At 56.2% G+C, this 139,062-nt stretch overlaps 4 protein-coding genes across 7 annotated transcripts; 2 read left to right on the top strand and 2 right to left on the bottom strand.

Annotated features, from left to right (window-relative positions):
• Positions 1-2,667: 2,667 nt before the first annotated feature.
• Positions 2,668-9,218, top strand: TNFRSF14 (TNF receptor superfamily member 14). Of its 4 annotated transcripts, none has more exons than XM_058552696.1 (8): positions 2,668-3,067; positions 4,063-4,171; positions 4,745-4,807; positions 5,948-6,165; positions 6,309-6,415; positions 7,330-7,490; positions 8,594-8,625; positions 8,841-9,218. In XM_058552696.1, the coding sequence occupies exons 1-8, from the start codon at positions 2,999-3,001 to the stop codon at positions 9,039-9,041; spliced, it is 960 nt and encodes a 319-aa protein (XP_058408679.1). In that variant the 5' UTR covers positions 2,668-2,998; the 3' UTR covers positions 9,042-9,218. The 4 variants fall into 4 exon arrangements, with proteins under 4 accessions (XP_058408679.1, XP_058408678.1, XP_058408681.1 ...); XM_058552695.1 differs by having other exon boundaries at positions 2,670-3,067; positions 4,682-4,807; XM_058552698.1 differs by having other exon boundaries at positions 2,678-3,067; positions 6,010-6,165; positions 6,325-6,415.
• Positions 9,219-34,239: 25,021 nt separating this feature from the next.
• Positions 34,240-37,684, top strand: PRXL2B (peroxiredoxin like 2B). Its single transcript, XM_058552699.1, has 7 exons — positions 34,240-34,378; positions 34,807-35,011; positions 35,699-35,750; positions 36,340-36,403; positions 36,500-36,575; positions 36,863-36,981; positions 37,505-37,684. Exons 1-7 carry the CDS (start codon positions 34,316-34,318, stop codon positions 37,529-37,531), a joined length of 606 nt encoding a protein of 201 aa, XP_058408682.1. The 5' UTR covers positions 34,240-34,315; the 3' UTR covers positions 37,532-37,684.
• Positions 37,685-39,000: 1,316 nt separating this feature from the next.
• Positions 39,001-73,529, bottom strand: MMEL1 (membrane metalloendopeptidase like 1). The gene is made up of 23 exons (XM_058552005.1): positions 73,376-73,529; positions 58,351-58,428; positions 57,472-57,531; positions 56,401-56,562; positions 56,079-56,159; positions 54,303-54,398; positions 53,640-53,758; positions 52,994-53,059; positions 51,477-51,611; positions 51,308-51,397; positions 46,251-46,387; positions 45,785-45,878; positions 44,146-44,274; positions 43,566-43,664; positions 42,977-43,060; positions 42,477-42,580; positions 42,171-42,229; positions 41,572-41,691; positions 40,525-40,658; positions 40,333-40,398; positions 39,658-39,753; positions 39,203-39,279; positions 39,001-39,120 (listed from the first exon to the last, which is right to left on the bottom strand). Exons 1-23 carry the CDS (start codon positions 73,527-73,529, stop codon positions 39,021-39,023), a joined length of 2,340 nt encoding a protein of 779 aa, XP_058407988.1. The 3' UTR covers positions 39,001-39,020.
• Positions 73,530-78,706: 5,177 nt separating this feature from the next.
• TTC34 (tetratricopeptide repeat domain 34) lies at positions 78,707-103,995 on the bottom strand. The gene is made up of 8 exons (XM_058553863.1): positions 103,176-103,995; positions 95,496-96,318; positions 93,924-94,149; positions 92,534-92,738; positions 91,079-91,245; positions 86,750-87,020; positions 85,713-85,927; positions 78,707-82,916 (listed from the first exon to the last, which is right to left on the bottom strand). Exons 1-8 carry the CDS (start codon positions 103,993-103,995, stop codon positions 82,389-82,391), a joined length of 3,255 nt encoding a protein of 1,084 aa, XP_058409846.1. The 3' UTR covers positions 78,707-82,388.
• Positions 103,996-139,062: the final 35,067 nt, after the last annotated feature.

Raw genomic sequence — 139,062 nt, forward strand, 5'->3', positions numbered from 1 at the left:
AACGGATGGATGAATGAGTGAATGAATGAATAGGTGAATGAGTGAATGAATAGGTGAGTGATTGACTGAATGAGTGAGTGAATGAATGAGTGAGTGAGGAGCGAATGGTGATGTGAGACTGGAGCCCAGCTGTTTTCACCCTGCTCCAACGGGCACAAAACTCCTGCCACTGGAATTTGCATTCTGGGATGAGGCAGGGGGTGGTGGCAGGCAATGAACCAATAAGAGACCGGGGTGACTGGGTGAGGGTGGAGGGGGACGGTTTGAAACTCAGCCATCAGAGACAGCCTCCTGGAAGAGGCCATGGTTCAGCAAAGACCTGGTACAGACAGCATCCTGGGCTGGGCGCCCTGTTCCCCTTGGGGCCTGACACTGGGCTCAGCACCCAGCGTTGTGAGGCTTGATGTGGGGTGGGTGAGGAGGGGCTGGGCAGCCGGAGGGCCCAGCCAGCCATTGGACTCCCTATTTAGGCTGAAACTCACAGGGTAAGTCTTGCCCCTTGCCATGCCTCAGTTTCCCCACCTGCCCAGGGTGGGGTGGATGAAAGAGTCTCTGAGGATGTATTGGATGGGAGTGGTGGGTTGAGAGCTGGGATCGGGGGGTTCTGGGGGCCTCACCAGGTGTAGGGAGAACATCCTCTGTCTTCTGGACACCCCCACCTGGAGGAGCATCCCAGGACTTGGGGGTCAGTGGGAGCATGGCAGGGAGCAGAGGTGGTCCCGGCACCCTCAGGCCCTGCCCTGGGCCCCGGCAGTGTGCTCGGAGGCAGCTGTGTGCTACTGGGGTTTCCAGAGCATTCTAGAGCACTCCCCAGGGCTCATAGGGCTGAGCGGAGGGTGCAGAGGGGGTGCCCCTTCCCCGTCGTTGGAAACCCCCAGGCCGCGCTTGGGCAGGGGGTGAACAAGGGGGAGCAGGGTGGGGGCACTCTCTAACAGGCCCTCAGGTGTGGGGACAGGAGCCTGAGCTGCTGGGTCTCCCGGGGGCACCCAAGCCCCTGGGACCACCCGCTTGCCTTGGAGCACTGGAGTCTGCGGGGCTGGGCTGATACCCAGGTGATGGTGGCCAGGCTGGACGCTGCCTCTGAGCACCGGGAAGCTTTGCCAACAGGACGACGGTCAGTCCCCACCCCACCCCCAGGACGGCACCCCGCCCTTTTCCTTCCCCTGTGCCCAGGCTCTCCCCACCAGGGTACCCCAGAAATGGAACTATGTAGTGACCCCGAAGACACTGGTGACGGACAGCCAGTCCTGCCCCGTGTGACCGCTGCCCGAGGAGATCCAGGCAAACCTGGCTGACCCCAGATGCCAGCTGCCTGCAGGACGGTGAACCCTCTGGTAGGGTCCCCATCCTCCAGGGGTCCTGCTCCAACACCACGTGAGGGGGGCACTCACAACCCTCCTTCCACAGACCAGAGGCACAAGAAGGCGGGTGCAGTCGGCACCGTCACGTCCATCAGATGCCGTGGGGTTTCACTGGGGCTGGGGGGGGTCTGTGCCTGCGACCCTCGAGGAGGATTTTGTGCCGATGTCAGGACCAGGAAGGGGCTCCAGGTCAGCCTGGGCTGGGCATCCAGCGATCTGTTCACTGGAGGGAGTGGTTCCTGTGTCCTTGAGGGCTCAGCCTCAGGGCCTGAAGGGGACCTGCCGGGGCCTACGGAGATGGACGGGCCCATCAGGGTTGGGACGGGTCTGATTAGACGGAAGCCACCACTTTAATTGATTTTGCAACCTCATAGATGAAGGAGGCCAGAGGGGTGCCATGCCCATCACATCGGCCTCGGACTTAAACGTGATGTGAGAGCCAGGGCGGCTTGGGGGGCTGACTCAACCCTGGATGGGGTTGCTCCCCATCCAGGACGCCAGGGGTGGGTGGGCTGCCTCTCACGAGACCCCTGAGTCTGCCTCTTAGGCACCAGGTGTGTGTATGATGGTCCCCTCCCCCAGGCCTGCCGTCCTGTCCCCCAGCTCTGGAGGTGGCCATGGCTCTGGGGAAGCCCAGGTGGGGAGAGCCCCATCTACACAGGAAGACTGGGGTTTGGGTCTGAGCACAGTTTGCACACGGGAGACCCTGGGCAAGGCCCTGGCCCTGTCTGAGCCCCAGTTTCCCCATCTGTGATGGGAGCCAGAAATACCCAGCCCCACCCCCTCCCAGGGACAGGTGGGGTGTGGACACAGTGGGGAGCCCCTCTTGGTGCTCAAGGATGGCAAAATGGCAAAGTATCCCCTCCCCTCACCCTCCTGGGGACTCAGGGTGCCCCCAGCCTCCTGGGGTCGGGAAGGGTCGCCTTCTGCAGAGCTGTGTCAGGGATGTGCAGGTAGAAACTGGCCTGACCCAGTCCCGGGCAGAGGTGGGGACACACCAGGGTGCACTGCTGGGAGGCATGGTTTCTTTGGAGGGGAGAGTTACCCGGTTTCCATAAAAGCAGGTAACAGGAAACCAAAGAGGGCTCCTCCTGGCGCTTGCTGTAGGGAGCAGCAGGCTGGCCCCCTGCGTGTCACAGCAGTGGGGGAAACGCCGACGTGCTTTGGGGGGCCTCCTCCACTTGATAGGAAACTCAAGGGGGCTGCTAATGGGCAGGAGAGGCGCCACAGAACTTGCCCAGCCGCAAAGCTGGGCTCCTGCCGTGGGCGGAGGATCTGTGCCCAAAAGCTGTGTCTGCGGAGTCCCACCTCCCTCTGCAGGCCCCTCCCCTGTCCTCCCCTCTGCTCTGTGGATCAAGTTCTGCTTCCTGCAGAGCCCAGCCTTGGGCCCTCTCAGTCTAGCGCTGTGGAGTCCTGCTCCCCAGGCCTCCGTGGGCCCAAAGGGCACTTACCTGGGGACTGGAGACAAAGACTTCCTGCGAGCTGACAGCCCTGCTAACCCCTCCTCACTGGCTCCTGCCGCACTTTCTCTTTCTCTTTCTCACAACGAGGCGGCAGGAAGGCCAAGTGCTGAAGCTGGTCCTGCTGGCAGGGGTCCCGGGACAGCGGCCAGGGAATGAGGGGTCCTGAGGAGGGACATGGAGCCTCCGCGAGGCTGGGGGCCGCCGCCCTGGAGCCCAGCACCCAAGGCTGACGCCCTGAGCCTGGTGAGTCCCCTGAGCCTCTCTGTCCAGCTGTGCCCCAGCGCCCCCACTCCTGCCCCCGGGTGTACCCCTCATTCTCCCTCCTCCCTGTCCCTGCCCTGGGATGTCCCCATTCTGCCCTTGTCCCCCAGCTGCCCAGCCCTTTTTGGCCGACCCAGCCCTCTGACACCCAGTCCCCCTGACCCCTGGGGTGGGGGAGAAGACGCACAGGAAAGCCATACCCACCACAGCAGAAAAGCTCCTCTGTGGTTCCCATCCCCACCACCCCGCTCAGGGGACGAAGGTGAGCCTCACCACGGGGTGAGGGTGCCTCCTGGCCCACCTGCTCTTGGGAGCCTGAGCTGGGCCCTGACCTTGGGTGGAGCCTGCAGCCGGGGCCCAATCTCCACCCACAGCCCCTGCCCTGTCCTGGGAGATAAAGCCCATGTTTGTGTGTTGGGGGTGGAGTCCACCAGCCAGGCCAGCGGGCAGAGCTTCCTTGTCAGTGTAGCTCCCTGCCAGCCCAGGCGGTTACCTCCAGGAAGGCCCCCTGACTGCCAGGCAGAGTCAGCCCTGGGACGAGGGCCCCCAGCACGGCCCACCCCAGCCCCGGGCCCTGAACAGCCTGTCTCAGCTGCCAGGCCTGTGAGCCCCTGAGAGTCATCCCTGCTCTGACCCTGCTGGCTCCCCAGGGCTCAGTGGGTCCAGCACAGGCCAGCAGGGAGGCTGGCAGGTTGTCCAGCCCACAGGGGCTCAGAGCTTCTGGGGGGCGGTCCCTGGAGAGGGCAGTGGCCTAATTGTTGGGCTACCACACTGACAGGCCAGAGAACAGAGGCAGGAGACAGGGCGGTGCCCACCTCACCCCTGGGCGTTGTCCTGGATAATTCCCAGAGCCTGCTGGGGCCCACCCGTGTCATCCCTACCAGGGCACTGCCAGCTCCAGGGGCTGCTGCTGCCCCATTTCACAGAGGGTGAGACTGAGGCTGCTCCTCCCCTCCAATGCCCTGTCTGTCCCCCAGGCTTTGTGTCTCCTCCTCCTGGGGTCCCCCCGCTACACCTTGGCAATGCCCCTGTGCAAAGAGGAGGAGTATCCAGCAGGGGACGAGTGCTGCCCCAAATGCAGTCCAGGTAGGTGTCGCCCCGAGGGGCCAGCGCTGTGGGCAGAATCTCCGCCCTTCCCTGGGCTGGAGCCCCTCTGTTCATGGTGCCGCCTCCCTGGGAGGTGTGAAGGCCCCAGGGCAGGGGCCACAGGTGGGGGAGGGCTCAAGTCCCTAGGGCCGCCCCCCTGCAGCTGCAACTCTCCCCAGAGACCCTCACAGCTGCACTGCACAGGGGATGTGGGCTGGGGCAGTGACCATTTATGGCCAGAAGACTAGGACTTGGACTGGGCACTGCGGCAGAGTCAGGCCTGGGTGTCCTAGGAGGCCCCCACATTCTTCCAGAACGTGCTGACATCTTCCAAAGCAGGCTTACTCTTGGGAGGCAGCCGGGCAGGCTGTGTGGCGTGGGGAAGAGCTCAGGTGGCCTTCAGGCGCTGTGGGTGGTGTCACACCTGCTGAGGGCTTCCAGGTGGCAGTGATGGGCGGGCTCCCGTTGGGTGCTCCCAGCCCTGAGCGCTGTGGACCCTCCGGGCTGCAGGTTACCGGGTGAAGCAGGCCTGTGAGGAGCAGACTGGCACATTGTGTGCTCCCTGCACGCCAGGGACCTACACGGCCCACCTCAACGGCCTGAGCGAGTGTCTGCCGTGCCGAGTCTGTGACGCAGGTGAGCACGCTTCCCCAACCACCACCACGCTCAGCCCGGAATCCTGGTGCTGCAGCACAGCCACACCTCAGGACCACGGTGCTGCCCCCGCGCCAGGCCTCCCCATCCCCAAGGAGGGCTGTCTGATGGGGTGGTCTCTCTGTCTCTCCCCAGACGGAGGCTGGTGTCTTCTCCCCCGTCATCTGTCACCCCGACCCTCCAGAGCTCAGGGGCACCCAAGCCTGGGGCAAACCCCAATGGAGCCAGAGGGTCCCGCACTGCCTCCCCCAGCCTGTGGGCCCAGGGTCCTGGCCTCAGCCCCCCACAGTGTGTGGGCTCTCAGGAGCCTGCAGCACCCCCACAGCCTACGCCCAGGGGCCCCTCCTCACGGGCTCAGCGCTCGGACCCTGGGCCTTCTTCCTGCCTGGTGCAGGTGGTTGGGGTGGAGGGACCCCAGGAGGAAGGGCATGACAAATGTGGGGGCTGGAATGCTTTGGGGTTCAATGATGTGGGGCTTAGGGGCTCGGGGCCTCGAGCTACACCCACAGATCCCTGACCCCGAATGGGCTGAGGTTGGGGCACAGATGGCATTGAGGCTGTCCCTCAGGAGGGGAACGGGGGGCCCAGGCCCAGCTGTCACCCCACCAGCACTGCCAGCTGAGGAGGGGCTCTCACTGTCGTCTCTGCCATCTGACTGTCCTCTGCAGGGTGGGAACCCCTCTGAGGGACGGGTCTTCAGGGGTGGGCCGCCTGGGGCCGGGACCTGCCTCCTGGGTGCCCCACAGCTGCCGTCATTCTCACTTCCTGCCAGCCCGGCAGAGCAAGACTTTCAGTTTCCCCACAGGCCCCGGCTCCCCTGTTGGGGCCACCCTTCCACCACCTCCCGCTGGCCAGCCCTTCTCCGCTCGCTGTGCCGCTAATGTCCCTCAGAGCCCCTCTGGGACTCGCCTCTGTGTCCAGCACCTCCGGCACTGTGTTTTGGCTGAGCCAGGGGTACAGCTGTCAGGGTCCTGGGTGCGGGCAGAGTTGGGCCCAGGCACGCACACCAGGGCTGCTGTGCTGGCCTGGGGTCCTGTCACCAACCCCTCCTCAGACCCCAGGCAGGAGTCCCCAGGCCTGTGGGTGCTGTCCAGTCCTCTGCTTTGTCTCCTTCTGGGACAGAGTGCTCACCACCGCCTGTGCTGCCCTTGCTGCTGCTCTCAGCTCTTTCTCTTGGATCCCAGCCATGGGCCTGGTGGTCAGGCGGCAGTGCTCGAGCACAGAAAACACCGAGTGTGGCTGCGACCAAGGCCACTTCTGTGTCAGCGAGGAGGGGGACGACTGTGTCGAGTGCCGGCCCCATGCTGCCTGCAGACCGGGCCAGAGGGTGCAGGAGAGAGGTGAGCCGAGCCCCAGGTCCCTCTGCCCAGCGACAGAGCACCCCAGTCCTCCAGCACCCTCTGAAGAGACAGATCCCAGGCCCAAGCCTGAGGGGGAAGGCCAGCTCCCCTTCCGGCAGGGCCCCTAGGCCCCCTCTGCCCAGCCGTCTCCTTTCTCAGGCACCGAGTGGCAGGACACGGTGTGTGAAGACTGCCAGCCTGGGACCTTCTCTCCCAATGGGACCCTGGGGGAGTGCCAGCCCTGGACCAAGTACGTGATCCTGGGGGGCTCAGCCCCATGCTCCTGAGGGGTGGTCCTCGATGCTCCCCTGGGAGATAAGTGCTGTCCCCCAGCAGAAGGCCCGCAGGCCGCACCCTGGCCCTGCCCGTCAGGTGCCAGCATCCAGGAAGCCCCTGCTGGGACCCCGTGGTTCACACACAGCACATCACACTGGCTGAGAGCCGAGTGGAGCAACGTGGCTCCGGAGATGGACTATTCCTGGAGCAGAACTGCAGGGATGCTGCTCCCTGGTCCCTGGTCCCCTGTGCTTCTGTGGTGTCACAGGTGTCAGAGCTGTGGAGGTGTCCCTGTGATTCTGGAGTTGAGGGAGCCTATAGGGCAGATTCTCACAGTGAGGACCCCACTTGTGCTGCAGCGGGACCCCCCAAATGCCCACTCCGGGGCCCACATCTGACCTGGGTGCTCAGAGTGTCTGAGGGGAGCCTGCTGTCTCTGGGGGGAGCCTGGGGTGACCAGATGTGGCTGCCACAGTGGAGGGGTACAGCGGCCCACTCTCTCCACTCTGCCTTGCCCCTCCTGTTCCTTCTCCATGTCTGTCCCCCTGTCTGAGGCATTGGCTCTAACGGTCTGTCATCCCGGACACCAGCTCTCTTCATGATCTCTCCCTCTCCCTGTCCCGGTCTCCAGCTGTCACTCTTCACTCTCCCTCTCCCCTTCCTTATCTCCTAGTTTCTCTCCTCTTCCTTTCTTCTCTCCTTCTTTCAGCCCTGGGGCTTGGAAAGTTATTCAGACCTGAGTTGACACCCAGAGCTGTCCACTGCCCCTGCACCGGGCAGCGCCTGCGTCTCTCTGAGCTGGCCGTGCAGCAGGGACCTTCCCGGGTCGAAAGAGGATCCTGCTTCTGCTGCCCCCGGGCTCCGGATCCCACCAACCTTCTCTCCTAGATGCAGTGGCCCCTTTGAGACGGAAGTGAAACCTGGGACCAGCAGCACAGATGTCACATGTTCCTCCCGGGGCCTCAGCATTTTTGTGGGCGTTCTCGTCGGGTTTGTGTTTTGTGGCCTCGTAGTCTTCGGGATACGGATGAAAATCAGAAGGGCGGCTGGTGAGCAGTAGCATGTGGTCCTATCAGGGCTCAGGCCCGAGCACCCACAGCTCAGAGACCCTCTAGGGATCTGAGAGACAGTCTGAGAGACCCTCAAATCTGGGGGAGGGGGTGGCCCCCAGGAGCATCTCCAGGATTCCCTGGCCCCTCTGAAGAACCGATGCTGCTGGCCTGGGATGGTGGGCTTCCTGCTGAGTGGGAGCCCTGATGTCATGGGCTCTCCCAGGGGTGGGGGATAGCAGGGTAGGAGCCCCTGTCCAAGGAGCCCTCTGCCACCCTTGTGCCCACTCACCACCATGGACCCCGAGCTCCCGTCTGCCCTGGAGGGACAGTGGGAGAATCTGTGGTGTGGTGAGATCCTCTGGGATGGGGGGGTTGGAGGGTCAGCAGCCTCCCTGCTGTGGCCAGTTGTGTCCCCACTGAGAGACTGTCGTTCATTCATTTGTTCATTTATTCATTCATTCATTCTTTGCTCATTAGTTCCTTCACAAATTAGTTCCTTCACGACCTTTGTTCGTCCAGTTATCTGCCCTGCTCTGGGCAGCTCACCTGGGCCAGGCCCAGCTGGACACCAGGATCCGGGCTGTGTAGACCCAGCTCTGGCCATTGGGGAGCCCCCTGTATGCCCAAGGGGGAGCAGGCACTCAGCAAAGAAATCCGGATTGGGGAGGTTGCCCACGTTCTCGGGCTGCTGTCAGCAAATCATCCTTCGTCCTCCCCCCTGGGACTCCCAGACTGCTGGGAGGTCTCTGCATCCCAGGCTGTGAGCAGACTGGACCAGTGGCCCTGGGTCCCTTCTCACCCAGATTCTGTGGCACCTCCTCTGTGAAGTGCACCCCATCTCTCCCTGGGTTATGGTCAAATTGGGGTGAGTTAGGGACCGGGGTTTGACAGCTGGGGAGGTGGGCACGGGTGCCCCCATGTCTTTTCACATGTCCTGGGCCCCCTGGGGGACAGGCCCTGCAAGGAGTCCCATCCACATCGGTCTCCCTATCTCTGAGAGGGTCAGTTTCTCAGGGAAGGTCACACAGCGAGAAACCGGGAGCGTGGGCCCCCTCATTGCTGTGGGGCCCCTCCCTGACGCGTGTGTCTCTGTTTTGCAGAGGGACCCGCTCGGGTGAGAGTCTTCTCTCAGGTATTATTGCTTGTCCCCCAGTGGAGGTGACACTGCAGGGCGGGTGGGACCCCAGTTCTGTGAGGGTCCTGAGTCCTTAGCCTACAGCCATGCTAACTCGGGAAGAGAGGACACAACCCCTCCCCTAGAGACCCAGGCTGACCCTGAGCATCACGAGGAGGCCCGTGGGCTGGAGCCAGGCCAAGCAGGGTCTTCACGCTGAATGTGTCCTGCAGTGGAAACGGCGGCGTGCGGAATGGGAAGTCACAGCTGCCCAGGCCCAGCAACTCATGCCGGATGTCACCACGGTGGCTGTGGAGGAGACAGCATCCATGTTCACTGAGAGGGACCAACATGCTGGCCAACAGCCGCAGGTGCAGCCGTCTGAGAAATCTCAGACTGCGCCTGCTGAAAGCTGCCAGGCCCTCAAGGGCTGAACGTGGGGACCAGGAGAGCCAACGGGACCCACTCCGGGGCTTGCTTCAGACTCTGTCCAGCAGAGGGAGAGACAGGCCACTGCTCAGGGGGCTTTATGGACCCCACACACCTCCCCACCAATCACATTCGTGTCCTGAGCCCTCCACTCACCCCTGTGCTGACCCCGCGCTGACCCCGCGCTGACCCAGCACTGTGAGGACACGGCCACAACCACTTTTGGCTCCATGCCCTGCCTGCTCCCCGGTCCTCCGAGCCTCAGCTTGCTCCTCTGTGGGCTGGGCCCGTGGGCACTTACCTCCTGGGCTGGGACTGGACGGGACAGGCCATGAATGTGGCATTATGTGAATATCACATTTGGAACACATTTTTAAATTGGAGTTGTGTGCCCCATTTTTTCATTTGTTATTAAAAAAGTATATTTTGGGGAGATGCTTTGAGAGTATGTAAATATTCTGTTTCTCCTCAAACTTTCTGAGAGATCACGAGAAGCACCGACAGGACGTGTCGATGACTGTGTTGCGAGGAGCTTTGAGACTATAACATCACCCACTTCTCATCAAGCAATTATCTGTTGGTTTTTCTTGCCTGAACAATGGCATTCCACTGGAAAGAACTTTCCCCTTTCATTCATTCATTCATTCATTCACTGATGCATTGACCTCATGAGGATCTCCTGGTTTCTGATTCTACTTCTGGGTTCTACTCCATTACTCTCTACGTCGGTGCTCAAATCGTCCCTGCTCTTACCAGTAGGAGTCCCTTTATAATGGCTCCTGGATTCCTTTGACATATCCCTATCATTCCACGAGCCTGTCTTTAATTTCTGGCCCAGCAGGATGTTCCAGGCTTCTCTGGTTCTTTCCCTGCCCCAGTCCTGGGACCGGATGTTTCTCCATGGAGCCCTGGCCGTTTTTATGGAGGATGGTATTTAGAAACCAACACAAGTGGGCGGCTGGTGTGCTCATTGTCACTGGGGTATCATTGCTTCCAGGATTCACAGGGGACGAGTCAGGAGTCATATCCCCACACCTCTGGACACACGTCTCTCAGAGACACACACGGAGCTGAGACACAGATCTGTGTGCAGGTGCACTGACCACGCGGCAGCACAGTTTGCACCGAGAGCTCTGGTTCTGGACGGACAACAGCGTGGATTCTGTCTGTTCCCTTTCTGTGTCTGTGACTCCAGACCCTGACATGAACCCGGCTTCCCTTGTCCGAGCACATGTACTCGTTGGCTCCGTCCTAGAACACGCAGGGTCGTCTCAGAATTGCTCCTGCTGTGAAAATCCTCCCGAGGAGCCAGAGGTCAATATTTGCCTTCAGTTCGTTCTTCCTTTCCTCCAAATATCATGCTCCAAAGTTACATTGGTTAGTTTTTTTTTTTTTGTGAGGATGATTAGCCCTGAGCAAACATCTGTTGCCAATCCTCCTCTTTTTTGCTGAGGAAGATCGGCCCTGAGCTAACATCTGCCAATCCTCCTCTTTTTGCTGAGGAAGACTGGCCTTGAGCTAACATCCATGACCATCTTCCTCCACTTTATATGGGACGCTGCCACAGCATGGCTTGATAAGCAGTGCGTAGGCCCACGCCCAGGATCCGAACCTGTGAACCCTGGCCCACCGAAGTGGAGCACACAAACCCAACCACTATGCCACTGGGCTGGCCCCTACATTGGTTAGCTTTTATTTTATTTTTTTTTTCAGTGTGGTTGTTTTATTCATTTGAAATATAATTTTGTTCATTCTTTGAGTCTGAATTCTGTCTTACATGTTTGTCCTCAACCCCTGTTGATTCTCTGTAGCTGTGTGGCTACCTGTGTATTTATATTTATCCATCTCTCTACCTTATTTATTTCTTCATCTGTGGGGCATTAACATGGGCATTAATGTCAGATTAGTGGTCTTACCACAGAGGCTGGCAGTACAAGAGCGTGACAGACGCTGTGATGTGTATGAGGAACCCATCCTGAGTGGAAGATTCGGGTGGATCACAAGTCGAAGCAAGGATGAGGAGTGTATTCCTGTCACGGCACATGGACGTCAGGAGAAGGACTCTCACAAGATGTGAGAAGGGCTCAATTTCCCAAGCAGCCACCCCGGGCTTAGTGTCCAATCACCCAACAGCTGCAAGTTAATTAGGCAAACGCTGACATAACTGGAAGGAGGGACACCCAGAGGCACTGTGACAAGTGGGGCTTTCACTGTCCTCTCTCAGGCACTGACAGAACCAGAGAAGACCAGCAAGGAGAGGGCAGGCCTGAGTAGCGCCATCACCCCTCCACCTCCACTCACTGGTGCCCCCGGACGCCCGGGCACAGCAGCAGAACGCATGCCCCCTTATGTACTGATGGGACTGTCACCGGCTGGAGGTGGTCTGAGCCTCCGAGCAGCCTCAGTGAAATTAAAAGCTGTGAGATTCTAGGGAGTAGACACTTCCACAGCCGGCCTCTGGGCCCCAACAGGGCAATGGCTGCTAGAGGCTGCCGGAAGGGCTCTGGACGGGTGTCCACCCTGCAGCCCCCAAAGGCCACGCCCACCTGGGCGGTGCACCTGGGTCCGCCAGGCCCTTCTCCTCCGACTGGAGCAAGGCCAAGACAGGAGGCCCGCACTGAGCCTGTCTTTTTTCTGATGTGGTGACATGTGGGGCCTCGCTCACCCTGGGGAGACAGCCCCTCCCAGGGCCGGTCAGTTCCTGGAGAGAGTGAAGGCTGGTGTGGTAACTCACCCTTCACATGCCAACTGATCCAGGGCCCACTCCCCACCTCCTCTGTTGGGTCTTACACTCCAGGCCAGTCATCCCTGCCCTAGTCACCCCAGGGCAGGAAGGGGCACCCAGGGCCAGTGCCTACTGCCCAGAGCCCGCTGAAAGTATTCCCACTAGCCAGTCCCCAGCCTGCTGATCACCTGTCCCCGCCTTTCCTGCAGAAACCAAATCAAGGCTCATGCCCACGTTGTCCCCTCGTCCCTCTGCCTCCTGAGCCACACTGGTCTTCCCCACGTGGCCCCCGTGGCGTGGTGTGCCCCTTCTCTTGGGAACTGTGAGCACCGTCTTTCCAATGACAGTTGTCTTCTGAAACGTGGGCCTCAGGATAAGGCCTTCAGATCAGGAGATGATGATAAAATCTGTGTTTTTAAAACGAGAAGTGCTGTCTCAGAGTTGGATAGAGGGGTTCTGGAGGGGCAGGGCTGGGCTGGGGCCCAGAGGGTGGGCTTCTCCACCTCGCCTCCCTCGGCATCCCACTGGATGGTGCAGCCAGTTGCCTGAGAAGGAGCCCCCGGGATGGAGGTCAGGATGCTGGGGGAGGTGTTAACCTCAATGTGGTCAGGCAAAACCTCAGCCCTGTGTCACCTCCAGGTGTGGCACCAGCCTCATGCACCAGGCCCTGGATAGGAGCTGCCAAGGGCGCCCCATCCCTGCCCCACACGCCTCTCTGGGCTCAGGGCGGCCCAGGCAGGATGCAGCTGGGCGGTGTTGGCTGCGAGCATCATCTAACTCCTGGGTCGAGTCTGGGAGCAGCTCTTGCACGTGCAGAGGGCTCCTGCGGTCGGCCCGGTTTCCCCGCCGCAGCAGGGCTGATGCTGTGATACGCCTTGTGTCTTCTCTTGCACACCCGTGCTGGCCAATTCGCCCTCTGCCCACTGGGTCGAGGAGAGTCCTAGAACTTTACCACGAGGGCGCTTGCCTACTGTCTGCCACAGACAGACCTGGAGTTCCGAGGGCCACCCTGAGAACCACTTGGGTGCCAGGCGAGACCCTCCTGGTCAGCGTCCAGGATGCCTGCCAGGGGCGAGACTGCTCTCCTGCCTGATGGTCTCTCAGCAGAAGGAGTCCCACGTGATTGGCTGGTGGCCACAGTGTGAGGTTCAGCGGGACTCTTGCTATGTCCCTGGTGAAAGCCCCCTCCCCCCACCCTGGGCACAGGACCCCTACCCCTTGGAAACCAGAGCTGCCTGACTCAGAGCACACATTTGCAAGGGTGCAGGCCAAGCCTCGAGGGGCAGACCCTGCCCTCCCGGGGCTCAGTGTCCCTCAGCACTGGGGACCAGCTGGGCCCACACAGCTCACCTTGCCCTGGGCGGGGGAAGGGTCAGGCCAGAGAATAGCTGCCCTGGAAACGGGCCAAGGACGGGGCGGGCCCTGCAGAGGGGCCTTGGGTCTATGGGAGAGAGCCTACCCAGTGGGGAGGGCAACACCGTGGGGGACAGAGGGAGGGGAGAGGCCCGAGACTCAGCCAGGGACTGAGAGAGCAGGAAAGCACAGACCCCGTGGTGCTGTCTGCAGGTTCCCTGAGGTTGGGACCCAAACGGGTCAGTTCCAGAGTCAGGCCTCTTGCAAGGAGATGCCCACCCATCTCCCCATGTGCTGGTCCCACCTCCCATTCCTGGCAGCTGAGCTGCAGAGATGAGAACCCCCCGGCCAGCAGGTAACCCTGAGCCCCGGCCTCCTGCTGCGGAGGAAAGGGTGCTGCTAGCAGGGAAGAGCTGCTGGCTAATGGACCCAGGTCTCACTGGTAGCCTGCCCCACTTCCTCGGGACACTGGGCCAGGGGAAGTGGCCTGGAGGAGATAGAGGCAGGAGCAGAAACAGCTGGCTAGGTCAGAGTGGCGACGAGGGTGTGGTTTGAGAAGTGGGCTCAGGCCTGCCGGGCAGGCAGACACTGGAGGGCTCAGGGCTGGGTGCTGGGGGCTGCAGGGAGTGGGGAAGGGCAGGGTGGGGAGGGAGCGTGCAAAGACTGGGAGGGGGGACCTGGCTAGCTTATGGTGGGGCTGGGGGGTGAGGCCCCTCTGAGCAGGGATCCCTCCCCTCCTGCCCTCATCCCCTCCTGCACCCATAGATGGTCCTGTCCCATCCCATCCTAAGGCTTCCCTCGGACCCACCACTAACCAGCTATACACCTAAACTGGGGAAGAGGAGACACATCTCTGAAACACAAAACAACGTTACCCTAGGGAGAGCGGCGCAAGCCTATTCTAGATTCATTTCAGCAATAGGGTTTATGACCTTGATGTTGGGGCAGGATGTCCCAAGGGTACAACTGCTATTAATAGTTCCTTTGTTCATTGATTAAAGTCTTAGTGATCTGAGGTCGACGGGAGGAATCCAGATTGTTTTCTATCTATTCCACATTTCTCCTAGTATGAAAGGACAAGAGAAATAGGGCCCACTTTACAAAAGCACCTTCAAACTAACGGATGATATGACCTTAATCTAACTAATTTATACCTAGCCCTGCCCAAGAACAGGGTTTTTCAGGGTGGCAGAGCTGGTCATTGTGTAAAACTTAAAGCTTTATTGCCAGAGGTTCAATTTCTCTTCCCAACAACATGCTCATAATCAATATTCCCTTACTAATTATCCCTATCCTGCTTGCCGCTGCATTCCTCGCGCGAGTCGAGAGAAAACTGTTAGGCTACACACAGCTCCGAAAAGGACCAAACGTACTCGGCCCCATGGCCTGCTCCAGCCCAAGGTTGATGCTGTCAAACTGTTCGTTAAGGAACCACCACAACCACTAACAGCATCGACAGCCATATCTGTCATTGCACCAGTCCTGGCCCTTGCTCTGGCCCTAACGAGAAGAATTCCACTACCCATACCATACCCACTAATTAATATAAACCTAGGCCTACTGTTCGTATGAACCATACCAGGCCTAGCTCTTTATTCCATTCTCCAATCAGGCTGAGCTTCAATTCCAAGATATGCACCAATCGGAGCCCTACGAGGAGCAGCACAAACAATTTCGTGGGAAGTAACATTAGCAATTATTCTGTCAGTCCTGCTAATAAACGTTCATTTACATTTTCAACATTCATTATTACCCAAGAACACTTATGACTAATTTTCCCGTCTTGACTACTAGCCATAGTATGATTCATCTCAACCTTGACAGAAACCACTAGCCATAGTACGATTCATCTCAACCCTGACAGAAACCACTGAGCTACATTCGATGGAACAGAGGGAGAGTTGAACTCGCCACTGGTTTCAACGTTGAATATACAGTGGGTCCATTTGCCCGGTTCTTACTGGCAGAACATGCCAACATCATGATGATAAACACCTTTACAACAATTCTATTTCCAGGAGCATTCCACGACCTCTGCATTCCCGAATTATACACAACTGACTTTACTATCAAAACCCTTCTCCTCACTATATCTTTTTTTATGAATCTGAGCATCCTACCACGATTCTGACATGACCGACTCATGCAACTTTTTTTTTTTTTTTTGTGAGGAAGATCAGCCCTGAGCTAACATCTCATGCCAATCCGCCTCTTTTTTCTGAGGAAGACTGGCCCTGGGCTAACATCCGTGCCCATTTTTGCTCTACTTTATATGGGATGCCGCCACAGCATGGCTTGACGAGCAGTGAGTCGGCGTGTGCCCGGGATCCGAACCTTCAAACCCAGGGCTGCCGAAGCAGAGCACGCGCACTTAACTGCTACGCCACTGGGCTGGCCCCTCATTCATCTTTTTTCTTCAAAACCTTCACCTACTTACGGTGAGTTGGGGTTGATCGTAAGTGGGAGAATTGGTCATGGTATTGTAATAAATTTTGCTGGATCTTTTTTAGGTTTAATGGTTTTTAAACATTATCTGGAGAGAGTGTTGGTTTTCGGTTGTGCAACGGCTGTGGCTGCTGAGCTATCCTGAGGTTTGAGTGTCTAATATAACGGTCCTGTGGTATTTCTTTTGGGGCTATTGATGGAGGTTATGTTAGTTTTATTTGTTTTGAAAAATGATGAGGTAGAAATTGTGTTTAAGTTTAATGGGTTAGGAGACTGAGTATTTTATGACACTGGAGGCTCTGGGTTTTTTAGTGAGGAGGCTATAGGAATTGCTGCATCATATAGATATGGGACTTGAGCGGTAATTGCGACGGTTTGGTCATTGCTCATTGTTGTTCTGGTTATTCTAGAGGTTACTTGTGAAAATTAAATAAAGACAGGCTTAGGATTCATGTGATGAGGAAAAAGAAGAAATATAATTTATTTAGACTTTTTGGTCAGAAACTAGCATCAAGATTTTTCATTTGGAAGTGGGAAGTGGATTTTGGTAATAGTCTTTCTACTCAGATGAAGTCTGGTGGTAATGAGGCTGCTTTTTTGGCTTGCTGGTAGACTCACGTGTAGTGAGACATGGGGTATTATAGTTGGAAGATATCTGAGAAGGTCTGAGAGTTTGAATAGGTTTGAAGGATGATCAAATTTTAGATTTTGTGTTGCAAGGTTGAGTTCAAGTGTCAAAATAAAACCTAAACTAGTCACAGCAAGGGCCATTAGTTTTAGATAATAAGGCGTAGTTGACTGTGGAACTGTTGTTGGAAATAAGAAATCTGGCAAGATGTTCCTGATTAAAGGCCATTTGGTGGAGTTACTTAGGAGGGGGATATTTTCATTAGTTACAATAAAAGTAGAAAAACGAGGCTGTCCTAGGAGCGTGAAGGAAATAATTCTGGGGCCGTAGATGGCTGGTGGGGTGGTGGCAGCGAGAGCGATCCGTGGGGCTCAGGATTGCACACGACGTGTCAGCGGGTCCAATAACTAGGTATCCAGAGTAAAAGCCTGTGAGGAGGGGCGCTTGTCGGTGCTAGGCTCGAAGCTGAGTGAGATTGTGGTGAAGGGACATGCTTTACATAAACTGCCGTGTTTTGGATGTCTTGTTCACCCTTCACATTATGAATAATGGACCCGGAGCATACAATAGAGGGTGTGTGAAGAAATGCTGACTAATACCAATAGTTGCTATTACTAGGCCTAACCGGCTTGAGAGGAGAAAGCAACAATCTTTTAAAATATCATTTTGGGTGAGAGAACAGATTGCTGTAGATAATGTGGTGATATCTCCTGGGCAAAGTCTTAGTGTTTGAACAGTTTTGATGGAGTAGGGCTGAGGTGGTGTAGGGCCCTCCAAGGCCGAGGGAAGTCGTGGGTAAAACCCAGTTGGGCAGATTTGCAAGTTTTGGCTGAAAGAAGTCCAATTAATGGAAGAATAATATGATTGAGGTTAAGTATAAAAATTTGCTGCAAGTCTCATGAGTTTAGGTTAAACGGGAATCATGCTGTTGAACTAATAAACCCAGCGTCTCGGATGCGGTCGTGTAGAAACGCTGGGAGGGGCGGCATCTGCATCTGCCGGGCCACGCCGCCTCCGTTAGTAGAAATGATCTAATTCCCACTCCTTTCCATCCGAAGAAAAGTTGGAGAAGGTTTTTGACGGTGACTAAGATTAATACAGCAATAAGGAATATAAGTAAGCATTTGAAGAATTGGCTAATATTGGGGTCTGAATGTATGTGTTATTTTGAGAACTCTATAATTGGTCATGTAATGAAAAGTGCTACTGGCATAAATATTATTGAGAAATAGTCTAATTTAAAGCTGAGTGATAGTTTCAGAGTTTGAATAGTTATTCAGTGTCAGTTTGAAATAATTATTTCTTGGCCCGAGTAAGTGAATATCATTATGGGAATTAGGCTGGTGATGAAGGCGTATGAAATGGTAGCTTTAACGTATGATGGATATAGACTGTTTTCAAGGATGATTGGTAAAATTCATACGAATAGTGAAATTAGCATAAAAGAAGTGAATAGATTTATTACGTGTATTTGGAGCTGCATCAGTGTTTTGGTTCCTAAGATCAATGGATTACTTTTATCCTTTAAAAGTTTGAAAAAGTCATATTATTATATATGGAGGCATGAATCAGTAGTTCTTGCACCTTTTTCAGTAAATAAGAAGTTTCACTTTTCTATTGTTAGAGTCACGTCTAGTGTTTTTATTAAACTATATTTACCGTATATGGGCCTCAAAGTAATTTTGGGGATAAGCAGTAAAAGTAGAAGGGGTAAGTAAATGTGAGTTTATAGGGCATTTTCTTGTGTAAATGATGGTTTAACATTATTAATGTGATATGTGTATTGGCTTTGTTGCCTTATAATTAATATACAAAGGGAATAGAGGGCAGCAATAACTGTATTAATTCCTATGATAATAATAGTAACGTTAGACCATGAGAATGAGGATATTAGTACAAATAGTTCTCCAATTCCATTGACTGTGGGGGTAAAGCTTGGCTGGTGGGGCTGCTAGTAGCCATCACACTACTATTAGTGGAAGCATTGTTCATTGTCTGCGAGCTGGAATTAGAGTTCGCCTGTGAGTTTGTTCATGGTTTGAATTTGCAGGCTAAAGAGTATTGATGACATAAGGCTGTGGGCGACTATAGTGCTGTGGCTCCAGCAAACGTCATAGTGTTTGAGTGAGAACAGCTACAATCACTGGTGCTATGTGGCTGATGGAGAAACATGCTGAGTAATTTGAAGTCTCTTTGGTGTAGACAGATGGAGCTGGTTATGGCTGTTCCTCATAAGGACAATGTAAGGAAAGGACACGCCCTGTAATCAGTCAAGGGATTTCATATTGCTGTCGTCCTGACTACGCTGTAGCCGCCTGGTGTGTGCAGCCTGGCTGCAAGTACCACGGAGCCAGCGACGGGGCCTCTGCACATGCTTGGTAATCAGAGGCCATCGAGGGGTGTGTTCACTCTGAATGCGATTATGCACGCCGGTCACAGGAAAATGTTAGCTCAAGAGCTGGGTGTGTTTAGGTTTAGTATTGAATTATTAGGAAATTTAATGAACCTCTAAGATTTTGGATAAAGGTTACTGCAAAGAGGTTACTACAAAGTGACCCTGCGAGTGTATGAAACAGAAAATAAAGACCCACATTGACTTGTTCTGTCTGATTTCCTCAGCGGGCAATAACGATTTGGGTTGGGACTAATGTTGCTTCAAATAAAATACAGAAGATGATCAATTCTGTGGTGGTGAAAGTCAAAATTAAGAAGATTTGTAATAAAATTAGTCTTGTAATATATAGCTTTTTCACTACACAAGAATATACGATTCTTTGGATAGATGAAATTGGCTGGCTATATGTATTAGTGGAAGAACTCATGTCATTAATGTTAGCAGAGATGCTGATAGACAACAGAGTTTAGGGGAAAACCTGGGTGAAGAGTAAAAAAGGTGAAAATGATGTGAGGGGGCTTGGAGCTGATACATTGTATGCCCTGTTGTAAAAATGTGTTTTTTCGGATGTTACATTTTGAACTTTGTGGTGCTCTCAAAGGTTACAAAAATGCCAGCTATGTGCAAACTTCTCACTGTATAATTAACACCTTCTTGACAGGAAATTAAGTCTTTGCCTCGGTGACCGTGGGTGGCCTTGGCTGTCAGCCCACACAGGTGAACTCAGCAGTGTTCTGGGCCTGCCAGCCAGGATACATCACACAGAGGGGCTCAAACACGGACCCCTCTGGCAGGCAAAGAAAAATTGCTGTCTTCTAGGTAGTCAAGAACCTGGTGTTCCTGCTCTAACAGCAGTTAAAGATCTGGGCTGTGGCAGGAGACGGTGTCTGGGTGGCTCGGCTTACTCTGGACAATCAGTATTTGAAGGCCCTGGATCAACACCAGACAGAGACTGGAAGCACAGACCGGGGATCGGGGGTCTAGGTCCTCTGGTCCTCATCCTCTGACTGCCCTGGGGGCTTGAGCCCTCCCCAAACTGTGCCCCCTGCCCTGGGGCCTTCACACCTCCCAGGGAGGCGGCACCGTGAACAGAGGGGCTCCAGCCCAGGGAAGGGCGGAGGGTCTGCCCACAGCGCTGGCCCCTCGGGGCGGCACCTACCTGGACTGCATTTGAGGCAGCACTCGGCCCCTGCCGGGTACCCCTCCTTTTTGCACGGGGGCAGTGCCAGGGTGTAGTGGGGGACCCCAGGAGGAGGAGACACAAGGCCTGGGGGACAGACAGGGCGTTGGAGGGGAGGAGCAGCCTCAGTCTCACTCTCTGTGAAATGGGGCAGCAGCAGCCCCTGGAGCTGGCAGTGCCCTGGTAGGGATGACACAGGTGGGCCCCAGCAGGCTCTGGGAATTATCCAGGACAACCCCCAGGGGTGAGGTGGGCACCGCCCTGTCTCCTGCCTCTGTTCTCTGGCCTGTCAGTGTGGTAGCCCAACAATTAGGCCACTACCCTTGCCAGGGACCGGCCCCCAGAAGCTCTGAGCCCCTGTGGGCTGGACAACCTGCCAGCCTCCCTGCTGGCCTGTGCTGGACCCACTGAGCCCTGGGGAGCCAGCAGGGTCAGAGCAGGGATGACTCTCAGGGGCTCACAGGCCTGGCAGCTGAGACAGGCTGTTCAGGGCCCGGGGCTGGGGTGGGCCGTGCTGGGGGCCCTCGTCCCAGGGCTGACTCTGCCTGGCAGTCAGGGGGCCTTCCTGGAGGTAACCGCCTGGGCTGGCAGGGAGCTACACTGACAAGGAAGCTCTGCCCGCTGGCCTGGCTGGTGGACTCCACCCCCAACACACAAACATGGGCTTTATCTCCCAGGACAGGGCAGGGGCTGTGGGTGGAGATTGGGCCCCTGCTGCAGGCTCCCAAGAGCAGCCAGGCCGGGAGGTGCCCTCACCCTGTGGTGGGGGCTCACCTTTGTCCCCTGAGTGGGGTTGACACCAGCTTGGGACAAGGTTGACATAAGGGAAGCCATATTGTAGAAAAGAAACCACATTGTAACTTTGAATGACCTCTGATTAACTAGCCCAGACATGCTCTGTGGATTTTAGGGCCCCGCCCAGCTGCAATAAGTTGATAACTTTGTTCTCTGGAGCTCCTCAGGAATGCGATGACCTCCAGGCAGAGAGTCTGTGCTGACAGCCATCATCAGTGACAACTGAAAGATCAGGGTACAGGGCCGTTGCTCCGGTCTCTGATGCATGTCCAGTAAAACCAAAGACTGCCAGGAACTAAGACCAGATGGACGCCTCACCTGGAGATCCGATGATGCCGCCACCCTGAGACCAGATGCTTTCCCCACCCGGAGACCAGCCCCCTATATAACTGGCTTGCAGTCTTTGTTCTGTAAGATGGTGCTTTTGGACATTAGTCAGCCATCTTCCCCCTTGCTAGCAAGCTGTAATAAACTGCCCTTTCTCTGCCGGCATCTTGCCTCTTGACGACTGGCTTTTGTCTCACAGTGAGTAGATCTGCCCTTTGTGTGGTAACAGCGGAGTGCGGATGGGAACCACAGAGGAGCTTTTCTGCTGTGGTAGGTGTGGCTTTGTAGTCTGTCTGCTCTCCCACCCCGTGGGGTCAGGGGGACTGGGTGTCAGAGGGCTGGGTCGGCCAAAAAGGGCTGGGCAGCTGGGGGACAGGGGCAGAACGGGGACATCCCAGGGCAGGGACAGGGAGGAGGGAGAATGAGGGGTACACCCGGGGGCAGGAGTGGGGGCGCTGGGGCACAGCTGGACAGAGAGGCTCAGGGGACTCACCAGGCTCAGGGCGTCAGCCTTGGGTGCTGGAGTCCAGGGTGGCGGCCCCCAGCCTCGCGGAGGCTCCATGTCCCTCCTCAGGACCCCTCATTCCCTGGCCGCTGTCCCGGGACCCCTGCCAGCAGGACCAGCTTCAGCACTTGGCCTTCCTGCCGCCTCGTTGTGAGAAAGAGAAAGAGAAAGTGCGGCAGGAGCCAGTGAGGAGGGGTTAGCAGGGCTGTCAGCTCGCAGGAAGTCTTTGTCTCCAGTCCCCAGGTAAGTGCCCTTTGGGCCCACGGAGGCCTGGGGAGCAGGACTCCACAGCGCTAGACTGAGAGGGCCCAAGGCTGGGCTCTGCAGGAAGCAGAACTTGATCCACAGAGCAGAGGGGAGGACAGGGGAGGGGCCTGCAGAGGGAGGTGGGACTCCGCAGACACAGCTTTTGGGCACAGATCCTCCGCCCACGGCAGGAGCCCAGCTTTGCGGCTGGGCAAGTTCTGTGGCGCCTCTCCTGCCCATTAGCAGCCCCCTTGAGTTTCCTATCAAGTGGAGGAGGCCCCCCAAAGCACGTCGGCGTTTCCCCCACTGCTGTGACACGCAGGGGGCCAGCCTGCTGCTCCCTACAGCAAGCGCCAGGAGGAGCCCTCTTTGGTTTCCTGTTACCTGCTTTTATGGAAACCGGGTAACTCTCCCCTCCAAAGAAACCATGCCTCCCAGCAGTGCACCCTGGTGTGTCCCCACCTCTGCCCGGGACTGGGTCAGGCCAGTTTCTACCTGCACATCCCTGACACAGCTCTGCAGAAGGCGACCCTTCCCGACCCCAGGAGGCTGGGGGCACCCTGAGTCCCCAGGAGGGTGAGGGGAGGGGATACTTTGCCATTTTGCCATCCTTGAGCACCAAGAGGGGCTCCCCACTGTGTCCACACCCCACCTGTCCCTGGGAGGGGGTGGGGCTGGGTATTTCTGGCTCCCATCACAGATGGGGAAACTGGGGCTCAGACAGGGCCAGGGCCTTGCCCAGGGTCTCCCGTGTGCAAACTGTGCTCAGACCCAAACCCCAGTCTTCCTGTGTAGATGGGGCTCTCCCCACCTGGGCTTCCCCAGAGCCATGGCCACCTCCAGAGCTGGGGGACAGGACGGCAGGCCTGGGGGAGGGGACCATCATGCACACACCTGGTGCCTAAGAGGCAGACTCAGGGGTCTCGTGAGAGGCAGCCCACCCACCCCTGGCGTCCTGGATGGGGAGCAACCCCATCCAGGGTTGAGTCAGCCCCCCAAGCCGCCCTGGCTCTCACATCACGTTTAAGTCCGAGGCCGATGTGATGGGCATGGCACCCCTCTGGCCTCCTTCATCTATGAGGTTGCAAAATCAATTAAAGGTGGTGGCTTCCGTCTAATCAGACCCGTCCCAACCCTGATGGGCCCGTCCATCTCCGTAGGCCCCGGCAGGTCCCCTTCAGGCCCTGAGGCTGAGCCCTCAAGGACCCAGGAACCACTCCCTCCAGTGAACAGATCGCTGGATGCCCAGCCCAGGCTGACCTGGAGCCCCTTCCTGGTCCTGACATCGGCACAAAATCCTCCTCGAGGGTCGCAGGCACAGACCCCCCCCAGCCCCAGTGAAACCCCACGGCATCTGATGGACGTGACGGTGCCGACTGCACCCGCCTTCGTGTGCCTCTGGTCTGTGGAAGGAGGGTTGTGAGTGCCCCCCTCACGTGGTGTTGGAGCAGGACCCCTGGAGGATGGGGACCCTACCAGAGGGTTCACCGTCCTGCAGGCAGCTGGCATCTGGGGTCAGCCAGGTTTGCCTGGATCTCCTCGGGCAGCGGTCACACGGGGCAGGACTGGCTGTCCGTCACCAGTGTCTTCGGGGTCACTACATAGTTCCATTTCTGGGGTACCCTGGTGGGGAGAGCCTGGGCACAGGGGAAGGAAAAGGGCGGGGTGCCGTCCTGGGGGTGGGGTGGGGACTGACCGTCGTCCTGTTGGCAAAGCTTCCCGGTGCTCAGAGGCAGCGTCCAGCCTGGCCACCATCACCTGGGTATCAGCCCAGCCCCGCAGACTCCAGTGCTCCAAGGCAAGCGGGTGGTCCCAGGGGCTTGGGTGCCCCCGGGAGACCCAGCAGCTCAGGCTCCTGTCCCCACACCTGAGGGCCTGTTAGAGAGTGCCCCCACCCTGCTCCCCCTTGTACACCCCCTGCCCAAGCGCGGCCTGGGGGTTTCCAACGACGGGGAAGGGGCACCCCCTCTGCACCCTCCGCTCAGCCCTATGAGCCCTGGGGAGTGCTCTAGAATGCTCTGGAAACCCCAGTAGCACACAGCTGCCTCCGAGCACACTGCCGGGGCCCAGGGCAGGGCCTGAGGGTGCCGGGACCACCTCTGCTCCCTGCCATGCTCCCACTGACCCCCAAGTCCTGGGATGCTCCTCCAGGTGGGGGTGTCCAGAAGACAGAGGATGTTCTCCCTACACCTGGTGAGGCCCCCAGAACCCCCCGATCCCAGCTCTCAACCCACCACTCCCATCCAATACATCCTCAGAGACTCTTTCATCCACCCCACCCTGGGCAGGTGGGGAAACTGAGGCATGGCAAGGGGCAAGACTTACCCTGTGAGTTTCAGTCTAAATAGGGAGTCCAATGGCTGGCTGGGCCCTCCGGCTGCCCAGCCCCTCCTCACCCACCCCACATCAAGCCTCACAACGCTGGGTGCTGAGCCCAGTGTCAGGCCCCAAGGGGAACAGGGCGCCCAGCCCAGGATGCTGTCTGTACCAGGTCTTTGCTGAACCATGGCCTCTTCCAGGAGGCTGTCTCTGATGGCTGAGTTTCAAACCGTCCCCCTCCACCCTCACCCAGTCACCCCGGTCTCTTATTGGTTCATTGCCTGCCACCACCCCCTGCCTCATCCCAGAATGCAAATTCCAGTGGCAGGAGTTTTGTGCCCGTTGGAGCAGGGTGAAAACAGCTGGGCTCCAGTCTCACATCACCATTCAGCTCCTCACTCACTCATTCATTCACTCACTCATTCAGTCAATCACTCACCTATTCATTCACTCATTCACCTATTCATTCATTCACTCATTCATCCATCCGTTCATTCATTCACTCAGTCACTCATTCATTCACTCAGTCACTCATTCATTTTCTCACTCACTCATTCATTTTCTCACTCACTCATTCATTCATTTGGCACCACTTTTTCAGGCCAGGCCCTGTTCTGGGTGCCAGACTCATCAATGAGAAAATGAGACGGGAGGAGGAGGCTGCAGAAGGGGCTCCTCCCCACCTGCCAGGCCTCCCCATGCCTCGGTGTCACCTCTCCTCCCTCGGCTGTGGCACCCAGGAATTCAGGAGTGCCCCAGAGAGCCACCTGCCTGTCTGAAGCTCCGTGGGGCTCCTGCACCCCATCGTTACCCGGCGGATGCAGGTGGAGCCCACACCCCAGGGCCTCTCCTTCCAATGACCCCTGTGACGTGGGTTGGGACCCAGGACCCCCACCCCTCTCCCGACTCAACCAGATCCTGTGTCCAGGGACCCCGAGGGCTCCTGCAGGGTGCCCACACCCTCAGGGCCAGGGGAGGGCCAGGCAGGGGCCTCAGAGGGTTCTGTGCATGCCTCCCCTGGGGCAGATGGGGAAACTGAGGCTGGGCCTGGTCAGGGTCACAGACCCTAACCCTGAGGCTGCGCCTCTCCGGGACCCCAGCTAGCTGCAGCTGGAGGAGACTCCATCTCCTTGCTATCCTCCCAAGACTCTCCCCCAGCCCCAGACGAGCCCTCGAAGGGGGCTGCCGACCCCACTGCATCACCCGACACCCTGACCTCCCAGTCAAGACCCCTCCCAATGGCCTCAGGGAATCCCCTGATCACATTGCCTCTCCTTCTGGAGAGGGAGGTTTCCAGGGTCTTCAGGGTGGGAGGGATTGTGAGAACCACGGTGCCCGAGCCCAATCCTGGAGGATGGGAGGTGGGGTCATCCTGGGAGCCCACCCTAAGGCTTCCCCTCCTCTCCTCTGCATTCAAGGCAGCCTCAGCTCCCTGTGCTCTGTGGGAGCCCTGGGCTGGGCAGTGGCCTCAGAGGCAAAGCAGCCTGGGCCCCACCCTCCTGGGGCTCACGGTCTAGTGAGGGAACTGAGTCCAAAAGCCAGAGTTAGCGTCATGTGGTGAGGGCTGGCTCATGGGCAGCAGATGTGAGGTGGGGCTCTGAAGGATGAATAGGAGCTCTGTTGGGGGGACAAGGTGGGAAAGGGCATACTCGGAGGAAAGACATGTGTTGAGCAATGTGGCCGGAAAGTACTTGGGGTCCACCCCTGGTGACGCATGGAGAGGGCCAGGACGCAGAGCTGGCTGAGGCTGGTTCCTGGAGGGGGGCTGCAGACCCCAGGTGCATCCTGTGCACAGGAGACTGCAGTGTTGGGCCGGTGTGGAGGGTGGACAGAGCAGACAGGAGTGTGATGAGGAGGCTTCAGGGGTCACCCAGGCGGGAACCACTGAGGGGTGAGGAGCAGGGCAGGGAGGGCAGAAGGGCGTGGAGAGGGGGCGACCCCAGGGATGCCCAGAGGTGCAGGGTCTGCGGGAGCCTGTCTTCGGCTCTCATGGTGTAGGGTGGGGGGTGGACAGAGAGGACGGCATCTCCCTGGCCTCATGCCTGGGGACAGAAGAGAGAGAACTGGGGGCAGGGGGCAGACGAGGGTCAGAGTGTGCTCGGGCCGCCTGGGACTTCCCACAGGCCCGGTGCCTGTTGGAATCCAAGCTTGTCCTAGGAGCCGAACTGGGGGAGGCGGTGTGGACGCCCAGACCCGGTCTCCTTCAGCTCCAGAGCAGGGTATCAGCTGTCATCTCAGACGTCTCCCCTGCTTCCCAAGCTTGCTGTGCCCCAGCCCCCCACCAGCCCTCCAAACTCCTCGTCCACCACCCCTGCCTCTGCTTCCCCCCGAAATCAGGGCCATGGGAAGCAGTTGTGTGCCAGGCCTCACCTTGCTGACACCCACACCTCAACCACTTGTGAGGCTGCTTCCAGAATGTTCCTCATTCCAGGCACACTCCATCACCTTGGCGCCCCCCCGCCCTGGTTCCCCACTCTGTCTTGTCCAGGCAGCAGCTGGGGACCTCACGAGCTGTACATCACACCACGGTCGCCCCCTCCCTGCGCCATCTGGAGCCCCTCACCACACCCCAGCTGCCTGCCCCTCTCCACCTGCCCTGCCCACTCGGCCCAGTCTGGTCTCTCCAGCTCCTCTCCCCACTCTATGCTGCAGCCACACCAACCTCCTTGGGGTCCCTGGTTATTCCAGCTCCTTCCATCCCAGTGCCCCACACAGGCCGTTCCCTCTGCCGGGGGCCTCATCCTGTGGTCTCCCGGTCCTCAGAAATCATCACAGCTCACACCCAGCCTGTGCTCCCTGGCGCTGGGTCCTCACCTAACCTACAGGCACTCCTGCCATCTTAGCCCTCTCAATTACCCTGTGTTTGTAGATGGCCAGGACCCTAGGGCCCATCGCTTTACAGGCCAGGACACCAGGCGGAAAGCTGGGGCCAGGCCAAGGGAGGCCACATCTCCAGTAGGAGCAAAGGAGCATTGGACTGAAGAAGTGGTTCCAGGCACTTAGCCACCACTCAACGCTGCCTCCCTGGTTTCAGCTCAAGGAGAGAGTTCTGGAAGAATGTGGAAGGCGGAGGGCTCCTCCTGCCCCTGGTTCAATGGATAAATGGACGATTCTGGTCCTCGGAACGGGACCGGCACCCAGGGAGCTTTTGGGAGCATCAGGGGCCTCCTGGCTCCATGTTGGGCACGTTGGCCCGGGACCATCGGCCACGAAGAGGAGGAACGTGAGCGTGGGTGTCTGGGAAAGAGAGAAGGGAGAGGAAAGAGCAGAGCAGGCCAAGAGAGAGGAAGGCAAGACGTGCAGATTCACTGAAGATGGGGAGCAGAAAGCTCCTCGTAGGAGCGTCTGCAGGGTCGAGACTGGGCACACGGGAGGCCCAAGGGGACTCGGGCTGGTGAACTAGGCAGGTCCTCCATGGAGCATCAGAGCGATTGTACAGTGGGCCAGCCTTTCTGGAAGGCAGTTTTGGAGTAAATGTTGAATTTCATAGCTCCTGGCACTATTTGATCCAGACAATCTCATGTAGGAATTCCATCCTATAAATTCTCATTCAAATGGGGAGAGACGGACTTGTAGGAGAGGACATCAGCCTTTGATGGTGACAGAGAACATGGAAACAACCTAAGTGTCATCTAAGGGGAACTGTCACTGCTGCTTCCAGCCGTGATGGAGTAACACAGCCTGGACTTACCCGCCTGCCCCCAAAGCTGGAAACTGAAAGCCATGAAGCAGCTGCACTCAGAATTGGGCAATAGGGGACCGGGATCCCCAGCAGATCAGGGCCGTCTTCCTGAGTTAAGGAGACAGAGGTCAGGGCTCAGGATGGCTTAAGCAGATGGACACTGCAAGCAGAGTTCCAGAAAGGAGGAAACTACACAGAGAAATAGCTGCAGAGATCGGCAAGGGTCCCCTTAGTGTTCGCTGAGGAACCTGCCGTGCACGTCAGGGATAAAACTCCAAAGTCGGGACAGTGAGCCACCAGGAGCTGTGCACTGAGTGGCTCCAGAGCCCACACAGGGCGGGGGACGTTTGAGTCCTGACCGTTGGCCTTGACTGTCCTCACTGGTCACTTGGGCCCACAGGAGAGACCGCATAGGCCATGCCTCCTTATGGATGAACCACCCCTGGAGTAAGTCTGCTCGAGACCTGCTCTAACGAAGCTCAGAGAGTCCCACCCAAGATCAGAGCGAACAAGAAGTCCCTGAGCACAGGCCGGACTAGTAGAGCCCTCCCTAAAGGAGGACCGAAAGTAAAAGAGAAAATTCCAGGGAATAAAGAAAGTAAAAACACAATGTCCAGCACGCAATCAAAAATTACCTTTATGCCGAGAAGCAGGAAAATGTGAGCAGCCAAAACATGTCAGTAGAAATAGACTCAAAGATGACAGCAATGATGGAATTACCAGACAACACCCTAAAATAGTCTTTAAAACATTTTTAAGGGGAAATATAAACATAATGAGGGAAATGGAAGACATAGAGAAGAACCAGATGGAACTTTATGAAATCTCCAATGAAAAATAAGCTGGGCTGGTGTATTAGTCGGCTTGGGCGGCCATAACAAATTCCCCAGACGGGGGGCAGACAACAGGAATGCATCGTGTCACCGTCTCTAGGCTGGAGTCCAAGATCAATTTGTCTCCAGGGTTGGTTTCTGCTGAGACCTCTCTGCCTGTCTTGCAGACGGCCTCCTTCTCACCGTGTCCTCATGTGGTCTTTTCTCTGTGCATGTGCATCCCTGGGGTCTCCTTGTGTGTCCAGATTTCCTATTCTCCATAGGACAACAGTCAGAGTGGATGAAAGCCCACCCAGATGAGCTCAGTTACCCTTAATTACCTCTTTGAAGGCCCTATCTCCAAATATAGTCATGTTCTGACGTACTGGGGTTAGGGCTTCCACATATGAATTTAGGGGGACATAATTCAGCCCACAAAGGTAGGGTTAACAACAGGTTGGACACTTCAAGACGATATCAGCGAACTTGAAGCTATAGTAACAGAAACTATCCAAAGTGAGACACAAAGAGAAAAAAAGAAAAAGCAAAACAAATGAATAGAGTCTCAATGACCCCTGGAAAATATCCAGCTGTCTAACAGAAATATAATTGGAGTCTTATGAAATGAGAGAGAGGCAAGAACAGAAAAATTATTTGGAAAAAAGTATAAACCCACAAACCAAAGAAGGTCTACAGGCCAAGGAAGGATAAGCATAGAAGAAATATATAACAAGGAAAATCATAATCCAACTCCTGAAAACAGAGATAAAGAGAGAAATCTTAAATCAGTCTCAGCCAACAGACACGTCATGTACAGAGAAGCAAAGACAAGGGTGACTGCTGAATTTTCACCCAAAACAATGCAGGTCAGGAGACAATGGAAAATGTCTACAAAATGCTGGAAGAAAACCTCAATTTATTTCTTTATTTCCTTTTTATTTTTTTTCCCTTTTTCTCCCCAAAGCCCCAGTAGATAGTTGTACATCATAGCTGGACATCCTTCTAGCTGCTGTCTGTGTGACGCTGCCTCAGCATGGCCGGACAAGCGGTGCGTCGGTGTGCGCCCAGGATCCGAACCCAGGCCGCCAGTAGCAGAGTGTGGGCACTTAACTGCTAAGCCACGGGGCCGGTCGAAAACCTCAATTTAGAATTCTATACACAGTGAAAGTATTTGTCCAAAATGGAAGCAAAATGAAGGCTGAGGACTTCCAGTTTGCAATTTCTACAAAGGCTGAGCTCATCCATCAGCAGCGGACTTGCTCCATCAGAAACGTGACAGCACTTTCCTCAAACACAAGGAAATGGGCACCAGATGAAAACGCAGCTCTACTCAAGGAATGAAGAGGGAAAGAAATGGTAAATACATGAGTAAACACGAGACATCCTTTTCTCACTTTTAAAATTTCTTTTAAAAATAACAGAAAGCTTAAAGCAAAAATAATAATAATGCATCGTGACATTCACCACACGCAGAAGTAAAATCCACGACAATAATGGCCAGAAGGCTGGGAGGGGAAACGAGAGTAAACTGTGGCAAGGTTCTTTTCATGGTCTGTCAAGTGGTGTACTATTATTGGAAGGTGAGTAAAGATGCATCTTGTAAGGCCTACGGCAACCACTGATGAATAGAACAAAGATGTATGGCTAATAAGCCCACAGTGCAGATGAATGAAATACTAAGAAAACATTCCATTCATCAAGAACAAGGCAGGAAACAGAAAACAAGGAACAGCAAATAATTATCAAAATACGGACCCAAATCCAACCACACAGGACACTACACAGAATGGAAATGGTCTCAGTCCTCCAATTAAACACAGAAATTCTCAGACTGGATACAAAACCAAGACCTAACTGTAAGCTGACTACAAGAAACCCACTTTACACAGAAAGACACAGCAGCTTAAAGCAAGAGGACTGGAGATTGCAAGGTCCTAGAGACCCGGGCACTGTGCAGAAAAAGAGCCCCCAAATCTGCAGAGGCATCTGAGAAACACCCGCAGCTGACCTCTTAGTTAACACTGAAAACTGCATGCTGTCCCCCAAGGTCGGGAACCAGGCAGGGACACCCACTCCTCCTCCTTCCATGTGACATTGCATGGAGTCTTAGACAGTGCAATAAGGCAAGAAAAAGAAAGAAGGCATATCGAACAGAATGGAAGGGAAACATTGCTTCTTTGCAGACAATGTGACCATGTATATAAAAGTCGTATGACAGCTACAAAAAGCCTATGTGAACCTCACAGTTTATTTAGTGAGGTCACAGGACACAAGGCCAATATTTTTTAGAATAAACATTGGAATTTGAAATTTAAAAGACCAAGAACACATTCCCATTAAAAACATGAAGCACTTGGGGATAAATTCAACAGAATGTGTGCAGACACTGCTGAGAGAGGTGACAGAGGACCTAGTAAATGGAAAGGTACAATGCTCATAAATTGGAAGACTGGATTTTGGTAAAATGTCAATTCTCCCCCAAATAACTATAGATTCAATGTAATCCCAATCAAAACTCCAGCAGGCTTGCTTGTAGAAGTTGACAAGCTGACTTTCTATACTTGTGTGAAAACAGAAAGGAGTTATCATGGGCAAAACAATCTTGAAAAGGAAGAGCCGACCTGAAGGACGTACAGTGTAAGCCTCACAGGCCCAGCCCGGGAGGTACCGGCATGAGGAATGCCAATCGATCAATAAAACAGAAGAGACAGAGTCCAGAAACAGACCCATTCTTATGTGACCATTAGAGCGTTGTCAGAGATGCCAAGGTAATTCAACAGGGTGAAGGTAATCTTTTAGCCAATAGTTGCTGGAATAAGGATAATCAAAGGGGCAAAAAGGCATCTTAACCTTTACCCACACCACATGCAAAAATTAAGCCAAAAGGGACCATAGGCCTCTATGTAAAAGCTAAAACTCTAAATTTTCTGAATCGTGATAGAAAAATATGGATGGGGGGCCTTTGCAGGGGCATAGCAGTTAAGTCCGTGCGCTCTGCTTCAGCAGCCCGGGGTTCACTGCTTCGGATCCTGGTGTAGACCTACACACCGCTTGTCAAGCCATGCTGTGGAGGCATCCCATATAAAGTAGAGGAAGATGGGCACGGATGTTAGCTCAGGGCCAGTCTTCCCCAAAAAAAAAGAAAAAAGAAAAATATGGATGGTAACCTTGTGTTTCCCCTAAATTGTCATCAGGAAAATAAAACAGAGTTTTCTCCTTGTCCTTTCTTTTTTATTCAAACATGGTCATTGGGTGTAATTCACAAAGAAATCATTAAATGCACGAAGTTAAATGTTGGTGTGTGGCCACACTGCCAACTCTGGGTTTATAACAGCCACTCCCCGGCCTGATAAGATGCACCTCATTCATTCAGTCATGCTTTTTATTCTCTCATTCATTCAAGCACCATTTATGGGGCGCACTGTGTCCTGTGGCACGCTAATTCCACCTCCAGGTCCTGCCTGGGGCCCTTCCTGGGGACGCACTGTCTGATCCGCCTCTGGCCTGGGAGCCAGTGAGGCCGAGGGGCTGCTTTTCTCCTCTCTGTGTCCGCCTGTCTCAGTCAACAGATGTTTACCGAGCCTGGTTCTAGGGGTGAGGACAGGGCAGGAAAGGAAGGTTGACAACCCGTGTGCCTGAGGGAGGAGATGGTCACAGCCCACATAATTGGGTGCTTGCTGCGTGCCAGCAGAGACCAGTGGCTCCAAAAGGTGGGGACACTGGAAGAGGTTAGGTGGCCTGCCCAGGGTCAGGCTCCAGGCTCGCCCTCTGACTCCCATCACAGAAGAGCCGGGCAGTGGGTCTGCAGGATATACAGATGTCCATCTCCTGTGTGCACTGGGTTGGAATAGCCGAGTAAGGAAGACCCTTGGAGATGGTCTGGTCCTGCCGCTCCTCATTCAAAGCAGCTAGGGGACGTGCCTGATGTTCACCTGGACCTGCCAGCTCCCTGCCCAGCGTGCCAAGGCTGTCCCCATGCCCACTCTGAGGGAGGAGTCTCCCATGAACACTTCCAGTCCTTCCGAAACAATGAGCAGAACCCCTGAATGGGGCATGCTGGAGGACACGGTCCTGTGTGACTGTGACTTTGGATGCCACACATGTCCAAGACCTTGCCTGTGAAATGGACACACTGACCCCCATCCACCTGCTGGAGAGGCTGGGACACTTGGAGCTGGGTGCAGGGGCTCGCTGAGGCAGGGGCTGCTCCCTCCCGCTCATCACTCATTAAATGTTCCCAGGCCTCAGTTACCTTTATATTAAGCCCTGGGCACCAACTGTCCTCCTATTTTCTCATTGTGTCTCATCTCCCAGCCACCTCTGCTCTGCACCGCTGGGTCTGGAGGCAGAAAACTCCATTATCCTGTCTCCTCTGCCTGCCGGCATCCTTGAGGCTCCAGAGCCAGGAGCACTGGCAGAGATGCAAACAATGCAGGAGAGGAGCCCTTGACTTCGCTCTCCTTCTGGAGGTGTCTCTGAAACTGCCTATATCCCTTCTGGGACCCCAGCTCCCTAGTGGGTAGCAGCCCCTCCTGCACAGCCCCAGGCCCTGCAGAGGCAGCCCCCTCCCCACACAGCCAGTCTGGCCCCTGGGGGCTGCACTCCTGGGCTCTGAACTGCCTCATGTTGCCCCTTGTTCCTCCTTCCCTGGTGGGCAAGTGGCTCCCCTGCCCCTATTCGTCTCTGAGTGGCCTCCCCTTCCTCATTTTGCTCTTTCTGCCTTCAATATCCAGGAAATGAATTCCCTCTCATTTTACATAGTAACACGGTTTCTGTTCTGGTGCTTGGCCCTTCAGGCACCCCCAGAACCCCCAAGCCGAGGGCCAGGCTAAGGAGGTAGCAGCAGCCAGCTCGGGCCTCAGTCTCCCCAGCTCTACTGGGGGTCCTGCGGAATACAGCGTGGTGTCAGGCAGGCGGCCGCCCCTTCCTTGTCCAGGCTGGTCCAGGCCCTGGAGCTGTCTGTGGGCGCTGGGGGCGAGGCCGAGTGCCAGGGGCGCAGAGGCTCCGCGGGCGGCGCGGTGCGCCCCCACGCCCAGGTGGGCCACACCATCTGGGTCGTCTTGGCTCTACCTCTCGGCCTCTCAGAGCCTCAGCCCTCGTCGGTAAAATTGGGTGACGCTGAAAGCTATTACGAGGCTGTCGTGAGGAATACACGAGGCAAATTCGCAAGGCACCCAGGAAGCTGCTAACTCCTTCGGGTCCGTTTAACCTAAAGTGTGGGAGTTGAAAGCTGATATTTAGCTGGCATGAAATTGACAGTATTTTATGATTAAAACAGTCAACACGGACGTGTTGTAAACGTGTAAATGAGAAAACTGCATTCGCATGCACTTTCCAGCTGAAACAAGACCACGGAGAAAGGCTAAGCCCCAGGACTCCTCCGCCAGCTGGAACCCCCCCGCCCCGCCCCAGCCACATAGCCGCGACACGGGCGCCCACTCCGCTCGCCTTAACCCGCCCCACAAACCGCGGCCCACGCCACCGCTCCAGCCCCTCCACATCCGACGCGCCGGGACCGCGCCCGACCCGGCCCACCCCGGCCCGGCGCGGCACTCTGCGCAGGCGCACCGCGTGCCTGCGCCTCGCCGCCAAGCTCCGCCCGCCGCCTGCGCGGCGGCGCCCTCGGCCCACGGGCCTCATGCATATGCACAAGAGGTGACCCGGCGCCGTCCCCGCGCTGCTGTGGGCGGGGAACGGGGCGGGGCCAGCCGGGGGCCGGTCCGGGCGAGGAGGGGCGGTCTAGGGGCCTGGCCCCCGGCGTGGCCAGGGCGGAGCCGGGCCTGGAGGCGGGTGACGGGCGGACCCGAGGCGGAGAGGGGCGGCCGGGACCCGGGCCTGCAGCTGGGGAGCCGGGGACGGCGGCGGCCATGAGCACCGTGGACCTTGCCCGCGTGGGCGCGTGTGTCCTGAAGCACGCGGTGACCGGGGAGGTGAGGCCGGACGGTGTCCTGGCAGCAGCATCCGGGGCCGGCGGGGGGGGGTCGTGAAGGTCGTTGGGGGTGCAGGCTGGGCGTGCGCGGTGCTGGCCGCGCTGCCTGGGGCGTGCGGCGGGGCTGGGAGCGCGGGCGGTGGTCGGGTAGCGCGGGGTCCGGGGCACAGCGCGGCTGGGGGACGCCGGCGGTGGTCTGGTGGTGCGGGGTCTGGGGCGCGCGGCGAGGTTGGGGGCGCGGGCTGTGGTCGGGTAGCGCGAGGTCCGGGGCACGGCGATGGGGGAGGGCGCGGGCGGTGGTCGGGTGGCGCGGGGCGGAGCCGGGGTGAGGGGTGCGGGCCGTGGTCGGGTGGCGCGGGGCCCGGACGGGCGGCGAGGCTGGGGGAGCGGGGGGTGGTTCCGTGGCGCCCCTCACCCGCCCCTGCGCAGGCCGTGGAGCTGCGGAGCCTGTGGCAGGAGCAGACATGCGTGGTGGCCGGCCTGCGGCGCTTCGGCTGCATGGTGTGTCGCTGGATCGCCCGGGACCTCAGCAGCCTCAAGGGGCTCCTGGACCAGCACGGCGTGCGCTTGGTGGGCGTAGGGCCCGAGGCCCTGGGCCTGCAGGAGTTCCTGGACGGCGGCTACTTCTCGGGAGGTGCCTGCCCTCCCCGCCTCTCCCGGACAGCGCAGCGGCCCTGAGGCCCTTCCACAAGCTCAGGGCATTGGTGGCTCCCCCTTTGCCCAGCCCTGACCCTTCTCTCTCCAGGAGCTGCCTCCATATGCTCCTGTGTCAGCTCTCCTCATCTCTCCCTCCAGCTGAGGCCCTCACCCACATCCCATCCCCCAGCCATGATGTCCCCCCCCCACTGTGGACAGACGGACAGTGTGGCAGGGCCCAGTGGTGACTCTGGTCTGGTCTCAAATCAGGACCAAGAGTTTTTACTGGGTCAGCTGCAAGTCCCCTCTGACCACCGCCTTTGGTCACTCTAGATGAGACCCTGAACTTCACCAGTCCCACTCCCCCTGCTCCTCCTAGGAGTAGCTGGGACCAGAGCCCAGGCTGTGGCTGCCCGTCCCCCACCCCCACTGGGACCCCTCCCCAAGCACCAGGATGTGCCCTCCAGAGCCCTGAGCCCAGTGGCAGAGGAGAGTCCTGCTCCTCCCTTTCCCAGTCACCTTTGGGCCTCAGCTCCTCTAACAGTGGGGACACTCAGCCGTGCTCTGCCCCTCCCAGCCCTGGGTGGGTGAGCTGGGCACCGAGGGTGGACAGAGGACTGGATGCAGGAGGGTGAGCAGGGTGATGGTGGACCTGAGACACACACCTGTGGCCTCTGCTTTCCAGAGCTGTATCTGGACGAGAGCAAGCAGTTCTACAAAGAGCTGGGCTTCAAGCGGTGGGTGTGGGGCGGGGGGGGGGGGGTCCACTGCTCCTTTATTCCTGTTCTTCCTGCTGCCCTCTCCCTAGGCAAGCAGGTTTTGGTGGCATGTACCGCTCTCACCAGCCCTTCTACCATGTTCTCTCTTGGCTGCTGTAGGTTAGGCTTCTCACCCAGGACCTACCCCCAACAGGCAGCAATGCCTAGCCCACCAGAGGGGACTGGGAGCCTAGTGCCCCAGTCAGGGGCCATCCCAGCCACCTTGGGTGCCTGTGCCACAGGCTGGCTGCCTTGCCTGATTGGCAGCACCAGCTGAGCCAGATCCCTGGGCTCACCCAGCGTGGGCCCCAGTGCATGCAGGCCTGCCCGGCCCCTTGGCTGAGTGCCCCGAGGCTCCAGCAGCTGCTCCTGGCTGGGCAGGTGCTTCCATGGGTCAGGCTGGGCTTGTTGCTGGGCCGGCTGCCCTGTGGCCCTTCTGAGCTCCTGGGGAGATGGAAGGCGGGGGTCCTGCTCTGGGAACTGGTCTGTGCATCTTGTGGAGACTGGGGGCAGGTGCTGGGGCTCAGTCTTGCCAAAGACCCTGGACAAGCCAGGTGTGTCTTCACAGGTACAACAGTTTGAGCATCCTGCCGGCCGCCCTGGGGAAGCCCGTGCGTGATGTGGCTGCCAAGGTTTGTGATGGCCAAGATCGTGTGGGACTCAGAGTGGTGGGAGTCCCCTGGGGGAATCCATCTAGGGCTGACTTGGGCCTGCTCCCCTCCCTCCAGGCCAAGGCTCTTGGCATCCAAGGGAACCTGTCTGGAGACCTGCTGCAGAGTGGAGGGCTGCTGGTGATCGCCAAAGGTGGGCTGGGGGAGGGGCACCAGGGGCCAATGCCTGGTCACGTGGGGTGCCAGGGCCACATCCTCAGGTGGGAAGGTCTTGCTGAACTTGGTGACCATGCCCTGAACCCTCCTCCCTCTCTCTGGTTCGTTGATCTCGTCATGGTTCCTTTTCTGATCTAGCCTGGCTCAGAGAGTTGGCTTAGCTGGGTAGGGTGTGGCCAGATCTGCTCACTCAACTCCGTGACTGGGTGGGGTCATGGCTGGCCAGTACACAGGGACACCCTGACCGCCTCCCCGCTGCTGCAGGTGGTGACAAAGTGCTGCTACACTTCGTTCAGAAGTCCCCGGGTGACTACGTCCCCCAGGAGAGCATCCTGAAGGCCCTGGGCATCTCCGCGGAGGTCAGGGCCAGTGCGCCGCCCCAGGTGAGCTCAGCTTCGGGGTGGCACTGCTGGCTAAGAACACCTCCCTGCACCCAGTTCGCCTGGGCTGAATGCTTGGCATGGCCAGATGCTGAGCTGGACCTTGCAGGCTTTAGGTCACTTTGTGCTCACGACAGCCCCAGGATGTCATTGTCACCCCACTTTGCAGAGGAGAAACAGGCTGAGAGCAGTGAGGGGCCAGGGGCAGGGTGACCAGATGGGCAGGCACAGCAGGCCCGCCCCCCCCCCCCCCCCCCCGCCCAGCCACTGAGGGTGGTGGATTCCCTGGGGGCTTCAGGGTGGAGGAGCAGCTGGTCCTCTCATCCTCGGGAGGACTGGGGTTTGTCCTAAGTGACTGTAGCCGGCATTAGCATGGTCTTGGTGGCCACCCTCCTGTGCCCGAGTGGAGGGGAGCGTCCAGCACGTTCCTTCCTCTGCTTGGGCCACAGACTGCCGGTGGGTGGGCCCAGCTGCTCTTGGCCCTGGGGAGTGTGGCCGGCCTGATGGGTCCGTGCTGTCTCTGCAGTGTGACGAGGAAGCATGCACCAGGTGAAGGTCCCAGGCCTGTGAGGATCTGGGAGGCATCTGCTGCCCGGGGCGTGCTGGGAGTCGGATGTGAAGACTCGTTCCGGAATCTCTGGGCTGGAACATTGAATTCTGCCTGGTCTGAGGGCAGCAACAAGCATTAAACTTCGGTTTCTGGGCAGCGCTGGTCTCCATTGCTGTTGATTTCCTCCGGGCCCGTGGGGCAATTGTGGGCCCCGAGGCGTCATCTTCCCCACTAGGAGAATCAGGAGAATCGCTGTCCCCTGGGTTGGGGGTGGGGACGCACTCCTGTAGTCTCTCTGGCACATGAGAGTCAGGGGTCTGAGGACAGGCCCAGGGGTGGGACAGGACAATGGGGCTGGGCTCCATCTGAGAACGAGGGAGCAGGGTCGGGAACCTTCCTGGGCCCCAGATGGAGCCCAGCCTGGAGGGGCCGGGGTCAGCATTCATGTCCAGTGGGAGCTAACTGGGTTTCCAGGAAGGAGAGGGTTTGCTTCCACCCACTGGAGTCTGGTGGACACTCAGAGACGCAAGGAAAGGGCTAGTCTGCTGGGTGGACCTTCACTGATGTGAGAATCGCCGTTTGCACCCTGCTGTGCCCAGCTGGTATGTCCAGCTCCCCCAACACCTTCCCTGAGGGGGAAACAGGACCCTGGAACCTAACAGGTCCAGAGCAGAACTCCCACCCCCAGCCCCTCCAGGGGCTCTGCTCTGAACAGTTCAGATGACCTTCTCAGCACCTCCCTGTACCCCTGGTTCGGGCCTGGATGACCACAGTGGCCTCCTAGCTGCCTCCCTGCATCCCCCCACCCTCTGCCTGCCCCAGCTCTTCTCTCAGTGGTCATTTAAAACCTCCGGGCAGGTGACAATGTCCCTTTGTGGTTTAACCCCTCCATTGGCTTCCAGTGACACAAAACCCCAAATCCAGATTTTGTGCTGAGGTTTCCTGGATCTCTGCCTGCCTCCCCCTCAGCTCCTTCCCGGCTCAGTAGCCCCTACTCCTGTCTGTACCTGTGGTCCCTGGGGGCCAGCATTTGTGGGCATCCTGGTCACTGCTGTGTCTCCAGCACAAGGACCCTGGGGACAGCCAGATGCAGTTGGGGGACAGCCTCTGGGGCGCTGCCAGCGCGACCGCCCCCCCCCCCCCCCCCCCCGGCCCTCCTGGACACACAAGGCAGCCAACTTCTTTAAAGCGTTTACTTAGTTCAAGTCTGAAGCTCATGGACATCTGACGAGGAGGCGCTTTGCAGAGTGGGCGGAAGACAGTGACACGCGTCTACAGGGCTGCGATGGGGCGGCGCAGACCCCTGCGGGCGGGCGTGCGGGGGCACCGGGCCCTGCCGCGCTCACCCCGCGCGTCTGTGTCGGGGCGGCGGCTGCGCCCCAGGCTGCCGGGCGCACGTCAGGGACTCCCCGCCGGCTGCACAGTCTCTGCGCGGACCGGACGCCTCGGGGCGGCGGCTGAGCGTGGGCTGCGCAGCGCGGCTCAGCCTTGGCTACCAGACGCGGCATCGCTCCTGGGGGTGCATGGGGGTGCCCCGGACGCAGTGGAACGCGTCCGCGAAGGCGGCCAGGTTCTGCAGCGAGCCCAGCACCCTGCGGGCGGACGGAGGGGCCTGAAACAGCACCGGCGGGGCCGGGGCAGAGGGCGGGGGGCGGGGGAGCGGGGCTCACTTGCCTGTACTTCAGGGGACTGTGGACGTCAGTCTTGATGGACTGCACGGCGAACTCCGGCCGGTAGGACCCGCACCACACCTGTGGGCGCACGAGGGGCGTGGCTGCGGGGCTGGGGGAGGGGCGGGCCTGGGGTGGCGGGAGGGGCAGTGGTCTTTTCTCTCTCCGGGCACAGAGGAGTCCCACCAGTCCCAGGCTGCTTTTTCATGATGTGGGAGAGGGAAACTGGCAGGTTCCTCCCCTTCCTCCACAGCCACGTATGAATCCTCCCCAGCTCCAACCCCCCGCCCTTCCTTTTCCTCCAGGAAGACTTCCAGGCCTGTTAGTTCTGGTTCTGCTTGGCTTGCCTGCCCACGGTAACCCTGGAGGCACCCCATAGTGTGGGCCCTCCGAAGACATGAGAGGGGAGCTGGTTTCCAGCTGTCGGGGGACAAGTGGTATGGGGACTATGGCTCTTACCTGGGCGTAGTTGATGAAGAACAGCTGGTCGTAGGTCAGATCCAGTCCTGGCAGCTGCTGATCCTTGCCGCCCTCTGCTATCCACTTTAGGTAAGCCTGCGGCACCAAACGGGTGCTGGGCCCAGCCCTGCCCTCCTTCCTGGGGACAGCGCCAGCCTGGCCAGGACTGTGGAGTCCTCAGATCCGGGCAGAATGGAGGTCTGGCTCCACAGCCACCCCTGGTGGAGGTCCTGCCTCTGCAGCTTAAGGCCCTTTGAGCACCCCCAGGGACAGGCACTCACCACCCTAATTACTCAGTGGCCGTCTGACCACCTGCACTGGCTGGGCTCTGTGGGGGCTCCCCGCCCAGGCCGCCCGCCACACGGTGCCCACCTAGAAGGAGTTCTGATGCCCAGTGCTTGAGGCTGCAGGCACAGGGGTGTTGCTGGGGCCGGAGGGTGTGCAGTGACTGGAGACGGCCGGGGCCTCCCCAGAGTGTGGAGGCTCTAGCTAAGGTTGGGGTAAATGTGGGCAGAGTAGCCATGGTGCCCGCCCACCCAGGGCCAGGCTGGCTCCTCCAGGGCACCGCTGCCTCCCCATGCAGATGGAGAAGGGTCGCAGGATACGCCTCCGCTGGGGACGGGGCCGTCCCTACCACACTGAGGACCCACCCCCCCACCTCCTCGAGGGGCCCACCTTGTACGCCTGCCGCACCCCTCCGTTGTCGGCGATGTTCTCCCCGAGTGTGCTGAACCCGTTCACCTGCACACAGGAGACGAGATGGCCGGGCAGCTGGGGCCCTGGCTCCCCTCCCCTCCCCTTCCCCGGGGCCAGGACTGGGGTGTGGTCAGTCCAGGCAGGGGGCTGTGCTGGTGGCGGCTCGCTCACATTCTGCTCGTCCGCCAGGTCCCAGGTGTAGTTCCCGTACTGGTAGATCATGCACTCTGACTGCTCCCGGAAGTGCTGGGCCGAGAAGTTACTCCACCAATCCAGCATGTTGCCATTCTTGTCGAAGTTCCGCCCTGGGCAGGGGCAGAGAGGCTGGTTCTCTCCCGCACGTCCATCTCCCGCACCCCAGGTGTCCTCCTGGGAACCCCAGGATCTAAAGCTCATGTTTGTGAGCAGAGAATGGGCCCTGAAGGGCATCGGCCTGCTCGCAAGAGTTGGCACAGTGTCAGGGGCTGCTCAGGCCCCTGGAGAGGGAGGGCTTCGGTGGTCTTCCCTGTCACCCCAGAGGTTAGGCACCGTGGTTTCATGACCCTTCCTGGTGTCCAAACTCTCTAAACCCCAGGTGAGGGGAGCATATGCCCCTGGGGACCAGGTTGCCCTCAGGAGGTCCCAATGGCTGAGCCCTGGGGGAAAACCAGCTTCCTGGGTTGCAGCTGGAGCCCCTGTGCGTGGTCACAGGCCACTAGAACCAGGCAGGGCGGCCCCGCCCGGCAGTGGGAGGTCCGAGTGTTGGGTCAGCACATCCCTGGGCTAGAGCATGCTGGCTGCTCTGGAATGACACTGAGCCAGGCTCCGTGTCAGGCCAGGACCTGGAGCTTCCCAGGTGTGCCGGGCAGTGCCACTGTTCCCATTTCACAGGCCCGGGGAGGGAGTGGCCAGTTAATGAGGTGAGTGGGTACCAAGCGCTCAGGCTCTCGTGCCCTCTCCTCCATCCCTCTGCCCAGAGCAGGTGTGCTGGACAGGGACCGAGCCTGCCATTCAAGACCTGCTCTGCCACCGTAGCTCCCTGGGGCCCTGGCAAGTCCTTTCCATGCCCTGGGCCTCAGTGTCCCCACAAACCATGAAGGGGTTGGATGGACAGCTCCAGGGCCCCTTCCTGGTGGCCCGACTTGGCCCTCAGTCCCCTTTAAGGGATGCTGCTCAGTGGAGAGGGGAGGGGGTGTGTGACTGGGAGGTGTAGCCCTCACTGCCCAGGCAGCCCCCTACCATTGTCGTCAAAGCCGTGGGTGATCTCGTGCCCAATCACCATTCCAATGCCCCCGAAGTTCAAGGCCTGTGGCTGCTCCTTGCTGAAGAAGGGAGGCTGGAGGATCCCAGCGGGGAACACTGCCCCGGGGTCGGGGTGGGGGACAAAGAATAAGCTGTGAGTGAGCACACCGGTGTGCCAGGACCTCCAGGAGTCCTGCAGTTAATCCCACAGCCGGGGAGGTCGAGGTGATGCCACACAGCCCACTTCATAGGTGAGAAAACTGAGGCTCAGTAGCTCAGAGGGCAGGGCCAGTGAGTGGCAGACCCAAGACTCGAGTCCGGGTTCTTTCCACCATTGCGTGCTGCCTTCCAGAAAAGGGTCTTTGCTGCCCCCACTACCCGCCCCTGAAACCCTCACACCTTGCTCACAGACCACGAGTGAAACTTCCCCACAGGTGGTGTGACGGGGTGAAGTTCCTACAGGTGGGAGAGGTGGCACCTACTCCTCTTCTGAGAACAGGCTAGTGGGGCCCAGGAGGAAGGGGTGGGGGGCCGCTTGTTGCCAGCTCTCCTCTGGCACTGGAGGGATTGGGGTGGGCGGGGAGAGGTGAACATACCAATCTGGTTTCGGTTTGGGGAGTAGAACGCGTTAACCACGGCGGCCCCGATGATCCAGCTGTGATAGACAAGCCACTCACTTGGAGCCCAAGTCTCCTGGAGCCCTGCCTCCTGACCAGATGGCCAGAGCCCACCATGACACCCCATGCCATAGTGGCCATGGGACCAGTGCGGCCGACGACCAGGCAGGGTCCTGGCCAGTCCAAAGATCTGGCTGTTTCCTGGGGCTCCTGCAGCAGAGGGCGCAGGGCCCTGAGTCAGAGCCAGCCGCCCTCCCCAGCTGGCGCGGCCCCCAGCCCACTCACAGGTTCTGGTCCACCTTCTCCCGAAGCTTCTTCAGGCTCCGCTGGGCGCTGGCCTTGAGGTTCTGCAGACCGTTCTCAAAGTACAGGTCCTCCGAGAAGTTCAGCTACAGGAGAGGGGTGGTCACTGCCAGGCATGCAGGTGGGATCTGCAAGGGGCCCGGGGCAGGCGGGGCGGGGGGGAGGTCAGGGTGCTGGGCAAGGGCCTCGGAACTCGGATGTGGCCAGCAGGCTCTGAGTGCAGGTGGACTTGGGGGGCAACCCTGGCTCTGCCTGTTTATGTGACTGAGCAAGTTCCTTAGTCCCTCTGGGCCTCAATTTCCCCATCCATAACAGGGTAACGCTAGAGCCTCCCCAGCGCAGGTGAGGTAGTGACAGGCTGAGTTAGTGACAGAGCACCACCCCCAGGTAATCGAGAGCTCGTGGTCCGTGGGGGCTGGTTCAGGGGAAGATCGGGTTGGGGTGGGGGGCTCTTGCAGGGCCCCTGGCCGGTGGGGGCGCACATTGGAATACTCCTCGTCCAGGTGCTTGTTCCTCTCCTGCAGGAGGTAGTCGGGGTACCCAATCTGCTCCCGCATGCTCATGGCCTGGGGGAAGAGGAGTGGCTGGTCCGCGCTCACCCCACCGTGGGTAAGGGGCTAAGGGCTCTGCCCCCCACCATATGGGTAAGGGGCTACGGGACTCGGCCCCTCCTTGCAGGCTGTGGGAGGTTTAACAAGGATGGGACACGGAAGAGCTCTGCCCAGGCCGACTTGCAGACCTGACAGCCAGCCAGGGTTCTGGTGGGGCGAGGACTAGGAGGAGTCGCTTGGCTGCCATTTGTCATGCTGGCCCAGAGGGGCCTCTGGTGAGTCCTGGCACCCTGCTCCCCAAGGCCATGGCTACCCCACCCGTTCCTGGGGCTGCTGGGGGTCTCCCAGGCTTGGCTTCCGGTCTCGCTCTGCCTACAGCCCCTTCCTGAACGGGCCGCCCCCTCCACCTCGTCCTCGTCTCTAACGTAGGTGATGATTCATGGTCACCCTGTGCCCCCACCCTGGGGCTGCCCTCTCCTGGAGGGAGGCCCTGACTGTGGGACTCCAGCCGTCTGCCCACCTTCTCCTTGGCCTTCTTCCTGGACGCCTCGTCCATCCAGCCCAGCTCATTCAGGGTCTCCACGAAGACTGCCCGCACCTTGTCGATGAGCTCTCTGACCTGGGGAGAGTGTGTGGCCCTTGTGCCTGGGTGTCCAGCACTGGGGTCTCTGCAGGGGCCTGGACAAAGCGCTGCTCTGGCTGTGGGGCTCTCCAGGTGTGGTGTGGGGAATGACCCCCCCAGACAGGGTCCCCACTGCTGCCTGCCGGCCCCTGGACTCACAACTTGTGCAACTCACACCTTTCCCAGGTGGGCCTGCAGAATCGACGGTGGCGGTCCATGGCTGGCTGGGGGCCAGAGGCCGCGGCAGCTCCCACCGCCTGATGGTGCACTGGGGCAAACGTGTGTCCCCCCCGCCTGTACCACAGAGCACACACGTGCTGCTGGGGGGTGAGTGGGGCCCCCTCACTGGGTTCCCAGAGTCACAGTGGGGGGCGGTGGCCATGTGACCTGCCGGCATCACTGCTGGGAGGTTGCACCTGGCCCCTGGCGCGGGCCACAAACAGGGTCGCCTGACCACATCAGAGCACAGAGCACCCACCATGTTCTTGCTGTCTCCGGGGAAAGCCTCCTTGACGTAGAGGGAGCCCACGGCGCTCTCCATGTTGCTGTTGACGTAGCTGACACACTCCCGCCAGCGCACCTCCTCCACTGTCGTGCCGTACAGCGCCTGTGTGGCCAGGCACTCCTTCATGCCACTGCATTTACCCATCTACTTCCCACCAAGCCTCGTGTGGGGCCCTGGGTTTATGAGGGGAGCAGATACCCCTGGTCCTCTGCCTTGGGGCGTGTGGCAGCCGGCAGGGGACATGGGATGATCTCAGACTCGCCTCTGAACGCTGGCCATGGTGTGGGGAGGACGGAGCGTGCAGTTTAGAAGGGTGTGGGCCTTTACCCTGGGGTGGTGGTGGGGGCTTTACTCGGCCCCTAGTTCCTCCTTGTCCTCTGTCCTCAACACCTTGGCCTGGCTGTCTGGCCAGACTCTGCCCTCAAGGACTCCAGCCCCACCGTCAAAGCACAGGCTGGTATTGGCCCCAGAGCAGGCCCTGGGGGCCACGTCTAGCTTGGCCACCAGCCACCAGCTCTCTAGGCCCCGGTTTCCTACTTCCAAAGCGGCGATGAGAATGTCTGCCGATCTGCACCCTCGGGACGCAGGGGCACGAGGTGGAAACGTGTCCCCATTAGATTCCTGGCCCCAAATCTTGGCCAGCCCAGCGTCCGGCCAGACGTTCCTGGGCTGTGGGGTTTCCTGCCCCCTAAGTATTCAGCAAGACTCGTTCCGGGACTCAGCTCCCTCCTGACGCTTGGCTAATAGTGTCTCCAACCCAACATGCCAGAGCGGGAGCCCTGACCTGCCCCGGCCCGCTCTACCCATTTCCCTGTCACAGTAGAGGGCCTCCGCACATCCCATTGCTCTGGTGAAGACCTCAGAGTCCCCCTGACTCCTGGTCCCTCGTCCCCCGTATCTGTGTGGATACCTTCATCTACTGCCAATGCCGTGGTCCAACCCATCACTCCTGCCTCCACTCTGAGCCTCTCACCCAGAACACTGACAATGACAATGTTCTGGTCACTGTCCCAGAACAGCCACTAGGACCACAGGGCTTGCCGGTGGGTCTCCTGCCTCTACTCTGACAGTGCCCTCCAGCAATCAGAGTGACCACATGAGCAGGACGTCAGACTGGTTTCCGCTCTTGACACCCAGCAGCTGTCAGCGCTCATCGAATCCGTGCCCTGGTCTGGCCCACGATTGCTGGCCACTACCTCCCTCCCAGACCTCATCTCCTTCGTTTCCCCCACGTGGCCCTGGGGTCCCTGACTCGGGACCTCTGCACTAGCTGTTTCTGCTCTCTGGGAATCTGCCCTGTCTCTTCATGTCTGGGTCATTCCTGCTGTAAGGTCTCAGGGGCACCTCCATGGAGAGGCTCTCCCTGCCCTCATTGCTGCCCCTCACGTCCTCCTTGTTGGTTTTGAAACAGCAGATCTCAGGTTTGTTGACTGCTTATTGTCTGGCTGCCCCAAGAGGGCTGGTGCCTCGTGGGCCTCGTTCCTGGCTCTGACCCCAGCGTGGACCTCGGTGCCGGCCCCCAGCGGGCGCTCAGTATCATAAACGAAGAACGAGTGCCCGGCCAGGCGTGGGCGGGGGCGGGGGCAGGCGCTACCTCTGGGTCGCGGCTCACCTTGCGGTAGTTTGCGCGTGCATCCTTGAATCGCTGGCTTAGGCTGCTGATGCGGTCCAGCACCAGGCGCCAGACCAGGTAGTTCTGCAGGGTCCTGCGGCCAGGGCGGGGGCGGGGGCGGGGGCGGAACAGGAGTGGTGTTTGCCCAGGGGGGGATATGGCTTGTGGGCCCTTGGCCAGCAGGTTCTACCCAAGCAGGGAGTTCAGGGTGGTGGAGAAACTCCAAGAGAGCCCCCTAGATACAGCCTGTCCGCCCCTGGGAGTTTGAGATGCCCAAGGAGGGGTTCACATCTCCCCTCCCCTCGATGTAAGCCTCCATCACCACTAAAATTTAACCCCCTCCTGCCCCTCAGACCTCAGAGCAAATGATCTATGGGGTCCTCTCCTGAGAGGAGGAGCTGATGGGGACGGGGTGAGACCAGGGGCAAAGACACTGAGGCCTCTTGGGATGTTCCCTCGGCCCCACCTGGCTGAGTAGATGTCAATGATGTCTTCAAGATGTTGGAGGTAGGGGATGCCGTAGACCACCACTTCTTCATCTGGCAGCAGCTTGATTTTGACAGAGGACAGCACAGATTGTATGAAGACAGTCCAGTTAAATCCCTGGGGAAGGAGGGAGTGGGGAGAAAGAGGGAGAGACAGAGAGGTAGACAGTCCTGGGCATCCAAGAAACCCAGCCCGCACCAAAGAACGTTCAAGAAACGAGAGAGTTGCCGCAGATAATCAGAGTCGGGAAAAGGTGGGTGACATTACTGCAGAGCCTATGGACTGGAAAGATAAGAGTTATGCCAATATATTTGAAAGCCTAAGTGTAATGGAAAAATTCCTGGAAAAACAGAATTTAGCAAAAATGACAGAAGAAGAAATAGAAAATATAAGTAGTTTTATGTGTAATAAACTGAGCCTTTAATATAAAATATTCCCACATAGAAATTTCCAGTGGATACTATCTGACATTTAAGAACTGCCAATCTTACTTAAACTTTCCAGAGAAGAGAAAAAGCAACAACTTTTTTCAACTTGATTTATGAGGCCAAGAATAACCTTAGTACCAAAATAAGGATATTACAAGAAGAGAAAATAAGAGGCCAGTCTCATTTATGATTATCAAAAAAAAAAAATTCTAAGCAAAATCTTAGCAATTGGATACCTATATAAAATGGATAATACATCACAGCCAAATTAGATTTACTCAAGGAATTCAAGTTTGGTGTCACATTTGAAAATCAAAGCAATGTAATACACTATGATAACTGAATAAAGGAGGAAAATCACATGATAATTTCAATAGATACAGAAAGACGTTTAATAAAATTTGCTATCTATTCATGATAAAAACTCTCAGCAGACTAGAACTAGAAGATAAATTCCATAATCTGATAAATGGCATCTACAAAACATTTGCAAAATCTCTACAGCAAACATGAAATTTAATGGTGAAATGTTGCAAGCTTTACTTCTGAGATCAGGAAGGAAAGGAGATGTCTACTGTCATGACTTCAACATTAGGCTGAACGTCCTAGCCACTTCAATAAGACAAGAAAACCAAATAAAATCAGTAAGTGTTGAAAGGGAAGAAATAAAAACTGTTATTTTTCACGAAGGACATGATTTTGTGTGCATGAAATCTGAAAGGATCTACAGATAAAGTATTAGCACTAATACATGCATTGAGTCAAGTTGTTGTATACAAGGTCAGTATTTCTGTATGCTAGCAACAAATAAGAGGATAAATTACAAAATGATACTATTTACAATAATGTAAAAAACCAAACACGTTAAGAATAAATCTAATGAAAAATATGTAAGGCTTTGAAATAAAAAACTATAAAACTTATTGAGAGAAATGAAAGAAAACATAAAGATATGGAAGTGCGTATCAGGGTCATGGATCAGAAGACTCAACATTGTAAAGAGGTTGATCTTCCCCAAACTGATACTTAGATTGAAGCAATCCCTATCAAAATCTCAGCAGTTCGTGTGTGTGTGTGTGTGTGTGTGTGTGTGTGTGTGTGTAACTGGCTAACTCACTCTAAGTTTTATAAGAAAATGTAAAGACCAAGAGTAATCAAGATGTTCTTGAAGAACAGAGTTGTTGGACTTGCCCTCTCGGATATCAAGACCTGTCATGAATTTATAGCAGTGGACGTAGTGGGTGGCTGGCACATGGATAGAGAGAGAGACCAATGGATCAGAAGAGAGTTCAGAAACACACACACATATGCACAGACACGCAGACAAACATACAGATACATACACACACAGACATGAACACAGGCACACACATAGACACACAGACAGAACCTTGATTTTTAACAAAGGTGGCATGCAGAGCAGTGGCTATAGGGGGAGTCTCTCCAATAAATGGTGCTGGATCATCTGAACATCCATAAGGAAGAAATGAAACAGTTTCTTCACCACACTTTATATGAAAAATCGACTCAAGGTAGATTGTGGACCTAAGCGAACTTGGGGGCAGGCAAAGATTTCTTAAGCAGGACAAAGAACACCAGCCATAAAGAAAAGGCTGACCCATCTTTGACAAGTTGATAAATTGGACTACTTTAAAACCTCCTTTGAAAATAAAAAGAACTATTATGAGAGTGAAAAAGAAAGCTTCTGGTGGAGAGGATGTTTGCTACATGTAAACTGACCAAGGGGTCAAGCCAACATGTATCAAGAACTCCAAAAATCCACGAGAAGAAGGCAGATGTCCCAACAGAACAAACGGCAGGAGACTTGAGCAGACACTTCACGAGAGGGGACCGCCAGTAGCCAGTCAGCATGAAGTAGTCCTCAATCTCACTGGCTGTCAGGGAAAGTCGGATTCAGCCCAGAGGAAATTCCGCAGCACATATGCCAGCGTGGCGAAGAGGAAAGGAAGGGACACCCTGAGCGCAGCACTCTCAGGGAGCATGAATCTGCAGTGACCTAGGGGAAGGTCTGGCATTATCTACCAAAGTTGAATGCGTGCCTGTCCTGTGACCCGGCCGCTCATTCCAGGTGCAAACCTAACAGAAATGCACACACGTGCATGCCAAGAGACGTGCACAAGAACGAGCATTGCTACATTCTTCAGAAGAGTCCAGAACCAGAACTGACCTAGAGCTCCAGGAAGAGCAGAGTGGGGCATCACTGCTGTGAGTTCTTAGAACTGAGGTTACGGCCATCAGGGTGAGTGGCGATCACCCCATGCCGCCATGAGATGAGGAGGGATGACGGCGAGACAGTCTCACCCACACCATGTGGAACAAAAGAAGCCCGATGGGGCGAGCACCGCTCATGGTGGGAGAAGTTGGGGCCGTGGCTGCTCTGGAGAGGCTGGCAGGGAAGGGGCGTGAAGGGGCATCAGCAGTGGCTTAGGTCCTGATCTGAGTAGGGGCTCTGTGGATGTGCTCACTTTGTGGCAATGCTAAGTGTTATACGACATTATAAACCAAACACCCCAAACCTCGGGTTCCTGGACACCCCCCGACCTGATCCCGTGCGTCCCCGCGGCAACTTTAGGCCGCGTGAGTCTCTTTGTCTCCCTTCCCATATTTAGCCTATTTGCAAGTCCTGTTGGCTCTACCCTCCAGATAGACCCAGAAGCCACCTCTCTCACCACTTCCGTTGCCCCTCATCCCGGCTGCCACCCCCCCGCCCGGGGGGCCCTGCAGCCTCCTGGCGAGCCTCCCTGCTTCTCGTCCTTGTCCCCTTTAGCCTGCTTCCTCGGCAGCCAGACCCTCGTACATGAGAGTCAAGTCCCCTTCCATCTGTGCCCCAAACCCCTCTCACACAGCGTCAACGCCAGTGCCCTGGGGTCCACCACCGTCCACGCCCTCGCCTCCCTGGCCTCATCTCCCATCCGGCCACCTTGCAGGCCCTGCCTGGGGACCTTGGCCACTGTCCCTCTGTCTGGACCATGCATTCCCCCCAAGGCTCCTCTCCGCATCAGCGTCCCCATGCAGCCTCTCCGCCTGCCCCGGCCGCTCCCTGCCTGCTTCCTCACACACTCTGCCTGCAGCCTCTCCTCTTCCTGTTCCTCCTGCACCGAGCACCGCTCCAGGCAGGGTCTGCCTGCTTCCTTCCCTGACGGAGCCAGCGCCAGAGCAGGGCCTGGCCCCACCAAGTGCCTGCTGGGGCGGGGCGAGCTGTTGGGCTGCGCTGGGGAAGGGGTGTCCCAGCAGGCCACCACGGTTACCAGCGCCAAGGAAGGGAGCAGGATTCAGGGACCACAGAGCCTTCCGGAACACCAGGTGCCGTGAGCCCTGGCCGGGGCCCTCCGAGTTTTCCTGTTTTGTTCTTTGGCTCCAGACCCTACATCTTCTGTCAGGAGGGAGGAGCTTTGGGTCTGTCCCTGCCCCTCTCCTCCTCCCTCTGACTTTGGGTCTGTCCTCACCCCAGTCCTCCTCCCTCTGACTTTGGGTCTGTCCCCACCCCTGTCCTCCTCCCTCTGACTTTGGGTCTGTCCCCGCCCCTGTCCTCCTCCCTCTGACTTTGGGTCTGTCCTCACCCCTGTCCTCCTCCCTCTGACTTTGGGTCTGTCCCCGCCCCTCTCCTCCTCCCTCTGACTTTGGGTCCATCTTCACCCCTGTCCTCCTCCCTCTGACTCTGGGTCCATCTTCACCCCTGTCCTCCTCCCTCTGACTCTGGGTCCATCTTCACCCCTGTCCTCCTCCCTCTGACTTTGGGTCTGTCCTCACCCCTGTCCTCCTCCCTCTGACTCTGGGTCCATCTTCACCCCTCGCCTCCTCCCTCTGACTTTGGGTTCATCTTCACCCTTGTCCTCCTCCCTCTGACTTTGGGTCTGTCCTCACCCCTGTCCTCCTCCCTCTGACTTTGGGTCTGTCCTTACCCCTGTCCTCCTCCCTCTGACTCTGGGTCCATCTTCACCCCTGTCCTCCTCCCTCCAGCTTCGACTCCATCGTGGCCTGTGCCCTCTGCTGTCTGACTTTGGCTCTCTCCCTGCCCACACCCTCCACCCTCTGACTTGGGCCTCATTGCCACGGCTGGCGGTGGCTAGAACCGCAATCTTGCCCCTCCTTCTGCAGAAGGAGGCCCCTCGAGAAGCCTGGCTGCTCAGGGCAGTCGGGGCCAGCTGAATGAGTTTGGGGCAGGGGGATGCAAAGCTGAGCTCCCCTTTCCCTGAGGTGGGCTGCTTCTGCCCTGGCCCCAGCCCCTAAGCATGAGGCCTGGCCAGGGGGTTGGGGGGCCCCAGGGTCTGGGGCAGGCAAAGCGGTGGAGCAGAGCCAGGCTGGGGTTCTGAGCAGGACTTGGGGACAGAGCGCCCTGGGTGGGGGTCTCCCCAACTCGGGCAAGTTAGCAACCCCTCCCAGCCTGTTCCCTGCTCAGAAAACGGGGGTCGTCACAGCAGCCACGTCACAGATGGGGTGTCCCCGTGTCCCCAGACAACCCAGTTGATGCTTGCTGTCCTGGAGTGAAAATGTCCCAGTTTGGGTGACCACGGCCCCTGCTTGGGGATGGGCATATTTTTGAGGCTTAAATGAGAGGCAGGGACCGTGTGGGTGGCTGGGGCCTCACCTTCAGGCCAAACTGGCTCTGGAGCTCCTCCAGGCCCATCCTGTGGTACAGGGCGGTGACGTCGTGCCTCTCCTCCTGGGGGGCCGTGGCCTGCAGCAGGGGTTGAGTGGTCACACAGGGGCGGGGGCGGCCGGGCCCCAGGACATCCCCCCATGGGCCACAGTCTCACATTCGCCAGCTTCGTCTCCAGCTCCAGCACCAGCAGCATGTCCTGCCACACCAGGTGGCCGTTCTCGGGGAGGTTCATGTCCGCCCGCAGCATCGTGGCCACCGACACCATGAACTGCAGGTAGGCTTCCCGCACCTGGGCCAAAGGACGCAGGATGGAGTCTGGCGGCTTCGGCCGCCTTGGCTCCCATGGAGCTCTCTGTGGGGTTGGGGGTGGGTGTATGACACAAAGCAGACCCCCAGGATGCTCATTGGGATGGGGGCGTTCCAGACTACCCTGCCCTCCCAGGCCAGAGCCCTCGCTGTCACTCACACTCCCCGACAAGCCGGCCGGAGGGGCTGCCAGCTCTGTGGGTGGACCATGCCCACTTCCCCAGGCCTGCATTGGGCTGCAGCTGAGGCCACGCCCAGATGGCTCAGGGCTGGGCTCCCTACCCCATCGCTCCTGCGTGTGACCCCATGTCCCTGAGCTTCCGTGGCACTGGGAGACTACCCTGCCGGGCTGCATGGCTGCATATAAAGTGCTGGGCACACAGTGGGTGTGCAGTAAATGTCCAGGGCCGTCGGGTGCCAGAGTGAAGGGTGGCTGCCCTAGTCAGGCTCCTCTCGGCCCAAGGGTCAGGAACTGGGTCCTGAAGATAAATGTGCCCCTGGACCCGCCTTCTTCATGCTGCGTCCTGGGAGAGGCTTTCCTCTTGGCAGGCAAGAACCACAGCGGCCACCTCCTCTGATTCCTTGGCATCAGGCTGGGCTGACATGTCTTGCTGGCAGCTGCCTGGTCTTCCCCACAGCTGCCCGGCTTGAGACCTCCCGGACGCCCCAGTCCCTGCTGCTCTGAGCTGGGCCCCTTGATCTGGTTCTCCCAGCCCCACTGCCCTACTCCATGGCTTCTTCTTTTGGCTACACTGGTCTTTTCTCCTGACTGGATTCATCCTTCACAGCCTAGCTCAGAGCCTGCCTCCTCCGGGAGGCCCACCATATTGCTTCCCCATCATTTCTCATCTCCTGCCTTTTCACTTCTGCTCCCGTCCTTCCTTCCCTGGCTCTTCCCTCCACCCCCCGCTGCCCGAGTCCTGCCTGCCTTGCCACTATTTGGTTCCTCGTTTCTCTCCTCCCTTGGTGCAGGAGCAGGATGGCTAAGGCAGCAGGCCCAGGGCCCGGGCAGCCTGCTTTCAGATCTCTTCAGGCCCCATGCAGTAAGCCGGCTGTGTGGACCGCAGTCCTGCACCGATGAGGTGGGAATGGCGGGGTGTGCCTCTTGGGGCTGCAGGGCAGAGCTGAGCTTGTCCCCGAGCCCAGCACTGGGTGTTTAGGGACACTCCCTACGATGGCGGTAGAGGCGGAGGTTCCATCTGTGTCCCCAGCCCTCAGCGCCGGGCGCAACCCACACAGGTGCTCACAGAGGCTGGCTGTGGGGGCATGGTCAAGTGACACACAGGGAGCTGGGCCACAGGTGGGCCCTGAGGTGACAGGAGGAGGGCGCCCAGAGCGAGGGGCCCCGGGGTCCAGCCCACTCACCTTCCGGTTGCTGCCCTCCTTGAAATAGTACTCCCGGGACGGCATGCCCAAGGTGGGCTGGTCGATCTGGAGACACAGAGGGTGTGCACCTGGGCGCAGAGCCGGGGGCCTCACAGCCTGGCCGAGACGGGCAGCTGCCACTGCTCCCCCGAATGCCCATGGGAACATGTGCTCCACCCGGAAGCGGGCGCTGCAGGCACGCGGTGCCCTAGCCCTGCTCTGTGAGTGCTGGGCGGAGGGCCGCGGGGCTGGACCGCAGGGTGGCCTGAGAGGCCTTGAGATGCCCTCGCCCTCCCAGAGTGGTGTGACATTCACCACGTGGCTTCTCGTTGGCCTGCTAGCTGTGGCCAGTGGTGGCTCTTTGAGGTCAGGCTTCCTGCCCTAGTGCCAAAGGCCTGGACAGATCATGCTGACAACCAGCTCAGTACCTGGGCCAGCCCCTTTGATCAGGACCCCTCTGATCAGGACCCGGATTGTCGAGGCTGGGCCCCCAGATCACAGACCCAGACTAGAGCAGGGCCCCGGGAGCACACCGGGGCTCGCCCGCCCCTCTGGCCATGGCCCTGCTGTCTCCCCACTGCGCTGTGAGAGCCCCCAGCCAGGCGCGGGGACCCGGCCTACCCCGGCCCCCCGGCGTGGCTCGTACGTAGATGATGTGGCGGCTGGAGTTCTGGTCGTCGTTCCAGATGAAGAGGTCGATGAGGACACGCCTGTTGAACTGCGTGTTCATCACGGCCAGCTGCTGCTCCAGCTCCCATCCGGGGCCTGGGGGTCAGCGCCCCATGCTGGAGATCGCCGGGCCCCGGCGCCCAGCCCAGCCGGTGTCAGACCGCGAGTCCCCACCTTCTAAGCCCAGAGCTCGAGTCCCCACCTCCTAAGCCCAGAGCTTGAAGGGCACAGGGGACCCCTGCAGCTCAGGGAGGTGAGCACATTTGTGGGCTTGGAGGCCAAGGGGCATGGGGGACGTGCGTCCCCAAACAGTGCACAGGGGCCAGCAGGGCCCTGAGAGCAGCGCTGCGTGCCTGAGGTGCCAGCTGCTTGGTGTGCCCCGTGCGTCTGCCCTGGGTCAGGGATGGGGCAGAGTGCAGAGCACACGCCCCGAGCTAGGAGCCCTGGGTCTGGGAGACCAGTCCTCCCTAGAGGTCTGGAAGGGACGCCCCTCTGCAGAACTGGAGGGGACTAGCCACAGGGATCCTACCAGCAGCTGCAAACTCCCTGCCATGGGCCTGGACGGCCTCAGCTCCCAGGAGCCCCCAGCCCCAGGTCCCCCTGTGGTGTGAGGCTGCCACCAGGCCCCGGCCTTTCTTACCGATGGTGTCATTCCACTTGTCCATGGCCACCGGCCAGCCGCCCACCACCTCTAAGATGTCCAGCAGGGGCTGAGAGTCTCGCTTCTCTATGATGCCTGAGAAGGGAAGGAGTGGTCACTTACCCAGACACCTGGTGGGTGTGACACCGCCATCACACAGACCGCGGGGACACCACAGGCCCAGCGCAAAGCCCGACCCTCCTGTCACAGACTGCAGCGCAGGACCCGGAAGGGCCTGGAAAGAGCAGAGACAGGACACAGGCGTGAAAGGGTCTGGGGGCTCATGAAAGCACAGGCCACAGCGCGGGATGGGGGACGGGCCCGGAGCTGCAAGCAGGTGAGTGAACCAGCCTGAGGGAGGCCCTGTGGCCAGGAGCAGGCAAGGCTCAGAGCCCCCCAGGGGTACTCAGAGAGGGGCAGGAACTGGCGGCACTGGGCACTCTGGAAGGGGAGGGGGGCACCAATTCAGGGCCAGGGTGGGGGTGCTCCAGCGCTGTGGGCGAACATGCTGGATGGAGTGTAAGATCTGGCAGGAAGCTTGGGAGAACTTCACTCAAAAACAAAGTGAGGGTGGGAATGCAGAGTGTGCGAAGGAGGGGAGACAACCGAGTGAGAACAGCGCGGGCCTCAGGGCGGGCAGGGGCACGGCTGGCCACCTCACTTGATTTGGTGGGACTCGAAGGTGGGCAGAGGAGAGGGGGAGCTTCCTGGTGGAGAAGGGGCTCCAGGAGTGCCCTGATGGGGCTCCCCTCTCCTGGGGAGCTGGGGGCACCTGCTGGAAGCGGGCATCCCACATGACAGGTTGGGGACACATTTTCTCTGGCTGGTCCTTGGTGGGAAGCAGGGACAAAACTCAGGGAAGCTGCCAGCGATGGATCACATACACAGATACATGCACACACATGCACACCTACACACACACACTATACCACACACACTGACAAAGATTCTTTGCTTGACCCAACGTTCGTGAAGCTCCTGAACCTTCTTCTGGGCCCCTCTGTGCACTGCCTTGTAAAATCCAGTTTAGCAAGGACCTCCACCCTGGGTATCTGATCAGGTCCTCATCCTCCACCACCCCCAGGTGCCTTCAGCAAGACTCCTGTCACGGGGGCTCAGCCGGACTGCCCCTCACCCCTGATGTTACTCTTAGTCATTTTCCATCCACTGCCCCCGACCCTGCTCCTCGGCTATGAACCCCCACTTGCCCCTGCTGTATTTAGAGTTGAGTGCAATCTCTCTCTCCCACTGCAAAACCCCACTGCAGTGGTCCCCATGTCACAGTGGTCCTGAATAAAGTCTGCCCGACTGTCTTTAACAAGTGTCACAAATAATGTTTGTGTTTAACAATACACAATACATATATGCACATTCACACATACATGCACACACATGTATACACACAATACATATACACACATGCACACACATACACACATACATACATACATGCACACACATGCAGCTTTCCCTGGGGCTCCCAGGCAGGCCCCTCATTCTCTTCCTCCTGACTGAACAGAGTGTGGCCTGTTCTGGGGTTAGGCTGTAAGCGAGGTCACAGGCAGCTGCAGCAGGTCCGTGCCCCATGGGAAGCCTGGACCCAGTGGCCAGGTGGGGGGCACAGCACACAGCCCCTCTGGCATGAGTCCTGAGTGGCGCCCACTCCACTCTGCTAGGCTGCAGGGGCCGTGGGGTCCTGGAGCTGAGTGGGGTCCTAGCAGGCGCAGCTCCACCGGCCAGCCCCCTCGGCCCCTCCTGAAGCCCCACCCCACTCACTCTCGTTCATGCAGGAGCGGTACAGCGTCTTGGCCTTCTGCACGGCTGGCCGGTCCTTGGTGGTGGAATTCTCCAGCACCCCTGTGGGCAGAGGAGAAAGCAGGACAGAGGCCTGAGGTCAAAGGTCCCCGTGCCCCCTCCACACTCATCGAGAGAGGTCCCTCTGCCCCTGCTGGGCCTTTAACCCAGGGGTTCCCTCCCCCTGTGCCCACTGGACCGAGGAGAGCTCAGCAGGCTGTCCCCCAGGCCCCCTGCCACCCCCAGGTAGGGCAGATGCTCGGCCTCACCCCGGCTCCGCCCCTCAAGGTGGCGGTGCTCCCACCTTTGAGGATGACCTCCAGCTCATCGCGAAGGATGTCAAAGACGCTGTAGCGGGAGTTGGTCTCGGGGATGACGTGGCGCCGCAGCCAGCCCCCGCATGCATACTGGTAGAAGTCGTCACACGGCTCCCTGGACGGGTCCATGTTCTGGAGGATCCTGGCGGCTGCTCAGCCCCAGGGGTGAGGAGGAAGAGGGGAGACCATTTGTGGGCGGCCTGGCGGGCTGTCGGATATTCAGTCACATCTGCATGCTCCTGGGGCATTAGTCACCCTCTCTGAGCCTCAGGGAGGTCGGAAGTGGGGGATTCAAGTTCCAGGCTAGCGCTTACTAGCCACACCACCTGGACCCCCGTGCCCTCTCTGGTCCTGTTTTCATGTCTGCAAATCCAGGACGCAGCAGTGGGACAAGAGGCCAAGGCGATGGGCGGAGACCGTGCGGCTCACAGGGAGTGCTCAGCTGGTGGCCTGCCCTGTGAGCCCCCAGCCAGGGCCTCTCACCCTGACTCTGCCCCTGGAGCCCCCTTACTTGTCAGTGTATCTGGGGGGGCGGCACCCAGGACCCTCCCTCGAATTCTGTTCCACTTGGCTGGGACCTCCAGGAAGCACCACCACGGGCGTCCATCCACAGCCCCACGTCTCTGAGTTTGTTCACTAGTGTTTCTTCACGCCATTTTCACTGCTTTTTGTCCTCGGCAAATAGCAGCATATGGCCCCCAATTTTAAGACAAATTCCTGGGAGAAATCCTGAGAGATGATGCACATCCGTGTGCCCTTTCTTTCTGTAAATGCGGGAAGGAGCCCCTGGGGTCCCTGCACTGCTTCCTCAAGGTCACAGGGGCCTCAGGGGGCGCAGAGGTGGCTTCCTGAGGGCACATGGGGACGAGAAGCGGGAGCAGAACCCGCCTCCTCCACCCACAGCTGAGTCTCCACCTGTGTGCAGAGCCGGGGTCGGCCCAGCAGCCCACGGCCACGTCTCAGGTTGCCCCCTTGGGCTCAGGCAGGGCCAGTGCCAGCATCACCGGAATCCCCCAGCCCCTGGGCCCGGCTGTGAGGGCGGAGGGAAGGGGGCTTACCAGCCATCACGCAACCGGGGGTGGTGCAGACTTCGCTCATCTCCTTGGGCCGTCTGATGGCTGTGGGCAAGAAGCAGCATGAGCGCAGGGAGAGGCGGGGTGGGCACAGGTGGGGCGGGGGGTGGGTGGGGCCGGTGCCGGTGGGGGGAAGGGGCAGAGGAGGGGTGGGGGATGGGTGGAGGCAAGGTGGGGTGTGTCTGCTGTGTGGAGGTCAGGCCTCAATGCCACCTCTAGCCCCTGTGGGTGGACCAGCCTGGGGCCCCGAGGGCAAGTCTGGAGGGCAGCCCGTGTCCTCCCCAGGTAGCCCAGGCCGAGGTCCTTAAGTGAGGGTGAGCCTCATTCTGGCCTGACCCCGGCAGTGACCTGGGAGCCCCTTTATACCTATCTCTGCCTCCATTGACCCCACAGCTGCCCCAGACACCCAGGGGAGAAGCTGGCCATTCTGCCCTCCCGCCTGTCTGCCCAACCAGCTCTCACCCCGTCAGGGGCCAGCTCCCCTAGGCGGCCTGCCTGAACTGCCCATCTCTGCACACCCTTGCCCCCCAGCACCATCTGCTTGTAGAAATGTGCACCTGCCTGGCCTCAGGGGTGGTGCCTGGAGCCTGGGCTGCAGCAGAACTCGCGTGGGTTCCCCCAGCCTAGGGAGCATCCTGTGTTCAGGTGCTCACGCCTATGTCCCTGCCACTGTCCTCTCTTCCCCTGGGACTCTGGCTGCCCCAGGCAGGGCCCCGCCCACCTGCCACGCACCCTGGCCTGCAGTGGAACCTGGCCTGGCCGCAAGCTCCCTGCCCTGCCCTGCCACAGAGTGGCCTGGCCCACAGGAGGCCCAGTTTCCGAGCCCAGCTGCTCGGGCGTGTTTTATGGGGAAGGCAGAACTACCTCGGGGTTTTCGTTCTACAATGGTCTTCTCTTCCTTTGAGAAGCGAAGCCAGCCAGTAAAGAGCGGCAGCTGCCTCCCTGGAGAGAAACACAGCATTCAGCTCATGGCCTCCAGCCACTGGCTCCAGGTACCTTGGGGCCTGCTTGGGACGGCACTGCATTGTCCCACAGGGCTGGGGTCCTGGGGTGCTCCGGAGGCTCCCTGCATGGGGAGGCCCCTCCTCCCATAGTGAGGGCTGGTCTCCAGGGAACCAAGACGCAGGGACCCCAGCACAACTCATCTCTGAGGGACAGGGAGGGGGCTCCCTGGCTTGTCAGCCCCACCCTCCAGCACCACCCCCACCCTCCCTGGGCCCCGCCATCTGCCAGACCCAGAGGGTTCCTGGGGCTTCCTTCACCCCAAAGAAGTCCCCTCTGACTTCCTCTTCTACCTTGGGGTCATGGGCCACCCCCACACAAGGTGGGCAGATCCTGGGGTCCTACCAAGGCAAGAACAATAGGCTCCTTTAGGGGAAAGGATGTCTTGTGGGGAGGTCCCTCTCTGACCCATTGGCCACCCTCAGCTCCAGCCCCTCCACCTTCATGTTCTGCTGAAGGCACAGAGCCGCCTTCCCTCCACCCCTCTGCCACATGGGGTGGGGCGGGGCACTGCCTCCTCAGCATCGGGGTCTTCGGGGTGGGCTGTCAGCTTGGAGAAGAGTTTAGGGGTGCAGAACGGCGAGGTGGAGGGAAGGGGAGAATCTGGTCCAGGGAGAGGGCAGGCCAGGCCTGTCAATATACACAGGTCCATATAAATTATCCAAATTGAAGCACAAAGGAAAAAGAATGAGAAAACTGAACAGAGGAAAACATGTACAACAACCCCAGAGCTAACATTATCATTACTGCTGAGAGACTGGATGATGTCCTCTAAGAAGAGGAACAAAACAAGGATGTCCTCTCTCACCACCCAGTCAACATAGTACTGGGGGTCCTGCTAGTTCAATAAGACAAGAAAAGGAAATAAAGGTATACAGCTAGGAAAGGAAGTAATAGGACTCTATTTGCAGGTGACATGATCGTCTATGTAGAGAATCCCAAAGAATCAAGCAAAAAACTCCTGGAACTAATAAGAGACTATAGCAGGTCATAGGATCCAGGTTAATATACAAAAGTCAAAGGCTTTCCTATATATCAGCACTGAACAATTGGAATTTTCAATTATAAAAACAATACCATTTATAATAGCACCTGAAAATGGAAAATTTAGGTACAAATATAATAAAATATGTACAGGACTTATATATGAAAACTACAAGACACTGATGAAAAAATACTGAAATAAATGGAAAGATATTCTGTGTTAACAGATTGGAAGACAATATTATCAAAATGTCAATTCTTCCCAACTTGATCTATAGATTCAAAATAACCCCAATCAAAGTCCCAGCAAGCTATTTTGTAGATATTGGCAAACTGATTCCAAAGTTTGTATGGAAAGGCAAAAGATCTAGAATAGCCAGCACAATGAAGAAGACCGCAGTTGGAACACTCACACTACTTGATTCCAATACTTACTGTAAGGGTACAGGTAACCAAGACAGCATAACATTGGCAAAAGAAGAGACACATAAGTCAATGGAGCAGAGTAGAGAGCCCAGAAATAGACTCACACAAATATAGTCAGCTGATCTTTGACAAAGGAGCAAAGGCAATTCGATGGAGAAAGGATAGCCATTCAATATATGTTCAAAATGGAACAATTGCACATCCATAAATAAAAACAAACCAAAAACCTTCCACGCTGACCTTACACCTTACACAAAAATTAATGCAAAATGAACCACAGACATAAATGTAATATGCAAAGCTATAAAACTTCTTGAAGAAAACATAGGAGAAAATCTACATGAACTTGGGTTTGGTGATGACTTTTAAAATACAATGCAAATAGCATGATTCATGACAGAAAAAAATCAGTGAGTTAGACTTTATTAAAATCAAAAACTTCTGCTCTGTGAAAGACTTGTTAATAGAATAAAAAGATGAGCCACACACTGAGAGAAAATATTTGTTAACATATATCTGATAAAACATTTGTATCCAAAATGTACAAAGAACTCTTAAAACTCAACAATAGGAAAACAAACATCCCAATTAAAACATGGGCAAAAGATATGAAAAGAGATCTCACTAAAGAAAATGCACAGTTGGAAAATAAACCTATAAAAAATGCTCAACATCATTTGTTATTAGGGAATTGTAAATTAAAAGTCAATGAGATACAACTATACACCTATTAGAATGGCTAAAATCCAAAAGACTGATGACATAACCTGCTGGCAAGGCTGCAGAGCAATGGGCACTCTCATTCACTGCTGGTGGGAATGAAAAATGGTACAACACCTTGGAAGGCGGTTCGGCAGTTTTTCAGAAAACCAAACACAGTCTTACAATATGATCCAGCAATTCCACTCCTAGGTGTTTACCCAACTGATTTGAAAACTTACGTCTACACAAAAACCTGAATGTGAATGTTTATAGCAGCTTTATTCATAATCTCAAAAAACTGGAAGCAACCATGATGTCCTTCACTAGGATAATGAACAAATACACCGTATTACATCTATACAATGGAACTGTTATTCAGCAATAAAAAGAAATAAGCTATCAAGTCACAAAAAGATGAATCTAAGGTGTATATTACTAAGTGAAAAAGCTACATACAGTATGATTCCAATTATATGACACCTTGGGAACACAAAACCACAGAGGGAGTAAACAATGATTGCCAGGAGTCTGGCGGGGGTGCAGAGCAGGGGTGGTGGTGGAGGATGTAGATTAGATGAAGCACAAGGGATATTTTAGGGCAGTGAAACTATTCTGTGTAATACTGTAATGGTGAATAGAATATATTAAACATTTGTCAAAACCCATAGAACTTTACAGCACAAAGAGTAAACCTTAATGTATGCAAATTAAAAAAAAACATTTAGGAGGTCAGGGGATCCCAGGATGAAACGCAGCCTAAGAATCTAAATGTATCACAAGTGTATGAAATAACCTCACTGAAAGGGGTGGGGGGAGAAGATGCTGACCTCAGTCACTTTGGAAATGAGCAGAGTCTGTGAGACTAAAGGTGAAATGAATTGTGCATAGTGCTGTACTCTAGTTGATAAAGTTGCTCCCCATGAGAACACAAGTGAACAATTCTGAAACCACAATATGTGTACACTGGAATTGAATGAGTAAGCAAATGGATAGCGGATGGCCAGGCTGATCACCGTTGCACTGGGAGGTGACAGATAAGCAAGGGGAGGAGGCTAGAACGATCCATGTCGTGATGGATCAGAGTTGGAGACACAGTATAAACTCATCTTTAGCTTAATATAGATAGAGATTGTTACGTATACAAATATAGATAATATGTTTACATACGAGTTAGCACACACATGCTCCTTGCTCTTTCAGCTGAGAGTGACTGGAAGCAACAACAATCTAGTAGCAAGGAGCACACCTAGCACCCAGATCTTGATTTCTAATACCATTATCCAGTAAAAGGAACCAGGGATGCTTGGAGAAATGGTTGATTCTATAACTGGGGAAGGAAATATACAAATGAGCCTGGGACATCTTATAGTGTTAGAAAGTAATAAAGTGCTACCCCCACAAAACCCCAAACCCACAGTGATGGGGGGCATGTCAAAGGGCTACAGCAGCCAACTGACAGAGGCCCCAGGGGCCAAAGTCAGATCAATTTCAGCAATAAAATGAAGTCGTATTGGATTATAACTCCAAGTGCAAAATAAATATCCATGAGTTTATACTGACATAAATAAATTATTGAATAAATAAATGAGTGAGAATAGACAGATCTCCCATAGAGAAGAATTCCAAGTAGTTTATGTAGCTACTTCACTTCTAAGGATGTGGAGCATAACTCCCCATCCCCTGACTGCGGGCTGCACAGTGACTTCCTTTCAAAGAGGACAGAATGGAAAGAGGGGGGAGAAAAGTAATTACGGTAAAAAGACCCTTGACAAACACCACCTCAAGCTATGTGATCAATGTTAAAATCAACAGTGATAAGTCACTGAAAGTATGTACCCTTGATCTGTGGTCTTTCTCCCCAAATACATCACCATGGTCTAATCATGAGAAGAACATCAGACCAATCCCAATCAACAGACATTCTACAAGACACCTGCCAATACTCCTTAAAACTGTCAAGATCATAAAAACAAAGAACATCTTAGAAACCATCACAGTCAAGAGGAGCCTAAGGAGATTCAACAACTTAATGTAATGTGGTATCCTGGATAGGATCCTGGGACAGAAAAGGACATGAGGGAAAAACTGAGGAAATCTGAATAAAGTAGGGGTTGGTTAATAGTAATATATCAAGATTGTATTATACTAATATAAGATGTTAATAACAGGAAACTGGGTGTGGAGTATACGGGAACTCTGTACTATCTTTGCAATAATTCTAACCTAAAACTGTTCTACATTTAAAAAAATTATTTTCAAAACAACCTGAACAGAGGATCTGAGACCTGTGGGACAATATTAAATGGCTTCACATATGTGTAACCACAGTTGCAGAGGAGAGATGGTATGGGTCAGAGCAATCTTTGAAGAAGTGATGGCTAAGTATTTTTGAAAATTGGCAAAAGATACAAGCATACATATCCAAGAAGTGCAGGATAAATACAAAGAAAACCACACATAGCAGCATCATAGTCAAAGTACCAAGAACTAAAGATAAAGAAAGTCTTAAAAACATTCAGAGGGAAAAAAACATTACCTTCAGGGGAAAAACAATAAGAATGATGGCCAACTTCTCATCACAAGCAATGGAGGTCGGCAAGAGATGGAATGAACTCTTGATTGAATGCTTGAAAGAAAAGGGAACTAGCAACTTAGAATTCTATACCCAGCAAAAACATTTAAAAATCGAAAGTGAAATAAAACATTTCAGATAAAAGCTGAGAGATTTGTCTCCATCACACGTGCACTACAACATATACTAAAGAAACATCTCCACACAGAAAGAGCACAAAACTAGTTGGAAGCCCGCATGGGTGGGAAGGAATGATGAGCACCAGAAAGAGAAAATAAAGGTAGATAGGGTGAATCAAGTGTTATGGGAGACCCAAACAATGCCTCTGATTAATTTGCTTCCAGTCTAGTCAGACATATCCAAAACAAACTACCAAAACTGAAGAGGGAAGTCCACGCCTCCTTCATGCTCATGCCCCTCTTCCATTTCCTCCACAGTTCCCAGCACAGGCTGCCGTAACCTGCTGGTTGGGGAACTCCTGGGGCAAATTTATCAGCTGTTACAGCTCAGGAGTTGCCTGAGGATATAGTGGGCTCTTGAGGCAACATTTCCCAGACTTAGACGAGACAGTTGTGGTTTTCCACATTGCCCTTTAACTTACACTGCCTCATTTAAGAATCACAAGAAGCTTGTGAGGGTCACCATCTCCGCTGTCCTGTTGAGAAAACCAACAGGGACGTGGGCTGATACACCCAAGGTCACGTCACCGGTGAGTGGCAGAGTTTGGACTTCCAGCCCCCATATTCTTTGTTCTGAGCAAGAGAAAAAGCAAAACAGCAAGCCCCTTGTGACACAAAGACTGAATAGAAATTGCCCACCTCTACTGCTAAAATAGGACCATCAGCAAAATAGAACCACAGCAAACAGACCCCACACAATGATATTTTTCTCCTTCATGATTCCAGAAGGGACTAGCTCTCCTTAATACCCAATTGACATGTGATCTACTCTCTGTTCTTTTACATTTGCTTGAATAACTTGTGTAAAATGCCAATTATTTTCACAGACACTCTACATTAAAAAAAATAATTTTGACATTTCCTCTGAAAGCTTTGTTTTCCTAAAGGTTGGCCTTGATTTAAATAAGTTTTTTTCCTCTCTCTTTCTCCCTCCTCTTCCTGTCTCTCTTTCTATCTCAAAAAAAGAGGGCTATGAAGAACTTTGTTGGGTGGAAAATAACCATCCTCCCCAGAGAATGTATAATCAGAGGCTGGTTGTCATGCAGGTGTCGGGTATGAGTTTACATGACCATGTGGTCAAGGAAACCTCAGAGAAATTAATTTTAAGCAGTCCCTTCCAGGCTGGTAGCCTCCCAAGGTGCCTGATGGAAACAAAAACTCATATTCTCCAGAGGGAAATTTTATCAGCCCGAGTAACACAGGATTCTCACAGACAAAGCCAATTTGAACATGGGTTTATGTTTATGAAAAGACAAGCTTCCATGAGTGAGAAACAGCATGCAGCAGAACTGGAATCCCAAGGATTTCATATTTTGAGATTATCTGATCCAGATTGTGTGGAAGATGGCATCACGGCCCCAAATCTTGACTCTGTGTCTCTGTGTCTACGCCTTTGCCACATGACTTTGCAGCTGCTTCCACTGACGGGAAGAGGACAATCCCCCCTCTCTTCACTGTGGGTTTGCCCATGTGGTTGGCTTTGGCCAACAGAATGAGGCAGAAACGACATATTCCAGTTCTGAGCCTATGCCCTAAGAGGGCTTGTGTGTTGTCACTTGTTCTCTTGAACTTATGGCAGGACAGGGATATGCCCAGGCTTGCTTGCTCGTCCTTGTAGGAGGATGAAATTCATGGACGAGAGCCATGCAGCAGAGCCCAACCTAGATCAGCTGACCTCCAGCCAACTACAGATGTGCGTCATGATAAACAATTGTGGTTTTAAGCCTCTGAGTGCTAGGATGGTTTGTTAGGCAGCTATAGCTTGCTGATGCAGAAAATAACCCAAGTATATTTTAAATATTAAAATACATAAAAGAAAGAATTGAAAACAAGGGCAAGTAACATTTAAAAAGAATAAACTTTAAAAAGAATCAATTGGAAATTCTAGAAGCAAAAAAAATGTAGTTGCTGAGATTAAATTAAAAAAAAAACAAAACCAAAAGCGAATGTGTTAAGTAGCAGATATAACAGAGCTGGAGAGAGATTTAGTGAATTGGAATGCAGTTCTAAAAAATTTTCCCAGAATGCAAGACAAAGTCAAAGAGATGGAAACTTTTCCCAAAAGGTCACGGAGGATAGAGTGAGAAAAATTGAGCATGTATGTAATCAGAATTTTTGAAGGAGAGAAAAGAGATAATGTGGGAGACACAATATTCAAAAAGATAGGCTACAATTTTACAAAATCAATGAATGTTATTAATCTCAGTTTCAGGAATCATGACAGATCCAAAGCAGATTAAATAAAGGAATTTCATAGCTAGATGTCTCATGGTAAAAATGGTAAAAAGGACAGAGAAAAGAGCTCAGAGGGATAGAAAGTTCACCTGACAAAAGAATGACAATGAGGTTGTACCTGATTTCTGAATAGCAGCAATGAAAGTCAGAAGACAGTGAAACCAAATCTTCAAGATATTGGGAGAAAACAACTAAGCCCAGGTCTGTTTAACCAGTGAAACTATCACTGAAGGATGAGTGCTAAGTAAAGTTATTTTCAAATAAACAAAAACTAAGAGTTTACGCCTGAAAGATTATTTTAAAGCAATGCTCCCCAAACTTGCCTGATCACAAGAGAGGTTATAGTACAGATTTGGAGGTCCCACCCAGGGTGAGGGCTGTTATGGACTGAATGTGGTGTCTTCTCCTCCATGTCCATATGTTGAAGCCCTAACCTCCAATGTGACTATTTGGAAATGGGGCCTCTGACGAGGTGATAAAGGTTAAATGAGGCAATAAGGATGGGGTCTTGATCTGACAGGGCTGGTGCCCTTATAAGAAGAGGAAGACACACCAGCACTCTGTCTGTCCACCATGTGAGGACACAGCAGGAAGGTGGCCGTCTGCAAGCCAAGAAGAGAGCCTTCACCAGGAACTGAACAGGATAGTATCTTCATGTTAGGCTTCCAACTTCCATACTGTGAGAAAATAAACTTCTATTGTTTAAGTCACCCAGTCTATGGTATTTTGTTGTGACTGCCTGAGCAGACTGAGACAGGGCCCAAGGTGGGGATTTTTAACAGTTGCCCCAGGTTATTCTGATTATCAAGCAAGTTCAGCAAACACTGTCCTAAATCAGGGCTTCCTAAATGTTAATGTGCAGATGAATTACTTGGAGTTTAAATGCAGATTCTAATTCAGTAGATCTGGGGTGGGCCCTGATATTCTGAATTTCTAACAAGCTCCCCTGTGAGGCTGACAGTGCTGGTCCACGGACCACACTTTGAATAGGAGGCTCCAAAAGTATGTACTTCAAAAAGAAGAAAAATTATTTCATAAGGACTGCCTGAGATGCAAGAAGAATGATGAGTAAAGAAATGGATTAGGATGTGGGAAAATCTAAATTAATGTTGACTGTATTAAACAATGTTGCTGATGTGCAGTAAACAAAAAATAAGATAGAAACCAAGTACTTAGTCACAATAATATCTGACCAGGGTGCAGAATGAGAAGAATTAAACTTTCTTTTCTTTTTTTGTGAGGAAGATCAGCCCTGAGCTAGCGTTCATGCCAATCCTCCTGTTTTTTTTGCTGAGGAAGACTGGCCCTGGGCTAACATCTGTGCCCATCTTCCTCTACTTTATATGGGATGCCGCCACAGCATGGTTTGATGAGCAGTGTGTCGGTGCGTGCCCGGGATCCGAACCCAGGCCTCCAGCAGCAGAGTGCGTGCACTTAACCACTATGCCTAAGTTAAATATGCATATACAAATTTAAGGTAGAGTAGTTCTGCATTCTGCTTCGGACATCAAAAACCACATAGAATACCATTCCCATCCTAAAAACAAGAAAAATCCAGATAATCTACAGAAATCACAACTTTTCTGGAGCCCATCTAGGACCTGAGGTCAGAAGGCAACCAGGAAAACAGTTTCAGAGAGTGGCAAGCCCCTCCAAGCAGAGATGAGATTGTTTCATTTTTGACAGGACCCAGGAGTAAGAGATGGTCATGATACAAGTGAGTAAGAAGAAATCAGATAAAATTTTAACAAAATTTTAAAGGCCAAGTGTGAGTTATCCTGTCAGTTTGGAACAGCTGGGAGCCCCAGCATAAGGGGATTTTGCACTCACTCACAAAGTCTTTCCAGGGGCCTTTACCAGGTGCTGATGAGAAAGATTGGGGGCAGGTCTCAGAAGACCAGAGTCAGCCCCCCTCAGTGGCACAGGCATGCAGGTTATCCACTTCTCCTGAGGTGTAAGCATGAGGCTCCTCCTGCTTGCCAGAACCCTCCTCTTGTTAGGAGCAAGAGCTTTAAGTCACTGGAGGAAGGGTAGTGAACCAGCGAAAATCCGTGGTCTGGAGGAGGGTCAGAAGTAAAAATCCTCTGCCCATAGGAGAGGGACAGGAGACCCCTGTGGGCCCAGGATCTTAGATTGACATCAGGCTGAGGTCTGCTGCCACCAGAAGAGGGGCAGGGAACTCAGGGATAAGGCAGTTTGATGGAAGTGGGAACTAGGGCAAGGATGCTGAGACAGCTCCACTGTGGAGCCCAGGCAAAACAGACATGTTGAAGACTGAGACTGGGCCAGGACATCAGAGACCTCCTGCCCCCAGCATGAGCCTAGAACTGAGGAGCAACAGCAACCTACCATTCACGGAGGGACAAATGCGTGGAGAGAAGCCCCCTCTGTGTCACAGGCATCCGGAGACGGCTGGAAGCTGCTGAGGCAGGAGCAGGAACAAGAGGAAAGCCTTGAAGAAGCCTAGGCCCGCTTCTCTAAGCACAAGGTACAGTAGCCCATTCCTCCCAAATGCCGGAGGAATTTGAAGTCTGTGGTGCACTGAGGGCAAAAGTAGCAAAAACAAAACCCAACCAACTTCTGACCAGACTAATTCAATCCTTCACACTAACACACTGACAGAAGAACAAGTGTGCCTATTTCTGGGTGCACATACAATCTATCTCAGTCTCTGCTCTTCCTCCCATGATGTCCAGCATTCAGTAAAAATGTATGAGACACATGTAAAAGCAAGAAAAAGTAATCAATTTCCACAAGATAAAGTAACCAATAGAATTAGATGCAGAGATAGCCCAGATATTGGCACTGTCACAGAAGGACTTCAAAATAACTGTGATTGTTATGTTACAGGATCCAATGGAAAAGGTGGATAGCATGCACGAACAGATAGTGCATTATTAGAGGGGAAGAATTTCTTTGACTGGCTGACCAGGACACCGGATACAGCCGAGGAAAGAACCAGTGAACTTGAAGACTAATTAGGGTCAAACTCTTCAAACTGTATCGCAAAGAGTAAAAGAGTGAACCAAAACTGAACAGAACACCCAAATACTGTGCGATAATATCAAAACGTCCAACAGACATGTATGTAGAGTCCCAGAAAGAGAGAGATAGAGAAAGGGACAGAAGAAATATTTGAAGAGATAATGGCTGAGAATTTTCCAAAATTAGTGATACAAATTCCAAAGAAAAAAACCCAAATTCCAAAGAACACAAACAGCATAAATACCAAAACACTTACACACATCCCCAACCCCTAGACATATCATGGTAAAACTGCTGTAAACCAGAGATAATGAGAAAAATCTGAGGGCAGCCAAAAAAAGGATGAAACATTACAGACAGAAGAGCAAGGATAGGAATTAGAGCAGACTCTTCATCAGAAACTATGAAAGCCAGAAGGCAATGGAGCGACTGAGGGAAACAAAAACCCAGTTAACCCAGAAGGCTATACCCGGATTGATCTATCATCTATCTATCTATCTACCTATCTACCTAGCTATCTAGCTATCTAGCTATCTATCTAGTCTGTATCTATATAATGCAGATGAAATAAAGGCTTTTTCAGGCAAAAGCTGAAAGAACTCATTTCCAGCACACTTGCACTACAATATATGTTAAAGGAAGTTCTTCAGGGAAAAGCAAAATGATGCCAGATGGGAATTTGAATTTATATAAAGAATGAACAGCATTGGGAATGGCTCTTTAAAAAAAATAATGTGAGAGAGCCTGGTAAGGCTCACCTAGATCTAGAAGTCATGAAATTCTGATAATTATAAACCTTATATTTGTGTAGGCTCAAACCATATCATCACACCAGATAACCACCTAATAATTGAGATGTGGAGCACCAATGATCCTCTTTTGCAGATTTATAGATTCACTGGCTTTCAGAGAGAACAGGAGCTCAGAGCTTCAGCCTAATGTCCTCTTATTAGAAGAGCAAAACCTGAGCTGAGGTGGAGTAAGTCACCAGGACCACGCACTCGGTGTAAACAGGCTCTGGGCCGTGTTTCAGTTTAGACGCTGTCACAGGACTTCTTCACTCAAGCGTGTAAGCTTTTGCAGGAGACAGCGAATTGTAACTATTTGTGCAACATTAAAACCTGCTCACTTTTGAGAAAAGATCAGAAAGGATAAGAAAAGAATTTTAAGATTTCGAAATGTCATTTTGAATGGACTTACCTCTAAAGTAATTAACAATAAGTGCTGTTGGTGAACTATTAGTACCTTGTACTCAAGCCGCATGTTACGGCATCCCACAATTAACTAAAATATGTTTCACAAGAATGAGGTTGATATTGGAGATGGATAAAGACAGATCTGTGATAAAATAATTTGACAGAAAAAAGGAAACTCCTTAAGGTAGCTATTAATAAGGAAACACAATAATAACAAGGAAAGGAAATATAATCCGACTATTCTTCATAGTTCAGCTGTGAAAATATTCACTCAGTAGAAATACCGTAAATGATGAATAGGGATTTATCCAAAAGCAATGATATACCTATATTGGGAGGATGGGGGCCTGGGTGGCTTAAGGAGCTAAATCTGCCTTCTGTTCAGGGCATCAATAATAATATTGACAGTGGGTCAATGACAAAATCTGATATTTTATTATTAAATCTGATCATGAACAGCATGACAGACATTTTTCTAAGTGTTATTGATGTATTAAATCATTGAAACTTCAAGTAAGCCCCTAACATATGTACTATGTTATGTTCCACTTTACAGATAAGGAAACTGAGGCACAGAGGTATGAACGAAAACTTCCCAGATCACACGGCTAGGATTTGGGGGAGCTGGCATGCCCAGCCAGGCTGTCAGACTTAGGAGCCTGGGTGGGTGTTAACCACAATCTTATAATCCCTCCCTGTGATCTAACATGGATAATAAAGATGGAGGGATTCAAAGACCAGGTTTAGGACATGAGAAGACACTCCAGTCCAGGGGTTGGCGATATTTTTCTATAAAGGGCCAGATAGCAAGTATTTTGGCTTTGTGGGCCATATTCAGACTCTGTCTCACCTATTAAACTTAGCTCTCATAGCATGAAAGCATCCATGGACAATACATAAATGAATGGGTGCAGTGGTCTTCCAATAAAACTTTATTGACAAAAACAGGCAGAGGGCCAGATTTGGCCATGGGCCATAGTTTGCCGACCTCTGCACTAGACAACAAATATGGCTGCTTGTGAGGAGCAGAATTCTAGGATGGGTAGGACTGCAGGCATGGGACTATATATCACATGGTAATTTTTATAAAAACATTTGATTTTCTGAAACAGGTTTATCTATAACTTTTAAAATAACAAATATTAAAGCAAAACATCTAAGATAACCCTGAAAAGGATAGAAATACAAAACTTCCAAGCTAGTTGAGGGAAACGGAGCGAAAAATAATAGATCGATCCACAAGAAGGCAAGAAAAGAGACAAAAAGAGGCAAAAGCAGCACAAAAGAACACAACAGAAAACCGTCCGTCTCAGTCATCACAGTGAGCACAGAGACTGACTCCTCCAGGAAAGACTGGGACCAAAATCCAGCGATACACTGTTGCAAGAGACACATCTGAAACTAAAGACACAAAAAGTTTCAAAGAAAAAGAATGAAAAAAATAGAGTAAGCAAATACTGCTGAGTAGTTACATTCACATCAGACAAAACTGAATTTAAAACAAAACAGAACTTAGGGCAAAAGGTATTGTTAAGATAGAAAGGGTCACTGTATAATTTTACGTAGTGGAAAATGAACTAATCCTAAATTTGTATTCACAAAATAATGTCGCCTTAAAATAGGTAAATGAACACTTGACACCACTACAAGGAAAATGGATAGTTTGCTAGTGCAAGAGCTTAACACACACATTTTTCAGTAATTGAAAGATCAAGAAAATGAAAAAAAGCAAATATACAGAAGATCTGATGGATCTAACGGATACATCTATATCTGTATCTGTATCTCCACTTCCATCCAACGTTTAGTGGCTGGGTGTGTTCCACAAGCACACACAGATTATTTATAAAACTGACCACGTATTAGCTCCAAAGCCAGCCCCAGCAAGTGTCAGAGAATCAGTATCACATAAACCATGGTTTCTGACAATGATGCAATTGTTAGAGACCGGTAAAAAAACGTAACTAAAAAAATATTCAAGCATCTGGAAATTAAAAAAAAGATTTCTAAATAACTTATGAATTAATGAAAAAAATTTATAGTGGAAACGGGAAACTACTTAGAAATAAATAATAACACTGCATATAAACCCTCCATGAGCTCCAGCAGGACCTGAGGCAGAGGTCAGCTGTGGGGTCATTTTTCGGGGTGGGGGCACAGGAGTCCTGACTGAGGAGCCCTGGCAGAGATCTCACTTTTATTTAGGGCACCGCAAGGAGGAGGCAGACTGGGCAGGGAGGGTCCCTCCGGTCAGGGCTGGCTCACACTGTTCAGCACTACCCAGAAGAAGCCAGGGGCCCCCTGCGCCCCACAGCTGTGGTGGGGGTCAGGCCGATCCCCTGGAAGCCTGTAAACCAGGCGTTTTCAGCCCGGGGAGCCCCGGGCAGAGGTGCCCTGGGGTCTGGGCTCCCCAGGGCTCTCCGTGCAGCGAGCGACTCTTCCCCGTCTGGTGCCCAGGGAGTTGGCAGCGCCCACCTATCCTGGCAGGAGACCCGGAGGGGCCGGAGACCGCAGCGGCTGGCAGGGTCCAGCCAGGCAACTGGTCAGGCGGGAGCAGCCCTAGTCAGGGACACCCACCACATCCATAGGCTGCACCCACTTCCGGCTCACAGAAACAGCCTCGCCCAGTGATGGATGATGGTCCCTCTGTGGTGCGGAGGGCTCCAGCCAGGGAGGGAACGTTTAAGTAACAAAGGCTGTGACGCTCTATTGTTGAGAGCGTCGAGGTGAGCACTTCTACAGATTCTCTTGAGTCCTGAGCCCACTCGCTCTCAGGAGGGGCGCACCGCACCCACCGGCCTGTGTGCACGCGGTGGATGTGCCCCCCGAGGCTGTGCAGCAGGGGGCAGCTGGGATTTGACTGGGGCTGCCTGGTGCCCAGGTGCATGCACATGAGCCCCCCGCTGTATCCCTGACCCGAGAGGGGGACAGTCCTGGCTCCCCCATGCTGGCCTGGGGGGGATGGGGAAGGGACTGTGAGTGGGAGGTATTCCTGCGGGGCAGCCCCGGCTGTGCCCCCATCTCTCTGGAACCCCAGCCCGGCCCCTCCCTACCGTCTGGCAATAAGCAGAGCCTGTCTTGGAAGCCATGAGGCCCCCTGACCCGGCGGACCCAGGGAGGAGGATCCCAGCAGGTCCCTTCCTCAGGGTGGCGGCCATGGAGGCGGCAGGCGAGCCCGGGCCAGCGGGACGGACACTGCGCCACGGGTCCTCAGCGCTGGAGTGTGGGCTCCTGCTGCTGGGCCCGCCGGGAACTGCAGTGCGCTGTGCAGTGGGCTACGCTTCCAGCTGGAGGGGAGGGGGCCGTGCGAATGGGGCGGGGGACCTGGTCTGCGGCATCTCAAGCGTCCCGCAGAGGCCCGCAGGCTCAGATCCTGCAGAACCAGCTGTGCGCCAGCCTGCACCTGGGCAGAGCCTTCTGGAACGGGCTCCTGGTCCCCGCAGGTCAGTGCCCTCTTCTCGGGTCTGCAGCACAGCCCTGCAGCCTCCGGTGCCCAGGGCAGACCCCGCCTGCTCCATTTGACAGGGCTGGCTTGTCCAGGGTGGGCTTGCACGCAGACCCTTTGGAGGTTGGGGGTGGGCCTGGGGGGAGGCGGCGCCCTCACTCACCTCTGCTGTTGGCGTAGAGGAAGCCCAGGGCCACCAGGGCGCCCGTCACCAGGAGCAGCAGCAGCAGCAGCCCCCCCTCCAGGAAGCGTCGGTGCTTCTGCCCTGACCGGCCAGCAATCTCCGCCATCCCTACTGGGCTTTCGGGCTTCCCCATCACCAAGTCTCTAGATGGGGAAAGTGCACAGCTGAGCGACCCCAAGGCCAAGGGCATGGGTGGCGTCCACCCAGGGGGGGGACGCCAGGGCAGGGGAGACGCAGTGTGCAGCTTCTGAGGCCCTGCCCGGGGCTGGCAAGGACCGACCCTGCCCGGGAGCAGGTGCTGGGTCATTTCGGGACGCTCAGCCCCTCTCTCCATCGCCCAGTGCACCCCCCAGCCCTCACACCCAAGTCTCAGGGCTTTCCGCACTCTCCCTGGACCGGAGTCTCTGAGCGCCAGGGGTGCCCAACGGTGGGGGGAGGCCCAGCCTGCTGGCCGCGGCGGCAGTCTCTCCCTGAGGTTGGCCTCTCCAAGCCGGCTTGCTGGCAGGGGGTGGTCCGGAGACCACTCTGCTCACAGCTTGGGGTGAGCAGGCTGGACCCGGGATGCCCGGCTTCCTGTGCTTGTCCAGGGGCTTCTGTGGTGGAGGCCGCCTGGGCCTCCTGCTGAGGGGGTCCTGGAGCTGGGACACCCTCCGCGGGGTGACTCGGGCCACTGGGCTCCCTGCCCACCTCTCTTACCTGGAGCCCAGGAGCCGGTGAGGGGGAAGATGAGAATAACCAGTACCCATGCAGGCAGTGACCTCACAGGCCAGGGATGGACATGGCAGGGCCAGCTCCAACAGTCGCTTGGCTGGTGTGCAGTCCCTGTGGTCTCCCTCTGTCACTAGCAGGGACACCTTCCAAGGCGGTGGGCAGAGGTGGAGGACACGGGTGCTGCTGCTGTGTGCGGGGGAGGGCGCACCGCCTGGGACCTGGCAGGGAGGCCCGGCGGCTCCCAGGTCTTTGTGTGCTCCCTCGTGCGCGTGACTGTGCATGCTTGTGCCCCTGTGTGCATGTGGGTGTGTACACGTGTGAGCTGTGTGCATATGAGTGTGCATGTGAGAGTGTGTATCCACGTACATGTGAGTTGTGCATGTGTGCATGAGTGAGTGCGCACATATGACCACGCATGTGTGTGTGCACGTGTGTGTGTGCCTGGTCACCTCCTTTGCTGGCGCTCAGAGCCCTGTCCCTGAAAGTTGCTTGGGCACCTGGTGAGCAGCTGGCTGCTCTCTTGAGCTTCAGGCTTCCATCCTCAAACCCAGTCACACAGCTGACCTCTGGGCCCAGTGCTTGGCCCTGCCCCAGGTGCTGGAAGCCTGGGGGAAGCCTGAGGAGCACAGCCCCAGTCCCGCCCTCGGGCAGGTAAGCAGCGGCCGCTGAGACCAACCAGGGCTGGGTTAGATATTCTTACCCACCAACACTCGGGGGTCCACCTGAGTCTTGTCCTGACTCATTGTGGGATCTTAGATGGTCTCTTAACTCCCTGGGCATCACCTGCCACATGACCCAACCTGAGAGAAGCCAGAACTGCTCTGATCTCAGGACCCTCCATGGCCCCCATCACCCCTCTCTGTGCCCCCTACCATCCTCCCTGCTGCACCCCCAGATCCCCACCTGCTCCCCTCACCCCCTGAAAGGGGGGTGAAGGTCACCCCCCCCCCCCCGAGGCCTTCCCTGGGCTCCGTATTCCACAGAGCCAGCCTCAGCCCCATCCCTGCCCCCAACCTGACGTCTGCTTCATCACCAGCCTTGCAACTCTGTGCCACTTGTTTCTATCCCCATTGTCCACCTGCCCCTGGGAACGTCAGCGCCATGGGCAGGGGCTCTGTCCGCCTGAGTCCCCAGCACCTAGACCAGTGCCCACCAACCCAGAGGCATCAACCAACATGTTGCTGTCGAATGAGCGAGTGAATCAACGAGGCTGGCCAGGTCTGAGCATTTGGGGCTCTGCTTTCACCAGCATCTCTTTTCTTTGATCAGAACTCATGAATTCACTCACTCGTTCTGTTTATCCACTTCATCCTGTCCTGCTGACTTCCAGGGACTCGATATGACAGAAAGGTGCGTACACAGTGAAGATGTTCAGACTGAGGGCTGAGGACGAGGCTGTGGCCGGGCTGCGGCAGCCAGGTTCTCAACTCCCTGGGCACACCCGCGGCCTCTCCAGGCTACTGCGGCCGGGGAGATGGGGTCCTCACAAGAGGGGAACTGTGTGGGGGTGCTGCCCCAGGTATAGGTGAAGCAGCATGTTACCTGCCCCGCTGGTTCCCGGGGACCGGCTGGGCACTCGGAGGGTGTTCTCACAGCCCAGGAAGGTGGTCCAGCAGGCCCCTTACTCTGCTCACCTTCAGGGCACTCCGGAATGGCTGCCACCCAGGGGCAGGCTTTGGAAAGCTGGGTCAGGATGGCCCAGAGCTTTGGTGAGCCAGGGCCAGGCGGAAGGGCTCCCAGGGCGGGGAACAGTGGCTTCAGGTGGGGACCAGGGAGGCCTCCTTTGTGATGCGGGCCTGGGTACCCTGGAGGCGGGGACCCTCTCCCGCTCAGAGTCAGCGAGTTCCATCGGGGGGTTTGGTATGGGGGGAGGGGCCGAGAGCAGCTCTTGGGGTGCCGGCCCGTGCTGTGCCCAAAGAGGCTGCTAGGAAGGAAGGCCAGACCCTTCTCCCCACCTCGCCCACTTTGCCTGAGGGTTGGAGACCAGAGAACCACATTGGCGGGGGGTGGTTTGCCAAGGCCCAGCTGTGGGGTTCCTCCCTGCAGCCTCCAGTGAGGGTGGTGGTTCTGGGGGTCTGGCCAAGGTGTAAGGGGAGGGGGGGACCCTGCTCATCATGATGGGGTTGGGGCAGGGCTGTCAGGGAGGGCCCCCACCCAGAGACACCCACATTCGGCTATCATGGGGTTCTGCTGCCTCCTGCCCCTGGGGACTCGAGGCTCAGACCCTAACCCCCAGGGGCAGGTGGCCCTGGCTAGGGCAGTGGGAGTGGGGCTTCTGGGCATGGCACAGGCACCCCTGTGCTTTGGAGTGTGAACCAGGCACCCCTGCCCCACTGGAGGGGGCCGGGGGGTGGCCCGGGCAGAGCAGGCCCCAGTCAGAACTCAGACGTTGCTTCTTCAGGCCTGACTCAGTTACCAGCACAGTTCTGCTTCCAGTTCAGAATGCTGTGGAATGAGTGGTTCCCCCAGCCCCCTGGGACTCTGTGAGGGTGTGTAGTGGGGGTGGTCCACAGAGCCAGGGGTCTTGTGGCAAACAGCCCCTCATGGCGGCCGCCTCACTAGAAGGTCTGAGCCGGGTCCTGTTGGAAGATTCCAGTCTACATTCAGATGGCCTTTTAGGTGGGCCCTGCCCTGGGAGGGGCTCAGATCCCAGACACCACCTACCTCCTCAGCCCCTTGGCCCAGAAACCTGTCCAGAGCCAGGAGCTGGCAGACGGGCCTGGAGGCTGGTTGGGCTGCTGGCCCGAATGGGGATGAGGTCGGGGTCAGAGAGCTGGAAGTGTCCTTCCTGGGGAGCTGCGGGGAAGCCAGGGGCCAGCCTGTCCGCCAGAGGCTCCCAGAGCATGATGGCTCCAGGGACTCCACACTCTACGATGTACAGCCAGAGTGGCTCCAGCCCCTGCCCAAGGCCATGTGGATGCAGAGGCTGGCTAGTCTCTGGAGCTCAGCCCCCCTTTCCCGCCGAAGCCATCCCATTCCTCGTTCCTCCTATCTGTAGCTCCGACAGTGAAAAACAGAAACTGTGAGTAAGCAAGGGGCCTGGGGTCCCGGCTGCCTCCCAGGGGCTGCGGTGCTGAGACTTGCAGGTTCGAGGGAACCAAGCAAAGCAGTGCTGGGTGCTCGGGTGCCCGCCAGCCGAGAGAAGCTGGGGAAGGGGTTCCACAGGCCCTGGATGCACCTGATTTGCACACGTAGGTGGCCCCACTGCTGCCCAGGATTCTTCTGGACAGTAGATTTTATTCCCTTCTCCCAGGTGAGCTCAGGGGCCAGTGGGGGCTCCCTGCCTACCCCTCCCATTTCTCGGACAGCAGATGTGGGACATGGAGGTCTGAGGCCCAGCCTCTGCTCTGGGGTCCAAGGAGGCCCTTCCCTCATGAGTCCTGGAACCAGGGCAGGTCTAGAGGGTGTTAGCCTCCATCCCTGCTACTGCAGGGGGCTGCCCCCAGATCCTACAGATGCCTGTCCTTGACTGCTGGGCCCACCCCCTCCCTGACCCGTGCTCTTGGGCCCGGTGGTCTGGGGCGGGTCCTGTCCTCTGCACGAAGACCAGCCCCCTCTGGCAGGTGTGTCTCTGGGCCTCAGCATGGCATGAACCGACCTCCTTGGGTCTGCCTAGCCACGCTCCGGGTAGGCATGAGGTGCTTTGCTTAGAGAAGATAAACAGGCTGGAAGATATTTAAGGACATTTCTGAGACACCCGGAGAGCTGGGCTGAGAGCCGGGCCTCTGGAAGCCCCCACCACACCCTCCCTGCCAACCACCTCCTTAAGTCAGGCCTTGGGTGTCCTGGACAGGAGGGAGAGGGTCAGGGTGGTCTGACCCCACCCCAGGTCTCCGTCATCGAGCCACCAACCCAGCCCCAATAGCTGTAGCCTCAGTCCCCTCCCTGTGAGACCCATCATGGAGTAGGACGAGAGGACAGTGCAGGGTGCTGGCACAAAGGTGTGGGCAGGCAAGACCTGGGAGGGGTGAGGGACACGTGAGGAGGAGCCTGGCCACCGAGCTGAGGGTGGTGGGTGATGGCTGACAGCCTGTTTGGGGGGCTGGTCATCTGTCTTGGAGCCCTGTGCTTGCTCCATTAGTTACCTTTACCCTATCACCTCATGGCTAATTAGCAGTTCTTCTATTAAATTCTTGCTGTTGGAATCACTGGTGTGGTTTCTGTCTCCCAAGGGGACCCTGACTAATCCATAAATTGGTACTAGGAGTGGCCCCTGTCACAGCACCCCCAAAGATGAGATTTGGGGATTGGCTTGGTGTGTCCCTGGGCCTGGCTGGGGGTTGAGCTCCTTGGGAAATGTGAATCCGTGGCAGCAGTGGCTTCAGGAGTGATGGGGCTGTCACCGTGATCGGTTGTGATGTGCCGACTGTGTCGAGGGCCTTGCTGCACATGGCTGTTAGGGCAGTGGTGACAGCCACAGGGATGGCCGTGGGGCAGCACTCCTGAGTTCTGGAGCATGTACGGGGAGGAAACAAGCTCAAGTCTCTGAACTCTCTGCTCAGGTCACAGCCAGAGAAGCAGAGACCCCCTGGCAGCCCCGAGAGGACACCTCCTTTCTCATGTGTGCAGGGCTGACGTTGCTAAAAGTCAAATGCAGCATTCAACTCGCAGAGCTGTATAATTACAATGTTGGTTGCATTTACAGCCTTACCAAGTTTCTTATGAGAAAGTTAGGGCATTGATTGGGAGGGTAGCGGGACCCTGAAACTAGGAATGTGGATGTCTGGTTGGGCTCAGGGGAAGCTGAGAACCTTGAACCCCTATGTTCTCTGAGCCCCTCTTTCCAGTGGAAGCAGCTGCCCTCTACTGTCTGAGGAGAACCTCAGAAGACCCTGAGATAACCTCACGTGGGTCAGGGGCCTAGAAAAAAGACGCTCATTCTATTCAAAGTCCACAAACCTCCCCTCCTCCGTTGACTCTAGACCCATAAGCAGGGTCCAATCTCAGCATGCTGGAGGGGCAGTAAGTACAAAGTCTGAGCCAGGAGGAGATAGCACATATACCCCAGTAATTGCAAGATTTCATTAATTCACACTGAGAAACCTGGGAATTGTGCGTGGGAATGGAGCCTAAGGGTGTTAGCCCATGGCAGACCATGGGGTTGGAGCACTGGCTTGGGATGGCTCTATTGATATGGGTGAACCTACCAGATATTCTAAACTTAATGTGTTGGCTCATGTCCACCGCTGGGAGCGACTCTAACAGTTCATTTGGTTGAATGAAATCTGGACTCAAAGGTGGATTATGGTTAATGAAGTTGAGATGCTGAAACTTCCCTAGTATAATGTAGAGGAAGGAATTCAAGGGCACAGGGAGACAGACATGTTGGAGAGGATTTACCATGTGTGAGCAGCACTGCCCACTACAGCCCCTCACAGGACTCATCAGACTTATTTTCTCCTTAGTGCTATTCCTATGATAAACTACAGGAATACATTTCCTAACTGAACCATCCTTGCATTCCTGTATACACTGCTTATTGTGTCATTCTGCTCAGTGTATTATTCTTTCAGTGTGCCGTTGGGTTTAGGTTTGTTGGTATTTCATTTAGGATTTTTGAACTGGTAATTCATAAATGAAGTTGACATGTGGCTTTCATTTGGTTGAGATTATGCTTTCTTCAAAAAAGAACTGGGAAGCTTTTCTTCTTCTTGGCTAAGAAGTAGTTTAAAGTCATTTGGCATCAACTGTTCCTTGAAGGCCAGTCGGTTTTCCCCCACACCACCTGAAACTGGTCCTGCTCTGGGGGAAGCTCCTTCCAGCCTTCTCTTTCCCTGTGTGGTCATCGTCTTGCGTAAGTTTTAGGTCTACTCTGCAGTTTAGTTAAACACTATTTTCCTAGGAACTAATCCATTTCATCCAGGCCTTCAAATTTATTTGCATGGAATTGAGAAAAGTACTCTCTTATGATTCTTTAAATTGCTTCTGTGTCGTTATTTTGTCCTTGTCACTTTTTAAAATTTTGTGTCTTTGTGCTTTTTCCATCTTTTTGATTAAGTCAGCTATTGGTTCATCTATGTGATTTTTGAAGACTCATATTTTGGGTTTATTTATTAGTTCCTCCATTTTTCCGTTCCATTTATTAGTTTTTGCTTTTATCCTTATTAATTCCTGCCTTTGATTCCCGTTTATTGCCTTTTTCTAACCTCTTGAATTGAGCACACACTTCATCCATCGTCATCTTCATTGCTTAGTAACATACCTGGGGCCAGAACTTCCCTCTGGGGACTGCTGCGGCTCGTCTCCATAGTGGCTTCTCTGGACTGTTTTTGTTACTATCATTTTTCCAACATTCTGCAATTCCCAATTTGACTTCCTCTTGGACCCAAGAGTTGTTTCACATGCAGGGAATTTTAAAAAGTTCATTTATAGCATTATTGTCTTGAGATTAGGTAATGTTATTGATATCCTATCATGAACATTTTCTTGGTAACCTAAAATGTGGTGATTTTGGGAAAAGCAGCTGCAGCCTCTCTTCTTGGGTAAGTCTGACTGACATCAGTTAGATCCACCTTGTCATCTGCTCTGGAGGCCGTCCAGGTCTTGCTTGGTTTGTCCACCTGGGTGCTATGGCATGAGGCTGGGATAACGGCCATCCCTCACGTGTACCTTCAGACAGAGTGGAAATGGAAACGTCCCCAACACAGGTAGTGGCAGAAAGGGAGGGTTAGAGGCAGGACAGACTTTGCCCGTGGAGCTGGGGAGGACGAGCCCCTCTCTGTAGGGTCCCCAGGGCTGTTTTCTGGTGCAGAACCCGCTCTGAGAGCCAGGAGCCTGGGTGTGGCTCCTAGACACCCGGGCTAACTTGGACTGTGATCATGTGCAAACTTGGACCTCTCCCAGCATTCAGAATGGGATGAGGCTTACTTCACAGTGTCTCTAGGGTAGAAAAGAAAGGACTAACGTGTGTGAAGACCCCTAGCGAAATGCACGCAGTGCTGCACGACTGGCTAGTGGTGAGCTCGTTGACCAGCAGTTAGCTCCACCTTCCCAGCTTCGCCCCATCTGTGAGCAGTCCTGTGCCCAGCAATGAGGGCAGAGACCAGGCCAGGCATCCAGGCTGCAAGGCGAGGGACGCCCCCTGTCACACCCCATCGGGGCCTGGGTTCTCTCAGCCTCTAGCTCGGCAGTGAGGGGCAGGAGGGCCTGGGAGGCAGGTCGGGGGCTGCCCAGGGAGTGTGGGTGGGTCTGCAAAGAGCATCAGCCCCTGGAGCAGGTGGGGCCCGGGCAGCCCTGGAAACGTCCCTGCAGGCTGCACTCCCAGGTCTTGGGGAGGGGAGCGGTTACTGCATCAATCACATCTTAGGATCCTCCAGCACTGAGAGGCTGCTCAGTCCTGGAGCCACCCAGCGGTGGGGGGAGCACAGGGAACTAAGACCCTCCCCGTGTCCTCAGGGGCCGGCGGTCTGCCTTCAGGGCAGAGGTGGGGGACAAGGGGAACACGGCTGGGCCAAGCAAAGGCTGACCTGAGAGGGGAGATGGTGGGAGACGAGCTGTGGGACGGTGGGTGCTGCCGCTTGAGGGGAAAGAAGCCCCAGTGAGCCGTGAGGCGGGGCTGCCTGGAGGAGCCGAGGTGGAGCTGGGCAGCCTCACGCTGTGTGACAAACTCCCGCATGACCTTGAGAGGACAACAGGGACACGATGTCTGGGGGGAGGACAGCAGGAGCAAAGCAGGGGTGGGGGTAAGGAGGGCCCCTGGGTGACTCCTCCCTCTGCCTCCGTCCCTCCTGCGGTGGGGGGGGGGGCTGGCCTTCTCCATGACCTTGGCCCCAGGGCCAGCCCTCACCTCACGGCCATAGGGGCGACTTGGGAGCTTTGTCCTTGGGGAGGCCCAGAAGCTGCAGGAGCCCAGCCTGAGAGTCAGGCCAGGGTCAAGGGCCGTTTCACGCCCAGGGAAGGGCTTCCTAGGCCAGCAGCCTCTCTCCAGGGCTACAAGGGTCCAGCCTTAATCCTGTCGAACCTGCACGTCCCAAGCCAGGGACAAGAACCAGGGCCGTTTCTCTGAGGGCCGAGCCCCAGGTGTGGGCCAGGAGGGGCCCAGCTTCTGGGACCAGGCTGCCGTCGTGGCCAAGGGCTCTAGGCCTCCCAGGACCGTCGCTCCAGGCAAGCAGGATGCTCCTCCCTCTGCATCCCAAGGCTGGTTGTCCACCACTGAGCCACCACGGGGATGGGAAAGGGGGGGGGACAGCATTTCCCTAATTTGGGGGAGAGGTGCACTGCAGGGTCTGGACATGGGGTGAAGACGACAGGGCGGCCCCATGACGGCCCGGAGAGAGTTGGATCAGTGGAGCCGGCAGCCCGAGGACGCCTCCCTCCGGACTCTCGCTCTCAGCCTCTTTAGACCGCCATGCTCGGGGTCCACCAGGAGGCCGCTCTCGGCTGCCGTCCAGGCCTCCGCGTAGCGCCGCTCCTCCAGGCAGCGCTGCCCGTGGCACAGGAATGCTTGGGCAGTGGGGGTCCGGCCCGGCCGTTCCCACAGGCTGCTCTGGGCGAGGGTGGGGGCCAGCTTGAGGGCCTGGGCGAAGGCCCCTGCGGCCCCGGCCTCATCCCTCAGGCTCAGCAGCAGGCGGCCACGGGAGCAGAGGTCCTCCACCTGCATCGGGAGGTCGCTGTCCCCCAAAGCCTCCCGGAGCACGAGGTCCAGGTCCCTGAGTGCCCGGCCAAACTCCCGCAGCTCGGCCAGGCAGGTGGCCCGCAGGCGCAGGTGACAAGCATTGCTGTCCCCGGCCAGAATGGACAGTGAGCAGTAGCCCAGGGCCTGCCCAGGCTGCCCTGAGTTCAGGAGGGTGCTGGCTTCCTCGGCTGCAGCCTGCAGAGGGGACACAGGGAGGCAGGGAGGGACAGTCAGCCTAGAACCACGAAGGCTCCTCTAAAGGGGGTGGAGGCACAGGCAGAGGACCCCTGCCATCCCACCACCCAGGAAGCTCTCCGGCCTGCAGGCCTGGCTCAGCCACCATGCTCCTCCACTCCTCTCCTTCCCTTTCTCATAGCCCTGCTGCCACTCTCACCTGGGTGACCTCCTCCCTCTCTCTCCTTCCCTCCCTCCTCTCCTCACCTCCCCAGCAGGCCCCTCTGACAGGGCCACTGCCCGGCCTCCCACCCTGCCCACCCTCCAAAGGCTGCCCCTGCCCTGAGGACAGCAGCAAACACCGCCTCTGTCCAGCCGGGTCCTTGAGCCCCCTCCTGGCCGCCCCAAGGTCAGGAAGACAGGGCATACGGGTATCACTAGCCAATAAGCTGCCCCTGAAAACCCTGCGCAGCCAGAGTCCGAGTTGGGGGAAAAATGTGCTGTTGCTCCCCCCGGCTAGCGGGGGTGGGTGTGGGGGGACTCATGGCGTTTTGCCCCAGCGTCTGCCAGCATGATGCGGGGCTGGGGTTCAGTGCCTGCTCCCCCGGGACCGGCGGAGCGGTGCTTCAAGGACGGCTGTGGTGGACTCATCCCCAGTCCCAGTGGATGCCAGGGCAGGCCAGAGGTCAGCAAGCGCTGTCCGTGCTAGCCCTTCCCTTCCTGGGGCCTGCGGACGGAGGCCCTGGCCTCCCGCTGTCTGGCGGTCCAGCCTGCTCGCCTCCTTCTGACCCCCAGCTCACTTCTTTTCTGAGCGTGGCTGAAGCCCACTCCGGACACAAGACGCCTCACCTCCTCTCCCCGACCACCCCGCGGATGAACCCGCCTGCCTGAGGCTCCCCACCGACAGAAGAATAAGGCGCATTCAGACCCTGCCTTTCCCGCTGTCCCTGCAGCGGGCTGCACCGACGCCCCGGGCCCCGCCATGCCCCCAACCCCCGGCCCCAGGGAGAAAGCACAGGGCACCCAGCACTGGGCAGGCGCGCTGTCTGGGGCGCCAACGCCAGGCCGGGTCGCAGACGTCTGCGCTGGGAGGGGGCAGGGAGACCCGGCCGGACCAGCGTCCAGCGCCCACGGCGTTGCTGCTGGGGGCTCCCGCGCGGGCGCCGCCGACCTGCCTTCCGCCAGAGGCACAGACCCGGCCAGGCCCTGAGCCCCCGCTGCAACCCTGCTCCGGCCCTGCTGTGAATCTGGCCAGCCACTCCAAACCCGCGTGCGGAGCCACTTCCTGGCGGGCTCTGCGCGGCCCCGCCCGCGCAGGCGCAGTGCCCCTGGAAGCGGGGCACGACCACTTCCGGTTCACTTCGGGTAGGTCCGCGTCGCTAAGCAACGGCAGCGCGTCGCGCGGATTCACGGCACAGCCCGAACTAGCCTCCAGGCGGCGGCCCTCCCCCTCCCCCTCCCCCTCCCGCCTCCCCCTCCTCCCGCCTCCCCCTCCTCCCGCCTCCTCCCGGCTCCGAGACCCCCTCGCCCGGCCCCCCCATGAACGCGGAGACCCTCGCCCGCCCCTCCTCCGGGCTGGCCGGGCTCCGGCCGCCCCCGCGCTCCAGGTCCTGGTGACGCCCTCTGCCTGCTCGGCTCCCCCAGCCCCAGGAGCAGCCCCCTCCGCATCGCCGCGGCGCCCTCGGCTCTCTCTGCCCCTAACGCCCGGGTAGCGGCCCCTGCATTAACCCCTGGTGTTAACACCTCGTGTGGCTCCTGTCCGCCTGAGGAACCCCGGGCGCAGAGCCCGCTAGAGCCAGGGGCAAACGGAGCCTAAGGGGAAACCCTCGCCCCGGGCCACACGGGGTTCATTCCCGTCACTCCGGCCCCACAGCCCGTTTATGCTCTCGGCCTCCCCTACCTGGCGGCCCCTTCCCCACCCGACCCCCAAGAGGTTAAATTCAGCCACTGGAGCGTCCAGTACCCCGGCCCTGCCTCTCCTACCGCCTCCAGCCAGCGGAGGGGCGCGGTGGTCAGAGCGGAATGGAGGACATCCTTCCTCTGCCCCACCCCACCTGCTCCTCTGTCACACCGGCTTCCTTAGCGCTTGGCCCAGAAACCTTCCCTCCCCCCGCCCCTCCCCCCCGCCCCTCCCCACGCCCCTCCCCCACGCCCCTCCACGCCCCTCCTCCCCGCCCCTCCCCTCGCCCCTCCTCCCCGCCCCTCCCCTCGCCCCTCCTCCCCGCCCCTCCCCTCGCCCCTCCTCCCCGCCCCTCCCCTCGCCCCTCCTCCCCGCCCCTCCCCTCGCCCCTCCTCCCCTCCCCACGTCCCTCCTCCCCACCCCACCTCACCCTATGCCAGCTGCACCTTTTTGTTTCTTGAACATGCCAGGCTGTTTCCTACCTCCAGGCGTTTGCCTTGGCCTGTCTGTCGCCATCATGGTCTCACCTCCAGTTCCACCTCGCTAGCCCACTGCCCTGTTCCAGGGTCTTTCTGACACCGACACTCTCTGAAGTGAGCCCCCTCACTGTCCCCCTGACATGCGGTGGCTCCACCGGCGCCTAGTGGAAGGCCCTATACATTCTTGTTGGGCCACAGGCAGCGACCCCAGCCTGACCTCCCTTCACGGCCCCCTCTCAGCTCACCACCTGCAGGAGCCGGCCTCCCCACTCCGCCTCTCCTGGCCAGACCTGGGGCCTCCTGCTCACACCCCCCACCCACCTTGCCCCAAACTCAAATCAGGTGGGCAACAGGCAATGCACACCTGCCCTGGGCCAGGGTCTCATGCCCGAGGCGCTGGGGAGGGGCTGGAGCGGGGGCTCCGCGTGGTGCTGTGACCTGAGTGAGGCTATGCCGCTCCGAGGCCTCCAGGAGACGCAGCAGGAAGCCGAGGTCCCGGGCGTCCGTCTCCGCCAGCCCCTGCAGGTCCCGCGCAGCAACCAGCACCTCTCCCTTCTTGAGGCGGAGCAGGCCCCGTCGGGCTCGGGCGGCCTCTGATGGCGGGGCGGGGTGCAGGACTTCTTGCAGGCGGGCGCTAGCCTCCTCATAGCTGCCTGTCAGGGATTCAGGAAGGACGGTCAGGATGGGGCTGGGGCAGGGGGCAAGACAGGTGGGACTCACTGGTCACTGCGCTGGGAAGCCCACCACAGCCTTTCTCACTCTGCACAGGCTGGGGGAACACTGGCTGATGGAAGGGCTCAGCCCCAGGAGGAAGGAGCTGGGAGCAGAGGGACATAGTGACATCATGCTGGTCACATGGACTTGCCTCTTCCACTCTCCCCTCTTTAGGGGGTCACTAAAGTCCATGACCCTCAGGCCGAGCCGCAGGGCTCTGAGCCCCCTCACTGGGGCAGGGCAGCATGGGACAGGAGCCACCCTGGGCCCCCAAAGGTCTTGGCGGGGGCTCCTCACAGGTTTGGGAGTGATGCTGACAGGCCAGGGAAATGTGGGAGCAGAGAGACCTCCCCTTTCAAATCAGTCCTGAAATGTTTTCAGGATTTTGCAGAAGAGACCGACCTTTTGGCACATGTGGGCTTCAGACGATCCCACCCAGAACAGGGCCTGGTGTCCCGTGGACACTCACTAAGCATTTACTGAATAAATGCTTGAGTTTATGAGGAGGCCTGAGCATTCGAGCCTTTTATGAAACCCCAAATCACGCCTGTGGCAAAGCCACACAGGTGACCAAGAGCTAGAGACACTTATACACCAGGCCCCACACGGGGACCCCATCACAGGTGCTGGGACTTGGGGTGGAAGGGACCTTAGAAGCCATTGAATCCAGGGCCTCTTTCTCCCATTTTACAGAAAAGAATTCAGGGCTGAGCGGATCTGGGACCCACACCCTTGTTCCCCACGCCTGGGCCGTTGCATACCCATGGCAGTGAGCACGTCCACCAGGAGGATGTGCCAGCTCAGCTGCCCGGCATCGATTTTGATCAGCGCCTCTCCCGCGGCTAGGAGGCCGTGAGTGTCCTCGTCGCTGAGGGGAGCCCTGGTGTCCAGTAACCGGCTCAGGAGGGCCCGGCAGTGGGAAGAGAGACCCTGCGTGATGAGGGCCTGGGCCGCTGGCTTCAGAGAGTGGATCTCAGGGACCACCGTCCTCGGGTCGAGCTTCAGAGCCGAGAGGATGTCGTCCACAGCCTCCTGCAAGGGGAGGGGCGCAGGGGGTTGGCAGAAGTTGTTCCAGCTGAGTATTTGTCAAGTGTTCCTCACAGGGCCCGGGTGTTGGGGACACTGTAAAGGGCAGGGAGTCCAATTTCTGCTCTCCCACATCTTGGGGGGTCAGCCAAAATGAGGGCCCATCTGGTGAGTGACACAAGGCAGAGCATGGTGTATTAGAGTTCTGGGAAGGAGAGGTGGTCTGGAAGCAAAGAAGGAGCACACTGCTAGAGAACCCGCTATGACACAGAAGGTGGGCTTGAGCCGCACCCGAAGGGCAGCGAGCACGTGGCAGGAGGGCCGGGGGCTGAGGTGCAGTTTGGAGGAGAGGAGGGCGAGGAGGTGTCTACAGGCCCCCACCGTGCCGTGGAAGCACAGGAGGTCAGGGCAGAGGCCGGGCCCTTTGGGGGAGGCTTGATGGTCGTTGGAGTGAGTCATGTGCATCTGACCTCTGACCTGGCCAACAGTCAGAAGTCATGGAACCATCGTCACATCCATCCTCCTCCTACTGGTTTTCCACTTGTCTTTTTTGTGGTGACTTTGTTCCTCCCTTTCTACTTTCTTTTGGGTTAATTGAATATTTTTAGTATTTCATTTTAATACCTCTATTGGCCTTTTAACTCTGCCTCTTTTTAATATTTTTTAGCAGTTGCCCTGCAGATTACAACATGTGCTTTAACTTACCGCAGTCTATGCAGAATTAACATGGTGCCAGTTCACGTAAGATGTGAGAACCACACAACAGCAAATCTTATTCACCCCATCCTTTGTGATATAGAGAGGTTTGTTCAAAGAAATTAAGAGAAGGAATAAGTTTATTCTTTTGTATTTAGATATGCTCTTTATTTCTTCCAGCAGAGAGTTTCCATCGGGAGTCAGTTCTCTTCATCAACTTCCTTTAGCGTTTCTTGTAGTGCAGGTCTGTGGGGATGAATTTTCATCTTTCAGCTTTCATTTGTCTGAATATGTCTTTAATTTCTCTCTTATTTTTGAAGGATGTTTTAACCTGCTGGAGAATTCTGGGTTGACACTTTTTTTCTTTTAGTGCCTTAAAGATACCATTCCATTGTCTTCTGGCTTTCACTGTTTCTGCGACAGTCATTCTTCATACTGTTGTTCTAGTGTATGTAATGTTTCTTTCTTCCTCTGGTTGCTTTGAAGATGTTATCTTCATCTTTGGTTTCAGAAATTTGACCCAGATGTGCCTAGGTGTGGTTCTCTTTGTATTTTTCATATATCATTACATACGTATGTATTTGAAGAAATAATGGCAGAAAGTTTCCCAAGAAGCTCAACAAATCCCAAGATGATGAGCACAAAGAGAACCACACCTAGGCGCATCTCAGTCCAATATAGATATAGATATAGATGTGTGCCCCATACTTTCTCCTCTGGGACTCCAGTTACACAGGTGCTAGACTGCGTGGAATCGTCCCAGAGGTTAATGGAGCTCTCTTCATCTTTTAAAAATCCTTTCCCCTCTCTGTTCTTCAGACTGGATAATTTCTACCGGTCCATCCTCAATTATTAACTCTTTCTTTGGCAGCTTGCAATCAGCTGTTAAGCCCATCCAGTACATTCTTAATTTCAGATATTATACTTTTCAGCTCCAGAATTTCCACTTGATTCTTCTTTATAGTTTCCATCTCTCTGCTAGGGTTCCCCATCTGTTCACACATTATGACAGAATTTTCCTTTGAGTCCTTCGCATGTGTATCATTTCTGCTTTAATGCCCTGTTTGGTAACTCCAACCTCTGAGCCATCTCAAGCTCTGTTTCTATTGAGTACTTCTTTTCCTGATTATTGGTCACATTTTTCCTGGCTCTCTGCATGCTAGCAGTTTTTGGTTTTGTGCTGGACTTTGTGGACAGTACGTTGTAGAGAGTCTGGACTATGTCGCTGTCCTGTGACGGAGGTCGAGTTTTGTTCTGGTGGGTCATTTTCATTCTGTGGGACTTGGTTTTGTTCCTTTGAGGGCAGGTCCATTTCAGTTTTGAACTTAGGGTGTGGTCTCAACCCAGGGCCCAAGGTGTTTGGAAAGCTCTCTCTGCTCTGGCTGGGTCAGAACTCCATCTTCCAGCCCGGCCTGACCCTGGGTCACTAGGAGCCCTCAGCCCCACCACAGGTGAGCTCTGCTGGGCCTGAGTCCTGGCCTGCATGAGCAGTCCAGCCCTGAGACAGGAACCCACGATGAATTCCACGAAGTCTTCTCTCCTCTGCATCCAAGAAGCCCCCTCTTCTCTATGGCCCTTCCAGCAAATTCCGGCCACTGCAGCAGCCTGGACCTCCAGTCTCTGCCCCCTCAGCCCAGCAGACCCACTGCCCACGTCCTTGTGCAGCAGCAGGAGAGGCTCCCAGGCAGGAAGTCGGTTCTCACGGGGCTCACACGGGGCTCCCCTCGTGTGGTTTCCCTTCTCTCGGGGATCGCAGTCCTCTATGGCCTCTTGGTCATGCCTGAAGGCAGTTGCTTTTTGTATTGTATGCAGTTATTTTGTTTTCAGCAGCCCAATACCAGTTACCATCTCCTAGCCAGAACTGGGAGTTTGCCCAGAAGCTTTTAAAGTCCGGGGACGGGGGTCTTCTGGAGCAGGTGTGCAGGGGATGCAGGTCTTGGAGAGATAGAGCCCTGAGACGGGTGGATGGAGGATGGTCCTCACTGATCCTTCCTACGCCCTGGCTTGGGCCCTCTGCACCTAGTGCTGGCCACTGGTAACCCGGATCAGCTGGTTACCTTCGCAGGAAAAAAGCCCCATTCTGTGCTGGCTCACGGGAATTCCAGACGCCAGGTATGGAGCCCTCGTTACGGGCTAGGCACCAGGCTAAGCATCTGACGGCCTTGACCAAGCAGTCCCCCAGGCTGAGTGTCTGACGCCCTTGAACAAGCACCTCTTCCCATTTTACTGATGCTGACACAAGGCTCAGAGACGTTACAGGACTTGCTGGTAAAGTTAAAGAGAGGGGGAACAGGATTCTGGACCCTGGCAGCCTGGCTCAGAGCTCCTGGCGCCACACCTCCTCTCGTGGTGAAGGGGTGGAGGGCATGTGGGCAGCTTGGCCTCAGCCCATCTCCAAGGGGAAGTTCATGGGTGTGACGGGTGGGGTAGCCCCTGCTCCACGTCCTGACTCTCAGACATGCCGTCTTTTCTGCCACAGACACAGGAGGAGAGGCATTTCTGGGGCACCTCATGGAGGAGCTGCTGGTGTGTTGAGAGCACCTTGCGGCGGGTTTCTAGGACCCGCTCCCGCAGCAGAGGCCCTCCCGGCCGAACCTTGTCTCTGTTTAGTGGGCTTGTCCCTGCGAACCACAGCTGCTTGCTCAGCACAGGAAGGGCGTGTGGAGGGCTGGGCTCCCAGCCACAGTGAGCGCCCGGCGGGAACAGAAACCAGGCTGCCAACACCCGGGTAACACCTGCTGGGCGGAGGCGAGCACCATCTCGAGGTGCTCTCATCTCGGCGGCATCTTGGATGGTTTTTCCTTGCTTCCTAGGATTCCAACATTAAGAAAACTAAGAAACCAGGCAGGCAGGTTCCCTCTGGGCAGCACGTCCACCCAGCAAAGCAGCAGGGCAGACAGCCAATGTCAGTCTCTCGCCAGTGACATGGCCCTTGGCTGAGAAGCACCCTTGTCCAGGGCGGTGGCCGCCTCCGGGCGCGTCTTCTCTGTGGAAAGTCCCTGCCCCTGCATGCCAATAATCCATACACAGGCCCTGCATAGACAGCTCAGGTCTCATTATTTTAAGCTGGGAGGCCCCCTGGTGGCCGTGAGGGTTTGCACAGCCACCCAGGCTATCTGAGGCCGGGAGGCATGGGGACCTTCAGTTGAAAGGGAAAGACCCCTGACACCGGGGGTGTGACGATGAGGCTCTGGGAGCCCCAGTGCAGGTGGGGTTTGATGGCGTCTCACACTCGGGATGGCCTGGCCCTGTTCCTGTCTCCTCGGGGCTGGGAACGGAGGCAGCGCCCGGGTCTTTCTCAGATGCTCCTCCCCTAAAGCTCCCTACACCTCTTATGCCCAGTCCCAGGTGAGGTGTGGGGCTGGTACCTTCTGCTGGTCCAGGGCCAGGTGCAGGAGCGCCCGTCCGCACAGCGCCTGCACATTCCTCGGCTCGGCCCGCAGCACGGAGTTGAAGTCGAACATGGCGGTCTTCTTCTGGCCCAGGAACCCGTAACAGCGGGCACGGGTGAGCAGGGACTCGGTTGCCTGACTCCCTGGAGGAAGGGGCATGTGGCATCAGGACTTGACCGTGGCAGGCACAGGGTACAGTGTGTCTGCCCTCACCCAGTGTTTACTGCACCTGTCCTGGTACCCAGCGATGGCGGACGGGAGCGTGCACCAGCTGCAGGGCCATCGTGGGAGCTCACAGACCACTGGGCACCGTCTGGGTTGACCTGGGGGCACTGGCTGTGGGGCACAGGGAGCCCAACCAGGCCGTGTGGTGTCTGAGAGGGCTGGGGACAGACAGAGGCGGCTTCCAAGAGGAGGGGGCCCTGCAGCTGCACCTGAGGTGAGGCCAGGCAAGGGAAAGGAGGGGAAGGGTCCTTGGCACTGGGGCTGGAATGGCTCCAGGCTGAAAAGTACCGGGTGGGCAGGGAGGAGCCGCCTGAATTCTGGGCACAGGAGGCCCCTCTCCAAAGAGGTCGCTGCCACCACACCCCTTCCAGGGGTCTGTCTAGTGACGGACACAGGGAACCACACGCTGGGCCCTGCAGGTTGCTCTGGGTCATGTCCCCTTCCTGGCTAACATGTGCGAGGCACGACCTCTGCACCAGGCGCCATCCCCGCACTGTCTGAGAACGAGCTCCCCCTATCCTCACTCCCACCCTACACAGGCCTCTCCATCACCCACCCGGAGACGAGGAGAGTGAGGAGGCGCCCTGTGAGTGCAGAGCCCGGAGTCTCCCAGGCATTCTGCTCCCGAGTCCACATTTTCAGTCCCCATGCACCCACAGAACTCGCTGTGCATCCTTGGGAAAGTCCCTTCCCCCAAGAGCAGGTGCTCTAAGCCATGGCACCAAGGACGCCCCAATCCGATGCTTGGGCCAGGCCCCTGCCCAGCGCCCAGGGTGGGCACGGCGGGTTGGCCGGGCGAGTGGGAAGCCAGGCGCACACACAGAGCCTCGCTCTATTTCTGGGAAGGGCTCAGAGGAGCCAGGCCCTCACCTCCCGCGTTGGAGGGAGTGGAGCCTACCTGGAAGAAGGGCCTTGGCTGCCCTCCTACCCTCAGGGCCTGGGGTGTGTGGGACGGCAGCCCAGGTCCCAGCGGGTCCAGCCCCTCTCCCAGGCTTTAGCGTGTTCACTTGGATGGCCAGGGCCTCGGTGCAAGATGCCCTGAGCGAGTGGCCCCTGCCCCATGGATGCTCCCGGGGTGCACACACCCGTGAACCAAGCACATCCTCGGACCCCCAGGTCCCCGGCCCCCAGCATGGCTGAGGCTCCCCACGCCCCCATGTGCCTGGCACAGGATGGGAGCCCTGGGGGCAGACAGGCAGCTCCTACCTGCAGAGAAGATGGCCAAAGAGAGGTAGGCGATGGCCTCCCTGGTGTGGGCCTCACCCTCGGCCCTGCTCGGCCCCGCCCGTAGGATGGCCAGGGCCCTCGCATGGCAGTGGCCCTGCAGGAGCTGCCGGTCTTCATGGCAGAAGACGTCCAGGGTGGGCTGGAGGCAGGCCGTGTCCCCGGACTGGACCACCTTCTTCACCAGCTGCAGGGGAGGGCGAGTTACCACAGTTCTTCCCTGTGCCCCACGCCCAGATCATCCCACCCCTTTCTCCTTGCAGGGATGTGGCTCACGGGGAGTGTGGCTCCTGGGGGCATGGCTTGAGGAGGACAGGGACTGCATGTCCCCAGCACAGGGCACAGGGAAGGCTGGGGTCGCCGAGGTGTGAGTGCTCCTCTCCCCTGTGTGATGGAGGTTTGGGGGTGTCCCAGTGTCCCTGAGCCACGCCTCCTCCGCCATGACGTGCAGGTATCTGTCCCTTCACAGGTCCACACACAACAGGTCCAAATGAGGAGCACGAGGAGAGGGGGCTTTCAAATCACGACGTGACAGAGGGCATGGGGAGTCCTTCAGAAGGCGAGGGTCAAAAGCCCTGGACCAGGCCCTGCTCTGGGCAGAGGGAGACCCCAGGTGGACATAACCTCAGCTCTCTGGCCGCTCCATCCCAAAGAGACCCGATACTGCTCCTGCTGGCCACATGCGTGTGGACACGGGTCCCAGAGCACCCTTTCTTCCCGCCTGCATGGCCCAGCACAGGGAGACCAGAAACCTGGCCAGAGGGGGAGGAGGAAGCCGACAGGGCCCAAGCTCTGGCCCCAGAGCCCAACATCTCTGCCTTGAACATGACCTTCTGACCCTGGTTCCCGCAGGAAGCCCTCCTAACACTGGAGGGAGGCAAGGTCCCACTTCTCCTGGGAGCAGAGTGGTCTCAGAGAGGTGAGGCAAGCAGGGCGTGGGGGCCCCTGTGCTGTCCCCCCCAGGGCAGGGTCACGTCCAAGCCTGGTCTACATGGGAGATTTGGGATGAAGCTCGGCCTACACTGGACTCTTGGTCCTTTTTCTTCATAACACAACAAAAGCAAACATGGAGCATCTGTTGGAGACTGGAGAACTGCTGGGCCCTGGGGTACCTGCTCCAGCTCATTCCCACAACAACCTGCAAGACCAGGGCACAGATGAGGAGACTGAGGGTCAGAGAGGTGAGGGACCTGCTGGAGTTGGCTGAGCTGGAGGTGGCAGAGCCCGGGGCTGGGACAAGCTTTGCCTGCTCCAAAGTCCAGGCTGTCTGGGCTGTGGGGTGCAGAGCAGGGGCCACGGGAGGCCTGGTGCCCTCCACAGAGCTGTGCCCCGTTTCCACCTGCCCTTCCGTGGCCCACTGGGACCTCCTCACCTGGTTGGCGTCGTAGAAGAAGCCCCTCCGCAGCTGCAGCAGGGCCAGCCGCACCAGCACAGGGGCCGCCTGGGGCCTCTGGGAGAGGGCCACCAGGAGGGCCTTGTGGGCGTCATCCAGGTGGCCCAGGCGGTACAGGGCGTCGGCTGCCAGGAGGCGCGAAGCCTCATCTTCCGTGTCCAGCTCCATCAAGAGCGTGGCCAGCTGGTGCACGCCATGGGCGTTCCTGCTGGGAGAGCAGCTGGAGGAGAGCTGGCCCCTTCCCCACACCCCCTTCACCTGCCCAGGTAGGCGTGCCACAGGCGAATCCTATCCCTGTGCACCTGGTCCAGGCAGCTCCCTTCCTGCCAGGCTGCAGAGACCCTGTCCTGCTGGAAGGACCCTCACACACGCCGTCCCCAGAAGCCCTGGCTGCCCTTTCCAAAATCCAGCCCTCGGCCCCCTCCCGCCACCCTGTGGGGCAGGCATCTTAGAGGGGGGAATTGAGGCTGTGCGCTGATCCCCAGCTGACCCTGCCTTGGTGTTCTTTTCCACAAAAACAGGATAACAGTGTTGGCCTTGTAGGCTCAGGGGTGTGTGGTAGGCAGAGCTGGGTAACACGCAGGTTGCACTTGGAATGATCCTGGTGCACTTGTGGGGACGTGAGTGAGCTCCCACAGGGAAGGGGGGCCAGAGCCTTGCGTTTGACAATTCCCAGAAAGAACAAACAGAAGGGCCTCAATCACAGACATGAAAGTTCCTCCTCACCAGCAAATCAAAACAATGCAAATTCAGCAACCAGGAGGAAGAGGAAGTTGGGCGGGGGAGGAGGGGGGGACTGACATCAAACACCCCCCAGGAAGCCCCCAGCTCAGAGCTTTTAGCTTTGCTGAAACACCTCGTGCCACCTCCCAGCCGCCAGAGACATGCAAATTAAAACAGCTGCAGGTCCACCCGCTGGGCTGGCAAAGAATTTGCAAAATGAACATCAGGTGTGTGGCCAGATGGACAGCAGCAGGGCCTGAAGTCAAGAACATTACAGGGGCCGTGCTCCCTGACCCGGGAACCACCTCTGCCTCCATCTTAAGGGCAGAACATCTTGGAGACGGGACGTTACCCATGATGCATTATAACTAATGCCCAAAGGAAGGCATGGTGGCTACTGGGCTGCTCATGAAGCATGTCAAGTGGCAAAGGAAATGTTCAGGATCTATCGTGTAAAAAACTGGAATATAAATTGCATATACTACATAAATTCAGTTCTGTGATGTATATTTCATAGGCACAAAGAGAAACAACTAGAAGGAGATGCTAGCAGTGGGATAATGGGTAAGTCTCATTTTTCATTTCCGTTTTTGATTTTCTAATTTTCTATGACAAGTAAGTCCATAGTGCATCACGCTGTTTGGGACCAAAGGTCCCAAGATCTAGGCCCTGGCCTTAATCTGCTACCAATGCTTTAGGGAAATCACCCAGCCGCTCAGTCCCTCAGTTTACTCATCTGACAAACAGGAAGAAACACACCCTTGGCTACCTCGCGCGAGACCAGAATGAAGCAGCAGCCCCAGGCGGGCGCTGGGCTCTAGTTTTTACCCTTCCTGAGCAGCGGGTCTGTCCATCTCCGCGGCCTTACTCGGGCGGCCCGGCGCGCCCCTGGTTCCCAGGTCCGGCCTCCGCTGCAGCATCCGGCGGCCCTCCTCCCGCAGAACTGTCAGCAGCAGCCCCCGCTGGTTCCAGGGCACGTAGGCCTTGGTGACGAGCAGAGTCTCCTCGGGCCGCAACCGGCAGGCGGTGACATAGTCCAGCGCGCCCAGGAACGCGCTGCCCGCCAGCACCCGCAGCAGCCCGCGGCCACACAGAGCACGCACGCAGCCGCCCGGGTGCGGCGGCGCCTGCTCCACCACCGCCTGGAAGTCCTCCCGGGCGCACTGCGCGTCGCCGGCGTGCAGCGCGCAGAAGCCGCGCAGCGCGAGCAGGGGCGCACGGTCCCCGGGGCGCGCGGGCCGCAGCAGGCGCTCGCACAGCACCCGGGCGCCCGCCGCGTCCCCGGCCAGCAGCAGGCACTCGGCCAGGCGGGCCCCCAGTGCCGGCCGCGCCCTGGGCGGCACCACGCGCCGCAGGACACGGAGCGCACGGGTCACTGGGGCCAGCAGCTCGCGGTCAGAGTCCTCTCGGAGCTCGACGCGGCTCCGCACGGCCTCCTGGAAGTGGGCGAAGCCCACGTCCGCGGCCTCCTGCACCTGGGCACACAGGCGCTCCCGGTCCCCGGCCGAGAACACGGCCTCGAACTGCCTCCGCGCCCCTGAGGGGCTCCCGCGGAAGGCCTCATGCAGGTCCAGAAGCAGGTCTTGGGTCCCGCTGTCCAGGAAGAAGGCCGCAGCCGCTCGGGTGACCAGCAGGGCGGCCAGATGCTCCCCTGTGAAGAGAACAGAGGCGTTGGTCCTGCCTGTTGGGCCAACTCTGCCCGTGGTGCCTCCCATAGCCCCCTAACCGTCCAGTGCTTTGGAACCTCTGAAGATGTCGCAGCATCTCAAGACTTCCAGTAGCCCAGGGCGTCACAGCACCGGGAAGAGCACTGGCAGCAGGGCCCAAGCCCACTGGTGACAGACCAGGATCAGAAGCAGCTGCTCTGCCTGCCACCCCAGCACTCTGCTCTCAGCAGTCACAGTCTGTCTCACCTTCAGCCAACAGGGAAATTTAGTTACCACGCCTCTTTTTATCCCCCTGACCTTTTTTTTTTTTGTGAGGAAGATTAGCCCTGAGCTAACATCCGTGCCCATCTTCCTCCACTTTATATGGGACGCTGCCACAGCATGGCTTCACAAGCGGCGTGTCTGTGCGCGTCAGGGATCTGAACCTGTGAACCCTGGGCCACCGCAGTGGACCACGCACACTTAACCGCTTGTGCCACGGGGCAGGGCCTATCCCCCTGACCTTTTAATGATGGATTTTAGGGCTGAGTTCCCTCTCTGGTATCAGCCTACCAGGTCAGAGCTGAAGTCTGACTCTGTGACATTGGTAGGGCCTGGCTGTTACTGCCGCATCTTTGTTTCTTGCCTTCTTTGGGCTACGTTGGGTCCCAACACCTCCCTCTTGAAACAGAGGTGGCTCCATCAGGTCCAGGAAAGAGGGGACGACACCCTCAGTGCTGCTGACAGAGTGGAGTCTTGGGGATTGACTGCATCCCGCTGTGCCACAGTTTCCTTTTCTGCTGTATAATGGGGATTCCAATGGTCTACACTCACAGGGCTATGAGGATTAAATGGATTAATGTATGTCCAGTGCCTGGAACAGGGCCTGGTGTGCAGTGTGACTCAGTGAGGTTTCGCATCAGCAGCAGTGTCCCCTCCATCATCGTCACACTGTATGTCTGAGCAACTTAAACACACTCATGTGAATGGGGGCTTTCTGACTTCCGAGCCACCGCATCCCCAACAGGGCTCCCGAAAGGTGCACACCTGAAAACTCAGTGCTGCCCAGGGCTCAGGGTCCTGGGTGCCCACCCTTATATTAAGGTTAGAAAAGTGCTGCTGGGGAGGGGAAGTTCTCAGAGCCCTGGCCGGTCTCCATCTCCAGTCTCTGAACCTCCACTTCTGTGCTTTTTGCACGGAGTCCTTCAGAATTCTCTAAGAGTTTCTGTTTGTAACCTGACTCAATAGCCATGCAATAATAATCCTTTACATTGAAACAGAAGAGGGAAAACACCTTCACCTCTGCTGGAAGCAAAACTGCCGCCAGGCTGTCCTGTTGCCATTGGGGGAAGCGTCACGTCACAGCTCAGAGTCATGTAAAAAAAGCATCTTGCAGCCTGATGTCAACCAACCAACCAAGCAACCAACAACAGGGTCACCCTGTCTCGTCCTGGTGGCCAAAGTAAAGGAAACGTTGAGCCTTTCCTGTCAGTTACCAACTCCTGAACAGAACAGCTCTATCCCTGGTTTGTGCAATAGCTCACGGACCCCAGGGCGCAGCAGCAGGTGGAGAGCCCTTGGGACCTGGGGCGAGTGGTCATTAGAGACCCACATGGAAGTGTGTTCTCTGCTCTGCTTTCAAGACTCCAATTACACACGTTAGACTTCTAGATATTGTTCCACACGTCACCAGGGCTCTGCTCATTTTTCTTCTGTTCTTCATATTGGATAATTTCTAGTCCATCTTCAACTTCACTGACTCCTCTGCTGTCTCCAACATGCTACGAAATTTTCATTTCAGTCATTGCTCTTTTCAATTCTCGAATCTCCATTTGGTTCTTTTTTTATAGTTTTCATTTATCTGCTCAGATTCCATATCTTTTCATTCATTATGACTATATTTTCCTTTAGTCTTTGAATATATTTATAATAGTTCCTTTAAAGTCCTTAGTCTGCTGATTTCAGCACCTGGATCATCTCAAGGTCGGTTTCTATTGACTTCTTTTCTCCTGACTGTGGCTCACATTTTATTTTCCTGTTTCTTTGCATGTCTAGTAATTTTTTATTGTACACTAGACATCTGGTTGATGCTTTGTAGAGACTCTGGATTCAGTTACGTTCCTCTGAAGAGGACTGGATTTTATTTTAGCAGGCAGTTAAACTGGCTAGGAGCAAACTCCATATTCTGTCTCTTCTCTGGTGGGCAGCAGCTGGACTCTCTCTGTGGCTCTTGCAGCTTCCAGCTGCTGCTTTCTCAGGCTCCCCCGCATGTACAGTCTGGGGGTCAGCCAAGGAGCTAAGTGGATTCAATACACAGATGGTGGGCCTCACCTCCTGATGTGGTTCTCTCCTTCCAAGGATTTCCCTTCTAACTTTTCTCAGCCCTGAACTCTGTCCTGACATCTCAAGCCAGTTAAAACTGCAGCTGTCTGTTTTACATGGATAAAACACGCATTGAGGTGTTTCCTCAGGCAGAAAGCTACAAACATGCAAATTTCATCTGTACAGTCCTCATCTTTCAAGGGTCAGCTTCCAGTTTCCGCCTGCATTTGGTCACTGTTCAGTGCCTCCAACTGGTTGCATTTTATTTTTTGTCCAAAGTTTATAATTGCTGCCTGTGGGACACAGAGTCTCGTTAAGCTACACCACCATTACTGGAAGCCAGACTCTTCTATCTTTAGATTTAAACATTTTGACAATCTGGGGGATATAAAATGCTATCCTATTGTTGTTTTAATTTTCATTTTCCTGATTACTCGTGAGGCTCATTTATTTAAAAATACTTTTTTGCCAATCTGGGGGTAGGAAGTGGTATCTCATTGTTTTAATTTGCATTTGTATCATTACTATGATGTTGAACATTTTGCACATGTTGATTAGCCATCTGTGTTTTCTCTTTTGGGAAATGCTTTTGCCAATTCTTGTATTATATATATTTTTTCTTATCGATATGTAGGAATTCTTTAAATACTCTGGGTACTAATCTTTTGCCCATTGTACATTTTGCAAATATTTTCTCTCTGTTGTGGATTGTCCTTTCATTTTCTATAGTTATGGGCAAAACAGAAGTTTTAAATTTTTGATTTAATCACATGTATCAAATTTTCCTTTATTGTTTCCACTTTTTGTATCTTAAGAAGCCCAGCTGTACACAGAAGTCTTAATGATATTCTCTTATATTTTCTTTTAGAAACTGTAAAACTTAGCTATTCACATAATCCACCTGGAATTTACTGTTTTGCATGGTTGGAGGTTGAATAATGGTCCTCTTCTTTCCTTACAGATTTTATGGGTCTGTTTCCGGCCTTTCTAATTTGTTGTATTGGTCTTTCTATCTACCCCTTAAGTCAATAGCCTTCTGTATTGAATAATATAGCTTTGTATTAACTGGTAGAGCAGATCCTTATACCACCACCTTCTTCTCCATCTTCTCCTTTTCCCCTCCCTCCCCCCTCCCTCTCCTTCTCCTCCTCCTTCTTCTCCTCTTCCTCCCTCTCCTCCTCCTTTATTATTGGTCCTTTGCTCTTCTATTATAGTATCAAATCTTTCTAACAATGGACATTGAATATCTCTCCATTTATATAGATATTCTTTTCATACGGTTTTATAATTTTCTCCGTAAAGTCCTATGACTCTTTGAAATAAATTATTTTCTGTTGCTATTGGTAAATGGTATGTTTTTAAACCGTAAAGTTTCTATTTGTTGCTGTTATCTATAAATATAAATGATTTTTATATATACTGTTAATTCTGTTACTATATCTAATACATTTTTGTTGTTTCTTTTGGGAAACATGTTGTCTGAAATAATGATTACTTTGTTTCTTCCTTTCTAGTCTTACATGTTTATTTTTCCTTCTTATCTCATTGCATTGACTAGCATCTCTAGTACAATGATAGATAAATGGGAGAGTGGGCAGCCACCAAACTCTTGATTTTAAATGGAAGGCTTCTAAAATATCACCATTAAGTATAATATTTCTGGTAGATTTTTGATAGATATTATCTTTTTCAATTAAGTAAGTGTTCTTCTGTTCCTTGGTCGATTAATTTTTTGGAGTGTTAAATATTATAAAATACTTTTTCTGAATTTGTTGCAGTGGTTATGTGTTCTTTCTTCCATCAATGAGTGTAGTGAATTATATTATGATGGAAACATAAAATTATAAATCCTATATTATTTAACTCAGTTTTGGCTAAAATGTGCATCAAAAACTGATGCTTTGACTCAGTTAGCAGTTGTATCAGTTACTGTTGCTGTGTAACAAGCCACTCCAAGACTCAGTGGCATGAAACATCGACCACTTCTATTTGCTTATAATTCTTCTTCAATTTGGGCTGTGTTTCCCACCTATGGCATAGTTCTTAATGAAGGACCCTGAACGACTGGGAGGTGGTTGTCCCGGGCGCTTTGGGAGAATAACCATTCGGAGCCCTGGCACCTGGATGCTTACCCACTGGGAGATTTAAGTTAAAGCTATTCTGATTCTGCATCTTGTCCTAATACACTGAGTTTCCCTGTTTGTCTGTTTACCAAGGCAGAGCACTTTCCAAAATATAGAAGGGTTTGTTCAATGTTTCCAAGGACTTTTGATAAGTAACGTTGAGATTAGAGTACATTTATTATGGGAAATTTATTTATTCACACTGTAAGCCACGCTTGCGTTGCTGGTGTTGATAAGGTGACTCCTTGTGACATAAGTGACTTTTGTCTAATTAACAAAGCGTTTCTAAGGGAAGGCGCTCCCGTCCACTTCAGAGCCAAGGCAGGACAGACAAGCTCCCTGGCAGTCCCCTCTGGGGGTGGGGGCAGAGTTTTCTAGCACACTTGCTCCCCAAGGCTGTAGCCCTTTAGGGGTTCTGGATTTCTGCAGAGGTCTCTACTAGTGGAAGACCACTCCACCGTGGGAGTTGCTGAATGCCCGCAGCCTGCCGTGGCGTTGGCCCCTGCTCACAGGCCACTGCACGTTTGTGCTTTGGGCACCGAGGGTCCCCTACTCAGGATTCTTGGTGACTTTGTTGAGCATTTTTAGGTAATTTATATGGAAGGGTTTCAGGGTATCTGGTCTAGCATACTTCCAGAAACAACTTCGCCCACTCACATTCCAGTTCTCTTTGTCTGCTCCTCCTCTCACCTTGCGGTCACCAGTAACCTCTGTGTGGCACACTCAGCAGACACTTTTTGTCCTCTCCTCAGGAAGGAGGTCACAGCGGCAGCCTTTGGTGCAGTGCACAGCACTTCATCTCGCAGACACCCTCCTCTCTGGCCCTCACCATCACCCTGCAGGCTCAGGGTTCCTCCTTCTTCCTGTCCTCCTGTCCCCTGTGCTGGGTCCTCTTTGGGGGGGCCAGGTGAGGGGTTAGGAGCATCCGGAGGCCATATTCCAGCCTACCACGAACATTCTGCGTGCCCTTGGCAGCCCATGGGCACTGGGGCCGTGGCTGCACCCACCTCAGAGGGCTGTAGTGCAGACTCAATGAAAATGCACATCAGACTCTTAGAATGGGGGCTGCCCACTAAGTGTTCAGTGACCAGCCGCCAACAACGCCATCCGTCCGGCCCCTCCACGTGGCTGGCTGCCCCACTCCCTCCCTCTGTGCTCACTCCCTCTCTAGACCCTTGACTTTAAATCCCTTCCTTGTGCAGACAATTCCAAACCCTTCTTCAAACCAAGTGCCCTCTCTTCTCAAAGCTTCTGTCTAGCTGCCTAAGGACGTGTCCACTTGATCGGCTCAAGGGACATCTTTTTGAGCACTTAGCGGGTGACACCATTTTAAGGGTTTGATGCCCATTTTCACTGAATCCTCACAGCCACCCTCAGAGGTGGGTGCCACCATCTCCACATGCACACGGGCATGGAGAAGCCACGCAGCTGGTAGTGAGCTCGGAATGCTCCAGGCAGCAGGAATGTGGCTCCTGGGTGCTCCTAACCACGCAGCCCCCCGCCCCACCCCCCACCAGAAGGAAGACCCAGCAAAGGGGCCAGGCAGGAGCAGTAGCATCTCAAACTGGGCACGTCTAAAATCTCTGATGCCCCTCGTCCTAGTCTGCTCCTCTCTGCCCTCTGCACTCCAGTAGCTGAAGGCAAAGTCCTAAAATTTTTCTCGACCCTCCTTCTCCATGCCCACTTTCCACCGTTAAATCTTCCCACAATCTTATCATTTCTAACTCAGTGATATCTCAGACCCATCGCCTCTCTCTAACTCTTCCTCCTTGATCTGAGCCTCCATCATCTCTCACCTGGACCATGGCCACTGCCTCCCAGCCTGGACCACCTCCCGGCCTCCCAGCCGGCTCTGTTCTCACTCCGGCTTCTACAGCACATTCTGCACCCAGCGGCCAGAGGAAACTTTCAAAATGCAACCCAGAGCACCTCACTCCACAGTGAAACCCTCCAGTGGCTCCTCGTTGCTCTGAGGGTGAAATCCAAGGTCCTTTCGAGGCCAGCAAGGTTCAGCCACGGCTACTGTCTTCAGAGCTCCCCCGACCCTGCCAATAGCCACTCTGGTGCCATTCAGTGGCATAGACTAAAGTTCTTTCTCCCTTAGGGACCTGGCATATTCTGCTTCTGCTGCCTGGAATGCTTCCGTCTCAGCTCAAATGACACCTCCTCTGAGAAGCATTCCTTGACCACGAGGCTAGAGCAGCACCCTGCGTGTTCCATTTCTCAAAGCACGTATTTTGTTTGCTTCTTTTCTTGGGTCCTTCTTAAGTGCAGGGGCCTGTCTGTCCTGTCACTGTGGTGTCCCCAGCCCCAGCACAACCCCCACCCCTGCCATAAGCAGGACTTAGCCATGCTGTGACGGAATGGCCGGAGTGACTTTCGTCCTGGCCTTAGGGGGATGTGAACCGCACTCATACCTTGGGGTCTGCTGCCCGTTGGGTCAGACTCAAGGGCCCGGCTGCAAGCTGCCCGGCAGGCCTCGTATCTGCCAGCATGGAGCAGAGCTTCAGGAGACAGGGCGTCGCGCCAGGTGCCACCGGAGTCCAGGGCAGCCAGGAGTCCCCGGCAATCAGTCTCCTGCCAGCTGGTGCTGTCCCCGGCCTCCTGGTGCCCCGAGATGTAGTCCTGGAGGGCACCGACCAGCACAGGGAGGTAGGGCTGCTGGTGGGTGCGGACGAAGGTCACGGTCCGCTCAGTGCTCGAGGCAAAGGCCTGCAGGTAGTCCGCCACGCCGGCGTCCACTCGCGTCCTCGACAGGATCCAAGCAAGGGCGCGGGTCAGCTGCAGCTCCAGGGTTTGCTGAGAGTGAGCGTCCAGCAGGGCACCGCAGCGCTGCACCACCTCTGCGTGGCAGCCGTGTGCCAGCAGGCCGGCCAGGGAGTGCAGGACTGCAGCTGGGTGGTCCGGGCAGAGGGTGGCCAAGAAGGCTGAGGCCAGGCTCCCCGTCAGGGAGACCACTGCCATGCCGTCCCAGTGGATGGCCGGGATCTGGCTGTCACCGCGGCACCAGGCCTCCAGGGTGGCCACCACGGGTGCCCCCCGCACCTCGGCCAGGGCAGCTCGGACCCTCCGCACCGCCGAGGGGGCGTGGCAGCTGAAGGCAGCCAGGTAGAAGGCGGTGGCCAGTGGGGGCTCCCCCAGGGCCAGGTGCTGGTCCCCCTCCTGGCAGAGGCAGGCCACAAGCTCCTGGGCCGACATCACATCTGTGTCCCCGAAGGGCTCATGTCCAGTCCTCATGGGTACCTGGAGGAGAGGGTGTGGTTAGTGCACAGGTGACCATCAGCTGGCCGGCCCTACAGCCCCTCAGCCCTGCTACAGAGACACCTCCCCGCCCCTCCCCACTGAGACCCCAGTGTCAGCACAGAGCCCTGGTGAGTGAACACAGGGTGAACTCAGTGTGGAAGGGTGTTCGTGGTACTTCCTCAGCAGGAGGTCCCCATGGGGCTGGGGGCATCTACCAGGGTCTCCCAGCCCAGGCTCCCAGCCCACTATTTGCCTCTGGGTCTCAGTTTCCTCCTCTGCAGAATGGGACTATGACCCTGGTCAGCTATTGACGCTCTGTGGACATCCGACCTCTGAGCACCCAGGTGGGGAGGAGTTGGATGACCGGAGGGGTCACAGACCCCCGGCCCTCACTCCACTCCCTGCCCCTCCCAGGACCTCTCAGAAAGGCAGAAAGACCACTCGCCCCTCTTGGGTCAATCCAGGTCACAAGGCCGCAGTCCAGCAGTCTGAGTCTCCAAGGAGGAGCCTGACCCCAGGGCCGCACTCCACCACCTCCCACCCGTGGCACTGCAGGGCTGGGGCGGGTGCTGGGGCTGGTGGTGTGGCGGGGGGCACCTGCCTGGCTCTTGGGTGGGGGTGGGGAGCAACACTGGCCCATGCCAGGGGCTCGCTCTGGGACCATCTCTGCCACTCCCCTCTCCCCCTCCCCAGACCTTCTGACTTGAAGAACTAACTACTCAGGCCTTTTCTCTCCTGAGTCCCCAAGTGCCTGAAAACAAGCCCCCCACCCAATACATGCTCTCTGACACACACAGACACACGCACAAACACGCTGAGACAGACACGCACTCGCGCGCGCACACACTCACACGTGCCCACACACGCACACATGTGTACACACAGACACGCTGCACACACGCTCACGCACTCAGACCCGCTCACACTCGCCTGTGCTCGGAGGCTGTGGCCGTGCGGGGTGCGCGGGGAAGGGACAGGCGCGCGCGATCCAGACTCGCTCCCGGCCCGGTCGAGGGGCGGTGGGCGCGGCTCCTCCGCAGGGTCCGCGGGGCTGGGCTCCCAGAGATGCCCGCGGGTCTGGACGGCTGCGCGTTTCCCGGGAGAGAGTCAACAGCCTGGGCGCCCGGTGGCTCAGCGGCGCCCCCAGCGGCCAGGCGCGCCCCGCCCCGCCTCCAGGCCCCCTCTCCCACCGCCCGCGTCCCCTGCCGCTCCCCCAACCCCCCAGTCGCAGACCCCGCCCCCAGGACCCCTTCCCCGCTCCCCACTAGCTGTGACCCGGTGCCCGCCCCCGCCCCCGCCCCCCACCCTCCTTCCCCGGCGCCGCCGGGAGGGCGGGAGGGGGACAGGAGAGCCGCCCCGCAGGGCCAGGCTCCCGCGGCCTCAGAGCGAGAACCCCGGTTTGTGGGGGGCTCGGGGGTGCGGGGCCACGGGGACCGGAGTGGAGCTGCAGGTACCTAGGGCGTGCCCTCACCTGGACTCTCAGGTCCTCACAGAGGAGGAAGAGATCCAGGGAGGTACCAGGCCCTGGGCCCCTGCTGCCCCCAGGACTCGGCCTTGACTGCTTTGGGCCGGCCCCTCTTCCTGCAGGATACTTCCTGGGAAGTCCGCCTGGGCTCCTGTGGGTCTTCCCGCCTCCCCTCCCGGCCGCGGGTCCTGGTCCCCACAGGCTGCTCTCAGCAGGGGTAGAGGACCTGGGCCTTTGCACATCCAGCGCCTCCCAGTGGGTTTCCGCTCTCTGACCTGGTTACCTCACCCTGAGCAGAGGGCCTGCCCCTCCTTGCAGGGGGCCTAGAAGGTGGCTCTAAGGAGCTGTGACTGAGCCTGCTGGCCCAGCGTCACCTTGACTGCAGCTGAGGAAAGGGCCTAGCATCGGGGATATTTTAGGAATCCCCACCCCCCTGTCCAGTAGCCAGAAGGGAAGGTCCTGGGGTCCGAGATGCAGAGCTGGCACAGGCACTGCCCCGGGAAGGGAGGGGAGTTGCACGTCTCTGGAAAGATGGTCTTGCTTTGGGCGAGGGCCCCCCCTCAATTCAAGATGCCAAGGTCCCCTGATGCCATGCAGACTCCCGGTCCTCTGCAGGGCTCAGGGGACCAGGTGGAGTGCTTGCTGGGAGGGGGATGTGGGTGCAGTGAGGCAGGGCAGATGGGGGCACTGGGGGTAGGGGGTGCTGTGTCTCTGATGTCCTTTCCAGGGTCAGCCTCCTGGGATGAGGCCCGCCAGCCCGTTAGGGAGGGCATGGAGGGCGGAGGCAGAGTCTGGTGTCAGGGTCTGCAGGGGACAGGCAGGTGTGAGCAGCAGGGCCTGGTCTCTCTGTCCAGCTCCTGGCCCCGTCCTTTAGCTCCTCGACATTCACAAAGGCACAAGACCCGAGCGATGCACGCAGTGGTGACAGTTTATCAAGAGGTTTCCCACCGCTTTGATTACTTTCATTTTAATTACCCTAATTAGGCTGGAGCAGTAATGGAGAGGGCTGTCCCATGGTGCCGCGGGAAGGGCCCGGGGCGTGGAGGCGGCCGGGCTGCCTGACATTTGCCATCACATTAGCCCTGATCAGTCCCCTCCATCTCTGCGCTGGCACAGTGAGCCCGCGGACCCGCAGGCACTGGCTGGATGAGCCGGGTGGTCACAGCCCCCACCTGACTGCAGTGCAGCTGCTCCGTGCAGTAGGCTGTGTGGGATGTGGGCCCACGGGCCGGGATCACGTCTGCAGGTGTGTGCTGCTTTCGGTCCTGGTGACGACTGAATCCGAGAGGAAGGGGCTTCCCATCGGCGGCGGTGGAGAGGGGTTCCGCCTTTCTGACGGGTGTTGGGAGGCGGTGGTTCTGAGCATTCGCCCTCTGCACTGCTGTGCCCGTCAAGTCCTGGACAGGACAGGACAGGTGGTGTCTTTGTGGGGACTTCATGGCTCATCCACAGCTTCAGGGGCAAACAGGGTGTCGTTGCGATGGAAGCATTAGGCTCCTACTGAATGCACTTAGACTGATGCCCAGCTGGGCCAGGAACCAAGTAAGAATCAGCCAGGAGCCCACAACTGGCACGTGTCATTATGGACCCTGATGAGAGGAAGGGCCCAGGAAGTGCGCCCGACACCCAGGGGCTGTCCCTCTGCCCCCGTGGGTCTGCCTGCCCACCTGTGTGTGCTCAGACCTGGCCGGGAGCAGGGAGGGACAGGGGACTCCCTGTGCTCCCCAAACGGTTATGAGGTGGCATCGTGAGGGACGTGGACGCCTACTTGGTGGTCCCTGCTCCAGACACGGTCTGGAGCCATGCCCGGACCCTGGGGTAAGGACCTGCCAGCAGGAGGGAGAGCTCTGAGCCCCGTTCTCCCAGGTGCCAGCAGAGGCACAGCAGCGAAGTTGGAAATTAAAGTGGTTTATGAAAGTGAAGGGTTGTCAACGGCCTGAGGTCACCTTGCATTTTGGTGGCTTTTACCTCGTGCGAGGTGGGGTGGGCGGGCGCTCCCAGGCCCCGTCTGCAGACGCACAGAGCAGGGGGCCCCCATGCTCTGCTCCACCAGCAAGGGCGCGCGCTGACGTCGTGGTACAGGCGTCTTCATGGGCCCTTCCCCCAGTGCTTCTGGGAGGACTGGGGCCACCAGGTTCTGACGCCACTTTACCCATCACCGTCACAGAAGCAGCTGTGCTCCGCTCACCCTCGCCCCCTCCGCCCTCCAGACACCCAGGTGCTCCCCGAGTTCGGGTTCAGTCCCAGCGCCGAGCCCAGAAACTGGGAGTGGGGTCCATGTCCCTGCCTGCAGACCCACTGAGGCCCCGAGGTGCTCCTCTTCCACCGGCAGGGAAGTCTGGGCCCTCCTGATGCCCATGAGCTGCCAGCACCACCAGGGCCCAGGGCAGGGCTCCCAAGGGGGGGCCCTTGGCACCACCCCGGAGGGGAGCTGGGCAGGCCTTGTCTCCCCCCCGCCCCCCGGTCCAAGCAGCCCCAGGCCCGAGCTTCTGTTCAGTGATGGCGCTGTCTCCCTGCGGGCTCCCCTACCCCTTCCGCCTCCTCCCCGGGTACCCAACTGGGAAGGCAGACTCATTTCGTCTCAGCCAACCCCAATGAGAAAGGGAGACCCTTAGCAACGGCCCATGACTGCACCCAGCGCCCCGCAAAGGTGGCCTTGGGCTCTCTCAGGGGTGCATCCCCCTTCTCCTGCTCCCTCTGGAGCCAGGGGCAGCTCTGGCCATTTCTCTGGGCTCAGCGGCCATCCAGCATCCTGTGAACACTGTGCTCTCTGAAGGTGTGTGAGCCCACCCAGAGGCCCCTGGCTGCCAGGGCTCAGGACACCCCCATGACTCTGAGCAGCCCCTCCCTTGGACCTTACCTGTGGGAGCAGTGGCCGGACACCAGTGGAGATCCGGAGGCTGGGATAGGTGGGCCCTGTCGACACCAGATGAAATTTCAGCCTCTCGTCCCGCTGCCAGACGGGCAGGCACTGTAGGTGGAGGACCCGACACGGACGGGGTAGCACAGTTCTCTGGAGCCCCAAGCCTGGGAAGGGGAGGCCTCTCCTCTCGAGGCCCTTCCTCCCTGCCGCTGACCACTCGTGGTCCTGGACCCCTCCCTTGCTGGCCTCAGCGCTGAGCTTCTGAGCCCCCACCTGGCAGCCGGCAGGGGGTAGGTGGGGGCACACCTGTCACAGAGCTGGTTCCTCCCGTTCTATCCCTTAGTCAATAATGCAGGAGGAGCATCTCCAGCATTCCTCACCCATCTGTCGCTCGGGGAGTGTTTTAATCTCCATTACAGGGATGGCAGTATGCCGAGGGGTGGCCCCGCGCTAGGAGTGCTCTTGTGGGTGAGGCTCCTGTTTAAGGAGGAGCAGGTTTGCCGTATTTATGTCCTAGGACCAATGGAGATGGCCTTCTGTTGTTTCCAGGGCGGCTTCTAGGGTTCCCCTAAACTAATAGCTCCTGCCCATGGGACCTAGCCCTGCGCCCCCTGCTACCTGTCCCCCAGCACCCTCGTCACTCAGCCTGGCCACACTGGCCCCCTTGCTGTGCCTGACACAACCCCGCTCCCTGACAAGCCTGTTTCTGTTCCTGCCCCAGGGCCTTCGCACTGCCAACCCCTCTCTGCCCACACTTCCTCCCTCACCCTCTTCAGGTCTCGGCTCAATCGTCCCTCCTTAGAGAGACCTTCACTGACCCCCCTCCTCTGAAGTAGCTCCCCATCCTCTGCTGCTTGGCTGCGTCACTCCCTGGCACTGTTCACTGTCTGTTGTTGGCTTTCCTCATTGGGATGTTGGCTCCAGGAGGGCAGGGTTGGGCTGCCACTGCCCAGCAGGCACCTGACAGGTGGGAGAGGAAGGAAGGAAAGAGGGAAGGAGGGAGGGAGAGAAAGAAGAAGGGAAGGAGCGAAGCCGGGCCTTCCATGACCTCCGGGCTGCTGTGCAGGGAGGGTCCTGGCTCCCTGCGCGGAGGTCAGCCTCGAGTCACAGGTCTCCTCGAACTCAGCACTTTTAACGGATACCACCTGCCGTTGCTGTCAGAGCAGATTCCAAGGAACCAGCTCCTTAAAAGCAGAAAGTTCGGGAAGTTTGCTCTCCCCCAAAGCTGCCCAACTTTCTCCTTTGCCTTTTCCTTCCTCTGAAACTTCGCAACCATCAGGGGAAGGGGGAGATTAATGGGCCGAGCCCGCTGGCTGGTTTGTGTACAGAGCCTATATTGGTTTGAACTAATCAAGTTTATCAAGCAGGCACGGAATCATTAATCATGCAGAAAAATAACACAGCGAAATGACTTTTCAAAATGTCGTTGGTATAATTATCATCTTGTCCATTACACTAAATGCCGCCATTTATATCTGTGACGCTTAAGTGTGCAAACAGTAATTAACGTGGTAATGAACTGGGGGCCTCGGAGCCTCCCCTCCCTGAGCTAATTTGCATGTTAATTATCATTAGCGACCAGGGAAACAAGTTATAAACAGCCTAATTAGCAGCCAGATCATTTTTACAAGAAATCACATGCACTTTGACACGTGAGCGAGCGTTAGATTAATGAAGTCAGGCGGAGCTGCCCTCCTGGGGCACTCCCTGGGGGTGTCCTCCATGCAGAGGCCTTGGTGGCCTCCGTGGCATCCACCAGCAGGATGCTGTTAGGAGTTGGGGCCATAGCTGGACGCATCGCTGCTTGACAGGCGGGGTGCTGATGAGGGTAAAGTCTCAGGCCAGCCCCTGACGCTGTCCAGCGCTTGGGCCGCTGCCTCCTACTCGGGCAGTGGTCTCAGGACGGACGGGAGAAGCCGAGAATCTGGCCTGGGCTGGGCGAGACCAGGGGAGGCTGGGTGGTCATGGATAGAGAAAACATCTTTCTGACACTTGTTCAAATGGTCGGGAGGTCTTTATTGGAGACTGCGGCAGCAGTGAGAGCGCGGGCTCCCGTCTGCATGCAGCAAGGACAAGGGGCTGACCGCCGAGGGGAGGGTGGGGGGTGTCAGTGCGTGGAAAAAGATCAACAGCAGACCGCAAGGGCAGGGCGATTCCGGCCAGGGGATCAGACAGCAAGGGGGCAGGTTCTTGCTAAACTGACTTAGCAGGGTTCTTGCTATCCTGGACCCAGAGGGCTGAAGACACGGCCGAGGTGGGGGCCTCGTGCAGAAGAGGGCTCGAGGAGCCCGTCTGAAGTTCGGTCAAGGAGAGAGGCTTTGTCATTACAAATGATGTCTTTGTCACCTGTGTCAAATGACGAAGTCTTTGTTGTCACACAAAAAATTCTCTGGTTTTGCACCTGCCCCCTCTCCTGGACCCACGGCTCCTCGGCCAAACACTGGGACTTGCTCCTCACAAGGGGCAACATTCACCCAGCTCTTGTTATGTGCCTGGCTCTGTGCCAGCTTCTCGCCTGCAGAACAGCCCTGTTCTGAGAGATAAGGAGCCTGCCCAAGGCCCGCAGCCCTGTGGCTACTGGTGAGCCCTGGTCACCTCTCTGACTACACCAGCCTCCAGGCGGGCTCCTGCCCCAGGGCCTTTGCGTCTGCTGCTCCCGCCTCCCAGAGCACCTTCGCTCCAGACGCTGGTGTGGCTCGAGTCACTCAAGTCTCCTCAGAGAGACTGCACAGCTTCCCCATCCAAAACCCACCCCATCACGCATTTTACTGCCTGTCTCCCTGGCTGGAACGTCAGCTCACCAGGGCAAGGGCACATCCTCTTCCTAGTGCCTGGAACAGCCTGGCACACAGCAGGACTCAGTAAGCCCTGGGGAGTGGGGTTAAGGGTGGAGTGCATTCCTCCAGAGCAGGGGTGGCCCCAATAGTGAATGGTTTACATTCCCGGGCGGGCAGTCTCTGTCCCACCTACTCAACTCGCACAAAAACGGCCACAGACAGGTGTGGACGGGTGGCATGGTGGTGTGCCACTAAAGCTTTATTTATGGACGCTGACACTTAAATCTCACTATTTTCATGTGTTACAAATATTACTCTTCTTTTGATATTTCCAACCGTTGGAAAACGTGTAAACCGTTGTCAGCTCACGGGCTGCACGAAACCAGCCGGGGGGCCAGATGTGACCATTCTCTCACGTGAACTTTAAATCTGATTGGTTCCAAAACAAGCTGCACAGTGTATTTTAGGGGGATTTTTATTAAGTTATTGATTCCTTCAGAAAGGCTTTTTTCATACAGATCCTGCACATTTCTGAGTCGCTCCTCCGTATCCCGTGTTTCTTTTTCTGTTGCTGGTTTTCGTGGGGCGTTTGATTCCATTTGGGATGTGCTGTCGTTTGCATACACGAGAGCCGTGGATTTCTCTGTACGTTTCTGTCTACAGTCGAGTTGCTGATGTTTCCCGTTGCTGGAACAGCCTCTCAGCTGACGCCAGTGGGTTTTCCAGGCACAGATCCCGGCCCCTGAGCTGCCAGCAAGGTGCTGGCGTCGGGTGATGAGGCCCCCTTACCCAGCCCTGGTTGTCCCTCAGCAGTGCTGCTACTTAGGGCGACCCCGGGGACCCCGGCCCCTGCCTCTGGCTTCCGCACCAGGACCGGGTGGTTGGGTGGGTGTCGTTATTTCAGACGCCTCCACGCTCCCTTCAGACCCTCCGGGCCACACCTGCTCTCTTCCCAGCTCCACGTGGGCGCTGGCACCTCCTGGCGTTGGAGGGCATCCTGTTGACGCTGTTGCGGGCTGTGCCCAGAGCCTGTGGGGAAGTGAGCACCCTGAGGACCACGGGAGCTGGGATGGAGAGTGACTGCTTCTCCCTCGGCACAAGGCAAGGCCCTGGACACAGGCTGCTGCGAGGGTCCCACAGATCAGGTACACTGGGGGGCTGGCCTGGTGACAGAGCTGTGCTCTGGGCCACCCTCCACCCCCACCTCCCTCACCGCTCTTCCTCAGTGAAGTCATAGACCCAGACCTCCCTATTGGGCTGTGCTTTCTGGGGGTCCCAGACAGAGGTGGTCCTGGAAGGCAGACCCTCAGGATGGGGTTTTGGAGCTGGATCTCTCACGGATCTGAGGGCACCAGGCCCCACTGCTAGGGGGAGCAGGTGGTGATACCCCCGGCTGCAGCGCCTTGCAGGGCCGGGGCTCTCAGCTGGGTCGAGGTGCAGGTGGAAGGTGAGAGGCTGGCTGTGCAGCAGTGACCCAAGTAAGGGCGATGACGCCGACGAGGGCTGTGACAGGGCCGCCTTCTGTTGTCCGTGCTGGAAGCTGCAGAGAGAGAAAAGCGTCAGTTGGGGCTGCATGTTGACAAGGCAAGCCTGGAGCCGAGGGCCCGTGTGACGGCTTGGGACGGGATTCTTACCAATTTCTCTTGAAGCTATGGGGCAGACCCTGCTGAAATCAGACCCAGGATCTAGTGGCGGGTGGCAGGGCTGCAGAGGTGGCTGGTGCTCAGCCTCAGCGGGGCTCCTGTGACAAAGGCAGGGTAGTGACAGCAGAGAGCAGGACCCCGAGGACTGGGATGGGGACATGGGGTGGATGTGCCTGGGACTCTTGGCTAGGTGCCGCTGAATCCTCTGGGTCGCCCAGAGAGGAGCACAGCCCCTCCTGCCCCCCATCGGGGACTGTGGAGGAACTTACCTGAGGCAGGGGACTTTTGAGACAACCCTGCTCTCCTGCAGCCCTGCCCACCCCGCTCCTTGTATCAGGGTGGGTGCAGCACTGCCCAGAGGGAGGTTCAGCCCCGCTCTGTCCATACTGAAGGAATCGCAGGGCCGGCCAATGTGTACCCACAGGGCGGGGGGAACACGTGAGAGTGGACCTTGAGGGTGCTGGGCCGGGATGGGGGGACACAAGGCTGGATGGATGTGGATGCTCTCCCGTGACTCAGGATTCCGCGCTCTGAAGGTCCGCTGGGACGGCCCCTTGGAGAGTGTGAGGCAGAGACGCTGGGACATGCCTGCGTGGTCTAGAGGAGAGGCCAGGAGACTCTGGGACATGGGGGCGTCAGGATGGATTTACTGTGTGAGGCTGCAAGGCTGGAGAACCCAGCAGGGCCCCAGGGAGCTCTGTTCACTAAGGCGATAAGAAATAGCGTCCAGTGGGGGCGGGTGAGAGGGCCTTTACGAAGCACTGTTCACTGAGTGTTATGGCAGAACTGTGTCCCCCAAAAACGATGGGTTGGAGTCCTGACCCACAGGACTCAGAATGTGACTGTATTTGGAGACAAGACCTTTAAAGATGTGATCAAGTGAAAATGAGGTCACTAGGGTGGCCCTAATTCAATGGGACTGGTGTCCTTGTAAAAAGGGGGCAGTCTGGACACAGACACGCACACAGAGAGAGCACCACGTGAACACGGAGGAGAGAGATCTGGGTGCCGCTTCTACAAGCCAAGGAATGCCGAAGGTGGCCACCAGAAGCTGGGGGAGGCCTGGAACAGACTGCCTCACAGCCTCCAGCAGGAACCTGCCCTGCCAACACCTGGATCTCGGGCTTCTGGCCGACAGAACTGTGAGGGGATGGATTCCCGTTGTGTAAGCTGCCCGTCTGTGGTCCTTTGTTTTGGCAGCCCCGGGAACTGGTGCGCTAGGGTACCGAGGAATGCACTGGGAGGTGTCCAGGTCCAGGAGAAGCTGCATTCACTAAGGAAATGAGTGCTGGGGGCAGGGTCGGGGTCGTGGAGAAACTCCGCGTGCTGTCCTCTGTGGGTAGGGTGACGATGCTGCTGTGGGCCTGGCTCCGGGCCTCAGTGCTGGGGAAGAACTCCAGAGCTGGGGGGCAGAGGCCATGTCAGCCACCACACGGGAAACTGCAGCTCTTCTCTAGGTTCCCTGCACCCCCTTACTGAAGGGGGGCTGGCACCACTCCAAGTATGGATAAAGCACATGGTATGGGCAGAATTTGCAGGGGACACCCAGTAGGGTATCAATTCTGCCTGGACTAACAGCCCCGCTGACTTACCTCTTCTGCTGGGTCACCTGGGCCTCAGCGGGCCCTGCCCCATTTGGCCTGGCTGTGGGGGCCTGCAGTCTGCTACACGTGCCCTCCCATTCTGGGGGGACCCAGGGTGATGGTGCCGCCCCTCCTGGGGTGTGCCAATATCATGTGTGCCGGCCTCTGTGGGGGAAGCAGGAACACGGCGACCGAGGGGACAAGGTGGGCACTCGTGCACGTTGGTCAGCACTAGCCACGCCCAACGTGGAGGGGGCACATCAAGGTCAAGGATGCCAAACTTTCTACCGGGTGCCTCGGGGGGCTTGGACGTGACACCAGGGAGGGGCACATAGATCTCCTGAGGATGATCACCTGTGGTCTGGCCTGACGCCTCTACCCAAACCCACTCTGCTATGGTAGTCCTCGCGCTCTTGGGCTCAGGCCTCACCCCAAAGGTCGTGAATGAGGCAGGTTCCCAGGCCCCAGGGGCAGGTGAGTCCGATTCACTGGACCTGGGACCAGGCCCCAAATCGGCATTGGTGAGGATCGCCCAGGGTTCCTGATGTCAGTGGATGGAGGAACACACGCTGGGAGCCGCATGAAACCCCCGGGGAGCCAGGGGCCCAGAGCTGAGAGCACTGCCCCTTTCCGGATGCGCCTGCCTCGCGGGTTTCCTTTTCCAGGACACCCTTCCCCGTCCCCACCACGTCTAGACTCAGCTCAGCCTCCTGACACCTGGCCCATCGTCTGACAGTCTGGAGCCTCTAGCTGCAGCCCCCCACCCCCAGCCTGTGCGCGGTGGTGTCCCAGGACTGAGACCAGCTGGCGGGCAGCACATGTTTCTTGGCCGAGGGCCCTGAGCTCGCTCTGTGAGCCCAGCTCCCTGGAGCCTTTGCAGCAGCAGCTCTGCGTCCAGCCTGTGCAACGTGCTGGGCCTGGGCCAGTGGTTCCAGCTCAGCTGAATCCCCTTTTATTTGCTCTCCAGCGCCCTCCTGCAGGCTTTGGGGACTTGCTGGCCCACCTCTGCCCAGTCCATCCATCCTCGTCCCCATGGCTGGCTCTGGACTGGCCCCCCACCCTCCTGCCTGGGGTACAGGCCCTGAAGTCACCAGGAGGTCTCCCATTCCCGTGGTCTCTGTCCCTTTGGTGCCCTGTCTGGCTCGCCGTCTTACTTGTGGTGAGGACAGCGGGGTGAATCTCCCCCCCTCTCCCTGGACACCCTCACACAGCCCGGGATGAGCCCCAGGTGTGGCGGGCTGTGACTGACACCGCTGCCCAGGGCCGCCCTCCCTGCGGCCTGTGCTGATCCGGGCGGGCCTGGCCCTCGCTCTGCCCTGCCAAGGGCTGCAGCCGGCCCCGGGGCCCTGCGTGACTGCAAGAGGTGCCTGCACGGTGGGAGCCCGGGCAGGAGGAGCCCGGCTTCCGCGGGCGCGCTCATTCATGCAGGATGTGCAGCCACTTGCTTGGTGCTTCTCCATGCGGGGTCCGGGGCTCTGCTCCATGCCCGCTCCTCCTGCGCCCCTTCCTCCCCACAACCCCGTGGGGCTCCGGGAGAGACGGGGGCAGCCCGGCTCGCACGCAGGGAGAGGGCAGTGAGTCCCTCTCCCGTGGGGAAATCATGCCGTCGCAGGGGCGCTGCTCAGATGTCCTGTGGAGGCAGGTCCCACGGGAAAACCCTCCCTCAGCTTCTCTCCAGACCCTTGGCTTCTTCTTCCATCCCACCCAGGATCCTTTGGGGCCCACCGCAGGGTGCCAGGCCCCCACCTCCAGGCAGCTCTCCCTGACTGCCCAGCCTCCGCCCTCTGACTCCCGCAGCACCCATGGTCTCATTCTCTGCGTAGATCATTTCTCCTTCTCTGCTTTGCAAGGTACATCATCCCTTGTCCTATGAGGATCACCAAGAACCCTGATGGGCCATGACCTCCTTGAGGACAAATTCTGGGTCCCTTTCCTCTCTGCCCTCCCTGGCCCAGTGGGTGGGCTCAGCAGGGTGGAATGATTTGGAGGATTAAGAAGGAGCCCTTGGTCATGGGCAGTGTGCGTGTGAGGTGTGGGCCCCAGGGACCCACGGGCCAGCGAGTGGACAGCCGTGGGGACAACTCCGTCTCTGAGCCTCTGGCCCTGAGGGGGATCCGAGGCCCCTGCCTGTGGTGTCCAGACCAGCCCCAGCCTCCTAGTCCAGGGCCAGGCTCCAGCTCTAAGGCCAGTGTCCAGAACCAGGGAGGACAGAGGAGAGACCTCCAGAGAGCAGGCAGGTGGCTGGCCCGGGCTGAGGCCGTTGGCCAGGGGCAGGGGCATGGGGGAGCACTAGACCTCAGCACAGGGGACCCATATGCTGCCCTGACCAGCCTCCTGGTCTGAGGGTGTCACGGGGCCTGCCCCATGGACGACAGTGCTGTCCTCATAATCCTCATCACCATCGGCATCTGGAGAGACATGGGGAGGCCTCAGGGGTACCTCCTGCCCATTTCTTCTCTCAGGGAAGGACTCCCGGGGGTACAGTTCTGTGAAGTGATGTGGGAAAAACACTTGGAATTTCAGCTGAAAGAACTTTGCTATTTTAAAATATTTAAAAATAACATTTCCCCGCCGGGATTTGGTGACGCTGTTCACATGTGTGACAGTGTCGTATTAGCCAGCCTTTGCTGCTGTAACAAATGGCCTCAGCGTCTCCCTGGCTTCTAGCCACGGATGGGAGGGCTGCCAGGTGCCTGTGGCTCTTCCGGGCTCCGTTCAGGTTCTCATTCCAGACCCCAGGCTGAAGGTGTGGGCTCCGTCTGAGCCACGATGACTTCATGTGAGTGTGGCGGGCAGGATAACGACCCTCCCGACACCGCCACGTCCCCGTCCCTGGAACCTGAGAATACGGGACCTTGCTTGGCAAAAGGAATTTAGCAGATGGGATTAAGTGAAGGATCTTGAGATGGAGGATTACCTGGGTTGCGTAGGTGGGCCCAGTCATCACAAAGGTCCTCAGGGACCAGGACGGCCGGAGTCAGAGACAAGTGACCACAGAGGCAGAGATCGGAGAGGAGAGAAGATGCTGCCCTGCTGGCTGCGACGATGGAGGCGGGGCCACGAGCCAAGGAATGCAGGCGGCTCTAGGAGCTGGGAAAGGCGAGGAGCAGGTTCTCCCCCGGAGCCTCTGGCAGGAACCAGCCCCACCAGCACCTGGATTTTAGCCGAATGAGACCCATTTTGGACTTCTGAGCTCCAGAACTATAAGAGAACAAATTTCAGTTGTTTTAAGCCACCAAATTTGTGAAACTTTTTTGCAGCAGCCACAGGAAACTGATAGAGGAGGGAAAGGATGAGAGGAGCAGAGCCAATCCTGCGAGTGTGTTTCAGCTCCAACCCGATGGAGCTGTGCGGCAGGTGTGCTCACGTGCCAGGGGCTGAAGCTTGTTACATGGCCACGCCCCATGTCCATGGGGTCAGGAAGCACGCTCCCCCACAGGGAAGCAGGGCAAGGGTGGGAGGGAGCCAGCGATGGTGGGAAACGAATACCGCTCATCCCAATATGTGGTCACACGTGTTTGCTTCTCTGATGCATGCAAAACACCCCAACCCCTAAAAGTCCTGTCCAGTCCTAGTGTCGTGCTCAAAGTCCAGGATCTCCCGATGTGCGTCGTATCTGGACGTGGCTCCTGTGACCCGGAGACCTGGCCGCTGAAAAGATAAGTGATCAGCCCTGCCTGAGCCAGCGCAGCTGCTGAGCCGGGTCCAGCGCCGGCCAGGCTCCTGCTTCCACCCTCTGGGAGTCCTCCCGTTTTAACCCCCTCCCCGGCACATCTGCAGAGACCTTAGAGAAGATCACCTCTTCGGTGGCCGAGGAGACTTCTCAACTGGTTCCCCACCTGTGGAAAGCTGGGGGCCAAGGGTTGTTTTTCATCCTTAACGGTTAGTCCAGGTGGGCAGCCCTCTGGCCAATGCTACTGTCTTGAAATCTTTTCTTAAAATGCATTTGTCAACCAGTCAGCTCCGTGTTCCAAAAGCCACACCCGCAATTCTTCTCCAGATGTGTTCCCTCTTTAGACTGAATCACAGGTACTCACTAAGAGCCACCTCCATCCCATTGGAGATCTTTACGTAAGACGGGAATCCTGTCCTCTGGCTTGGTCTTTGTCCCCAGGTTGGGTCTTAATCTGAAACCTTTTACTTTTCTCCATCAGAAAGAGTTGCGTCTTTCGACCCTGCAGTCCCAGAGTTTGTGGATGCCCGTTTCCTCTTCACGACCACTCGCAAACAGACCCTCGGTTGTCTGGGCCGCTCCTCAGCTCCTCGTCTCAGTGCAGCCAGTCCAAGCTGACTCACCACCGAGGACCTGCCTGGGCACCTCCTCACCCAGAGCCCACGTCCATTAGGTGCAGGTCTGCCTTCCCAGGCATCACAGGCATCTGTTTCGGGAAACAGTTTGCTATGTCGTGACACGGGTCTCCATGCTTCCAGCTTCCTATGGGCTTTCTTCCCGCCAAAGCCAATGGTGCAATAATGTCATTGTTGGGGCAGGAACTACTTTGGTACCAATTTCTGTATTGGTCAGCTTTTGCTGCAGGAGCAAACAAACCCAGCATCGCAGTGGCTTACAACAGCGTTCCACGAGGACTGCAGGCTGACTGCTGGTGGGGGTGGTGGTGGAGGGCAGGAGCCAGAAGGCAGAGCCAACCCACTCCAAGGCACCGCGAGCATTCTGTCTGCCTAAGCACGTAACGTGGCCAAGCCAAAGTCAGTAGGATGGAAAAGCTCTGACCAAGTGTGGCTTGGGAAGACTGGGAAGGGAACAGATAACTGTTGACAAATAATACAATCTTCAACAGCGGTTACATGAAAACAATGTTAACACGTTTGGGAAAATACAGGGTTGAATACACTTAAACGTGTTCCCTCACTGTGGACTTCTCAGAGCCTTTTATAGGCTAGTGTGTTGTGAGGTTCCTGAAGCGTGCTCTGGAATAAAGAACACCTTTAATCAGAGAACACTCTCCTGCCCCAGAGAACTTACATGCTGCAGAGCCCTTTCGGGAGAAGCTGTTGTCACATACGATGTGTGATTTTTGAAATTGGCTACTTAGTGACTAACACGATTATACCCAGGTATTTTTGTATAGCTATGTTTAGCATGATTTAAAGCCAGGAGAGATAGGCAGAATCCAATTGGATGCTGTTTTCTTTCTTTCTTTCTTTCTTCCTTCCTTCCTTCCTTCCTTTGAGGAAGAGTGGCCCTGAGCTAACATCTGTCGCCAATCTCCCTCTTTTTCTCTTTTCTCCCCAAAGCACCAGTACATAGTTGCATATCCTAGCTGTAGGTCCCTCTAATTCTTCTGTGTGGGACACCGCCGCAGCATGGCTTGATGAGCGGTGAGTGGGTGGTGCCCAGGATCCGAACCGGGGAACCCCGGGCCGCTGACGCAGAATGCGTGAACTTTAACCGCTATGCCACCGCGCCAGCCCAGGATGGATGCTGTGTTATTGCCCATAGGAAGGAGTTGTGGTCCTACCCTATAGGGGGAAGATGAAAGGATCCAAGTTCAAAAAGTTGGGTGAGAGTTATATAGGGGCTGAAGGATGAGACGGATCTCGTTCCAAGTGTCTGCAGCTCTAGCCGAGAAGACGTGTCCCTGTTTTCAGAGAAGGAATGCAAGGTCCACTGGTCAGCTTGTGCCGCAGCGACAACCAGCCCAGCCTCAGTGGCTTACAAGAACCGTTTATTTCTTGATCATATTACATGAGGACTGCCGGTTGACTGCGCTCTGCTGCTCTTGGTCAGCGTGGTTCCAGGGACCCAGGCTGGCCCCAGTCCAAGTGAGAGTGGCGGACTTCCCTGGGGGCACCGAATGATGACTGGATTTAAACCCGTGGGCTTGGGCTGTGAGACCAACCCTTTTTAGGTCTGGAGCCCATAGCGCAGTGGCTATAAAAAGCTCGACTGTGAGGACCATGGGAAAGGTTACTGGGGGGGGGGAGGGGTATGAGCCACCATTTCCCTGGAGGGTAAGCATCCCTGTCCCCGAGGAGAATGGGATCAAGTGGAGAGATGGCACAGTAAAGCATGTTCATATTTGTTGTTTACTTAGAAATACTGTCTCTGTGTTTGGTATTTTAAGTACTTGCAATATTTAAGAGAGTTTGGCATATTAGACTGTCCAATAGACCAGCCTTACGCTTCTAGTTTAAAATTTTTAAGTAACCAATTCAGATTTTTGATTTTAAGTTGAACGGTGTAAGATAACTTTGTCTGAAAGTGGTATGGGAATTTTAAAAGAATTTAAGCATTTTTCCATATTTATCAATTTAATTCATTAGAATTATAAAAGTTATTTAACAAGTACTTGGGGGAGTTTGTTTTTATCAGAAAATGGAAGTATTTTAAAAGGAAATAAAATTTATTCTCTTATAAATGTTTAAAATGTTTAAAGGAATTTAATTACTCTCCTTACTTTAAAAAATGATGTTGCAATTTTAAAATCAGAAAAAGAATAGTAAGATTTCAGTGTGTTACTCAAGAGCTTAAGGAAGAACCAGGCTTTTAACTTTATAAGGGGCAAGAACCCCGGGCCAGAAGCAGCTGGGGCATGGGGGGCCAGGAGGGTGGGCGGGAGCTGTGAGAGGGAGCAGGTGCCTCCACCCGGAGCCGAGTGGCCTGCTGGCTCCCTGGCCTGAAGGACGAGGCTGATCCTTCCCTTGCCAGCCTGCCCTGGGCTGGGGTCTCTGCCCAGAGGTCAACCAGAAGGGGTCTAATTATGCAGCTCCGACTCCAGTGACTTGGTGCAGCCGAGTGCCTTGCTGCTGAGCAGGAGGGCCAGGGGTCTGGGGTCTGGGGTCGAGCAGAGCGCTGACTGGGGGTTTGTTCTCAGTTTTGAGTGTCGCCCAGGCTGTGACAGCAGTGACTATGAAACCACAGCAAAAGGGCAGTTCTGTGGTCTTGGTGTCTATTTTCCACAATACCGGAATAGTATGTTATTTTAAAGGTACACACATCATTTAAAAAAATCAAAGAATCAAAATATCTGCCATATTTGAGATATAAAAATGCTTACGTATATTATAAACGCAAGCAAAAATATATTTGTGAAACTGTAAACATCAAACATACACTATCATTCTATTTTTTTTTATTGCAGTAACCTTGGTTTATAACATTGTATGAATTTCAGGTGTACATCGTTATACTTCTATTTCTGTGTCGATTACATCGTGTTCACCACCCAAATACTAATTACAACCCATCACCACACGCATGTGCCTAATCATCCCTTCCACCCTCCTTCCTCCCCTCTTCCCCTCTGGTAACCACCAATCCAACCCGTCTCTGTGTGTTTGTTGTTTTTATCTTCTACTTATGAGTGAGATCATATGGTATTTGACGGTCTCCCTCTGACTTATTTCGTTTAGCATAATACCCTCAATGTCCATCCATGTTGTCACAGATGGCTGGATTTCATCGTTTCTTATGGCTGAGTAGTATTCCATTGTGTATATATACCACATCTTCTTTATCCATTCATCCCTTGATGGGCACTTACGTTGCTTCCAAGTCTTGGCTATTGTGAATAATGCTGCAATGAACACAAGGGTGCGTGTATCTTTACGCATTGATGTTTTCATGTTCTTTGGATAAATACCCACCAGTGGAATAGCTGGATCATATGGTAGTTCTATCCTTGATTTTTTGAGGAATCTCCATACTGTTTTCCATAGTGGCTGCACCAGTTTGCACTCCCACCAGCAGTGTATGAGAGTTCCCTTCTCTCCACATCCTCTCCGACACATGTTATTTCCTGTCTTGTTAATTATAGCCATTCTGACCGGCGTGAGGTGATATCTCGTTGTAGTTTTGATTTGCATTTCCCTGATAGTTAATGATGTTGAACATCTTTTCATGTGCTTGTTGGCCATCTGTATATCTTCTTTGAAGAAATGTCTACTCAGGTCTTTTGCCCATTTTTTAATTGGGTTGTTAGTTTTTTTTTTGTTGAGCTGTATGAGTTCTTTATAAATTTTGGAGATTAACCCCTTATCAGATATACGGTTTGCAAATATCTTCTCCCAATTGTTAGGTTGTCTTTTCGTTTTGTTGATGGTTTCCTTTGCTGTGCAGAAGCTTTTTAGTTTGATGTAGTCCCACTTGTTTATTTTTTCTATTGTTTCTCTTGCCCGGTCAGACATGGTGCTTGAAAATACGTTGCTAAGACTGATGTTGAAGCGCGTGCTTCCTATGTTTTCTTCTAGAAGTTTCATGGCTTTGGGTCTTACATTCAAGACTTTAATCCACTTTGAGTTAATTTTTGTGTGTGATGTAAGATAACGGTCTACTTTTCATTTTTCTGCGTGTGGTTGTCCAGTTTTCCCAACACCATTTGTTGAAGAGACTTTCCTTTCTCCATTGTATGTTCTTGGCTCCTTTGTTGAAAACTGGCTGTCCATAGATGTGTGGGTTTATTTCTGGGATCTCAATTCTGTTCCATTGATCTGTGTGTCTGTTTTTGTGCGAGTACCATGCTGTTTTGGGTACTATAGCACTGTAATATAATTTGAATTCAGGGAGTATGATACCTGGAGCTTTGTTCTTTTTTCTCAGGATTCCTTTGGCTATTCAGGGTCTTTTGTTGTTCTATATAAATTTTAGGATTCTTTGTTCCATTTCTGTGAAAAATGTTGTTGGAACTTTGATAGGGATTGCGTTGAATTTATAGATTGCTTTTGGAAGTATGGACATCCTAACTATGTTAATTCTTCCAATCCAAGAGCACGGAATATCTTTCCATTTCTTTGTGGCTTCTTCAATTTCTTTCAGCAATATTTTATAGTTTTCAGTGAACAGATCTTTCGCCTCTTTGGTTAAGTTTATTGTTAGGTATTTTATTCTTTTTATTGCAATTGTAAATGGGATTGTAGTCTTAATTTCTCTTTCTGCTGCTTCGCTGTTAGCAACTGATTTTTGTATGTTGACTTTGTATCCTGCAACTTTACCATGTTCATTTATTAATTCTAAAGGTTTTTTGGTGGATTCTTTGGGGTTTTCTGTATATAAAATCATGTCATCTGCAAATAGTGACAGTTTCACTTCTTCCTTTCCAATTTGGATCCCTTTTATTTCTTTCTCTTGCCTGATTGCTCTGGCTAGGACTCCCAGTACTGTGTTAAATAGGAGTGGTGACAGTGGGCATCCTTGTCTGGTTCCTGTGCTTAGAGGGATAGCTTTCAGTTTTTCACCATTGAGGATGATCACTATCATTCTAAAATAGGATATTAGCAAATAAATGAGTTAAAACAAAGTATTTTATAAAAAATGTTAAGCATGATGTAACAAAAGAAAAGCTCTTTCTGAGTCACAATAACTCCAAGAATGATGAAGAGATGCTCGTTACTCCAAACATCTCTCTCTGACTCTTTATCTCCAAGTGATCCCATCTGTAGCCGTTAGCTAGAGCCGTGTAACAAATCACCCAACGCTTAGTGGCTTAAGATGGTCGGCACTGATTATTGTCCTTGTGTCTTTGGTCAGCAGCGGATCAAGTGGGTGACTGCAGATCCAGGCTGGGTCTGCCTGGCTGCAGACAACTCAACTTTCCTCCACATGGTGTCTCATCCTCCAACAGGCTGGCTTGAGCTTGTTCTCATGGCAGGAGCTGGGTTAAGAGAGATATAGAAAGAGACAGAGGGAGAGAAAACACAAAACACGCAGCCCAGATTCAGAGGGTGGGGTGGACCCTCCCCTCTTGCAGGATCGTTCCAACACCACCTTGCAAACAAGACAATGAAGAGAGGGGTGAGGACCAGTCACTACTGTGCCATCACTATGTGGACTTGGAGGTGCTCTTTGTAAATAATTTTTAAGGATTGCCCTTCTGTGTGGGTAGCAAGCTGTCATCGTTTAGAGAGAGCCCTTCCAGTCTGTCTTTGTTCCTTGGGTTTTGTGTGGTCTGCATGGAGATTCCGACACAGTGATAAATTGATTGATCCCCCTACCGTCAAGTACAAATTCCAACTTTCTAGACGTCCTCTGGACTGGAGCTGGAATCATTCGCGCACAGAAGCTGGTCCACGCTGCAGCCTGGCTGCTTGCTGTGGCTCCTGTTGGCAGCCCATCTAGACTCTGGGCAGCTCTGCGTGGCTTTGTCTTTTTGCAAACCGAGCAAATGAATCCTTGTGAGACCCCAATCTCATGATGTAAAAGATGAGATTTGGATTTTTTAGAAATACTGAAATCACGGCAGTACACCAGTACGTCTTCCAGGGTCTCGGGTCTTAAAAATAACCGGGTACTATGGGCCGCTAGGGTGCAGAAGTCCTGGGAAGTGGGGTTGCCTTGCCTGGGCTGAGTCTGCTGCTTGGCGAGGCCCCCATCCCGTGGGGTGTCGCTCCCCTGAGAAGCCCCGTCCGGTGCTTTCCCATGGCCCCAGGGACAAAGTCCATACTCCCCAGGAAGGCTGCATGCTTTAGCTGTCTGGCCGAGGCCTGCTGTGGTGACTTGACCCCAGGACATTGGGGTGTGCCAGCATCGCCTGAGTGCTGCTTCTCTTGGATCCAAACAGAAGCTCCTCTTTGACCTTGTCACAGGTGGGGGATTCAGTGTCTATCTTTTCTGGGGCTCCCTGCAGTGTTGCAGAAGCCTCCAGGCCCTGCAGGGCTCAGAGCTGGGTGAGAGATGCTGGCCTGGGCCGGGCCCACACACACTGCTGCCCCACTGTTCCAGCAGGCCCCCGGGAGTTGGCTGAGGCCTCACTGCTGCGGGGTGCCTCGTGGCCCCTCACAACTGCCACTGCAGACACCCAGGCCCACCCACATGCTCTCTCTGTCCCCCTCTCTCCTGGGGGTGCTTGGGGAAAGCAGGCAGCACTGTTCTGGGCACCCCGACTCGGGCCTGGCCTCCACTGGGCTCTGGCTGCACAGCTCCCCCGCCACAAGCCCCCTTCACGTCCTCCTCGCAGGGATGTCCTGAGCTTCTCAAGGACAGAAACACGAGAGCTCTTTCTGCACATGTGCACGGGTGTGTGTGAGCGTGTGAGCTGTGCGTCTGCACATGAGTATGTGCATGCGTGCAATCGTGTGTATATGTGTGCACATTTGCATGTACACACGGGCACATGTGTGTGCATGCATACACGGGTGTCCATGTATATATGTTGTTCGTGTGTGCATACACACATACGCATGTATGCTGTGCATTTGAGCGTGGGCATAGATGTGCACAAATGCATGCATGCTGTACATGTGAGTGTGTGCACGTACATGCAAGTGTTCGTGTGTGTGTGTGTGCATGTACCCCAGGCTGTTGGTGAGAGCTGACGCCCGTGCAGCCCTAGTTGAGAGCTGGCTGTGCTCAAACTCTTTTCTGTGCAGTGCTCTGAGGCTTAAGTGCCCCATGGAGGCGCTATTATCTGCCCACTGGGCAAACTTACTGCAAAGCTAGCTTTAGGGTCTTCACTTGCATAAGCCCTTCCACAAATTTTATATTCTTTCTGTTAAAGTGGCCCCAGATTGAAGAGCTTCAGGCCCCACAGAACCTAATCTGCCCCAGCCCCATTTCACAGTGTAGGAAACTGAGGCATAGCAGAGCTCAAGAACGGTGCAGGGCCGTGGGCCTGGAGACTGTTCTGTGCTCTCGGCCATGCACCCTCTCCTGGTGGGCACACTTGCCTGATGCTGCCACACAGCTGGCTTTTCCTGGGGCGCCCGTGTGGCCCAGGCTAGACGCAGCCCCCTCCCTGGCAGTCTTTCTCTCCCAGAATGGGCCTGGCTCCTATATCCCTGAGTGTCTGACATCGCTGGGCCCTCTCCCTGGAACTGGGGGCTGGGGGCACGGGGGTCTAGGGGGCTGGGGACCAGGGAGCTAGGCAGCTGGGGTCCCAGGGTCCAGGGGGCTGGGGTCCGGGGGTCAGGGGGCCTGCAGGGGTAGTAACCCCACTCTCCCAGCGAGCCAGGCTTCTGGGAGGGGCGGAGGTGAGCTCAGTCTTGGATTCTGAGTCCTGGCGGCAGCCCTGGCTGTATCCTGCCGCCCCCCCAACAGCCCAGGAGCGATGGTGCAGTGGACAGAAACGGCCCAGCTTTTGCCGTCAGGACAGATAAACAGTCTGCCGCTGTTTATTTCTGCTGAGACTGCCAGCCCCTTCTCTGGAGCCAGGGGAGTTGCTTGTGCCGGTGATGAGAGAAGCCCCCCGCCTGCCTGGACAGGCGGATTCTGCTGGCCGGCCGCCGCTCCCCGGTGTCCCGGTGGGGGTGTCGTTGGGGTGAGATCCAGAAGCTGAAACCTCTGAGCCAGGCTTGGCATTTGGCTCCAGAGAGCAGCGCAGCCAGGCCCTGGGGGCCAGGGGAGGGGTGCTGGGGCCTCTGGTGGTTTCTGGGGGCCCGGGGGCTGGGCAAGTGAACGTGCAGGTTGGGAGGTGGAGCTGGGTGGTGCTGGACGCTAGCAGGTGGTGGATTCAGGCCTTGAGTGCAGGACCCCACATCGGCGAGGGCTGCAGGGGTGCCGGGGGGCGCCCAGGAGAGGGGCCGCCTGGGAGGACGTTAGCTGACCTGTGGATGAGCAGGGCCGGGGAGCCCTGGGTCCCAGGGAGAGGCCAGCAACATACAGAAAGGAGGACCCGGGGCTTGGCCCGACCCTGGAGCCCACAGCTGGTGCCTCTCGCTCACTGCCCCGTCCTGTCCCAGCCAGGTGTCTGGGCCCCTCCAGCCTGGGTCTGCCCCAGCTCCTCCTCCTCCCTGTCACCAGGGGCCTCCCTCCAGAGTACCCAAGACCAGCAGCCCCCAGACTCCGGCGTCCCTCAGATCAGCACCCTGCAGAGGGAAGAGGTCCAGACAGGGCTGGCGGGTGACTTGGTGCTTTGTGCCTCGGTTTCTCCATCTGGGCAATGGGTGGAGGATGACCTGATGACGTTGATGCTTGTGTGACTCTCCCTGTCTAGGGGCAGGAAGTGACCTCTGGAGAGATGGGGGTCTCACCCGAGCACAGCCTCACCTCCAGATCTGCCTTCTGACCTCAGTTTCCTTCTCAATAACATAGGGCTAATGACGCCCCCACCGAGGGTGTGGGTGGTCAGGGAGACCGTCCCTCCAGGACTGCCCAGCACCTGCCCTGCTCACAGCAAACACTCGGAAGACACTGGCTCTGCCTGTTATGGTCAGTACCGGGCCTTGCAGGGCCATCTGCGGCTCTGGTCAGCTGGAGGTGGTCTGTCTTCTGGGCCCCCAGCCCCCGTGGTCCAAGGCCTGTGGTCTCAGGGGCCTGAGCCACCCCTGGGGGTGGCCACCCAGGATTCCCGCCCGTGGTCATTGCACACAGGTGCCAGCAGAGGGAGGCCGCACTCCATGCACAGCTCAGCCCTTCGCACGAGAGGCTCCCTCCCTGGGTTTGTGTGAGAGGGTGGGTGGAGGGAGGCTGCACAAAGGCGGGAGGCTCGGCCATCTGCAGGGGCTGGGAGGCGGGGCCTTGGACCTGGTCTCAGAGAGTGTCGCCATGAACAGAGGTGAGGGGTGGGGAGAGGCTGGTGGCCCCTTGCCCTCCGAGAGCATCCACACATGGTCCTCTAGAGTCTGGGCTGGGGGACGGTGCACATGACGGTATCTGGGCCACCCCAGGCTGCTCCACGGCTCAGGAGGGGAGACCGAGGCAGGCAGGGAAGAGGCCACACGGCCCGCAGCTCGTGTGGGTGGTGGACTGGAGGCCAGGTTGGCAGCCCCCGGCCAGGTTCTAATTGTGGGGCTGGAGGAGTCCGGGGATGAGAGAAGGTCCTGACTATTAACATCCACAGAGATGGGTTTCCTGCACCATCTTGTTCTGGTCACACAGGTCTCTGTTCTCTGGGAACCAGTGTTGGTGGAACACGGTCGGGTGGGGGTGGGGTGCTGGCGTCCACACTCACCACGGCCTGCATGACATGGTCTGTGAGCAGCCACCTCCTGGCTGGGGACTCTGAGTGGACAGAGGCCAAGAGATGACCCCACAGACTGGGGAGGGTCTGCCATGAGAAGCTGGTGTCTCTGTTAGGGCAGAAGAGCCCATGTGAATGACCAGGGGCACTGAGGCCTCAGGGACATTGGTGCAGGACCAGCCTCAGGCCTGGGGGAAAGCGTTCTCTTCCTGTGGCCTGACTGTTGATTTTGTGACAGTGTCCCTGGCGGTGGTGTATTAGTCAGCTCAGGCTGTGTAACAAATACCAGACTGGGTGGCTGAAACAACAGACACACATTCTCTCCCAGTCCTGGAGGCTGGAGGTCCGAGATCAAGGTGTTGCGGGGCTGGCTCCTTCTGAGGCCTCTCTCCTCTGCATGTGGATGGCCATCTCTCCTCGTGTCCTCTCAGCCCATAGCAAGAGGGCTCAGGCCTCGACTGGAGCGGCCTCTTCCGTGGCTCTCGTGCCCACAGGCAGAAGCGAGCTGGGAGAGGTGGGGGCGGGCTGTGGGGGCGTGTCCGAGCGGGTCAGGTGAAAACACCCGTCTGCAGTCTGCAGAATCGCTAGCACTTCCAGGCCAAGAGCTTCGGAGAACAAAGTCCCCCTTCCCGTGGCCCTGGCTGGAGAATGTTCTCTCCTGCGATGTCCCTGGCTGACTTTGGGTGGGAGTGAGGCCGCAGATTCGCTCCACTGGGCCCAGGGTGCCTGCGTGTCCAGTAGTGTATAAAGTGCAGACCCCGCGGAACTCGAATAAGTCCGCCTGGGAGGGATTCCTTCAACAGCCCTGAAGGACTCTGAGGCAGTTCGTGAGAAGGACTCAAGATGGGCCTGGGGCCTGGCGCTCCTGCTCAGCAGCGGCAGTCCAGTGGAGACCCCCACTTGCCCTACTCCTCCCTAGCCTCCCTGAGAGAAAGCTGAGCTGCTCTTGTTGGAAAACAAAACAAAACTTGCTTCCATGTCCTTCAGGGCTGTTTAAGGAATATGTCAGGGTTTGACGAGGCTGGGGATGCACGTCCACATAACTGGGGTCTGGGGACCACACAGTCATAGGGAATGAGGTGGGGTTGCCTCTCAGGGAGCAAGGGTGGGGAGGGGAGGCAAGGGGAGAGGGAGGGAAAGGGACAAGAGAAGGGGAGAGGAGGGGGAGGGGAGAGAAGGGGGGGAGGGGAGGGGAAGGGAGGAGGAAAGCTCGAGGGCCCAGCATCCTGTAAGGGCACTGTTTCCTCCAGTCCAGTCACTCAGCCCGTATTTGCAGCACCCACTGTGAGCCGGGCACGGGGATGGACACAGCCCTGCCCCCTGGAAGTTCTTCCTTCAGTCTCACCCAGGTTCCTCCAGCGTTCCCCGACCTGAAAGGAGAGGAGAACTGGTGCTCCATCTGCCCTCCACTGGATCCTCAGTGAGGGACGGACCCTGAGGACATCGTGCCTTGGCCTCAGCACCTGGGCCTCACAGGCCACAATGGGCTTCCCCATGTTTCCATCCGTGTCTTGTCTTCTGGAAGGGCTGAGGGCCCTTCTAGGGTGACTCCATGTCCCTAGAACAGGGCCCAGTGTGGCCCAAAGTGCACACAATTGCATCCAGGGACCCTGTGACAGACACATCCCGCTGGGCATTTGAGGGCATTGAGGCCTCTGGGCCGGGGGCCACTCGAGGTCACCCTGGGGGTATCAGGGCCTGACTCCCAGACCCCACTTCTCCCCCCGGGGAGGGTGGGAGTGACAGCATCTTCTTTACAGTTGGCTGGGCTGGCTCCCCGGCTGCCTCCACCCTGGGCCCCGCTCGGGTCCCTGGGGACCAGAGGAGGCCTCCGCGTGGGGGTCCCGTCCCGGGGTTGGCACCATCACCGGGCTCTGCTCTAACAAGCAGCACGTGTGCGTCTCGGCTCCAGCTTCCTGTGCATTATGAACACGCCCAGAGGACTGGTGTTTTCCGGCAACGGGAGAATTTGGCCCCTCTCCCCATGTGCCTGCCATGGGAGTCTCCCCACCCTGGCAGTGAGGGTCTTGACGTCTGAGTTTGCCCGACACAGCCAGGGAGGTGGGGTGGCGGCCCAATGATGGTATGCATCCAAATTTGGGTCGAAATCCAGGGGTAGGAATAACGGTGTGGACAGAGATGTCTGAGTGTAGGAGCCATTAACCACCAGGTAACAGATTTGATTAATTTTGTGCCTGGAGGGTTTTTTTTTTTCTTTTCCCAAAGAATCAGAGAAAACAAAATATTTTTCTAATTAAATAAATCTACGGTGCAGGCTAATGGAGCCCGTCTGTGGGTTTGTGACAGGGCAGGGGGAGACGAGGAATAATGATTTTATTTTTTCATTAAATAGAATTATAGGCAGTTACTCAAAGCAACGCTGAGCCTAATTGAAAGAAACCCATTTCTTCTTAATTTACTTTCACGGTTTTGGATGATAAAAGAGTGTGTTCGTTGGAAAATTAAATAAAAACACAGCACAAGGAAAAGAGTTTCTCTAGATGCGTTACTTGTTCCTTCAAGCTTTAAGTAACCGTCACCAGGCTCAGGTGAGAAAGGGGGAGACTCCGGCCACGGAGATTCTGGCGGGGGGTCTTGGGGGGCCGAGGAAGTGCAGCAGCAGCGAGACCCCGAGACCTCAGGCTCTGCGGCGTCGCATGTCCCCAGTAGGACCTGCTGCACACACTGCCCAGGGCCCATCCTGGACCCCCTCCCCTCCTACCTCCATGGGGTCTGGCATGTCCCTCCAGAAAGGATTTCTGCTCATCAGAATCATCAAGAAGTTGGCTGGCCTGGAAGTGTGGGGCCATCAGGACTGCCCGATGGAGTCTGTGCCCCTTGGGTCTGTGTACACCTTGGTTGGCATCGTCTCTGTCCTGGTCCCCTTGGAAGGCTCCCACCTGCAAGGTTTGTGCTGCGGTCTCTGACCAGGAGCCTCCACCATCCTCTCTGTGCGCTCGTTAACTCTCTGCTGGCCCCATTGTCTGATGCTCCACTTCTTTCTGGAAACCCTCCCTGACTAGCCCTCCCCTCCACTCATCCCACTGTGCCCGGCTCTGAATGTGCCCCCCGCCACGGGCAGCGAATGAGGATGCAGCTCTTTGAGTATTTATTGAACTCCTACTGCGTACAGGAGAGCCCTAGGAGACCTAGAGTGGGTGGGGGGTGGGCGGCACAGCCTGCCTCAGTGGCTGAGGGCATCCAGAGCTGTCCCTCGGAGTTTTCTTCGATGCCAAGAGTGCCCTATATCTGCACTGTGCAGAAAGGTGCCCACTGCCACGTGTGGCTGTTGAGTATTTGAGATGTAACTAGTGTGACTCAGGAGCTGAATTTTAAATTTCATTTATTTTAATTAATTTAAATGGAAATCGTCACTTTAGCTAGCGGCTACTGCATTGCATAGTAGTCTTCGAAATTCCGGCGACATCCTCACATGTTCGATACAATCTTCCGGCACAGAGAGGAGGTCCCAGCATCTCTGTAACACGCACGCCTTCCTTCCTTGCTCAGTTTTGGGGGCAAATAGCATTTCTCAGGTGAGAGATGTATACGGTCAGACAAGCGTGAAGATGTTTATTTTTAGTTGAATTGATTTTTTTTTAAACATGATACAAAGTTCAGAATGCACAACAGTCTCCAGTGAGAAGCAAGGTCCCCCCCACCCAGCTGCCAGCAGCCCCATGCTCCTGTCTGAGCCCCCCTTATCTGCTTCTCTTTTACCCCCCGAGTCACGATGAAGGGAGGAGCCCATGGAGGGCCGAGTACCTCCTGTGTTCCAGCTGCTGAGCTGCCAGCGACAGCAGAACCGCTACGATGCCAGCTACAGTCACCAGTCGGGTGCCCCCTCGTTATGACCCGGAGGTGCTTTTCCCTTGTAATGGGCCATGTGAAGTCAGGGCTGCCCGGGAACACTCAGGATGCAGGGTGGCACAGACCAAGGGCCTTACCGGGGTTTCTCTGGGTATTTCTGGCTGTGAGCCCTGTGTGTTAGGGCTCTGGCGGACCTGAGGCCACGGCTGCTCTGGAGTGAAGAGCTGCTGTGGCAGCCCCCTGGGGACCCTGCCCCCAGACTCCTCAGAATCTGGCCTGGGTGCACCCCTCCCCAGCCCCCGAGCTCTCCTGCCCCGTCTTGGCTCCAGCCTTTGAAGGCCTGGTCTCTTGGGGCCCTCTCGACCCTGCCAGGAGGGGCTGGGAGCAGGCCTGGGGTTAACAGTGGGCTGGGGGTCCCCCCGGTGGGGCCTCCACCTGTCCACGCCGCTGTAGCCAAGCGGTCACCTCCCGGTGAGGTCACTACCCGTGGGGCCGCTTTGCTGGGAGGATCTGTTTCCACTCATGGCTTCTGCTACTTTTTACACGAACTACTTCCTGGGAAGGGCCCAGTGGCCGCAGATAATGGCTCCCGTCTGTGGAGCCTCCCCGCTGGCTCTCCTGGCTGGCTCTCCCCCTCCCGCTCACCAGACCCCTGGAACCCAGGGCAGAGCGGCTTCTGTCCCCTGGGGTGGCCTGAACTCCCCTGGGGGAGGCACCGACGGGTCCGTATTGCAGCCTTGTCCTTGCTCTCACAGGACCTGGGCCCGACGGGGACCTGAATGGGCCTGCCTGGGTCAGCGCGGCCCTCGGAGGTCCCCTCCAGGCCACGGAGCTCTGCCCGGCAGGAAGCAGACACTTCACAAAGGCTCCTTATGCAGGGCTGGTCACACCCACCCACCCGCACTTATTAAGTGCCTGCTGTGTACTCAGCCCTGTGCCGGACCTGAGGCCTGGGGTGGGCGTGTGAGCACAGCGGAGAGCATAGTCGTGTGTGAAATCCTCATCTTGCTCCTCTCCCAGGGGAAACTGAGGAGCCCCAGGCCGCCTGCCCCCATGTTCCATTTCCCTCGTGAAAGTCGGACACCTGGCAGATTCCGACACGCACGTCCACTCTGATCACACCCTGGCTGCCTGGCTGGTGGGGTGGGGAGGGCTCTGGCTGCATCTGGGCTCAGCAGCAGTGTATGGTGCTTGATTAGTGATGTCTGCCACATGGGTGGGACGGAAGAGTGGGCATGCGTGGCAGGTGTCTGCTGTCTGTCGACTGAATCATTTCTTAGCCCGCCCGGCCCTCGTCATCTTTGAGGTGGTGAGGGCGGGTGCTGCTGGAACCCCCTCCTCCGGGGCCTCACGGCCTGGTCACCAGGTCTTTTAATTACCAGCAGCATCTTCCCAAAAGTGTTCATAATTTCACTGACCCCACGACACATATTGATCAGCACCTTGTGTAGCATGAAGCTGCGTGTGTGTGCACCAAGTGGAGAAGAACTTGTGCTACCAGCCAGGTGCAGAGAGCGTGGAGGCAGGAGGTTTGCTGGCCGGGCCGGGGGGCATGTGGGAGGCATCCAGGCTGCCAGAGCAGGAGGAGGCGCTGTGCTGAAGTACGGGCCTCGGCTCGGCCTCAAAGCCTCACCTGCGGGCTCTGTACCCCCTTCCTCTGCCCAGGGGTGCTAACGAGAGAGGGACCGTGGCGGTCAGCGGTGCCCTCCTCTTTCCGGAACCCTCTGTCAGCAGCCCCAGCGCCCACTGCACCCTGAGTAGCCCCCGTCTTCTGAGGGGTGAGGCGTGGCCCTCCTGCCCTCTGGCCATCACACCCATGAAGGGGGAATAAGTGTCCGAGGGGCCCACGATGGCAGACTGGGACACCATGCTCCCCACAGGGTCCCTTCACAGACGAGAGGTGAGGAGGGGTCTGCCTCAGCCTGGCAGAAGGCAGCCAGGGTCGGACAGAGAGGTGTGGGGTGCTGAGTCAGAAGCCCCCTCTTTGAGGGTTTTGGGGCCCCCGGCACCACCCACACATCCTCCCCAGTAGCCTCAGACCTCTGGGGTGGAAGCTGACCCCGCGGGAGCACCGTGGGGGCAATTAGGGCGTGTGGCGGACCCACCAGCCACGGAGGCTGGCTGGGGGCGTGATAGACGGGAGCAACCGTCCTGCAAGGCCGTGACAAATGTTGCTCTCACACGCACGCTCTCTTTGGAATCCTCTAATACTCCTCGAAGGTGAAGTCCCATTTTTCCCCTGTAATCACACTATTAAACTTTAATATCCAGTATTAATAAAACATACTTTCCCTAATAGAGCCAGCCGAGGCTGGGAGTGAGCGAGTGCGAAGATGGTCCCTGGGTGACCGTCTTTAATGCTCTCCCTGCGGGCCTGGTGCTGGGGGGGCAGTGGCGCTGAGCGGGGGCCATGCCGAGGGGAGAACAGTGCCGACAGGGTCTCCTGACCCCTCTCTGCCCCTCGTAGCACCAGTTCTCTGCCTGGCCCTTCTGCCGGACACTTGACAAGCAATGTGGGGCTTCTCTGAACAGGTGTTCAGGGGACCATCGCCTCCTGGGGACCAGGCAGGACCCTCCACCTCCAGTGGGGGGTGAGCAGGGTCTGTGTTTCAGCCAAAGCCCACTTCCCGGTAAAGGCCCCACTGCAGAGAGGGGGAGCCCCACCTACTGCGCTGTGGCTAGGCCGGGAGTGACCTGCTGCCCGGGGGCAGGGCTACCGATGACATTTTGCCCAAACTGGGACGCTCTGGAGAGTGCACGGGCGCGATGCACTGTCAGCCAGGACAGCGAGGTCTCTTCAGCCAGCTCTTGTCTCTCACCCTCGGGCCCTTGTCTGGGAGCTGCCCTCCCACCACACCCAGGCCATCTCCAAGCCCATATCAGTGCCGCCTGCTCCCTGGAGCCTGCTGGGGCCCTGCCAGCTCGGCCCATCCACATCCCGCGTGTAGCCTGAAGAGGCCCCGCCACGCGGTCAGGACACCAGGCTGCAGAGCGGCCAGACACGGGTCAGAAGGACAAACAACAGCTCCTGCCACCTCCCCAGGGCCTCCTCGAGGGCGGCGTGGGGGGTCTGGGTTACTGGCAGGCTCCTGGGTGCAGGCCTTGGTGCCGCCAGCAAGAGCAACCTGGTCATTTGGGTCGCTTCGTTCCTCTCAGACAAGGCTTTACTTTACTTTATTTTTGAGATGTAAGTTACAGTTCTAAGGTCACCCTTTTAAAGCACGCAGTTCAGTGACTTTTACTATAGTTGATCCTCATTATTTGCAGATTCCTGTTTGCAAATTCACTGACTTGCTAACGGGCATTTGTAGCCTCCAAAGGCATGAATGCAGGGTCATTCACAGACAGTGCAGAGCAGTGAAAAATTTGAGGCACCCGTGGAGCAGGTTGCTGGCTCAGGTCAAACAAGGTGACCTTCTGGCTCTTGTTTCAGCTCAGAATGAATGTCTGTCCTTTCCTGGTCTACAGGGCCATGTTTTCTGCATTTTCCTTGGTGATTTCATTGGAGTGCTGTCCTGCCTGCCTTGGCCTCCTGCGGGCTGACTGTGCGCGCACACGGCAGAGGGAGCCGGACCTGTACTAACCACCCCCCCACCCCTGCAGCCATCATCGTCCAGGCGAAACGTCACTCAACACTCACTCAGAGGCCTCTCGGGAATCGGCCTCTTGGTGATCGTCCTGCAGCCCCTGAGGTGGCACTTCCCTTCCCTCTTAGAGGTAAGGAGACTGGGTGCGGATGGAGGGGCTCAAGTCCCTTTCCTCTGCGCCCGTGGACCCAGGAGGGTCAGCGTCTTGTCCCAGCCCTCTCCTGGCCAGCCTGGGTCAGCTTCATCTCTGCCTCCCCAAATGCCAGCCTGTCCAGGGCCCAGAGACCTGGAGGAGCAAGGCAGGGCCCCGGGGTATGCAGGCTGCGGAGCCGGGGGAAGGATGAGCCCCACGGCCCCACAGCCCCCAGGCCTCGGATGGAGGCTTGAGGTGTTTATAGAGGCGGAGGCCAGCCAGGAAGCAGGGGGACAAAGAGGCTTTGCTGGGAGGAGCGGCCGGAGCAGCGACGGAAACCTTCATGGAAAATCTGGCCACGGCTCTCCCGTTCCTGGAGGGCAGGCAGCGGCAGAGGAGAATGGGGGCTTTGTGTGGCTGCCTCTCCTCGAACCACGGCCGCCCCGCCCTGGCAGCACGTGGCTTCCCGCCTGCATTCCACCACCTGGAGCCTTCCAGAAGCTTGGCCTCCTTCTGGCCAGAGCCCGGCTGTGTGGTTGGGGCACGAGGCCCCAGGGACCCCGAGATTGTCAGTTCCAAGACTGTGGGTTTGGAGTCCAGGTTTCAAGCCATGTCCCTGGGGCCTGAGCGGTGGGTGGGTGGGGTGGGGCGGGGAGCAGGAGCTGGACCATGGGGGAGCCGCGGGCTGGGAAGTCTAGCCCCACAGGAGCCATTTGGAGCCCAAGCTGGAACCCCCCAAGAACTTGTGAGGTCATCTGGAAAAAATCAAGCAGGTCCCTTCTAGGAAGGTTTTAGCCCTCCAGTCCCTTTAAATCTCACCTGAGGACGAGAAATACTGAGTGAGAGGTAGTTTCCGGGTTATTGTTCAGACCAGAGCCCTTCAGTGGGGGTCCCACACCTGCCTGGGCCGCCCCTCTCAGTCTGGTCCACACAGCAGCCCCCAGACCCTCGTTCTGCCACCTTGGCCCCGCATATAAAACCTCCTATCTCGCCCCTCTGCCTCCCGTGCCTCCCCTGCACATGCCAGCCTCTCCCCTTCTCTCTCAGCCTCGGCCTCGTCTCCTGAAGGACGATCCCTGGGCCACAGCGGTCCCAGCCGCCTCATGTCCTCAGGCAGTGAGGTAGTCTTGCATGAAAAAGTGGTGAAGCAGAAAGGTTCCCATATATTCACCGATACGGAACTTTAAGATTAATTATGATTTCTGCAGAAATCCCATTATGCAAATAACAATCGTTTTCTTCTGAAAGGCTGCAACTGGGCTGCAAGCGGCCTGCGAGGCCGGCGGGGTCCCGAGATCCATCTCCCTGACCCCCCAGGGCATTATCTGCAATGAAACTTTGTCTCACACAGGCGGGGGCCGTTGAAGCTTTCGCATCTTTTCCCAAAAAAGCTCAGGGGTTTCTGGGTACAATGAGTTGTGTGTTTTTTTTCCCCCCAGAACAACAGCAAAATGCTCTTCAGGTTTAAGTGGAAAGATTCTGTGGCTAAAGGCTGAGAAGAGATCAAAACTCCACTGAGAACTGCATAAAATAAGGATGCTGCCTATCACTGGGAAGGTGGTGGGACAAACCACAGCTCACCAGCGCTGGCCAGGGAAAGCATAGAGCAGGGCGGCTCTGGGCACAGAGCCTTCGCCGTCGCTGCCTCACCGGCCCCTCCGTCCATCTACTGTCAGTCTACTTAGAGGCCACCACGGGGCAGATGTGAATTAGCGCCCGGCCCATGTGACGTGGGAGTGCTTCCTCACCCTTTGTTTCATTGTCACTGGAAACTCCTGAAAGCAGAAGGGAAATTCACTCAATCAGAATTGCTTTGGAACACCACCATAGGAACAGCCGGATTTGTGTGTCCCCACACAGAGGCAGGAGGTGGCCCTGGAATCTAGCAAACACATTGACTCATGCACAGAGGAGAGAGGCAGGCAGTCACCGCATTCTGATCTTAATGCAGAGTTGAGACATGTCTGTGAGAGCTGAATGTGACCACCCCATGGCCATGAGGTGTCCATCTTCTTGGCGTGCTGCTCAGAGAGACGGAAAGTGCACACGGCATTCGCTCTTCTATGTGGGGAAGCATCACGCAGTCACGTGAAGGGAAGGACGTGGTAAAAGCATTTCTTATGACACCAATGATGTTAATAAATCTGATTTCCAGGATTCCCAGTGTGTAGCTTGAGGGGGTCATTGAGTACTTTGCACCTGTCACATGAGGGATCAAATATAATAGCTTTCTTTTCCACCTTCATTATGGAAAATTGAAGCATATGTGCATGCAGAAAACTGCACCATCATAACTGAACACACTTGAAGAACCACCTCCTGGATCAGGAACAGGGCATCCCCCCACGTCCACTCCTGGATCAGGAAACAGAGAATCCCCCCACGTCCACTCCTGGATCAGGAAACAGAGCATCCCCCCATGTCCACTCCTGGATCAGGAAACAGGGCATTCCCCCACGTCCACTCCCGGATCAGGAAACAGAGCATCCCCCACGTCCACTCCTGGATCAGGAAACATGCGTCCCCCTGTGTCCACTCCTGGTCACTTTTCTGCCCTCATCCCGTAGCAACCTGACTTCCCTCTGCATACATTGGTTTTGTCTCCTTCTGAACTTCATCTACACGGAGTCACACACGTGGCCTCCTCTGTGTCTGGCTCCTTTCACTCAACGTTGTTTGTGAGATTAGCCGGTGCCACGTGGAGGTGGAGTTTGGCGCCTTCTTGCTACACAGTATTCTTCTGTAGACGATCCGTCCTTCCGCCAGTAGACATCTGGATTGTGCTTACCTTGGGGCTACGGCGAATTGTGCTGCTGTGAACACTGTGTGTGTGTGTCTGTTGGTGAATGTGTGCACACATTTCCATTGAGCATATGCCTGGGAGTGGAATTGCTGGGTTGTAGGTATGTGTAGATTCAGCTTCAGCAAATACTGCTGCTCAGTTTTCCAAAGTTGCACCAACTTACCTCCTCACTAGCGGTGTATATGAGTCCAGTTGCTCTACATTGCTCCCAGCGCTGGGTACTGTTGGTCTTGAGTTTTAGCCACTCAGGGTGGCAGGAGGGGTGTCTCATTGTGGTTTTAATTTGCATTTCCTTGATGAGTAATGACATTGTTTTTTTCCGAATGCTTATAGGATACCTTTTGTGAAGCCTGTTCAAGTCTTTTACCCATTTTTGGATTATTAGGCTATCTTTGGTTCCTTCTGATTTGTAGAGGGTTGGTGTATATTCCAGATAAGAGTCCTTTACCAGCTATATTGTTGCAAACATCTCCCCTAGTCTGTGATTTCCCTTTTTACCATTTTGTCTTTTGGTCAGGGCTTGTGTATTCTACTTAAGAAATCT

The sequence above is a fragment of the Diceros bicornis genome, chromosome 13 (assembly GCF_020826845.1).
Source record: "Diceros bicornis minor isolate mBicDic1 chromosome 13, mDicBic1.mat.cur, whole genome shotgun sequence".
Classification (NCBI taxonomy): domain Eukaryota; kingdom Metazoa; phylum Chordata; class Mammalia; order Perissodactyla; family Rhinocerotidae; genus Diceros; species Diceros bicornis.

What these genes read in the sequence shown, in the direction of transcription:
- TNFRSF14 (XM_058552695.1), top strand. Translation starts at nt 2,999, where the DNA reads ATGGAGCCTCCGCGAGGCTGGGGGCCGCCGCCCTGGAGCCCAGCACCC. An exon ending in GTGCCGAGTCTGTGACGCAG is followed by an intron (nt 4,808 to 5,947) that starts GTGAGCACGCTT and finishes CTTCTGGGACAG; the next exon opens with AGTGCTCACCACCGCCTGTG. An exon ending in GAGTGCCAGCCCTGGACCAA is followed by an intron (nt 6,416 to 7,329) that starts GTACGTGATCCT and finishes CTTCTCTCCTAG; the next exon opens with ATGCAGTGGCCCCTTTGAGA.
- PRXL2B (XM_058552699.1), top strand. Translation starts at nt 34,316, where the DNA reads ATGAGCACCGTGGACCTTGCCCGCGTGGGCGCGTGTGTCCTGAAGCAC. An exon ending in CGGCGGCTACTTCTCGGGAG is followed by an intron (nt 35,012 to 35,698) that starts GTGCCTGCCCTC and finishes TCTGCTTTCCAG; the next exon opens with AGCTGTATCTGGACGAGAGC. An exon ending in GCTGCTGGTGATCGCCAAAG is followed by an intron (nt 36,576 to 36,862) that starts GTGGGCTGGGGG and finishes CCGCTGCTGCAG; the next exon opens with GTGGTGACAAAGTGCTGCTA.
- MMEL1 (XM_058552005.1), bottom strand. Translation starts at nt 73,529, where the DNA reads ATGGGGAAGCCCGAAAGCCCAGTAGGGATGGCGGAGATTGCTGGCCGG. An exon ending in CCTCTACGCCAACAGCAGAG is followed by an intron (nt 58,429 to 73,375) that starts GTGAGTGAGGGC and finishes GTTTCTCTCCAG; the next exon opens with GGAGGCAGCTGCCGCTCTTT. An exon ending in CACAGTCCCCTGAAGTACAG is followed by an intron (nt 39,121 to 39,202) that starts GCAAGTGAGCCC and finishes GTCCGCCCGCAG; the next exon opens with GGTGCTGGGCTCGCTGCAGA.
- TTC34 (XM_058553863.1), bottom strand. Translation starts at nt 103,995, where the DNA reads ATGAGGACTGGACATGAGCCCTTCGGGGACACAGATGTGATGTCGGCC. An exon ending in TGGCCCTGGACCAGCAGAAG is followed by an intron (nt 87,021 to 91,078) that starts GTACCAGCCCCA and finishes CTCCCCTTGCAG; the next exon opens with GAGGCTGTGGACGACATCCT. An exon ending in GGACGTGCTCACTGCCATGG is followed by an intron (nt 85,928 to 86,749) that starts GTATGCAACGGC and finishes AATCCCTGACAG; the next exon opens with GCAGCTATGAGGAGGCTAGC.